The sequence below is a fragment of the Ictidomys tridecemlineatus genome, chromosome 8 (genome assembly GCF_052094955.1).
Source record: "Ictidomys tridecemlineatus isolate mIctTri1 chromosome 8, mIctTri1.hap1, whole genome shotgun sequence".
NCBI lineage: Eukaryota > Metazoa > Chordata > Mammalia > Rodentia > Sciuridae > Ictidomys > Ictidomys tridecemlineatus.
This window is the reverse complement of record NC_135484.1, coordinates 66,940,314-67,084,492: the sequence shown is the minus strand read 5'-3', so window position 1 is coordinate 67,084,492 and position 144,179 is coordinate 66,940,314.

The window sequence follows — 144,179 nt, the reverse complement described above, 5'->3', positions numbered from 1 at the left end:
CTTTCTCAAAAAAGGAATTCAAATGATCAACAAATAAATGAGAAAGTTCCACATCTCTATCAATTAGAGAAATGCAAATTAAAACTACAATGAGATTTCTTCCCACTCCAACCAGAATGGCAATTATCAAGAATAAAAGAAACAATAAATTTTGGTGAGGATGTGGGGGTAAGTGTACACTCATATATTTTTGGTCTGACTAAAAATTGGTACAAACACTCTGGAAAACAGTATAGAGATTTCTCAGAATATTAGGAATGGAACCACCATTTGACCCAGCTATTTCACTCCTTAGTAAATATCTAAAGGATATAAAAATCATCCTACTACAGTGATGCAGCCACATCAATGTTTATAGCAACTCCATTCATAATAGCTAAGATATGGAACCAACCTAGAGGGCCATTAACAGATGAATAGATATTTTTTAAATGTGGTTTATATATACAATGAAATATTACTCAGCCATACTGAAGAATGACTTTATGACATTTGCCAGTAAATGTATGGATCTGGAGACTGTCATGCTAAGTGAAATAAGTCAATACCCCAAAACCAAAGATTGAGCTTTCACTGATATGTGGAGGCTAACCCATAGTAAACATGGGGAGGGAGAATAAACTTTTAGTAGATTAGACAAAGAGGAAGAAAGAAAAGGCAACATAGGCAAAGGAAAGATGGTGGAATGAATCTGACCTAATTTTCATATGTACAAATATGAACATACCACAGTGAATTCCACTATTGTGCACATTCACAAGAATGGGGTCCTAATTAGAGTAAGATATATTCCATGCTTGTATAATTATATTAAAATATATTCAACTGTCATGTATAACTAAAAACAACACACACACACAGAGAGAGAGAGAGAGAGAGAGAGAGAGAGAGAGAGAGAGAGAGAGAGAGAGAGAGATATTTGAACTAAGAAAGTAACACAGAGACTGGAGGATCAGAGAAAAAGCCCAGAGAAAAAGAATACACAAGTTAACAAGAAGAACAAGCTTCAACAATAAAGGGGTGATTGATGACTATACTACTAAATAAACAAAATTAGAGGAAGATAGAAATTAAACCCTGATATAACTGTATTTAAGAAAAGCAAAAGGGTTTAAATTTAAAAAAATTATAAATTAATTTTTAATCCTCCATCATAATACCCATTACTTGTTTTTTTATAATGTGGATATCAGGCATATCTGTAAATAATATAGATCTAAATTATTTATTATAAAATTCTTCCTATCAAAACCTCACGCCTATCACATATTACATATATATTTTATATAGGTAAGTAGAAAAAAGAAGATAATAGAGAAATTATTTTAGCATAAACATAGGATAAGAGTATAAGCTCTAATGACTTAGGATCCTGACCCCATTCCTCCTTTTAACTATTTGCTTTTGGAGAAGTGACTTAATTTATCTGTCATTCATGTTTATTACAATATTATCTATAGAATAAGAATACCATCATTTCATTACGTAGCATTATTTTGAGTTTTAAAGAACCTAGCCTGTGCAAAACAGGATTTGTCACACATACTACTTTTGAGATTGTATCTCTTTTTATGCATGTATAGATGGAGTTAAATTGCATGTAATTATTGTATATAATTAATAATGTAAGTAAATGCATATGTATTACATGAATATATTTTATTGTAATATGTATCATAGTTATAATGTGTTCATATTCATGTGTGTGAGTATGAAGCTGATACAGAGAAAAACTTTGTAATTTATGTTTATCCATCATTCTTTACCCACAACTGGAGAAGACTTTCTTAATACACTTTTATACTCACTTCTAAATTTCAAAATTGTTAAGTCCTTGATAACTTTTGGTTTACTTGTTTCTTTTAGTGAGTGAAGTTAGGGAATGTGTCTATGCTTTTACAAAAACATTAAGCTAGGGTTTCTTAGGCTCCATTACTTCTTCTTTTCATATTTTTTATTGATGCATTATAGTTTTACAAACTGATGCTATTTGTTGTTACATATTTGTATGTGCACACAATATAACAATATAATCTGACCACTATCACTCCATATCACTGTCCCTCTTACTTTTTCTTGAAGAGACATTTGCCAGAACAATGAATGGTTTTAGCACTCCAACCAAGTAGTAGTTAACAAACTGTCAAAGCATCACAGCTTCACCATTGTGATTTCTCTGCATAGTCTGGAACACCAGGTCACATCCTGCTTTTATAAGTGAACTGAACCCTCTTGTTCATATGGATAAAAGACCATGACATGTGCATTCTAATAATATTTCATTTATTTCAATTGAAATGTCTGTGTGAATATAATTCTGAGCTTTTGGCAATGCTAAAATTTAAAATGACTGTTAAATTACAATAAGCTCTGATTAAATAAATCTCTGAAAAATCACAATTAAATAATCTATATTCTGAGATTTGAAGGATCATTTAGAAAAAAATGTTCTAATATTAAACACTGCTTGGGTTTTTTTGGAGGGGGGAGTATATGAGAGGGTGGGTATATTGCTATCTGGTCAAACACTACTGTTTCCTTGTGTCTTTCATAAAGTAATCTACAAATACATACACAGCTCATTTCATGAGAATTGATCAGGAGGAAAATATTACTTCCATGAACTGTTAAGGCATTTGAAAATAGGGATCTTGCCCTTCATTTCTTTTCTTTGTAAATCTATAAATATCTTGGCTTAATCATTGACAAATGTTGATTAAATGAATGAATTTCTCTTTGTCTCAGATAACTGGTCAAGCCTAAAGAGGGTAAGTCACACCTTGGAAACTTGAAGATTGTTCCTGCTTTTCCTGCTTTTCTTCTATCAAGGTCGCTTACTCTAAACTCACTAGTTCTTAAGTAAGTTACTAGATTGAATGTAGCCAAATGTTGTCATATTCTAATTTTATTTATGTATCCTAAAAAACAACATGTGACTCTTTTTAAAGAATGTGGAAAACTACATGTGAGCAGGTGAATGTTACCTCACTATCTGAATGAGAATTCTTTACAGGCAAGCACTGTAATTATCCAAGAACTATGTCGTTTATGGTTGGGATTTAATAACCGTTTTTAACCAGTTAAACAATCTTAGGTCCCTATAGAAGATAAGCCATATGTAGAATCTATACTATTTATAGCTATTTTAATTTTGAAACAGTCATTTTTCAATGGTGTTAGTGGCACCACCAGCAAAGAAAAAAAGGATTCAGTTTTCATTTTGTGTTTTGTGTTCAGAGAGAGTTTACTGGTTATGCTGAGAGATACCTCACTGCTGATCTGATTTAAATTCAAATAAATGACTTAAAAATGAAAATTCCTATGTTGCATTGCCCTTAGCTAATATTGATATGCTAATCCCAAAAATGTATTATAGATTTAGAGGCTTAAATGATCAACAGTAGATGCATGTTTTTCTCCTCATTTATTTATTTTTGGCCAATTTTAAAACTAGGCAAGATAAAATATATATATAAAAATTTATATATATATATATATATAAAATTATTAATAATATATATATATTATTAACTGCAGTTAATGTACCCAATAGCAATGTAAAGAAACACAGATACTTAAAAAGATTCAAAAAAGCAGTTAAACAGAAGTTTCAGAGATCTACATATGACATTAAAGAATAAACGGATTTAAAATTTAAATTGCAAGGATGAAGGCAGTCATTTGAACAGGGTTTATGGTCTACTAAGGTCTTTAATTTCTCTTATTTTACAATATATTCAATTTACCTATAATAATGTAGAAAAATACTTAAAAAGAATGTTTTTTCTTAATTTTTTTAGTTGTAGATGGACACAATATTTTTATTTATTTATTTTTATGTGGTGCTGGGGATTGAACCCAGGGCCTCATGCGTGCAAGGCAAGCACACTACCACTGAGCTACAACCCCAGTCCAGAATGCAGTTTTTTGTTTTTTGTTTTTTTTTTAAATTAAGCCATCCCCTTCTTCCTTATAAATAGAAATTAATCTAGTAAGAAAGAAGAAGTTAATAATGAACCAGTACAGCAAGTATTTACATATTTTTCTTGGTACTTGTATATTTCTTTATGTGCCAATTATCAATATGATATATAATCTAAAAATAAATTATTTTTAAGTTAATACATCATTTATAATAATTTATTTTAGAGTCAAAGTCAAAATTAATTTTATGCGTAAGGCAGACATGAATATCACATACCTTAGAGATTTTACTTAATATTAACACATTTATCTCCTTTTGTGTTAATTTACTACCATGTGAATTGAATGCTTGGTAATAGAATATGAACAATGATGCAATACCTTTACTTTTGAAAGCAAAATATTAATATATTTTTTTAAGGAAACCTAGCAAGACCCTTTTATATCATTTAAGAGAAACTGTTAGTAGTATTTATGTAAGAATACACCTTTGTTTCATGGAATTTATATACAAATGTAGAAGTGCTTCTGCACTTCATTGAATTTTTCTGATGACCTAATTTCCAAATGCCTACATAATTCTGTGTGTGCAAAAGCACACTTAGACTATAAAGTTAAAGCACTGTACAACACCAAGGAATTTCAGTGACATGAAAGAATATTCTTCCCTTAAGAACTTTTTTCTTGTTTAATGGTCATGAGTAAATTAAAAGATTGACCCTAACTATATACTTCAAAATTAATCTCATACTGAAATTAATTTATTTATGTCTACTATTTTTGGTTACCAATATCAATGGAAGATGATAAAGATTTTTGATCTTTCACAATTCTACATTGGGCTGACAGTGTCTGCACTGATTCTTCTTACACTTACTGATAGGAGGAGATTTGGGATATCTGATTATACCCTCTAAAGACTTACCTGAGCAGATAAATTTTAGAACCATCTCAGTTATCTGGTTGACAATGGAAGAAAGGAATCATATTATCTCACATAAACATAACCAAATCTATTGACAAAGTGTGATATAGAAGAATCTGACTGTATACAGAATTGTTTTGAGTAGCAGGATTTTACTCTGAATACAATGTACTTGTGATAAAAGAGAGAAAGATTATTATAGTACTAACAACATATAATGTTGATACATAGTTGTGTAATGCATAAACATTTGTGTTTATCATACAAAATTAAAATATTACATTTTGAAAAAATAATTTTAAATTTAGATAGTCATTAAGAATTTTTTTAAACCCAAGATTTGAAAAACATTGAAGACAAATTAACATAACTAGTAAAATCTTTTCAGACTTTTTGAAATAAGAAGTGGCTGTTAGTAAGTAATTGAAAGATAAAATACACACATTGGTTCCTTAGTACAAATTCATAGTAACAATTTTTAATCATAAAATGTCACTTCACATCTGTGTTTCTTTCTGATAAAAGAGAAAAATATATAATTTAAAGCAAATAATTTGGTGCAGTATAGCAATGGAGAATAAGAGTTGCAATCCTATACCTGCTACTACTGGTAGAGAATGACAAATCAGAGGTTTAAACTACAGGTGCTCTAAATAGCATAATTCACATAGGCAGGATCAAAATGCCTTTGAAACTTGAGAAGAACAGGAATCTCTGAAAATAGAGCTTCTTACAACCATTTATACATTATGCATGTGTGTATATAAAATATACCTGTAATTGACACTCAATAATGTCTATTTCATATTTGTCCATGCTACTTTCTTTTATTTATATATATTTTTTCTTTTTTTAAGGCTACTTCAAAGACTCAATAAGATTTGTAAAAAATTCTTTAAACCAGATTATAATCCATAATTATGTTAGTGTTTCATATTCAAGGAACATCACTAGAAATGGATATTGGTATGATATAAATCAATAAAAGTAAAGCTTCCAAACAAAAGCAAATAAGGCCATAATTTATTTCTTTTGATAATGGTGACTTTCAGCAGCAAAATTTCTGAGTGCTCTATAGAATGTGTCCACTTTAACCATCGAATCTAGTAGAGTGTAGAGATACGAAGGAAATACTATTGATTTTAAGCATTATTTGAACCAACAAACAGATTTAAAATGACCTTCCACTGTGATAACAATATCTATAATTTGAACGGAGTTTGTAGAGAAAAAAAATGTTGCAAGGTCTGGAGTAAGATAAATGGCAATTTATGGAGGTCAGCTGGCCAATTTCAGATCAAAATAGTTGATATTGCTGCAGAGCAGTAAAATATATCAACACAATTTCTGGAAAATCACAATTTGAGGATACTTTAATTTTGAAGGAATTGTTTTACCAGTCACTTTGGAATTGCTTTATCTATAAACCTGAACTTATAACTTTGCCTTTTGTGCTTTCAGGCATGTTCATGGCAACAGAATGTACTGACTCCTTAAAAATATATAACTAGAAGAATATATCTGGGTTTAATCTTGCTGAAAAAAAAATTATATAATGAATCTCAGGTATGTCCATGATTTAAAATATAGAAATAATAGCAATTTGCTTAAATGGTTGTTATTCTTTTTTAAAATTATTTATCTCATTGGTACATTATATTACAGACAATAGTGGAATTCATTGTGATATATTTGTACATGCCCATAACATAATTTGGTGAATTTCTTTTCTGAATACCTTCCCTTTCCTCTCTTTCCTTTCCCCGATCTCTTTTGTTTATTCAACTGTCTTCCTTCTATTTTCAGGAGATCTCTTTTTTCTCTCTATTTTCCACATTTGAAAGAAAATATACTGCCCTTGATTTTGTGAATCTGCTTTATTTTACGTAACATAATGTTCTCCAGTTCCATACATTTTCCTTCAAATGAGTATAATTATATTCTTATTATGGCTGATTAAAACTCCATTGAGAACATATTCCATATTTTCTTTTTCATATATATGAATATATATATATGAAAAAGAAAATAATATAATATAATAAAAAATATAGAGAGTAATGTCATATATATGTATATGTATGACAGTGGAATGCATTACAATTCTTATTACACATATAGAGCACACTTTTTTATATCTCTGCTTGTAAACATAGTATATTCACACCAATTCATGTCTTCATACCTATACTTTGGATAATAATGATCATCACACTCCATCATCATTAATAACCTCGTGCCCCCTCCCTTCCTCTCCAAACCCTCTGCCCTATCTAGAGTTCCTCTATTCCTCCCATGCTCCTGTTCCCTATCCCACTATGAATCAGCCTTCTTATATCAAAGAAAACATCTGGCTTTTATTTTTTGGGGGATTGGCTAACTTCACTTAGCATTATATTCTCTAACTCCTTTCATTTACCCACAAATGCCATGATTTTATTCTCTTTTATTGCTGAGTAATATTCCCTTGTGTATATATGCCACATTTTTTTTATCCATTTGAGAAATGGTACACTCACACACTGCGGTGGGACCACAAATTGGTGCAGCCAATATGGAAAGCAGTGTGGAGATTTCTTGGAAAATTGGGAATGGAACCAACATTTGATCTGGCTATCCCTTTCCTCAGTTTGTACTCAAAGGACTTAAAAACAGCATACTACAGGGACACATCCATATCAATGTTTATAGGAGCACAATTCACAATAGCTAAATTGAGGAACCCATATTTTCTTTACGAATTCATTGAGTGAAATGTAGGCTGGTTCCATATTTTGCCTATTGTGAATTGAACTGCTATAAACACAGGTATGCATGGATTGCTATTGTATGCTGGCTTTAATTCTTTTGGACAAATACCAAGGAATGTGATATCTGGGTCAAATGGTGGTCCCACTTTCAGATTTCAGTTTTAAGGAAACTCCATGCCCATATCCATGGTGGCTGTACTAATTTGCAAACCCCTAATAGTGTATACATTTTCTGTTTTTTTTCTGTATCTTTGTCAGCATTTGTAATTTGTATTCTTAATAATCGACATTCCAATGGAATGAGATAAAATCTCTGGGGTTTATATTTGCATTTCCTTGATTGTTAAAAATATGAATATTTTTCATGTATTTATTTATTTATTTATTTATTTTTTTTATTGATTGTTCAAAACATTACAGAGCTCAAGACATATCATCTTTCATACATTCGACTCAATTGGGTTTTGAACTCCCCAAATACATAATACAGACTCACTTCTGTTACATACTCACATTTTTACATAATGGCATATTAGTGACTGTTGTATTCTGCTACCTTTCCTATCCCCTACTATACCCCTCCCCTCCCCTCCCCTCCCATCTTCCCTCTCTACCTCCTCTGCTGTTGTTCAATTCTCTCCCCTTTTTTTCCCCCCACCCCCTTGCCCCTCATAACCTCTTATAATTTTGTGTATCACTGAAGGTCTCCTACCATTTCCATATGTTTTCCCTTCTCTCTTCCTTTCTCTCCCCCCATTCGTCTTAGTTTACTGTTAGTCTTTTCCTCATGCTCTTCCTTCCTGTTCTATTCTTAGTGGCTCTCTTTATATCAAAGAAGACATTTGACATTTGTTTTTTAGGGCTTGGCTAGCTTCACTTAGCATAATCTGCTCTAATGCCATCCATTTCCCTGCAAATTCTATGATTTTGTCGTTTCTTAGTGCTGCATAATACTCCATTGTGTATAGCTGCCACAATTTTTTTATCCACTCATCTATTGAAGGGCATCTAGGTTGGTTCCACAGTCTAGCTATTGTGAATTGTGCTGCTATAATCATTGATGTGGCCGTATCCGTATAGTGTGCTCTTTTAAGGTCCTCAGGGAATAGTCCAAGAAGGGCAATAGCTGGGTCAAATGGTGGATCCATTCCCAGCTTTCCCAGGAATCTCCATACTGCTTTCCAAATTGGCCTCACCATTTTGCAGTCCCACCAGCAGTGAACAAGTGTGCCCTTTTCCCCACATCCTCGCCAACACTTATTGTTGTTTGACTTCATAATGGCTGCCAATCTTATAGGAGTGAAATGGTATCTTAGGGTGGTTTTGATTTGCATTTCTCTGATTGCTAGAGATGGTGAGCATTTTCTCATGTGCTTGTGGATTGATTGTATGTCCTCCTCTGAGAAGTGTCTGTTCAGGTCCTTGGCCCATTTGTTGATTGGATTATTTGTTATCTTATTGTTTAATTTTTTGAGTTCTTTGTACATTCTGGATATTAGGGCTCTATCTGAGGTGTGAGGGGTAAAAATTTGTTCCCAGGATGTAGGCTCTCTATTTACCTCTTTTACTGTTTCTCTTGCTGAGAAAAAACTTTTTAGTTTAAGTAGGTCCCATTTGTTTATTCTTGTCATTAACTCTTGGGCTACGGGCATTCTATTAAGGAATTTGGAGCCCGACCCCACAATATGTAGATCGTAGCCAACTTTTCCTTCTATCAGACGCCGTGTCTCTGTTTTTATATCTAGCTCCTTGATCCATTTTGAGTTAACTTTTGTGGCTGGCGAGAGAAAGGGATTCAATTTCATTTTGTTGCATATGGATTTCCAATTTTCCCAGCACCATTTGTTGAAGATGCTATCCTTCCTCCATTGCATGTTTTTAGCCCCTTTATCAAATATAAGATAGTTGTAACTTTGTGGATTAGTCTCTGTGTCCTCTATTCTGTACCATTGGTCCACCTGCCTGTTTTGGTACCAGTACCATGCTGTTTTTGTTACTATTGCTTTGTAGTACAGTTTGAGCTCTGGTATCGCTATACCTCCAGATTCACACTTCCTGCTTAGAATTACTTTTGCTATTCTGGGTCTTTTGTTTTTCCATATGAATTTCATGATTGCTTTATCTATTTCTACAAGAAATGTCTTTGGGATTCTGATTGGCATCGCATTAAACCTGTAGAGAACTTTGGGTAATATCGCCATTTTGATGATGTTAGTTCTGCCTATCCATGAACAGGGTACATTTTTCCATCTTCTGAGATCTTCTTCTATCTCTCTCTTTAAGGTTCTGTAGTTTTCATTGTATAAATCTTTCACCTCTTTTGTTAGGTTGATTCCCAAGTATCTTATTTTCTTTGAGGATATTGTGAATGGAGTGGTTTTCCTTATTTCCATTTCAGAGGTTTTGTTGCTGATATACAGGAATGCCTTTGATTTGTGCGTGTTGATTTTATATCCTGCCACTTTGCTGAATTCATTTATTAACTCTACCAGCTTCTTTGTAGATCCTTTTGGGTCTGTTAAGTAAATTATCATGTCATCTGCAAATAGCGATAATTTAATTTCTTCTTTTCCTATTTTTATGCCTTTAATTTCTTTTGTCTGTCTAATTGCTCTGGCTAGTACTTCGAGAACTAAATTGAATAGAAGTGGTGATAGAGGACATCCCTGTCTTGTTCCAGATTTTAGAGGGAATGCCTTCAGTTTTTCTCCGTTTAGGATGATGCTAGCCTGAGGTTTAGCATATATAGCTTTTACAATGTTGAGGTAAGTTCCTGATATCCCTAGTTTTTCTAATGTTTTGAACATAAAGGGATGTTGTATTTTGTCAAATGCTTTTTCTGCATCTATCGAGATGATCATATGGTTCTTTTCTTTAAGCCTATTGATGTGGTGAATAGCATGTATTGATTTCCGTATATTGAACCAGCCTTGCATCCCAGGGATGAATCCTACTTGATCATGGTGCACAAGTTTTCTGATATGTTTTTGTATTCGATTCGCCAGAATTTTATTGAGAATTTTTGCATCCAAGTTCATTAGAGATATTGGTCTGTAGTTTTCTTTCTTTGAAGTGTCTTTGTCTGGTTTTGGGATCAGGGTGATGTTGGCCTCATAGAATGAATTTGGAAGAGCTTCTTCTTTTTCTATTTCTTGAAATAGTTTGAAAAGTATTGGTATTAGTTCTTCTTTGAAGGTTTTGTAGAACTCCGCTGTATACCCATCAGGTCCAGGGCTTTTCTTGGTTGGTACTCTTTTGATGGCTTCTTCTATTTCTTCCTTTGTTATTGGTCTGTTTAAATTGTGTGTGTCTTCCTGTCTCAATCTGGGCAAATCATATGCCTTAAGAAATTTATCGATATCCTCGCTATCTTCTATTTTATTAGAATATAGGGTTTCAAAATACTTTCTAATTATCTTCTGTATTTCTGTAGTGTCTGTTGTGATATTGCCTTTTTCATCCCGTATATTAGTAATTTGAGTTCTCTCTCTTCTTCTTTTTGTTAGCATAGCTAAGGGCTTGTCTATCTTATTTATTTTTTCAAAGAACCAACTTTTAGTTTTATCAATTTTTTCAATGGTTTTTTTTGTTTCAATTTCGTTTATTTCTGCTCTAATTTTAATTATTTCTTGTCTTCTACTACAATTGCTGTTGTTTTGTTCTTCCTTTTCTAGGTTTTTGAGGTGTAGTGTGAGTTCATTTATTTGTTGGTTTTTTCTTTTTTTGATGAAAGAACTCCAGGATATGAATTTCCCTCTTAAAACTGCTTTCATTGTGTCCCATAGATTCCGGTATGTTGTGTCTGTATTATCATTTGACTCTAAGAATTTTTTTATCTCTTCCTTTATGTCTTCTGTAACCCATTGATCATTCAATAACATATTGTTCATTTTCCATGTGGTGTAGGATTTTTCCTTCCTTTTTTTATCATTGATTTCCAATTTCATTCCATTATGGTCAGATATGGTGCATGGTATTATCTCCACACTTTTATATTTACTAAGATTTGCCTTATGGCATAATATATGGTCTATTTTTGAGTAGGATCCATGTGCTGCTGAGAAGAATGTGTATTCACTTGATGATGGTTGGTATATTCTATATATGTCAGTCAGGTCTAGGTTATTGATTGTGCTGTTGAGTTCTATAGTTTCTTTATTCAGTTTTTGTCTAGAGGATCTGTCTAATGGCGAGAGCGGTGTGTTGAAGTCACCCGTAATTATTGTGTTATGGTCTATTTGACTCTTGAACTTGAGGAGCGTTTGTTTTATGTAGATTGCAGCTCCATTGTTTGGTGCATACAAATTGATAATTGTTATGTCTTGTTGGTGGATGGTCCCTTTTAACAGTATATAGTGTCCTTCTTTATCCTTCTTAATTAACTTAGGTTTGAAGTTGATTTTATTTGATATGAGTATGGCCACTCCTGCTTGCTTCCGAGGGCCATGTGAGTAGTATGATTTTTCCCAACCTTTTACCTTCAGCCTGTGTATGTCTTTTCCTATCATATGAGTCTCCTGAAGGCAGCATATTGTTGGATTTGTTTTTTTGATCCAGGTTGCTAGCCTATGTCTCTTGATTGGTGAGTTTAGGCCATTAACATTTAAAGTTACAATTGAGATATGATTTGTACTTCCAGTCATGCTTCTTTATTTATTTATTTTAGTTTGGCTAGTTTTACTTTTTTGGTTATTTTCCTCCTCCTTTACTGAGATACCTCTTGTTGTTAGTTTTGGGCACTATTTTTCAATTCCTCTTCTTGTAGTATATTGCTCAGAATGCTTTGCAGTGCTGGTTTTCTTGCTGCAAATTCTTTTAGCTTTTGTTTATCGTGAAAGATTTTAATTTCGTTGTCAAATCTGAAGCTCAATTTTGCTGGATACAGTATTCTTGGTTGAAATCCATTATTTTTCAGCGTTTGAAATACATTGTTCCAGGATCTTCTCGCTTTCAAAGTCTGTGCTGAGAAATCAGTCGTTAACCTAATTGGTTTACCCCTGAATGTAATCTGTCTCTTTTCTCTGGTAGCTTTTAATATTCTCTCCTTGTCCTGTATGTTGGCTATCTTCATAATTATGTGTCTTGGAGTTGGTCTATTATAGTTTTGAATGTTTGGGGTCCTGTAGGCTTCCAGGATTTGGCAATCCATTCCATCTTTCATCTCTGGGAAGTTTTCTACAATTATTTCATTTAATATGCTGTCCATTCCTTTGGTTTGAATCTCTGTGCCTTCTTCTATCCCGATGACTCTCAAATTTGGTTTTTTAATGACATCCTATATCTCTTGAATAGATTGCTCATGGGATTTAAGCATCTTTTCTGTGTTGACTATACTCTTTTCAAGTTGATAAACCTTGTCTTCATTATCTGATGTTCTGACTTCTACTTGATCAAGTCTATTTGTAATATTCTCGTTTGAGTTTTTAATTTGGTTTATAGTTTCCTGCAATTCTAGGATTATAGTTTGATTCTTTTTTAAGATCTCTATCTCCTGGTAGAGCTTGTTCTTTGCCATTTGAATTTGTTTGTTTAATTCATTTTCAAAATATATTTTTATTGCTTGGACTTGCTGTCTCATGTCTTCTCTAATATTCCTTTCCATTTGAGTTAGGTATGCCTTGAGTTCTTTCCCTATCCCTGCTTCTGATGTTTCTATGTCCTCTTGTAGAATTAAGTTGTCTTGCATTGTTTGTACTCCTTTTTTCCCTTGTTTTCTCATGTTGTCCCCGTTGCTTTCCAGCTCTATTTGATTGTCGTGTTTCTACTCTCTTCTATAGATTTGTTTTGGTTCTGTATTACTCTGATGCCTCTCCTTAGTGTTGTTAAACTATGCCTGCTGACGTGGATTCCACTGTGAAGGAAGATCCGACGTCCGAGCTCCAGTGACGACACTACTTTGCTATGACCAGCCCCAGTTCCTTGCCTGGGTGTCCTGATGAGGTGGTGTGACTGGACTGTCTCTGTTTGATTTCAGCTCCCAGTCGCGGCAGGCAGGCGGTCTCTAGCTGCCCAGTATCACAGGCCGCGGGCGGGTGATCAGTCACCTGCGGCCGGGTGTTCTCCTACCGCCCAGCTATGCGGGCAGTGGGTGAACTGTTGCCGGCGGGCCTGCAATTTCCAGCTGCCCAGACTCGAGGGCCTTGCCTCTAGCCTCCTGGTTTCTCCTGCTAGCCTTCTGTAGCTGCAGGGCAGGCCGCACGAATCAGTGGGCCTGGATCTCCGGGGTCCCACAGTTGGCAATTGGGATCCCAGGCACTCTGTCCTTTGGATTTTCCTGCTTGCCCCACCCCCAGCTCTAGACAGGTTTCCTTTTGGCTGCAGATGGGTAGGGGGGGTTGCAGGTCAGGTGCCTCTAGTTCCCCCCTAGTCTTTATGCAGGCTCACTCTGATTCTCCCTCCCCCGGCAAGCCTAGGAGAGAATTTATGCGAGTTCCCGATGTATGGGGGATGGGCTGAGTGCCACACACCTGTTTTGTTGTTGAGATCTGTCGGAGAATGGCGGTGGATATTTCAGCTGTTCAAGATGCTGACTGCTGATTCCCTTGGTGGAGTGTCTGCTGTGGGGGATGGGACTGTACCGCTTCCTTCCCCGTCTAAACTCCCGTACTCAGCCCAGGGGTCAGTGCGGGCTTGGCTGGTGGGATTCCACCTGATCGCAGCCGAGCCTCTCCCTGCTTGCTCTCATGTATTTATTGACCATTTGTACTTTTTTTTTAGAAATGTCTTATTAGTTTATTTGCCCATCTATCAATAGGGTTATTTTCTGTGTATGCATTTGTATAAGTTTTTTTAGTTCTTTTTAAACCTAGATTTTAATCCCCTGTTAGATGAGTAGTTGGCAAAATTTTTCTTTCATTCTGTAGGTTCTATATTCACACTCTTATTTCTTTTGTTGTGCAAAAGCTTTTTAATTCAATTCCATCACATTTATTAATTCTTGACATTATTTTTTGGATTTTAGGGATCCATTAAGGAAGTAATTGTCTGCTCCTGTTAAAATTATAAGTACTATATTGAATAGGAGTGGTGACATTGGACAAACTTTTTTTATCCCTAATTTTAGAGGATATGTCTTCAGGCTTTCTTAATTCAGTATGATGTTGGCTTTGGGTGTGTTATATATAGCCTTTATGATGTTGAGGTAAATCACTTCTATCCTTCTATCTTTCAGTGCTTTAGCATGACAAAGGGCTGAATTTTGTTGAAGGCTTTTTTGCATCAATTAAAATAATAGTATGATTTCACCTTTAATTCTATTTACATGTTGAATTACATCTATTGATTTCATACTTTGTGTCATCCTTGCTTACACATAATGAAACCAAGTTGAGTATGATGTACAATCTTCTTACTGTGTATTTAAATATGATCTTGTAATGATTTATTAAGGATTTTTGAGTCTGTTTGTTAGGAGTAATGTTACTCTTCTTTCCTTGATGTGTCCTTACCTGGTTTTGATATAAGGATGAAACTGGCTTAATAGAATAAATTTGTGTTTCCCTCTTTTTATTTAATGAACTAAATTAAGGAGTATTGGCATTAGTTCTTCTTTAAAGGTCTGCTATAATTCAGCTGATAATCCATTTGGGGCTTTTCTTTGTTGGAAGGCTGTTTTTTTTTTTTGGAGGGGGGGTAGGTACCAGGGATTAAACTCAGGGGTACTTGGACGACTGAGTCACATTGCCAACCCTATTTTGTATTTTATTTAGAGACAGGGTCTCACTGAGTTGCTTAGCTCCTTGCTTTTTGCTGAGCTTGGCTTTGAACTCAGGATTCTCTTGTCTCAGCCTCCTGAGCCTCTAGGATTACGGACATGGGACACCATGCCCAGCGGAAGGCTTTTTAACACTGCTTCAATTTCATTATTTATCATTGGTCTGATTACGCTTTCTACATCCTGTTTGTTCAATTTTCATAGTTTATATGTCTATAGACATTTGTCTTTTTCTTTTAGATTTTTCTTTTTATTGGAATAAAAGATTTTGAAATAATCCAAAGGAACCTCTGGATTTCAGTAATGTCTGCGGTGATGTGTGTGTGTGTGTGTGTGTGTGTGTATGTGTGTGTATGTTCTGTAATTTTATTATTTTAGATAACTCAAGGGGATTTTTTTTTAGTTAAAGCTGGAAATATTCCTCAAGGTTCATTCTATTTATTGTGTTTTATGAAGAGGAAGAAGTGACTTTATGGTTTCAGTGATTAGTTCACATTCACATTTAATCTTAAAAACAAAAGCATTTTTAAATTATTCAAGATGTTCCATATTTGTTCAATATTCTAGGCTAGAAGAACTTCCCATAAACCAGCATTTGTTTCATTTTGTTTTACTATAACAATTTATAATAAATTGTGTTTCCTATAAGAATTTAAGGACAAAATAATTTAAATAGAAGTAATAAATAGAAATAAAGTAAACCCATCTAAGAGCAAAGCACTCATAGAATGAAACCAAAACTCTTCTAAAATTGCACACAGAGATATATTCACCTAACCCAGCAGGTTATTCATCCAGAAAAAACATTTGTCATTCTAACCAAATTCTACATGGACGCCTCAGGATTTATAAATGCCCCACTATTTGCTTCAGTTTTCTGGACTTCCTCTACTCAAATTCCACCAAGGCAGTCTCAAATTGAAAACTTTTCTAGACTGACCAGATTATTTTCTTGTGCTTGTATTCAACATTTAGCTTAAACACTGTGTGTTCTTCTTCTTGTTAATCTGGTTATAGGTGAAGCATGATCTAATTTTAAAAAGTACTGAAGGAACTATTTGAAGTATTTCCTGCTGATCAAGTACTTTGAAAATTGTTTAGAATTTCCTTGGTTCAACTTTTCAAGGGTTAAGAATTATAATGGTTTCAGTTATTGGAATTTCCTTACTGATGATTTGCCCAATAGAAAACTTGTAATTATTTTTAGAAAGCTCTGAAAATACCAAGTCCATTCATTTGCTTTACCAGCTGATTACATTTTATCCATTATTCTGCTCAAATAAGGTATTAGAGCTAAAACACATCTCTGAAAATATCACTCTTTCCTATTCTGTATGCATCAGAATCTGGGAAGGAAAAAAGGTCTGGTAACAGCATTTTCAGAATTTTTAAAACATCTTTTAAGATTTTTTACATGAAACTAACACTTTTATATCATTTAGCATTTTTGTATCATCTGATTTATCATTCTCTCTCAATTTTTATGTATGTATAATTTTTATCTGAACAAATTGAAAGTGAAATTGATCTCTCACTCACCCAAACACCTGTCACTAATTGTTTCAGTATGTGTCACCTTAGAATGAGGACATTTCCATCTGCAGCCTCATTAATTAAATTGCCATTGATTGAGCTCCATCATGATGTCACATGGTAAGCACCGATCTTGTCATTTATCCAAATAATTCCGTCTATATGTCTTTTTTTTTTTTTTGGTCTAGAAACTATTATAGGGCTACTTATTGTTATATTACATGTTGCTCTAGTTTACTTTATTTTGGAACATTGTCTCAGCCTTCCTTTTCTTTCTTGACGTAGACATTTTTTTGTAGAAGGTCCTACAGTTTACGTTATTCTAACATTCCCTTGTTCTAATATTTATAATTCTAATATTTAATCAATGATTCCAGAAAACATATATTTTTGTTAAATATTTCAAATTTAGGCAGATTTTTCAAGTGGTTTCAGAATTATCAACTGGAATCTTATTGAAGAACTAGTATAGAAAATACTATACAGAGATGAATTACTAGGAACTAGACCATTTTAAATATTATATTTATTTATCACTCTATATCATATGCCAGTAAATGTAAAAGATGCTAGGATGGTATTTAAAAAGAAGCCTACTGGCTTATATCAGAGATTGGCAAAGTACAACCTCTGGGCAAGCACAGCCACAGCTCTTCCTTCATTCATCAATTGTTTATGGCTACTCTTGTGCTACAATTGCAGGGCAGAATAGTAGTTACTGAGACCATATGGACAGGAAAACCTAAACTATCTGGCTCTCCACAGAAAATGTTTACCATTCTTTGGTATATGACAACTTAATGTGAGCTGATGAAATTTTTATTTAAATATTTTTTTATAAACAAGAATAAAAGTGTGTTAAGGTTCAGTGTGTGGCTTGCTTTCTTTTTTATCTAGGCAATAAACAGATTTTCACCTTGCATCTTGTATATATTACACTATGAAGAGCAAAATGTGTAATACTTTAAAATGCTCTGCCACTCATATTCTAGGCTTTGTTTAGGAAGAATAAGGTGTGCCACTTAGCCAGCAATCCTCAGTGTTTCACAGCCTACATCTCACAGGATTCTGTTAGTCTCTTGCCTACTTCCTACTATAGACCATACTTCAAAGAACTAAGCTCAAGAGGCTTCAGCATTTTCTGTGTCAGCAAAGACTTTTTTTTCCCTTCAAGCAACTTATTAAAGAGAGAATCAGATTGACTTTAGTGAAATATATTCCATCTTTCCTGAAGACAGAATTTTGTCCCATATAAGAACTCTTCTGCTTATGTCTCTAGCAGAATCACATTTTCAAACTGCTGTTTGGACACGCGAATAAATCCCATTACCCAGTAACAGGATTTGTCTGCACACCTCCTGTGCTCTCCTTTGGTAGCTGAGGAGTCCTTCACAGTGGGCCGGGATTTTTTCTTTTAGTTTGCTCTGACATCTGTCCAAATAATTTCACTCTATGATGCATTTGTTTCATTTAAACCCATTAAGAGGGTGAGAGTCTAGTGCTTGATAAAATTCTTGAATAACCATCAGTATTCCCCATGATTTCACTGAAAAGGAGGCCCTGAAATCAGCCTTTGTCTGGAAAAGAACCACAATTCAACCACTTGCCAAATAACCTGGGAATAAAACCTACAGCTGTGTTCCTAGATTACATATTATTAACCAAAACAACTAAGTCCCTATCACAATGCTTCATAAATATGACTAAATACAGATAAATAGTGGGGTTATCTATTAAAGTAACCTGCAAAATGAGGAAGTACCCCTAATAATCAGAGAATAGAAATGTCATACTTTAGGAAATACCAAGAGCATGATATATATTTTAGACTGGAATGGTAATTTACACTAACAATAGCATATCATGGTCAAGATAGGTCAGTAAGAATAAGGTGTAGTAAAGCCTCATCAAATGTCCAAACTCGCCTTATTTGGCACCTTATTTCTGTCTATCCTTTGTTTTTAGTTACTAGCAAATATACTCCAGCTTTTCTATTGAATAGTTTTCTTCTTTGTTATCAATCAAACCTTTTAATAATAACAATCAGATTACTGTGCATGTTTCTTATTCATATTGCCTGTAATTCTTACAAGCTTCTTGCAATCAGACATTATCTTCTCATTATAGATAAAAGAATGGGCTGTGGAATTTTTGACTTTCCAAAGATCACACAATGAGAGAGTTAGGATTAAATTCCTGATCTAACAAGAAAGCTTTCGTACATTTATCCCAGGGTTCTCCTTATACTACTGGTGATTATTTGGCCTTATTGATTAGATATAGAGTAATCAAAATTTTAGTTGTAAAATTTTATTTTCATTGAGCTTTCTCCTGTCCCAGAATCGTATTTTTCTTAATTGCAAAATGATAAAGGATACAAAAACAAAACAAAACAAAACAACAACAACAAAAAAATACAGAGTCAATAAACCTTCATTATATAAACTGCTTTGAAAGTGTTCTCTGCTGCTAACATTGCCTGGTATAAGCCAATCTAACAAAAAAAAAAATTCTGGTATTCTACTTTTACTTCTCCTAGGTTATTTTAAAACACTAACCTAAAATATATATCCAACTTCCATATGCAGCATTTTGTTTCCCATTTTTTTGTAGAAAATTTATGATTCTCTAAATTAGACAAAATACAAGTAAATTAATTATTCAAATAATCATTCTTTGAAAAGTTTTAATTGTTTTAGAGACAAAAGTATATATAATTCCTATAATTTTATACAACCAAATGAAGTACCACCTAAAAAAGTTGTGAGTGGACTTTGTGTTTCAATGTTAATTTCATGCTAATTTTTAAGAGCTATAAGCAACCATACCAGAAAGCTTCTACCAAGGCTTACTAGGAGATGTCAGATACAGACCTGTTTCTAGACATCATCATACCTCTTCTGTTTCTTCTTATATAAGAAATATGGGCAATGGGCAGCAAGATATTACAATAGAAAACTATGTAATATGAATGAATTGATGTGTTTGTAGTAACAAATTTCCTCTTTGGTCCTAAAAATATTGAGGAAGGGATTATAATATAATTCAAAAACTAAGACATTAAGAGCCAGTAAGTAAAAATAAGCTCCCTCTTGGAGGAAAAAAAAATGTGACCTTGGCAAGTGATCATATTTAATCCATTTGGGGGAAGCAACTTAAAAAGGTGTTAAGATGAGTTAGAGAAAGGATTTCATAAATCTGCCTTAGAATAGAAAAAAAAAGAATAATGAGTGTCCCAAGAAAATTGATAGTTTCATTTTAAACTGTATGGGATGAAAATCAAGAGGTAAATAATGAAATCGTGACAAATAGGTATAGTTTCTATTATAGCAATGTTAAATGTGAATCATTTTTTGTGAATCATCATTATTCTTGCACCTAAAATGCTAAATTAAAATTACTACTTAAATAAAGAGGGCTGAGTTGTGGCTCAGCAGTAGAGTTCTCACCTCACACGTACGAGACCCTGCGCTTGATTCTCAGCACCACATAAAAATAAATAAGTGAAATAAAGGTATTGTGTCTAAGTAAACTAAAAAATAAATATTAGAAAGAAAGAAAGAATGAATGAATTTGCAGCTTTATAGACTAATATAAAAGGGAGTTGATTTTAAAAATAACCCTAGAGATTTATATGTTACATATTTCTAGGAGATTGGGAAACAGTATTTAACTGAAACTGAATTTTATAAGGATACAGGAAGAAAAAGAATTACTGAGAACAATTCACCATCAAGGAAAGGGAAGTTCAAACTAGAGAACTAGCCTCAGTTTTTTGAAGGAAGCATTTATTCTAGTCTTGCCTCATGTCCAATGGAAGCTTTGATATTCAAATTGTACTGCCTCTCTCAATCTGGTTCAGATTGTCATTTCTTACCCAGATAATAGTCTGCTAACGTATGATTTTAGAATCTATTCTCAAAGAGAAGCAGAGCGCCTCAAAACATAAATCTGGTAGGTACACAACTCTGCTCAAAATCTCACAATGGTAACTAAGAAAAGTTAAAAAGAAAAAAAAGAAAAAATATATAGCCTTAAAATAAGTACTTACAATGGCTTATTCAGACCTATGGAATTGTATCCACTGAAAACATTGCATTCCCTGACATTATTTCTTAATGCTCTGATTCTATCCACAGTAGCCCTCCACTGACATTGGAAGATATCAGGTCTTAGTGTCTCTGCAATGGCCATTTCCTCTACCTGGAGAGCTCTTCTTCCTTATATCTACATAGTTCACATCTCACCTTCTTCAAACCTTTGCTCAAATATTATCTGTAGCTTGAATATCCTGTTCATATTTGTCATGTGCTTTGCCTTTTCTTCATCATAGTACTATCAATGAGTCTCCCCAGAACTGTGAAGATCTTTTCTCTGAGGTGCTCATCAACTTCTTTCTATGGAATGAAGAATGAAGTTGTTGCATAAATTTAGTATGGATTTGAGACACTTGAGCCTTAAAAGGTCACTAAAATAATTATAGTGATATAATTAAACTACGACTGACCAATAATTGATTTTATTACACTGAAGAAACTATAGAATAGTTTGTTGAAAACTATCCTTAAAAGTACAACTATAATACAAAATTAAAAGTGTGAACCATGAAGCAAAAGATAAAGCAAGTAGAAGAAACAAAATAAAGCTAAGAATAAAAATCAATGATATTGAAAATTGAAATACAATTGAAAAATTAATAGCAGATAAAGCTGTCATTTTGTAAGATCAACAATATTGATAAACATTGAACACTGTTAACAGAGATAAAAGAGAGAAATCATTAATTACTAGTATCAACAATGAAGCAGGGGATACAACTAGAAAGCCTGCAGATGATAAAAGTATAATAAGTGAATATTATCAACAGTTCTAAACATAAAACTTTGAGAATTTAGAATTCCTTGAAAAGTACAAATTGCCAAAACTTATGTAGTATAAAATACATAATTTTAATTGCCCTATAAATAGCACATAAATTAAATTCACAACTCATAACACCCAGAAAAAGTTACCTTGAATTTCTTTTAAATTCTATTATACTTCTGGAAGACAAATACTATCAATGTCATACAATCTTTCCCCCCCAAATGTAATTTTTGGAAATTAGTATTTTCAAACAATATTTTGGAAAAGATTCTATGTCATCAAATCAGACAAATATAAAACAAAAGAAAAGAAGGTAAATAAAAAGAAAATTGTTCACTAATATGTCTTAAAAATAATAATTCAAAAGCTCTTAACAAAATTTTAGCAACTAGAATTCAGCTTTATATAAGAGGAATTAAACCATGTGAGCATGTAAAATTCATTCAAAGAACTCAGGGATGGCTTGACTCTTGAAGATCTATCTATGTAGTCTGTCAAATTAACAGATGAAAGAGGAACAAAATACATGATCATACCAAATGTTGCATGGAGAACAAACATTTGAGTAAATTCAACAAAATTAATGTATACTAAAATGAACTCATCATTTTAAAAACAAATAAGCAAATCAACAACAACACTAAAAAACCCTCATCTTATCAGAAAATTTGTTATAGAGAGAACTTCTTCAATTTAGTAAAAATATTAATAAATGAAACCCCATGCCTTATCATGCAGGACTAAATGGTGAAAATTTGAATGCTTTCCCCCTTAGACCTAGAACAAAGAATGGATCACTTCTTTTCAACATAATATCTGATATTCTATCCAGGATAATAAAAAACAAACAAAGGAAATAAAAGACATTCAATTTAAAAATAAAAATTTTTCTACTTTTAGAAGGCATAATTATCTACATAGAAAACCCCAAGGGATTTTCTTTAAAAATATCAAATAACTTATAAGTGAGTTCATCAAGATCATGAGATACAAAATCAACATAAAATATTAATTTTATTTTGTATACTAACATTGGATACACTCACCATAAACTAAAATTACAATATTTACAATTAAACATATATGCTAACAATACACAAAACACGCAAAGCATGCATGGTAAAAGGTATATATCTGTACAATTTTTGTGATTAAAATCACAGAAGATATACATTAGTCAGCTTTAAAGATCACTGTGTCTAAAGTAACTGACCTGAACAACTTAGAAGAGGAAAAGTTTATTTTGAGCTCAGGGTTTTAGGGGTCTGTCCCTGGTCAGCTGACTCCATGACTCTAGGCCTGAGGTGAAGCAGAGCATCAATGCAGAAGGTTGTGGTAGAGGGAGGTTGCTCACCTGGTACCCTTTCAGAGAGAGGGCACCAGGAGACAGGCACAAATAAAATGTAATCCCCAAGGAACACCCTCAGTGACCACTTCTAATCTCACTTGCCTACAACTACCACTAAATAATTCATTCAAATTATTCATACTTCAAATGGATAAATCCCTAAATCAGTTAGCCTCATATTATAATTATTTTACCTCCTACATTAATACTGGACCTCATATCCAAAGTATAACAAGCTTAAATAAATGGAGGAACATGCTCTGTTTATGGTTTATAAGAGTCAACCTTGCAAAATTCCTATCATAACATTTTTTGGTAGAAATGGACGAGTTTATTCTATAGGGGAAAACAAAGGAACTATAATATCTAGAACAAATTTGTAAAGAAAATAGTAGGAGAAATTGATCTATTCAATTTCAGAAGTTAATATAGAAATATAGTAACCAATAACATAATGTAATCATGGGAAGACAGACACAGATCAATTTAACTAAAGAAAAAACTCAGAAGACTTCCCAAATAGATATGATCATTTTGTCTTTTTATAAGATGCAAACAATAATTCAATGAAGGAAGAATTTTTTTTTTTTTTTTTTTGCCAAGTGGTGCTAATACCACTGGCTATCTCCAGGCATAATATATAAACAAACAAAACATACTTTTATTTAAACTTTGCACTTTATACAAACTACTTCTTTAAATAAATCATAGAATCATTTGTAAATCATAAATTTATACTTATAATTTGCTAAAATATAACATAGATGAAAAAGCTTCAGAACCTAGGAGTGAGTGAAGAATATTAAAACTTGACATATATGATTTATACAAGAAAAACAAATAAGGGTTGGGGTTTTGTCTCACTTGTAGAGGGCTTGCCTAGCATGTTCAAGGCCCTGGATTCTATCCTCAGCACCACATAAAAGTAAAGAAAATAAAACTATGTGTCCAACTAAAAAATAAATTAAAAAAAAAAACAAATAAATTGAAATCCACCAAAATTAAAAACTTGTATTCTGTGAAAATCAGTGAAAAGGATTACAAGACAAACTACAATCTGAACAAAAGTATTTTTAAACCACATTTTGTTAAAGGTCTCATTATAGAATATATAAAGAGTTCTCAAAATTCAATGGTAAAGGTATTACAATTAGAAATTGGATAAAATATATGAAGAGGCATTTTGCTGCTTATGATATAATATTGACAAATAAGACCATGAAAAGGTGTTCACCATATTTAGCAGTTAGAATATATATATATATATATATATATATATATATATATATATATATGTCTCTGTGTGTGTGTGTGTGTGTGTGTCTGTCTGTCTGTCTGAGTGATAACAGAATTATGCACAGATGTTTTGTGTATCAACATCAAATTTCTGGTTTTGATATTATGCTATTAACATGTAAGTTATGACCATAGGAAGATACTGAGTGAAAGATATAAAAGCCTTTTTTCTTCTATCTTTGCAAACTCCTCTGAATCTAATGTTATTTCCAGAAAGAGTTAAAATATATATGTAAATACAGCTGAGCTTGCTTTAAGTATTAAAATGATGTGCATCAGTGGATTATACCAAACACAGGTTAAATTTTTTTTAGAAAATTGTGCCTGTAGTGAAGATATACAGACTTTTATTTTCTTGTGATCACTCCCTAAACAGTACAGAATAATAGTTATGTACATGACATCCACTTGTTTTAGGTATTATAAGTAACTAGTAAGGTTTTAAAGTATTTGAGAGGATGCTTGTATAGTAATGCAAACACTATGCCACAGGGAGTGGGTGGGTACTGAAACAAACTCCCTATAGATACCTAGTGATGACTGTATGTAAAAATGAAATAAATCAAACTTCTTATAAATACATAAAACTCAGTGGGGTTCCAGGATAATAAGCAAAAATTGAACTATTCTGAGCATCTGACTTGGGCCATATTTACTTTTTTCTTGCTTATATGTTATTGGTCTTTCTCTACCAGATAGTAAGTTTTAGGAGGACAATGATTTGGGACTGTTTTGTTCACTGTTGAATCCCAAGAGCTTAGGTCAGTGCTTGCATACGTGATGTACTCAGCAAAATCCTACAGAATATGACAAGACAGTGGTCCATCTCATTAGCATATGCAAGCAATAATTAGTAGTAACAGATGAAATGAAGCTCATAGTCTCAGATCTTGATCATGAAAATTATAATAATCATACCAAACCCTTTTGAAAATCTCCTTTGTTTATATTTGATCTTGTGTTTCTTTTTCCCAAGAAAATGCAGGCGCATAGTTACTCTAAATGTTGCTTTTGTAAATTCTATGTAAACAAATAATGCCTTGTTGTTAGCCTTGGAGTATATTGCCATAACAGTAGAATGCATAAAGGATAACTAGAAATAAAAACTTCTATTGTATCTTACCTATTTTTAGGTTTATTGTTTAAAATGTATTCCAATAAATAATTTCCTCCAGAAGATGTCTTAGATTATGTTAATTATGGGGCAGGATTTTGGGGTACCTGCTTGGAGTCACAGTAGCAGCCTTATTGGATAATTTGGGTTAGTCAAGATGCTGGGAAGAAACATTTCAGTGATTAGTATCTTATAAATGTCACAGAAATAATTATTTTAGGTCTTCAGGGTTTTTTGTGATTCTTACTTTGGGCTAGTATAAGCTTCAGGGCCAACAGGCTTAAACAAAATCTTAGAATATAAGTTTTTACAACAGTCCAAAATTTCTAACTCTGAAGAAAAAGAAATTTGTGCCATCTCAAGAGATGCTAAATGCTCAAGTCATACCTGAATGGGATGCCTAGGAACACAAAAACATAAATTTATGTGGATCCTTCCCGTGCATGTATTTCCCAGAGTTCTAAGCAGGGAAACATATCTTATCCTCCATTTGAATTTCTTGAAAGGGGTAACTCACAAAGTGGTGTACTTTAAGTACATAAGACTTTTTTTTTTTAAACTTATCTTTCTTCTCCACTTTCCCCTCCTATTTTTCCACTGCTTTCCCATTTCCACCATTATTATTATTTTTTAAACATTACTCAGATTTTGTTATGACAAGACTAGCCATTAGAAACGAAAGCACTGTTGAAGGGCACCTAGGGTGGTTTCATAGCTTAGCTATTGTAAATTGAGCTGCTATCAGTTAAATGGATAAAGAAAATATACACAATAACATACAAGAAGGGGGTAGGGGGAGGAAAGAATAAAAGTTCATTAGATTAGACAAATAGGAATGAAGGGAAGGGAGGGGGCGATGAGAATAGAAAAGGCAGTAGAATGAATAGGACATAACTCTCCTCTGTTCATATATGAATACACAACCAGTGAAATTTCACATTATGTAAAATCATAAAACTGGGATCCTAATTAGGATAAGTTATACCCCATGTAAGTAGAATGTGTCAAAATGCACTCTATTGTCATGTATACCTAAAAAGAACAAACAAAAGAAAATGAAAGCGCTGGAACTAAAGGAAAAAAATTAACATCTACCATCTTAAACCATTAGAGAGAAGAAAGAATTCCTATGAATAGGAGAAGCATGAGACAGAGAGAGGGATGGTTGTTAAGTTACTCCTGGCATTTAGGTGTCTTTATCTAGGAGTCTTTTGCATAGAAACTATTTATATAGTCTTCTGTTAGGTGGGCAGTTGGGAAGTTTGTCTCCTTCATAATGCTATTTTTTATGGAATTTCTTGAGAGATTTTAAAATATAGATCTCTGAGTCCTGAAGACCTCTAAGTCATGAGATATTGATGATTTATTTGAGCTGGGAAATGTGTGTTAGGAGACCTAATCCTTGCAATTTAATTACTGTAGCTATAGTTAACTACTCTCCATGCTGATGGATTTTTCAAGAAAATTTAGAAGCAGACTAACATTGTTTTAATTTTCAGTAAAACAAGGTGTTTTGCTGAAAATTTCAGGATTTCTGCTTTTTATCTATGAAAGGAATCATATGGATTCATTATATAACATGGGTAGACATGTTAAATCTTCAAAATATTGACTGTTTGCTAGAGAATGAATTGTATTTCCTCAAAATTTACATGTTGAAGCACTAACCTCGAGGTGGATGAATTTAGAGATAAAGCCTTTGAGTAGGTGAACAAGGCTAATGGAGATCATAAGGGACAGCAATCGAAGAGTATTAACATCCTCATAAAAGGAGACACAACAGTGGAAATTACTTCCTCACTTGCCCATAATCTCTCCCATGTGCAGATAGCAGACAAAGTGACTATCTGCAAGTGAGGAAGAGAGGACTCATTAGAAACTAAATCGATGAGCAACTGGATTGGACTTTCCATTTATAAGATTGTAAAGTTCTACTTTCTAATTAACCCAGTGTTTGACTTATTTTAATGGCAGCCAGAAAACTAACCAACCATTTATACTTGCTAGTATTTATAATCAGTTATTGTAGGTGCATTTATAGTCTCATGAAGTAAACTCTGATTAGTATATACAATGGTATCCTCTGATTTCCTTTGCAAAGTAAATAACTTTCCAAAGTTATTATTCTAGCCACTCAGTCATCATTCTTCAGTTATTTTATAGTTTATATTAAAAATACCATTTGTTCTTTGTGTTTTAATTTGTAACTAAAAACAGTAAAGATATAGTGTTTGTTGATGATAGCTGGTGTCTTAGAGAGCACTTTGATTATAATCTCTATAAAATGCGTATCTCAGTCACTGAATATGTGATTTGGCATATACCATATCAGAAATACAAAGTCTATAAGACAAATATATGTCATAAAGAATATAGAAAAAAATGGTAATATCATGTTTGTTGTATAAAGAATTTTATTTCTTAGAATGAATTCTGTGCTCTTATTAGAACTTTGGTTCTTGCTTTAACTACTTGGTTGAATAATAAGTTTATTAGATGACATATACCAGAAACAACCTCAGGAATTTTGAGTAAAATTGCCCTAAAACACTGTTTTAAGATTGCAGATAATTTATCTGCATGATGGGGATAAAATGAAACTGGTCTGGGTAATGATTAATTAGCCAGCATTTTCGGGAAAAAAAAAAGAGATCAGAAACTTTTTTTGAGGGATAGTACACAATTAGTTCAGAAACAGGTATCCTATGATTGCCTTGGTCATGAGAACACATTATACATGTAAGGATATTGACAATTGTCTAGGGCCTTTCAATTTATAGCATAAGACTTACCACAGTGTTTGCTGATTGTCCCTCAGTGACTAGTATATAAAATATAGAAACATAAATCAGTTCATAGACAAATATTATAGCAATCTTCATGCTTGAATGTTAGAATTCTTTTGAACTAAGAAGTATGAAATAATTAAAACTTATTTATATTAATATATCTTATTTATAATAGACTATAAAAATTGAAATCCCAAACAAACTTCATTAATTTTGCAATCTTTCACAAAAGGGAAACAATCTTTTCGGTACATGACAGTAATTCCCAGAAAACTATAGGTATTTATTATTCTGAACTTGGTGCCTGAATCTGGGGATGACAAAAAAAAAAAAAAAAAAGAGCACTTCACAAGAAAGACAAGAACTAGAGATAAGGCATACTTTTTCAAAGTAAGAAACAAGGGACTTCAAGGAGACACAATGATTTTAGGAATTTAAATTATGTTCCTCAAAATAAGAACATTTAAAAATGATTCAATTTAAGAATATGTTAGAAGTAATTAGAAAGAGCAGTACATTTTGGTGGTATAAATGAAAGTCTTCTTTTTTTGTAAGAGATGACTTGATCATTTTAAAGAAAAAATATAATTTCAACTTTTTATACTTATCCAATATTTTCAAGGTAGTATTTATAAGCCTAAATGAATAAATTAGTGTTGAGTTCAAGTTCTTAGAACTCTTGCCATATTCATTGTTTTTATTAACTTTTATTACTCCTGTTAATATCAAGGAAAGAACAGAGCAGAGGGTTTTTACTAAAGACTGAAATTGCAAGTGCCCAAGATGAACTCTGATATATCAAAGCAGAGGGCAGATAGGAGAGCTCATCTAGCTGATTCATCTTTCCTCTGCCAAGCAGATTGGACTGGACAGGAAAAAACTTCCCATTGATGGAGGTGAATCATGTTCAAATTCTTATTAGTTCAAGATTTCTTTAAAATGTAGTAATCATGAAAATAGCTGTTTTAGAAAAGAATACATGTATTATATAGATATAGATATACACACATATATATATATATAAAATCTTGATTTGCTTGCAATAAACCTACAACAGAACTCATTACATGATTATCATAAATATACATGTACATTAATATTAGACTTAAGCACATAATATCTTTTTTTCATGTAGGAAAGTGAGATAGATTTTATGACTTCTTCAAAGAGAATAGACTCTCCCACCATGCCATTCAGTCTCCTACCAATGTGTGTATATTTGACCCAAGCTCTTGGGTATGGATATTTGGAACAAAAATATCCACTGACCCCTAACTGCAAAACCCTGTGATCTCCTAAAAGACTTCAGGATTGGTTCTCATATATCATGATACACTGTAAATTTAATGATATACACTATCATGGTGAGATAGAGAAATTTAATTATAAAAAGTATTCAGAGCTGTGAAACAGAGTGACATAGAATTGATCTGAAGTCCTCTCTGGTATTTGTCAACTGTCCAGTTCCTGCTTCTCATTTGCCAAGATACCCTTTGCTCTTGGCATTGATTGCTTCAGCATTTTATCCAATTTTTTTATTGATTAAACTCTCTTATATTGGTGCCTGTTATTCTGACAAACACAAAATTAAGAAGACTATTCTTAATTAAAACCCTAAAATGCTATTATGGGATAGAGAGTTGATCACATTTTCCAAAACACTGCTTTCCCAAAGTGATGTTTGAATTCTGGACAGCAAAGACATTTCTTTATGATCCTCCTCTTCACTCTCCTTCCCTTTACAATGACAATTCAAATGCCTACTTTAATTCCCCAAATGTGATAGATATTTCTTTACAGGGTTAAATTACTTTTGGACTTTTGCCAAGGTGTGTTAGTAATTCCTTAAAATATTGCCTCAATAGCATTTGCTAGCTTCTGTTATAGGCAAACAGTTTAGGCTAAATGCATGCAAAGAAAATTCATTTTAATTGTGGCATTTCTAAAAAAATCAATCAATAAATTATAATAAGATATTATCAACTTTGTTCACTAAAGTCTTTTTGAATCATAACCCACTTGGGGACTGTTAACATATTATAGCAATGCCCATCTTTGTCTGAGATATTAATTTTTTGTTACAAACAATTATCTTACCTTCCTGAATACATTTTTCCAACCTCTCCTGTTTTTTTTCCCCACACTTGGAAAATATGTCCAATCAAAGAGCAAAGCTGTAGCTGCTTTTCTTAGAAGGAGGGAAAAAGCTCAGGCTATGTTTATTTCATTACTAAAATGTACCTTCAGTCACAGGAGGATATTCTATGACTTCCTTTGTTACTGAGAGCTTTTTCAAGATTTTCAATGAAAGTTTTCAAGACAATGAATGTCTTTTATAAGCACTATATAACTCAGTGTTAATTGTTTAGTTAATTCTTCTGCATATGTGAACTAGTTCAAATTCCCTGAAGAAATTCCCCTAAGTGTGAGCTACAGCATACCCATTCAGATCATTCATCTTAATCTACCCAAGGAAAATAATGTTGCATGAGAGAGTATTTTAAATTGACTGATGAGGATATTGAAAGAACAATAAATTGTTAGTCATAATGAAAATATATTGATGTGCTAAGTGAAAATCTGTCTCTAGTAGCCTTACTTTATTTAGAAAAAATAAAACAGAGAATAAGACACAGTGAAGGATGCCAGATATTCTTGCCCTGGCAAAGTCACAGTGCCTGCTGTGACAAACCTCACTAGTAGCAACCTAGTGGGTAGAAAAAGAGCCATGTGATGTGGAGTTGGTAAGCATATTCCTATTCTGTTCTCAGGGTGCACTTAAACGCAGCTATGCAACTCCTCTATACCCAAAGGACCTAAAAACAGCATACTACAGGGACACAGCCACATCATTGTTTATAATAGCACAATTCACAGTAGCTAAATTGTGGAACCAACCTAGGTGCCCTTTAATAGATAAATGGATAAAGAAACTGTGGCATATATACACAATGGAATATTATTCAACATTAAAAGATAATAAAATCATGGCATTTGCAGGTAAATGGTTGTAGTTGGAGAATATAATGCTAAGTGAAGTTAGCTAATCCCAAAAACCAAATGCCGAATGTTTTCTCTGATTTAAGGATGATAATTCATAATGTGGTTGGGGGGGTACATGGGAGTATTAGATGTACTCTAGATAGGGAAAAGGGGAGGGAGGAAATACTTTGGAATGAGAAGGATATCATTACCCTAAGTACATGTATGAAGACACAAGTGGTGTGACTTCACTTTGTGTACAACCAGAAATATGAAAAAATTGTGCTCTATATGTGAAATAAGAATTGTAATGCATTCTGCTCTCATATACAACTAATTAAAATAAAATAAAATAAGAAATATTTCAACATAAATTATTTCACACATGGAATATAATGCAAATTTCTTCTCTTGATTTCAAAACAATAAAAATTTGGCTATTGTTTTATTCTCTATATTAACACTCTCCTTTCATCAACAGCACACTATCAAAAGTAGCTACCTTGCCTTTCCTCAAACACATTTGGTTTTGTTTTCACTAAAGGTTTTCATACCAAGTATGCCTCTGTCTAGAACTTACTCTTCAAAATTTCACTGATTGACTCTTTATTTTCATTTATAAGTCAGTTCAATTGATACATTTTCATTTAAATTAGGTTAATAATTAATAACTTGTTCTTGTTCATTCAGAATATAAGATCCATGAGCTATCTATCCCTGTCTTAATCGTTGTGGTATTAACAGTACTTATGACAAGATAGGTAAGAGTGCTACCAGCTTATATACATTTTTATTGAAATGATGAATCACAATACTCACAAAAACTAATGTTGAAAGCATGCTATGTTTGATGGTTCCTATTTAATAGCTATGATAACATAGCTCTTTAAAAATAATAGAATCTTATGGATGTACATGATGTTGAGATTCACTGTAGTGTATACATATATGTACATAGGAAATTTATGTCAAATCCATATACTGTCTTCCTATTCCTACACCTGTCCTTTCCCTTCCTTCCATAATTCTAAACTTCTATTCTTCTCTTTCCCCACCCTGTCATGGGTTAGTTTCCATATGTAAAAGACAGAATTTGACATTTGTTATTTGGTATTAGTTTATTTCACTTAGCATGATACTCTCCAGATTTATCCTTTTACTAGCAAATGTTATAAAGTCATTCTTTGTATGGTTTAGTAATATTCCATTGTGTATATAAACCAAGTTTTCTTTATCCATTTGTCTGTTGATGGTCATCTAAGTTTCTTCCATAGCTTAGCTATTGGAAATTGTGCTGCTATAAACATTGATATGGGCACCAAGGAGACTGGATCCTAATTAGAATAAGCTATGTTCCATGTTTATATAAATATATCAAAATAGATTCTACTGTAAGGCATAGTTAAAAAGAACAAGCAAAAATTTCAAAAATAATATGATCTTAAATATTCAATTATAATCCAGAGTCAAAAACAAAATCTATATAAAGTGATTTGAGGAACTGTCTATGTAGGCTGGCAAGTCCAAAATCTGGAAGGTATACCAGTAGACTGGAGACTCAGAGGAGTCTTCTGAAGTGCACAAGATGTTCTAGAAATCCATTTTCCTCAGAAAACTTCAGTCTTTATTTTTCTAAGACCTTTGAATAATTGGATGGGGTCATCAACATTATGAAGAGTAATCTGCTTTACTCAAAGTGTTTTTATTAAATTTTAATCTCATCTAAAATAAACCTTCCCAGAAACATCTAGGTTGTTATTTTACCAATCATATGGATACTACGGCTTAACCTATCTGACATGTACAATTTAAAATCATACATATTAAACATTTAAATTTTTTTGCATGTATTATTTACCACCTTTATTTTTATATAAGCAATATTTAGTCATGTAAATTTAGAAAAGCATTTTAAATTTTATTTCTGAAATTTAATGTCATAAATATGATTTCCCTGAACTTTTTGATTCTTCATCTTCCCTATGACTGTTTCTCAGCTTCTTTCAAATTGTAAAAAGACAGTCATGTTAAAGCTTTTAATGCATATTTACTGAATGGATACACAAAGAATAATGATTATACAGCAATCTTAGCAGAGACACAGATAAGCTCTATGTGGAGTAAGCTCCAAAATATTAATCATTCACTCTTCCTTTGAATGGAAAGATACTTATTGTTTATTCTAGTATGGTTCATTGCAATTTGGGAGGATTCTATTATACTACTTTTTTTACTATCGTATGATCCCTATTTTCCCTATAAATCCTTATGTGAGTACTAACATCAAAATAAGATCTGCTAGAGGCAATCAGTTAATAACTAACTTATTGTAATTTTGCTAGATAATGCTCTCATGCCTTGCACTTCCTGAGTCCATATCCAGCCTAATTGCTGGTGTCACTCTTTAGTCCCTGATCCAATAAATTGTACCCTGGGTAAAGTTCATATTGTATATATTATTACCTCCTATGTGTTAAGAGCTGCTTTGCAATACTTTCTTGGAAGCAAGCTATGCAACTGGCTATTCCTTGCAGGATTATATCCAGTACAACCAAGACTTATATCAGTATAATTTTTATAATAATTTCCAAAATATATAAAAATACTTTTATTTTACTGGCATATAATTACTTTCTAAGGCAAACACTGGTATATACATATATGTCTCTATATATCTATATCTATCTCTCTCTATATATATATAAATTTATATCTATTAAAACCATCACATTTATATTTTAGTAAGAGAGAAAAAGAAATAAAATTTATTTAAAATTTTAAGAACATGACATTATCTAAGAAACTAAACATAAAATGTATGGTTTTATACTGTTGAAAAAAACATACTATTCACAAAAGAAAATAAATTAACAGCAATTATGAAAAATAAGTTATATACAAAACTAAAATTCTTTATACTTATCATTGCCATAAAGATAATGTAGCTAGTGCCCAATTATTAAAAAGAAAACTGGAACAAAATTGAGATGAGAACAAAATAATATGACAAGAACATGAAACTGATTACTAAATGGATTAAAAATCAAAGATGGTTTTAAAAAAAGTAATTAGTAAGTTTCACAAGATTGCCAAATGCTGCTTCCTCCAGCTAGCCCATGTATCTGTTTGAAGGGTGCTGTTTTAGAAGGGGATCTGCCAGTTCATTTCATTGATCTTAAGTTTGCCTTGCCTTATCAGAGATAATAGGCCTATAAAATGCTGTTGGCTAGAAATAAATAAAGGATCAGAAGAAAGACACAAAATGACTCCACATTTACTATTTTTAAAAAAAAATAGTAAAAGCAAACACTTATACCAAAGGATACTTTTAAAAGTTCCCTTTTCAGAATCAATTTTCTGTATCTGCTTTCACAAAATATGCTATCTGAATAACAGGCATAGTATAGCCACTCTTTTTCTATACCATTCTTGTTCAAGTTTCTTACTATCTTATGAGAAAAGTTTATAAATTTCAATGAGAGTGGTATACTAAAGGAAGAATTTCTTTCCACTTGTCTAATTTGTATTCACATTTTGCAACAATTGGGATTTAGTCCTTGGTTTTCACATATAGTTGAGACAGTTCTGAGCTGAGTCAATTAAGCTTCACTTGCTATTCTTCTGACATTTTTGTACCATTTTTATTTCCTTGTCATTGACATGATATCTGGGCAGATATTCCCTTTGGCATTTACTTATCATTCTTTCTGTTTTTAAACATGAATCTAATAGTATTTTAATAACATATGGATTGTGATTTTTGTTTTGTAAGGAGACAAAGCAGAGCAGTATGAAAGAAAGGGAAACATTTAAAAATAACTGATTGAAGGTAAGATTATTTATTTAATCTGAGTGAGCTGATAATTATTTGGTTCTGAGAAATGGCAGGTGTGAGACATAAAGATAATCCCCTCCTGGGAACATATCACCTAGGTGTAGACACAAACTTGGGTAATTTTCCTCTATCATATTTGGTGTAAAAAGAATACTACTTTATACACTGCTCTGAATTTATGACTTATAATATGTAATTTGTTGTAAACTCTTGACTTATTTGTAGGTGAAAGGCAAAGAGCAGCAATTTTCAGACTTTGTGGCCTAGGGTCCACTGAGTATCAGTGAATATAAGCAGGGATAGAATCAGAATGGCATGATAAAATAAAAAGTTACAATTTATGTTTAAATATGTGAGGAAAACGTCATTTACAGAACACTTTAGTTACAGGGACTAAATGACAAATACAGCTCTGGAGACTTGATCAAATCGGAATGAGGATTTTAGTTTATGATGCTTTGAAATTTACTAATCACCATGAAATATCTTTTCCATTTTTCTCTTACTTGATGCCATTGTCCTAATATCTGAGTTGGATTCATTATTTTTAGAAGACTCAAAATTTGCACTCACTGCATTTTAAGTTAATTTGAAATTAAGCATGAAATCAATCCTTTAGGTTATCACCTTAGGAAGTAAGTGTCTGCTTTTCTTGACTGGCCTGTAGTTCACCTGCAGGCATAAATATGCTCTAGACCAGGATATTTTTAAGCCTTTGTTTCACACAAAGCTATTTCTTAATAACAGATAATCATCTCAATGACTTTGAGTATGTTGACATTGTCGAGCTAATTTTAAAAAGATGAAACTTTAATAAACCAAGAACAATATTTGGAAAATTTATTATGCTTTTTAAATTTACTTTTTTGTTTTCATTTAGTGAAAAATATTCACTTATTATAAAAAAAAAATCAATACGTAAGAAACCTGAACTCTTAAATCCTGAAATGAACCTACATTTATCTAGGGAAAATAAACTCAAAGAATATAAGCCAGAAAAGTGCAAATCGGTTTTAAAAATACAGTTTTAAATAGCTATCAAATGCAGTGCACGCTCCATAAACTGCAGACGGCTTCCTGAATAAAATATGAGGACATGTAGCTCTGTGACTATCTATCTCAGTTAGTTAAAAAAAAAAATTCTGAAGAAAATCTCTAAATAGGCCATATACTATCTGCAAAGGAATAAACAAAGTAGCCAGCAGTGACAGTGTTTGCTTTTCATGTGGTGGAGCTGTGTGCAAATACAAGGCCTAACAAATGTCAGCTCCTCATTTGCAAATGAAGATGTAAAAGGAAATGTCGGTGACAGTACATGCAACAGTTCATATTTGAAGTTTGGCACAGTGAACTGACAGCCACAGAGGAGCTGCAGTGGCCTAATCCTTTCTTTCTGCCTTCTAGCAATGATAGTTGGGAAAGGGGGGAAGTTAATAAATATGTGATGAGGAAAAGCTGTGGAAGAATGGCATATCTTCTCCTCTGCAAGAACTCATCTTCAGAGATAATTAACTAGGTGACAACATACAATGTGCCATTAACAACAACATTCAAATCATTTCTGGACTTAAGTACAGTTTTAAGCCGCTTATCAGATTTTCATTTCTGAATCCATTCAGCTGTCAGGCTTACATCCTGCCTCTTTATTGGAGCTCGCATGGGAATCCAAAACCTTCTAATTTTCTATACAGATTCATTTCAGAATCAATTAGAGTTGGTGGCAGCCTTGTCCCTGTGTGCAAAAGGGATTAGCTGGGCACTTGCTCAGCTACCTCTGAATGTACATTCAACCTTCCATCGAGAATGAGCTCTTTCTCCCTGCTTCTAAAGGACTCTTCAGCAATTGAACCGCTGTAGACAACAGATGGCAGATAATCACTCAAACAGCCTCCAATTTTGTCAGGAAAGGAAAAGTGATCATCCAACTCTCTCTTACAGTAGGTAAGAGACCTCTGGGCATTTGAAGCATGCTCTGCTTTTAAAATAGGGAAATCCACAGTTGCTTCCCCCTTCTGTGGCAATCTGTTAACAATGTCATCCTTGAGTCCTTCTCCTCAGTTCCTCTCATCAGCTACCAGCACATCTCAACCTTTCTGCCTTTCCACTCCCTAACTGGTCTCACCCAATTTTGGGGAAATCTTTGTACTTTATGCATGTTACCAAGGTCATCCTTAGCATTAAGAATAAAACATTTTAATGTTTTACTTCCACAAAAGAGTTGAGTATCACATGTAAAAAGCACTATGCTGATTGTTTTACAGGTAAAACATTTATGAGCAGTCTAATTTTTTCAGTTATGTTATCACAAAAAATATCATATAAAGTAGATGTAGTACAGATAACCACAGCTGCTTATTTTTCATCATTTCTTTGAAAGTACTTAATGTAATGAACATCAGATATCTTTTGTGCTTTTAAAATTATTTAATTACATTGTTTAATTTTTAAAAATTACTAAAGTACTTGATATACTTAGTTTAAAAAAATAAATTACAAGTCCTTTAGTAGAAAACAGAGATCAATGCCTGCCACCATTAAGTGCCTTTCAATTATATAAAAGTTTCTTCTGATATTTTCCTTCAAATTTCAAAATATTGTGCTTACATTTGTAGCTCTCACCCTTTAAACTTACATGTAATATGTTGACTTCTTTTTAAGAAATGTAATGTTTACACTTATTCACAGTAAATTCACTGAGGCTGCCATTTTTCACTGTTTTGGGTCTAGGCTTTATTAAGCCATATTTGAAAAAATGTAACACAGATACTTTGCATTACTCCTGTTCCACCAATAGCATCCTTCACTATACCTATTTTTCTTATATATTATCAGCTTACACAACCAGCTACCTCTGGTTATGAGATACAGAATTATTTTATGCTACTACAGAAAATAATAAAAATGCTTCTAATCAAACGATGACACAATGTTTTCTACTCATTAAGAACTTTTATGTTATACCTACTTAAATTACCTTTTAAAATTAACTTAAGTGTACATTTTGTCATATATCATAATTTTTCCCTACAGATAATGAATACTGTAATACAAATAATTTGGTTGTCTTTCATAAAATTTCTTTCTGTGTGGGAGCTGACTTATGAATCACTTTTCAAGTCAGAGTTTTTTTTAATATATATTTTCAAAGACAATATTACTGTCTTCTATAGCATTCGATCTGTCATGTTCCCCTGCCTGGAGTCCCTCTGTGACCACATCATGTGGGCATTTCCCCAGTTCCCTGGAGTCATAGCAGTTCTGGTGGTGGCCCTGGCTGATGGGCTAGTCACTGGGAGGCAGAAACAGGAAGCCACGTTGCCACTGTGCACCTGTTATCTGCTGGGGTGAGCCTGTGCCCATGAAGAAGGCTTGAATGGTAGGGGGAGCTTCCCCTGGTGCCACGTATAACCTCACCTGGGTAGGATACCGTGGGCAGCAGCTGGCCTGCCTTGTCTCTGTGACCTGTCCTCAGTGGTTAGCCCACTCATGGAGCAGTTGTTCCTCCATCTTTTGCACTGTCCCTTTGCAGTGCATCAGCACACCAAAAGTCCCCAACTGAAAAGCCAGTTCTGATGGCAGATGCTGGCACTGGCAGGCAAGCATTTGGCACCCAGGCCAGGTTATCTAAAGGTTAAAAGTAGTGCCAGTGGCAGGTTAGAATCCTGCATCTGTGTGAGAGCAGGTGAGTTATAGCTCACTAGATTTTAACTTTTGGTAGGGTGCAGTAAGAGCCTCAGCAGATTTATTTGCCCAAATCAAATTGTCTAAATAATTCTAGAAAGTAACAATAAAATTTTTAAAACAATGAAAATTCTTCACTTTTTTTTAGAAGCAGAGAACTTCTGGAATTTTAATGTCCCACAAATAAAACCATATTTCCTTTTTCCCTTCATTCCTTACACATTAATTTCCAGTACATAAATTAAAAAAAATTCTTATCTGAAACATTACAAACCCCAAAAATGCACATTAGTTTCACACAATAAGTCATAAAATGTGTGCTTATGAAAGAGGGCTACACTTTATCCATATACATTTTGTCAACTACCTTAAAACATTCTAGTGAAGCCTGCATTTATCACTATCTATCCTACCTGGTGTCCAATGCTGGGTTCACAAATCTGATTACTCCAATAATTTAAGAAAATGGCAAAGAAAGTATGCAAACACACAGAGGTAGCTTTTCAAAATCCGGGAGAGCTCTCCCACCTTAGGAGTCCATGGAAAGAGAGAGATTCACTGGAATTCTTTATTCTTATACAGGGGACACACAAGGGAAGATTCCATGGAACATTCTATCCTACAAAGGGCAAATGAGTAGGATTACAAAGGAACAAGTGAGTGTAACTCAACCCCACTGGGTAACGCCTACTCCTGAAGCCATGTCTTATTATCCAAACAGAGGTAAAGCCCAAGTTATTGCAGGGGTGGAATTCAGTATCTTTTTCTCAGGACTTAAGGGTATGTATTTCCAGAGCGACTCCTTACAATACCTTTCTGGGTTTTTTCCCCTTATTCATTGAAAATATCTCCTAAACAATAACAGGAGAAGGTACATGAGAGCAATATTTTTAAAGTTATATTTGATTGATAGTTTTACTAGGTATAGACTATTTGAAGAATGTTATGTTCTTTAAAAATGAAATTGTTTTATCTCATAGCATTCTATTCTTAAAGGATTATTCTTCAGCATTTTAATGGCATTATGATTTTAATCTTTTAAGTAATGAAAAAATTTTATGCTTGAAAAATCCACAGCATTATATGTGGATTTTATCTTCTTTATCATTGAGCTGTTTAAAAATACAGAAACATTAGTTCTGGGAAACTTTAAATTAATATTTGTTCATTTCTTGTTTCTTTGTCCTATGGCTCTGGAGTTCTAATATATGTACTTGTTACTCTTAAATTGAACATCTATTATACTTATTCTTCTAATATCACACATCTTTACCTTTTTTGAAATCTCATTCTTGAATATTTTCCTCAGTTTACCCATTTATCTATGACATTTTAATGTAGGTTATCATATTTATTAATTTTTAGTTCTCATAATTTCAGTTGTCGATACTATTTCCTTGTTCTTCAATTTATCCTTTTTTAATCAGTCTCCTATTCCTACATGCTAGTGCAATGTATTTCCTTATGCAAACACATGTACACACAGACAAGTGCTTCTTCATTTCTGTTAGATTTGTGTTGTCTTTATCTACATTGTCCTTATACATCTAACAATGTATTTCTATCAGTTTATATTTGTAATTGAAACATTAAAATGTTCATTGACATTCCTATGTGAAAACCTGGGATGTTGATTGATAAGCTTAATTTCATCATAATAAAGAGAAGAGTATCCAAATATCAGAAACTGTTGATCATTTCTGTACTAACAGATATTACCATAGAAGCAAGTCTTCCAGTGTCTGCAAGATGAAAATAAGTGTTCCTAAGGCAGATCTCTGCTTATGAGAATATTAGGTGCCTGTTTTTAGGATGGTGAGAGAAAATTTAGCTTAATCACATTCTGTTTGGAAAAAAAAAAACCCTAACTTTAAAAAAAATATTTTTTCATTTTAATTTATTATACATGACAACAGAATGCATTTAAATTCATAGTATACATATAGAGCATGATTTTTCATCTCTCTGCTTATACACAGAGTAGAGTAACACCATTCATTTCTTCATACATGTACCTAGGGTAATGATGTCCATCTCATCTCACCATCTTTCCTACTCCCATTCCCCCTGCATTCCCCTTCCTCCCCTTTGCCCTATCAAAAGTTCCTCCATTCCTCCAATGCCCCCCCCCATTATGAATCAGCATTTGTTTATCAGAGAAAATATTCAGCCTTTCGTTTTTTGGAATTGGCTAACTTTACTTAGCATGAAATTCTCCAACATATCCATTTACCTGCCAGTACCTTGAATTTACTCTCTTTTAATGCTGAGTAATATCCCATTTGTATATATACAACATTTTCTTTATCTATTCATCTACTAAAGGGCACCTAGTTTGGTTCCACAATTTAGCTATTGTGAATTGTGCTGCTATAAATATTCAAGTGGCTGAGTCACTGTAGTATGCTGTTTTTAAGTCCTTTGGAGTCAGGTAGCTGGATCAAATGGTTGTTCCATTCCATGTTTTCCAAGGAATCTTCACATTGCTTTTCATATTGGTTGCACCAATTTGCATTCCCACCAGCAATGTATGAGTGTGCCTTTTCCCCAACATTCATGTCAATACTTATTGATATTTGTATTCTTAATAGCTGCCATTCTGACTGGAGTGAGATGAAATTTTAGTTTTGATTTACATTTCTCTAATTGAACATTGTTTCATATATTTGTTGATCAAGTGTGAAGCATTTCTTCAGTTCTTTAGCCCATTTATTGATTGATTTATTTGTTTCTTAGGTGTTAAATATCTTGAGTTCTTTATATATCCTAGAGACTAATGTTCTAGCTGATGTGCGTGTGGTAAAAATTTGCTCTCATTTTGTAGGTTCTCTCTTCACCTCACTGATTTTTTTTTCTGTGAAGAAGTTTTCAGTTTTAATCTATCTCACTTACTGATTCTTGATTTTATTTTTTGTGCTATAACAGTCTTGTTAAGCAAGTCAGGGCCTAATCTAACATAATTAAAATTTGGGCCTAGTTTTTCTTCTAATAGATTCAGGTTCTATAGTCGAATTCCTAGGTCCTTGAACCATTTCAAGTTGAGTTTTGTGCATGTTGAGAGAAAATGGTTTAATTTCATCTTGCTGCATATGAATTTCTAATTTTCCCAACACCATTTGTTGAAGAGGCTATGTTTTCTCCAATGTATATTTTTGGAAACTTTGCCTAGTATGAGATAACTGTATTTATGTGGGTTTGTCTCTGTGCCCTCTATTCTGTACCATTGGTCTACAAGTCTATTTTGGTACCATGGTGTTTCTGTTATTATGGCTCTGTAGTATTGTTTAAGTCATGCCACATGCTTCACCCTTCTTTCTAAGAATTTCTTTGGCTATTATGGGTCTCTTATTTTTCCAGATGAATTTTATGATTGCTTTTTCTATTTCTACAGAGAATGTCATAGGGATTTTGATTGTACATGCATTAAATCTGTACAGTGATAATGATGTTAGGGTCATTTTGACAACATTAATACTGCCTATTCAAGGACAAGGGAGAGATTTTCATCTTCTAAGGTCTTCTTTAATTTCTTTCTTTAGCATTCTGTAGTTTTTATTGTAGAAATCTTTCACCTCTTTTGTTAAGTTGATCCCCAAGTATTTTTTTTAAGGCTACTGTAAATGGGAGTAGTTTTCCTAGTTTCTCTTCCAGAGGATTTGTCATTGATATAGAGAAATGCATTTGATTTATGGTTGTTTATTTCGTATCTTTCTTGTTTGCTGAATTCACTTTATAGTTCTATAAGTTTTCTAGTGGAACTGTTTGGATCCTCTAGGTATAGAATCATGTTGGCAAATAGTGATAGTTTGAGTTCTTCTTTTCCAATTAATATCCATTTAATTACTTTCATCTGTTTAATTGCACTGGCTAGTTTTTAAAGAACTATGTTAAATAAAAGTGCTAAAAGAGGGCATTTCTGTTTTATTCCATTTTTTAGAGTAAATGCTTCCAATTTTTCTCCATTTAGAATGATGGAGAAAAATGAGCTTAGTATAGATATGTTTTACAATGTTGGACATGTTACTATCACCTGCAGTTTACCTAGTGTTTTGAACATGAATGGGTGCTATATTTTATTGAATAGTTTTTATGCATCTATTGAGATGATCACATGATTTTTTTTTCAATCTATTCATGTAATGAATTACATGTATTGATTTCTGTGTGTTGAACTAAACTTGTATCCCTGGGATAAATCCACTTGATCATGGTGTATTGTCTTTTTGATGTTTGTGTATTTGATTTGCCAGAATTTTATTGAGATTTTTTGCATCTATGTTCATTAGAGATATTGGTCTGAAGTTTTCTTTCTTTGATATGACTAAATAATATGCTATTGAATGAACAATGGATTGCAGGAGACATCAAATAAGAGATTAAAAAATTCTTAGAGGTGAATGAGAACACTCATTCCACATACTGAAATCCCTGGGACACTATGAAGTCAGAACTAACAGAAAGGTTCATTGCATGGAGTTCATTCCTTAAAAGAAGAAAAAGTCAACAAACAAACCACTTGCCATTACATCTCAAAGCCCTAGTAAAAAGAAGAACAAACCAACACCAAAAGTTGTAGAAGACAGAAAATAATTAAAATCAGAGCTGAAATCAATGAAATTGAAACAAAAGTAACAATTTAAAAAAATTGACAGAAGAAAAAGATGGTTCTTTGAAAAAATGAATAAAATTGATAATTATTAGACTGTTGGGGGGTAGGCCGCTCACACAACACACTAAGTCCCAGTTTTGTCTAAATTAAAAGGTTTTTTTTTTTTTTTTTTAAGCCAGCTGCAGATAGTTTCCACAGCACCCATTACTGTCTCTGAAAGAAGCAGTCCTGAGCCTGAGAATTTTAGGATATTTAAAGGCAAAAGCCACAAAAACTACATCCAAGTTGATGCAGCTGAAAGCAAGCAGGTGCAGAAGCTGAACTGGGTAGTTAGCAAGATAATGCAATAGGTAAATTGTTATTTTCCACTGCACGTTCCAGGTTGGCATAACAGCAAGCAAGCAGAAGGGAAGTGGGTCAAAATGACCCTACTTCACTACAAGTTAGAGAATGGTTACTAACATCTAGACAATCAATCTCTGACAAGGTACATTGCTCAAGAAATATGGAAATCAAAGAGACTCTTATATTGTATAAGAATTGATATTATTTGTTGCCAAGTATGTTATTGTACATAACTATTAATGGGTACAGAGGTGGGACTTTCCCATGGAAGAAGCATTTCTTAAATGATATGGAGTTTCAGGGTAAATGGTGTCTGTTTGATCATTGTCCATATAGCCTGGCCCATACATAACAAGACATGCTAAGGAAGAGAAGGAGAGAGAAAACTCAAATTATTAAAATCCATGATTTAAAAGGAAATATCACAACAGACACTACAGAAATACAGAAGATAATTAGAAATTATTTTGAAATTTGTACTACAATAAAATAGAAAATATCAAAGATATCAACAAATTTCTAGAGTCATATGATTTACTCAAACTGAATCACAAGTTAAACAGACCAATTTCAAGCAATGAAATAGCAAATGCCATCAGAAGCCTACCAACCAAGAAAAGCCCAGGACCCAATGGATTCACAGCAGAGTTCTATAAGACCTTCAAAGAAGAACTAATACCAATATGCCTCAAATTATTCCATGAAATAGAAAAAGACGGAACATTCTATGAGGCCAATATCACCCTGATTTCAAAACCAGAAAAAGACACATCAAAAAAAAAGCATTAATAAGGTTTTTTTTAAAAAAATATTTATTTATTTATTTAAGAGAGAGAGAGAGAGAGAGAGAGAGAGAGAGAGAGAGAGAGAGAGAGAGAGAGAATTTTTTAATATTGATTTTTTAGTTTTCGGAGGACACAACATCTTTGTTTATATGTGGTGATGAGGATCAAACCCAGGCCACACGCATGCCAGGCGAGCGCTCTATGGTTTGAGCCACATCCCCAGCCCCATTAATAAGATTTTAAACTTTTTATTTTTTACTTTTTTAAACATTGATTCATATTCCAGCCTCCCCAAAGTAAATACTTTCAGTCTCCCCAAATTAAGCAAATTCTGAGTAGTTCATTTATTCAGAATTTGAGATTGGACTTCAAGCCATGCATCAGCCTGATTGCCTCACTTCTTGAATATTTATTCAAGGGTATATTCTAGTTATTACTGTTATGTTTCACTGTGGGACGCCATCCCTGAAATGCTTGAGGACCTTTTCAGCTTTGTAGCCCGGGAGAGATTCCCTTGGTAGTTCCACTGGGATGGACCACCTGATGCAAGGGAACTATCCATCCACTCTGCTAGAAGGTCCTGCCCAGCACAGGTTAAGGGTGTGACCCACTAGGAACTGAGCAGCCTGCCTGCTCCCACCTCTATCCCATTTTGTGAAGAACTTCCCATAGTATTTCGTTGATGTCTTCTGATATAAATACAGGAAATGTGGGCTCCTTTCTTTATTAGAAGATGGACCTCTCTGGTCAGCTTTGCTCATTTCTGCCCCCTCTTTGAAATTAACTTTCTGTGTTCTGTGGTCATTTTGCCACAAAGCTAAACTAAGCTACTTTTCATAGCTTTTATTTCTCAGCCAGCTCATCCTACTGAAGGGAAACCCATTGCCCACTCACACAGGATGTGGGCAATAGCTCATCTTTCATAAAATCCTAGGACACAGAGATAATCCTGCCTTGTTCTTTCCAAATGTATGATAAGTATAGCCTTCATTGTAGCACAGTTCAAAATAGCTAAGAAATGAAAAAAAAAGTATTTATCAACTGATAAGTAAATAAAAAAAAATTTGGAATACTATTCAGTATTTAAAAAGATTGAAATCGGGCTGGGGATGTGGCTCAAGCGGTAGCGCGCTCTCCTGACATGCGTGCGGCCCGGGTTCGATCCTCAGCACCAGATACAAACAAAGATGTTGTGTCCGCCGAAAACTAAAAAATAAATATTAAAATTCTCTCTCTCTCTCTCTCTCTCTCTCTCTCTCTCTCTCTCTCTCTCTCTCTGTCTCTCTCACTCTCTCTTAAAAAAAATTGAAATCCTATCATTTGGGGCAAATGAATGGAACTGTATTTCCTTATGGTAAGCTATATAAGCCAGAAAGACAAACACCACATTATCTCACTCATGTGTGGAATCTAAAAATGGTGATCACATAGAAGTTTAACTTCCACAATTCTATCTACTTTCTGGTCAGAATCACTTAATAAATGTCTATGATGATTCATTCCCTATAGTTTTCTTTAGCTTTGGAACTCTGACCAGAATCACCTTTAATGACATATTTATGGCAATACAGGATTTATCCTATGCTTCTCCTTTAAACTCTTTCAGCCCTACCTCTTCATTTCCAGATCCAAAGCCACTTGCAAATATTCAGACACATGTAACAGAAACAATCACACTTCTGGAACCATTTTTGTGTTTTTTTCCTATTTTCTTTGGATACAATAGAATATCATAGACTGAGTAATTGATAAACAATAAAAGTTTATTTGGCTCATGTTTCTAGAGATTGGGAAATCCAATAACATGATGTTGGCATTTGCCAAGGGCCATTATGTTTCATGATAACATAGCAGAAGAGCAAGTGAGCACACATGAGAAAGAAAGGAAATTGGGACAAACTTGTTTATATAAACCCAGTATCATAATAACCTAATTCCATTGTGTTAGTCAGCTTTTTCACTGCTGTGACTATGAGACACAGTCAGAACAATTGTAGAGGAGGAAAAGCTTATTTGGGGGCTCATAATATCAGAGGTCTCAGTCCAGAGACAACTGGTTCTGTTCCTCAGGGCTTGACATGAGGCACAACATTATCACTGAAATGTATGGCAGAGGGGAACAGCTCACATGATGATCAGAAAGCAGGGAGAGATACTCAACACACAAGATACAAATATACACTCAAAAGGCACACTCCCAATGACCCATCTCCTCCACTCACACTCTACCTACCTTCAGTTATATTAAGGCTCTCATAACCCAATTATTTCTCTTTTAAACTTTCCTGCATTGTCTCACACATGAGCTTTTGGGGGACATCTCACTCCCAAACCATAAAACCCATCATAAGGGCATCAATCCACTCACAAGAAGGGAAATTTCATGATCCAATCACCTGTTAAAGGTCCCTATGTTAGCCAGCATTGCCTCACTGTGTCTAAAATACCTGACAAGAGAAGGAAAACTTTTTTTTTTTTTTGGCTTTTAGTTTCAGTTAGTCTATGGTCATCCTGGTCTATTGCTCTGGGCCCAATCAGAGGCAGAACATCCCAGTGGAAGGGCATGGAAGAACAGCACTACTTCACTCATGGCAGCCAGAAAGCAGAGAGAGAGGTGGAAGACAGAGAGAGGGAGGTATGTATATAAGGGGCCACAGTGAAGATGAGCCTTCCAGGACTTACCTCATCTAGTCATGCCCCATCTGCATACAATTACCACTCATTCCATATAAAACTAGGTTGGGAAGACAACAGTACAGCTATCATAAGACAATCACTTCATCTCTATACATTTCTCAATTAACACAGGAGGTGTTGGGAGACACCTCATGTTATGGTTTAGATAGTAGCTGTTCCCTATAAGGTAAGATTTTAAAGAAGTGAAATAATTGTGTTATGAGGACCTAAACCTAATCACTTGATATGGATTAATCTAATCCACTGATATCGATTAATGCACAGGAATGTAGTTGCTGGAAAATGTAGGTCATGGGGGAGGCATGGTTTAGGGATTTATATTTTGTCTCATGAACATAGCTCTCTCTGCTTCCTGGTAGCTATGTCCTTAGTGGTTTCCCTCTACTACACCCTTCTGCAACAATGTTCTGCCCTGCCTAGAGCTCAGAGATATGGAATTGGTCATCTATGGACTGAGATCTCTGAAACCATAAGCCAAATAAACTTTACCTCCTCCATGTTATTTTTGTCATGTCTTTTGGTCACAATGGTGCAAAAGTTGATTGAAATAGAAATTCATACCAAGATGTGGAATTGTTGCTGTGACTAACCTGACTATGTGATTCAAAAGCTTTTGGAGCATGTTTGCAAGGAGGGGATTGAGAATTTTGAAAATTAAAAAAAAATGTATGCTGGAAAATCTTTGGATCATAATAAGTGGAGCTTAATGGGTAACTCTGGTGGGAGTTAAGAAGATGAGAATGCTGATAGATCTGTTGACAATAAAGATTGGGCTCATGAGGTCTCAGAGGAGAAAGAGGCCATTTGTGTTACATTCTGGCAAAAAAAAAGTTGTTGATATTTTGTCCATGTTCTCAGAATTTCTCTGAGGCTAAATTTAAAGGTGATGAAATAATTAATCTGGCAGAGGAAATTTCAAGGCAGCACAACTTTGAGATAGTGGCAATTATATTACTGATGGCTTTTAGCCAACTTTACTCTGATAATCAGGAGCAGAAATCAGAGCAGAAATATTTGAATATCTTACAGTTTAACCAGAAAAGTGTGGGTAAATCTGAGGCTAAGGGAGTTTTGGTCATTAAAGACATTAATTCACTATAGGAATACTAAGTATTTTGCACAGAGATAATAGGAAAGATGGTTTGACATTTCAGTAATTGGCAAGATCACACTCATTTCAGGTTTAAGGATATAAAAATAAAAATTTCTTTGAGAGAAGACCAAAAGAGTCCCTTACATTAACAGGGGACTCTATGAAATGTTTTCACCATGTTTAGCCATACAGGCATTCCTGGTCTTGGGAGGCTTAGTTACTTCTCATGACTGTGGCAGACCTTGGAATCAACCATGTAGTTCTGGTTCTCCAAGAATAAAAGATGCCATATTTAGGTGATTATTGAGGCTTCCACAGAGGTTTCAAAGGAATGCAAATGGCTAGGAAAAATGTAGCAGGGTCAGTGTCTCTCAGGGCTGCCTGTGACAGGGTGATGTGTAAAGATGTGAGACAGATGAAAGTCAAAATTGCAGTGGAGACACCCAAAATTCAAAGATGCTAGTACCATGGGATATCTACTGAGGAAATATGCAGGAATCAAGCAGAAACAAACCAAGAGAGAGAGGCCATATAAGCCTCAAGCAGCAAAGGCAATGGAAACAGAATTACACAAACCCATTGAGGAGAATATAATAATAGCATGTGCTGCAGATGCTGAATATGGAGCTATAAAATTTGTTTATCCATTTGTATTTCAGTCTTGCATTAATCCCAAACCTTTTTTGTTTTTGTTTATGAACTTAATTCTCCCTTGTGAAATGAAAATGTTTACTCTGTGCCATTATATATAATAGATGTGTGTACTTTGACTTTTTATTTTCACAGCGGTTCAGGTTGAGAATTTGCCTTGAGTCTCAGAGACGTTGCATTTGGACATTTGGGAAATGCTGGAATTATTAAGACTACAGAGACTCTTAAAAATAGACTAAATGCATTTTCTTTAGTTTTTATTGTAATTTGTGAGGATAACAACAGAATGCAATACAATTCATATTATACACATAGAGCACAATTTTTTATATCTCTGGTTGTATACAAAGTTTATTTACACCATTTATGTCTTCATACAAGTACTAAGGGTAATGATATCCATCTTATTCCATCATCTTTTTACCCTCATACCCTCTCCATTTCCCTCCCACCCATTTTCCCTATCTAGAATTTGTCTACTCCTCCCATACTTTCCCTCCCCAACCCACTATGAATCAGCCTCCTTATATCAGAGAAGACATTCAGCATTTGGTGTTTGGGGACTGGCTAACTTCACTTAGCATTATATTCTCCAACTACATTTATTTACTTGCAAATGCCATGATTTTGTTCTCTTTTATTGCTGAATAATTTGTGTATATATACCACATTTTCTTTATCTACTCATTTACTGAGAGGCATCTAGGTTGGTTCCACAGTTTAGCTAGTGTGAATTGTGCTGCTATAAACATTAATGTGGCTGTGTCCCTGTGGCATGCTGGTTTTAAGTCCTTTGGGTATAGACTAAGGAGTTGGATAACTGGGTCAAATGGTGGTTTCATTCCCAGCTTTCCAAGGAATATCTGTATTGCTTTCCATAGTGGCTGTACCAATTTGCAGTCCCACCAGCAATGTATGAGTATGCCTTTTCCCCTACATTCTCACCAGTATTTATTGTTTTTTGTGTTCTTAGTAGCTGCCATTCTGGGCTGGGATTGTGGCTTAGTGGTAAAGTGCTCACCTTGCATATACAGGGCCCTGGGTTTGATCCTTAGCACCACATAAAAAAATTAAATAAAGATTGTGTCCAACTACAACTAAAAGATGTTTAAAAAATTAAAAAAATAGCTGCCATTCTCACTGTAGTGAGATGAAATCTTAGAGTAGTTTTGATTTGCATTTCTTTAATTGCTAGAGATGTTGAATATTTTTTCATATATTTGTTGATTGATTGTCATCTTTTGAGTGATGTATGTTCATTTCCTTGGCCCATTTATTGATTGGGCTATTTTTTTTTTTGGTAGTTAGCTTTTTGAGTTCTTTATATACACTAGAGATTAATGCTCTATCTGAAATAAGAGTGATAAAAATTTAATCCCAAGATGTAGGCTCTGTATTTACCTCTCTGGCTGATTCTTTTGCCGAGAAGAAGCTTTTAAGTTTGAATCATATAAAAGCCCATTTACTGATTCTTGATTTTAATTCTTGTGCTATAGGAGTCGTATTAAATAAGTTGGGGCCTAATCTGACATGATGGAGATTTGCATCTACTTTTTCTTCTTATAAGCACAGTGTCTCTGGTTTAATTCCTAGGTCCTTGAACCACTTTCAGTTGTGTTCTGCACATAGTTAGAGATAGGGGTTCAATTTCATTTTGTTGCATATGGATTTCCAGTTTTTTCAATATCATCTGTTGAAGAGGGTATCTTTCCTCCAATGTATGTTTTTGACACTTTTGTTTTATATAGGATAACTGTAGTTATATGGGTTTGTCTTTGTGTCCTCTGTTCCATACCATTGGTCTATCAGTCTATTTTTGTGCCAATAGACTGTTTTTGTTATTATTGCTCTATAGTATAGTTTAAGGTCTAACACAGTGATGCCATCTGCTTCACTATTCTTGTGAAGGATTGCTTTAGCTAATCTGGGTCTCTTATTTTTCCAGATGAATTTCATGACTGTTTTTATACTTCTATGAGAAATGTCATTGGGATTTTGATTGAAATTGCATTAAATCTGTATAGTGCTTTTGGTAGTATGGTCATCTTGACAATATTAACCTTGCCTATCCAAGAAAAAGAGAGATTTTTACATCTTCTAAGGTTTTCTTTAGTTTCTTTTTTTAGTGTTCTGTTGTATTCATTGTAGAGGTCTTTCTTCTCTCTCTTTTTTTTTTTTAGGTTGATTCCCAAGTATTTTATAATTTTTTGAGGCTATTGTAAAAGGGGTAGTTATCCTCATTTCACTTTCGTAGAATTTGTCACTGATATACAGAAATGCCTTTGATTTATGGGTGTTGATATTGTATCCTGCTATTTTGCTGAATTTATTTACTAGTTCTAGAAGCTTTCTGGTGGGCCTTTTGGGGTCTTCTAGGTATAGAATCATATTGATGGAAAGTATTGATAGTTTGAGTCTTGTTTTCCTATCCGTATCCCTTTAATTTCTTTCATCTGTCTAATTGCTCTCTCTAGAGTTTCAAGAACTATGTTAAATAGAAGTGCTGAAAGAAGGCATCCCTGTATGTTTCAGTTTTTGGAGAGAATGCTTTCAATTTTCCTCCATTTAGAATGATATTGGCCTGGGCTTAGCTTTTATGATGTTGGATATGTTCTTGTTATCACTAGTATTTCTAGTGTTTTGAACATGAATGGGTGCTGTATTTTGTAGAATGCAGTTCTGCATACATTGAGATGATCATATGATTCTTATATTGATGTGATAAATTGTGTTTATCCATTTCCGTATGTTGAACCAACCTTGCATCCCTAGAATGAAACTCATTTGGTCGTGGTATACTATCTTTTTGATATGTTTTTGTATTTGATTTGACAGAATTTTATTGAGGAATTTTTCATCTATATTCATTAGAAATATTGGTCTGAAGTTTTATTTCTTTGATGTGTCTTTGCTTGGTTTTAGAATCAGAGTAATAATGGCCTCATAAAATTAGTTTGGAAGTGGTCCTTTTTCTATTTTATTAAATAATTTGGAGTGTATAGAAATTAGTTATTTTTTATATGTCTTGTAGAACTCAACTGTGTATCCATCTGGCCCTGGGTCTTTCTTTGATAGTAGGCTTCTAATGTCATCTTCTATTTCATTTTTGAAATTTATCTGCTTAAATTGTGTATATTATCTTGATTCATCTGGGCAAATCATAGGATTCTAGAAATTTGCCAATGCCTTTGATATTCTCTATTTTATTGGACTATAAGTTTTCAAAATAATTTCTAATTATCTTCTGTATTTATGTAGAGTCTGTTGTGATATTTGCTTTTTCATCACATATATTAGTAATTTGAGTTGTCTCTCTCCTTTGTTAGGCTAAGAGTTTGTCAATTTTATTATTTTTTTAAGGAACCAACTTTTTGTTCAGTCAATTATTTCAATTGTTTCTTTTATTTCAGTTTTATTGATTTTGGCTCTGATTTTAATTATTTCCTGTCTTCTACTGCTTTTGGTTTGGTTTGTTCTTTTTCTAGGGCTTTGAGATGTAATGTTAGGTCATTTTTTATTTGTTGACTTCTTCTTCTTTTAAAGAATGAATTCCATACAATGAACTTTACTTTTAATACTGCCTTAATAGTATCCCAGAGCTTTTGATATGTTGTACTAGTGTTCTCATTTACAACTAAGATTTTTTAAATCTCGTCCTTGATGTTTTTTTGCAACCTAATGTTCATTCAGTAGCATATTATTTAATCTCCAGGTGTTGGAGTAGTTTTTATTTTTTATTTTATCATTAATTTCTGTTTTAATTCCATTGTGATATGGTTGAATTCAGAATAGTATTTCTACTATTTTCTATTTGTTAAGAGTATCTTTATTGCAGAATATATGGTCTATTTTAGTGAAGGATCCATGTGCTGCTGAGAAGAAAGTATATTTGCTCATTGAAGAATGAAATATTCTGTATATGTCAGTTGAGTCTAAGTTATTGATTTTTTTTTATCAAGTTCTTAGATTTTGTTCAGCTTTTTGGGGGAAGATCTACCCAGTAGTGAAAGAGGTGTGTTAAAGTCACCCAGAATTTTTGTGTTGTGGTAAATTTGACTCTTGAACTTGAGAAGAGTGTGATTGATGAACATAGATGCTTCATTGTTTGGGACATATGTATTTATAATTGTTATGTCTTGTTGAGTAGTATGTAATGTCCTTCTTTATCATTTTGATTAACTTTGGCTTAAACTCCTTTATTTGATAAGAGAATGGAAAACCCTGCTTTCTTCTGCAGTTCATGTGAGTGGTATGATTTTTTCCAACTTTTCTCCTTCAGTCGGGCATATGACTTTTCCTATGAGATGAATCTCTTGGAGAAACATATTGTTGTTTTTTTTTAAATTTAATCAGCTAATGTATGTCTTTTTACTAGTGAGTGTAGGTCATTAACATTCAGGGTTATTATTGAGACTTGATTTGCATTCCCGATCATTTTTGTTGATTTTTGTTGTTTACCTTGACTTGGTTTCCTCTTTGGTTAGTTTTATCTTTAGTGTAATACCTCCCTCTGCTGATTTTCATTGTTGTTTTTCATTTCCTCTTCATGGAATATTTTGCCAAGTATTTTCTGTAGTGCAGGTTTTCAAGCTATAAGTTCTTTTAACTTTTGTTTATCATGGAAGGTTTTTACTTTATCATCAAATCTAAAGCTTCATTTTGCTGGATACAGGATTTTTGGTTGACATTCATTTTCTTTCAAAGCTTGATATATATTATTCCAGCATCTTCTAGCTTTCAGGGTCTGGGTTGAAAAATCTGCACATAATCTAATTGATTTCCCCTATATGCAATATCATTCCTTTCTCTCATCCCTTTTATTATCCTCTCCTTATTCTGCATGTTAGACACTTTCCTTATAATGTGACTTGATGTAGATTAGTTTTGATTGTGTACATTTGGCATCCTATAAAGCTCTTGAATTTGTTTTTCCAATTTGTTCTTCATGTTTGGAAAATTTTCTGATATTATTTCATTTAGTAGATTGTTCATTTCTTTGGTTTGGGACTCTATGCCTTCCTCTATTCCAATAACTCTTAAATTTGGTCTTTTAATGCTATCCCACATTTCTTGAATGTTCTGCTCTTTTTTTTTTTTTACCATTTTCATTGTGTGCTCTACATTCTTTTCAAGATTATATATTTTGTCTTTATTGTCTGAAGTCCTGTCTTCCAAGTGGTCTAATTTTTTGATGATGTTTTCAATTGAACTTTTAATTTGGTTTATTTTTTCTTTCATTTCAAGGATTTCTGTTTGGTTTTTCTTTAAAACCTCTATCTCCCATTTAAAGTTACCTTTTGCTTCCTGTATTTGTTTATGAAGCTCTTTGTTGAAATGATCTTTTGCCGCTGTATTTGCTCTCTTATACCATCTGTTAATTCACAGAACATTTTAATTATGTACATTGTGAACTCCTTCTCTGTAATTTCATCTGCTGTGATGGCCATGGATTCTAATAATGTGGTATCTTGATTTGTTTGGGTCACTTTCCCTCGAATTTTCATGTTGCTCATATGTCTTTCCTTCTAATACTGTGGATCTGAGTCATTACCATTTTTACCTATGGGTTTATAGTGCCCCTGCTGGATTCTAATACCTTGCTTTGAGGATAGAACAATATTAACAGATCCCAATATATCTTCTAAAAACAAATAATTGCTAATAAACATTTACAGTTTGATTACAATGTACAGAAATGTGAATTCAAATATTATCTACAATATAATTAGTAGGTTTTAAAACGGGTTTAGAATTTCTGATGGTAGACAAAGAACTGGGGGTTAGGTGTAGGAAGATATGCTGATGAGATAGGAAGTGAGAATTTACATTTCTCTTTCACACTTAGAAAGTGTGAATGAGAAATGTAAAGAAGAAGGTTAGTAGCAGGTGAGTAGAGAGGAAGAAATTTGGTACAGACAAGTAAGTGGAAAGACAGTAGAGTACATAAAACAAACACATATTTATATTAAGAAAAATAAATAAAATATTAAAATAGTAGAACTTCGAGAAAAACAAAACAAAAAGGAAAAGAACAGAATATATAAACACAACTGTAATATACTACTCAGTCATCTCATTCCTCAATATCATAATTCATGTGAAGTATTTGGTTTCATGTTGTAAATTTTTAGGTGGGAGAATAGAGGGAGAAAAAAGGAAAAAAGAAAACAAAATCTCAAAAGAAGAAATAAGGATTTTTTTGGCTGGAGACAAGTATTTTCTTGCTAGCTGGTATCACTGCCCTCAGAATGGTGATGGTAACCAAGCAGGGAGGGTTGGTCGTGGGTGGGGGGGCAACTGGAAGTGAGGTTTGGAACCTGCCAGTCTCCTAATAGAGACTGTACCTCAGGGATTTCTTTTTGGGCCTATTCATGTAATGTGAGCACCATGTCTTATTGTTAAAGTCTGTAAACAAGTCAGGATGGCGCCTGGCATTTTGCCAGAGGGAGTGTTTTTTGAAGTAATACCAGCAAGCCATTAACTGTGGAGATTCCTTATTGGTTGACTGCTGTATCTAGTTTATGTTAATTAAGATAAACTGTATGAAATGTATATATACCCCTCCTGTCCTACAATAAAGGGCTCTCACTCCAGCTGCATCAATCTACACAAATTGCTGGTCACCCCCCAGTTATTTTGCTCCAGCTGGACTGCGGCAGATGGTGGCCCGTACGGGGACACTCAGGGGTAAGTGATGAAAAAAAAGAAAAGCTGCCCATCCCTAGAAAGATAGGACAGGAGCAAATCTGCTCGTCCCTAGGCAGATAGGGCAAAAGAAAAAATGGCCATTTAAAAAAAAATGGAGAAGATTGATACAGTATGTTTGTGTCTTGTTTTGTCTTGAAATGTTGTATTGTCTTTATGAAAAAAATATGAAAGGGGTAAAAAGTAAATTACTAAGGGAAGGAGGCACCCCAGTGGAACCAAAAATAGTTAGGGCATGTGTTGACAGAAGCCCAGGAATTCTAATCAGAAAGAAGAAAATTCAGAGAAAAAAGGATTATCAGGAAAAAGTTACAACAAAACGCTATTACTAAATACTTTTTGTTACTGGAGGGTGCAACGGCTGCCATGTGCTCGAGCCGGTCATGGTGCAGCAAGGACTTTCCAAGGGTGGCAACTGGCTCTTCCCCGCCCCCCCCCCCCCGGGGAGCAGGACACCACTGTGAAAGTCCAAACCCAAACCTGACCCAGAGGCACAGTCTTGCTGATAACTGGAGGAAACTTCAGATCAAGCTAGCTGCCTATAGAACTCACCTGGACTGTGATTTAAGCTAGCTGCCTGCAGAACTTACCTGGACTAAGATTTACCTGGACTGTGAGTTAATCTATTGAGACACTGCTTTACCTAGACTGAAACAACAAACTATAATCTACAACAAATTGTAACTTGGTATCTTTGCAAATGGTGTCATTGATGGTATAATTTTTCCAAGGGCTTCTTGCATGGAGCCATCAATTGGCTTGGTATTGTAGCATTTTGTATCCTCCCCTTCTGTTTGTAGCAGATTATTTATGGTGTTTGTGGAAAAACCACTATGGTTGTTATTTAAATTAAACAAATACAATAAAGGGCTCCCACTCCAGCTGTATCAATCTACACAAATTGCTCGCGTCACCCCCCCCCCCAGTTATTTTGCTTCATGCAGACTGTGGCATCTTATCTCCTTATTTCTCCTAAAGACCTCCTAGTTCTCTAGACTATATCACACTCAACCTCTCCCTTACTGCTTCCTAATAAGGGACTTTCTCTCTGGGGATCTTGTGTGTGGTCCTTTGTGGGCACTGCACACCTACCCTGCTGAAAGCTGTTTTTGTTGGGAAGTCATTATGCTGGGTTAGTGGCTTCTGGGAGAGGGGGTAGTTAGAACCTGGGTACCTAGCCAACTGGAGTTCCAAACTGGGAGTTGCCCCAACTAAATGATGACCCAAGATGGAGGTGTTTGCTTTTAGGGACTGGATGTTGGGCCAGGTGGGGTGAGCCAGGTGATGGCGTTGGTCGTTGAGTTCAGAGACTGGATATCTGGTATGCAGCTTGTGCCTATCCATTGTCTTCAGAGCCTGTATGAAGTTCCTTAGTGAAGATAGGCTATTGCACATAGGAAACTATCTCTGTTGCTTTAGAGTCTCAAGATGGAGGTGACGGAGGGAGTCCCATGTTGGCTGATGGGGGTCCACACAGGAGTGTCAGCTGGAGATCCTGTGCAAGGGTAGCAGCCAGGTGTCCTGTATGGGAGCTGTGTCCTAAATTTCTGCTCATGTGGGTGGTTGAAAGTTTTGTGCGGCTGCTGATGCCAATGGTCAGGTTTGAGCACTGGGTAGTCCTGCATGGGCAAGTAGTTGGGAGACATATTCTGAAGTTGAGACCTGGAGCTCTACATGGTCATGGTGGTTATGATTCCTGTGTGGAAGCAGGAATATCACTCACAGAGAAGCAGTATTCTCACTTCTTGAGTCTCAAGTCAGAGCGACACAGAATGCTGCCTCCCTCTGGTCTACCATCTTGGCTAAATGCATTTTATATTATGAAGTGGGCTTGAGCTTTGGGGAGCCAGAGACAGAAAGTTATGGTTTAGAGATGAGGTGTCTCCCCAAAGCCACTTTTGAGATAATGCAAAAATATTCATATGTGAAATACTTGTGTTGTGAGAGCCTTAACATGAACACTGGATCAATCCACTGATACGGATTAACTACATGGTAACCAGGCAAGTAGGGTGTGGCTGGAGGATATAGGTTACTGGGGGCATAATTTGGGGGTTTATATTTTGTTCCTGATGAACAGAACATTCTCTGCTTCCTAATAGTTATGTTCTTTCTTCCACTATACCCTTCTGCCATCGTGATCTGACTCACCTCATGCCCAGAGATAAGAAGTTGGCTGCTATGAATTAAGATTTCTGAAGCCAAGAGCCAAATAACCTTTTTCTTCTCTACATTGTTCTTGTCAGGTCTTTTAGTTACAACAATGAAAAGGGGACTAAAAGATCTCATATTCGAATGGCAGCATTTTCACTTCTTAGTAAGGATACAACAGAAATTAATTTCCTAAAAGATTTTGGTGGAGACATTCAAACCACAGCAGAATTGAAATTTAATTTAATTATTGCTCTTTTATTTTGAGTGCAGATGCAAAAATAGTACTTATTGAGTTTGCCAATTTTTTTTACATTACATGTAAATGTTCAGATAATAGAAAAAAAAAACTTTGCTTATCTTAATATATTTTCAATTTGGGAGAATATTCACAATGGAAAATAATCGACAAAATATGTTTACTATATAAAGAGATTATGCACTCTGGTTTACCAGCAACAGTTTTGCACACAGTTTTTTTTTTTTTTTTTTTGGTGGAAGATTAGTTTATATAGTCATCTAAAGTATTCTGATCTTTTTAATTAATGTCCACACAGCAGCCAATATATCTTTTATTATGATTCTAAATATTTTCCCCTTAATTATCTTAAACTGCTTCTAATTCCCACAGAGTGAACAATGAAAACATTCCAATTATCTTTGCCTTCAAAGCTCTGACTTGTCTCTGTGGCACAATCACCTTCAATAAAATTTCAGTCACACTATCTTTTGTATGTTCAAACAAGTCCACCTCACTTCCAATCCAAGGCCATGCATTTTATCTCCCCTCAGCTTAGAATTCAGAATCCTATGGTTCTTATATGGCATGTTCCTTGGAATTCACCTCTCACCTTGGATATTTCAATTATCAAATTTAGCTTCATCAATTTGTTTTCTATAGAATCAATATTTTTGACCTAAGTGTTATTTATTACCTAACCTTTCTTGTTCTCATATATGTTCATTCTTAATTCTGTTATACTCCATTTAATTTATAAAATCCATAACATCAGGAAAATTACTTTGTATAAAACTTTTTTTTAGTGCCTAGAACATGATCATTTAACACATATATTGAATGAATAATTACAATTAATATAGTTATTTTGTCCTTGGTCACTATTGTTTATTTAGATAAAATGTACTAATTGCATATTTCAACAATTCTTTTCATGATAAAGTGTAAAATTCTTTTTGAGTCCTATCACATGACTAAGAATACCTCAATTTAATTTAGCCATTCATAACTTATAAAGCCTATTCAATATAACATTTCAAAAGTATATCAACTATAATAAAATAGAAGAAATGCTTGTGAATATGCCAATAATGCAAAGGCTCAGGGCAGCTACACAGCAATGTAGTCCCTATTTTGAATTCAGAAAAATTAAAGAGCAGAATCTTTTGATTCTTTCCTTTCTTTCCCTCTTTCTTTCTTCTTTCCTCAAATAATAATTTAAGTCAAAGCCAATGCATTTACTTTTATCTCTTCTAATATTAAAAACTTGTAATTATTTATATTGTTATAGGTAACTGTTTTGAACATAAGGGACAGTTTGACATAAAAAACATCTTTTAAATTTTTTGGAATTCCCAAACCAATAGACCTATTATTACTAACATAAACTTCAGAACTATTTTAAGTGGTACAACTATTCTTAATGTTGAACCTTGAATGAGAGACCTGAAAGCTACAGAAAGACAAGAAAAAAACTTTTTCCCATACCAATTTTAAAACTTAAATTTGATTATCATAAAAAAGGACTTCCATGGAATTTGTGGGTCTCATAAATATAGGAAAATGTCATCAGCGAACAGAGATCATTGGACTTCTTTTTTTCCCCTTTTTGTATCCCTTTAATTTTCTTCTATTGCCTGATCACTTTTACTAGAATTTCAAGGACTATGTTGAATAGGGACAGTGAGAGTACTTCTCTTGTTCCTGTTTTCATTTTTTCTCTATTATGTCATGTTGGCTTTGGGTTTATTGTATATAGCCTTTGTAATGTTGAGATAACTTCCTTCTCTTTCTACTTTCTTTTGTGTTTTAATCATGAATGGGTGTTGGACTTTGTCAAAAGCTTATTCTGCATCTGTAGAGATAATCATGCAACTCTTGTACTTAATTCTATTTATGTGGTCAGTTATGTGGATTTGCATATGTTAGACCAAACTTGCATCCCTGGAATGAAACCCACTTGATGGTGACATATTCTCTTCTTAATGCACTTTATGATTTGCCAATATTTTATTAAGAATTTGGCAACTATGCTTATCAGAGATATTGGCCTGCAGATTTCTTTCCTTTTGGTATTTTTGTCTAATTTAGCATCAGGGTGATACTGGCTTCATAAAATGAATTTGTCAGTCTTTTCTCATTTACTATTTCATGAAATAATTTGAGCAGAATTTTTAACATAAGTTTTTCTATAAAAGGCCCAGTGGAACTTGACTGAGAATTCATCCAGACCTAAATTTTTCTTTGTAGGAAGACCTTTAATAACTGACTCAATTTTATCCATTGATATTGATCTGTTTATGATTTCTATATACTCAAGTTCAATTTGGATAGGCCATATGTCTCTAGGAGTTTATGAATATCTTCAAGATTTTAAAGCTTATGAAGTATAAATTTTCAAAATAACTTCAAATGATCATCTAAATTTCAGAAGTATCTGTAATGCTATCTCATTTTCATCTCTAATTTTGTTTGAGCGTTTCCTCTAATTCTTTTGCTTAGTTTGACTAAGGGTTTATTAATTTTATTTATATTTTATAAGAAGCTACTCCTTGTTTTTTTGATTCTTTTCATTTTTATGAATTCTCAATTTCATTAAATTTATCTCTGATTTTAATTATTTCCTAACTTCTACCAATTCTAGAACTGATGAAAAAAAATAGTGAACTAGCACAATGCAAGATGAACATATGTAAATCAATTACTTTCCTATAATCTAATAGTGAGGGGGTTTAGAGAGGGATTAATATCCAGAATATATAAAGAATTCAAAAACCAACGCACACACAAACAAGATAAATAACCCAATTAATAAATGGGCAAAAGAACTACCCAGACACATATTAAAAGAAACATAAATCGGCCATAATATACAAAACCGTTCAACATATCTAGCAATCAGGGAAATGAAAATCAAACTTACCTTGGGATTTTATCTCACTGCAGTCAGAATGATAATTATCAAAAAAAAAGCCAAATAATAACAAAGCTGGTGATGATGTGAGAAAAAAAGTTATACTCATAAGTTGTTCATGGGAATTCAGATTAGTACAACCACTCTGGAAAGCAATATGAAGATTCTTCAAAGAAATTAGGAATGAAATCACCATATGACCAAGCTATTCCACTCCTTGCTATTATCCAAAAGGATTAAAATCGGCACAGTATATGGATATAGCCTTATGAGTCTTTATAGCAGCTCAGTTCACAACAACCAATCTATACAACCAAACCATGTGTCTACCAACATGTGAAAATGTGCTATATACACACAATGAAGTTTTACTCAGACATAAAGTAGAATGAATTTATGGTATTTTCTGGTAAATGGATGGAACTGAAGGCCATCATGCTAAGTGAAATAACCCAAAGCCAGAAAGTCAAGTGTTGAATGTTTTCTTTCATATGTGGAAACTAGAACAAAATAAGGGGCAAAAGATGGGGATATCTCATGAGAACAGAAAGATCAGTGGAGTAGACAGAAAATTGAAGGGAAAAAAAGATACAGAGGAAAAGAGAGTAATGGTGGAATAAACCTGACCAAACAATCCTATATACAAACATGTATGTACCACAGGGAATTTCATCTTTAGGTATATGTATAATGCAATAATTAAAAAGAACTAAAAAATAGAAGAGAGCCTGATCAAAATAGAGGGAGGGAAAAATAGATGGAAGGGAGAAGCACTGAGAATTGAATTGAAGAAAATTAAATTCCGAGTTTGTATAATTATGTCAAAATGAACCCTAATATTATGTATAACTAAAATGAATTAATAATAAAAAGTGGTAATAATAGTAACACACTTATAAGGATCTTATAAGAATTGAGGTAACACATAATAAATGTAATTTTTAAGAAAAAGTCTTCTATTTTTCATACTAACATCAAAATCCAGAAAGTAACTCTTTATGTACAGTATTTATAGATGTTAATCTGCTTGTATCAGTTTTATGTTAATCCACTAACAAATGAAACATCATTGATTTAGTTAATTAATGCCAGTTATTTGTTGTTTTCATGTAAAGCATCACAAAACAGAAATGTTGGAAGCAAATGAAACTAATTTCAAGTGTAGACCAGATTCTCTGAAGCTCCATTAAGAGAGATACAAAAACAAAAAATTTACTAAGCAATATGTTTTAGTCACATTTTTCATTGCTGTGACCAAAAGAACTGACAAGGACAATTTTAGAATAGGAAGTTTATTTGAGGCTCACAGATTCAGGGGAATCTGCCTGTGAATGGCTGACTTCATTGCTCTAGGCACATGGTGAGGTAGGACATCATGCCAGAAGAGTTTAGTGGAGGAAAGGCAAAAGGAGCACAAATTCAAATCTAGTTTCAGCAATTTAGTGAGAGCCAAAGCAATTTAGCAAGATCCTTTCTCGAAATAAAAAATAAAATAAAATAAAATAAAATAAAATAAAGGGTTGAGTATGTGGCTCAGTCATTAAATACCCCTTGTTTCAACCACTGGTACCAAAAATAGATAAATAAATAAATAAAAATAAAAAATAGAAAAATATAATTCTTACTAAGGGCTTAGGGTATAGTACAGTGGTAGATGATATGCTTAGTATATGGAGACAATGGATTCAATACTAGCACTAAATTTTTTTAAAAAATCCATTTCACGTACAGTTTTTAGTTATATGAAGAACCATTGTCATATAACTTCTAAAAATTATAAACATGCTTGTTCATACAGAATGATGATAATATTCTTACAACTCTATTATTATCATATTTACTTAACTGATGCTACTTTAAAAATTTCATAAGTGTTGGCATATTTATGATTTTTAACAATTTTCTCTCCTTTGTAGAGAAAATAATTTCCCTTTGATATAATTTTACAATATCTATTTTGATTCACGTTCCTATTTCAGCTAATTTTTTTTAAAAGCACAAAGTATGTACAGGAGGTTTAGTGTTTTTGCAAATGGCAGTCTAATTTGGGGGTCAAACTTTGTTAAGTCAATCCTTTCTCCTTTGAATTGGCTTTACCCTTTAGTAAAATTAAAATTAATTATGTTTGTGAGGGGTGTGTTTCTTAACTAACCATTCTGTTTAATTGATCTCTGGACCTATCCTTCATCAGTATCACACAGCCTTAATTGCTAAAGATTTTTATTAAGTATTGAAATGAAATTAGGTGAACCTAATCTTTTTCAAAATTGCTCCACTGCTTTGTTCTGTTTCCTTTCATATGAATTACAAATCAGATATTAATATCTAGAAAATTGCTGGGGTTTTGAATAAAACTGCACTGAACTTATGGATCAATTTGAGGTCAATTAACATTTAACATTCCCAACTATTCCATTTAATAAACATGGTATCATTTTTTTTTAGTTGACTTTGAACACTTTCATCAGTGTTTTATGGCTTTAGCACCTGTGTCCTACATATAGATTGGTTAGTTCTAACTTAAGTATTTTATTATTTGGTGCACTTGTATATAGTATTTTTCATAAATTCAATTTTTAGTTATTATTGTTATTATATTGAGATCAACTTGCTTTTATATTTCCTTTGTATCTTGTTATCTTGTTCAACTAACATATTAGTTGTAAGAATTCTATTCACATATTTGAAATTTGTTTTAGGCTTTCTAATGCAGATAATCGTATGCTATGTCATTTATTCATTTATTTACTTATTTATTATTTTTTTTTATTTTTAACCACCTAAGACTTTCCATATGACTGTAAAATAGTAGATAGGAGAGGTAAAATAACACCTCTGTCTTGTTCTCAATTTAAGGGGTACATGTTCATTCATTTATCACTAATTGCAAAACTGCTTTTATGCTTTGTAGACATTATCTAGCACCCCCAAAGCATTAACTTTTTAGTTATCATTCCCAAATCTGATGTTATATTTTATTTTAATTCTTTTGTACCTGTTTTAATTTCAATGAGAATTTCTCTTTCATACTTGCATCATTTAGGATAGTATTAAATATTTCATACCTAAATATTTGATAATTTTCCAGATTTTATTATTGATTTCTACTTTACTATGTTATGGTCATGGACATATTTCTTTGTGTGATTTTTAAATTTTAAACAGATTAGATTTGTTTTATGATACATAATATGCTCTAACTTGGTGAATGTCTCAGATACACTTGATAAAAATGTGTCTTCAGTTGATGTTTAGTGGCCTTTTCTATAAATATCAATTGGGTTTCATTAGTAAAGAGTTCTATTCAGGTCTTCTTGATTCTTACTGAATTTTTATTCAATCATTTACTGAAAGTGATGCATGAAGGTTTTTGTTTGTTTGATTATTTTTTTGTTTGTACCAGAGATTGAACCCAGGTGCACTTAACCACTGAGCCACATCCCCAGGGCTTTTTTAATTTTAGTTTTTATTTGGAGACAGGGTCTCCCTCTAAATTCTTTAGGGCTTCCCTAAATTGCTGAGGCTGACTTTAAACTTGTGATCCTACTGCCTCAGCTTCCCAAGATACTAGGATTATAGGAGTGTTCCAACATGCCCAGTAAATGAAGGTCATTAATTCAAATTGTTGATTCATATATTTTTCCTTTTTATTCAATTTTTTTCTTCACTTACTTTAAAGTCTTTTTTCACTTTTATGATTGTTATATTTTCTTGGAGAAGTGACACATTTACTATTAATTAATATTGTCTTATTCCTGAAAATATTTCTTCTTTCAAAGTCTCCCACTTGCCCTAGTTTTATATTTAAAGTGGGTGTCATATAGACATCATATACACTGGTAGCATCTTTTTTTGTTAGAGTCTGTAAACAAGTCTGGATGGCGCCTGGCATTTTGCCAGGGGGAGTGGTTTGTGAGGTGGCGCCAGCGAACCATTAAGTGTGGATTGGTTGACTGCTGTATATATTTTATGTTAATTAAGATAAACTGTGTGGAATGTATAAATACCCATCCGGTCCTATAATAAAGGGCTCCTACTCCTGCTGTATCAATCTATACAAGTTGTTTGTCACCTCCTGGTTATTTTGCTGTAGCCGGACTGCGGCATTTTTTAATCTAAAAAATCTTGGCCAATTTTTTTTTTAATTTGTAACTTTTTTTTAATATTTTGACTTATGATTCAATTACCATCTGCTATCTTTTTAGTTTTCATGACTTTTTTATTTTTGCCTATTTTGGGTCAATCAAGTAATTTTTATTATTCTATGTTATATTCACCTTTAATTTATTATTTTTACATTGAAATTTTTAGTGGTTTCCCTTCCTTACTTCTGAAAATATTCATTTTTTTTAATAAACCAACATTACATTCACACACTTCTGTGCCACTTTATTACTAGTGTAAGCGATGTACAAAAACATTTTACTAGCTCTTTTTTCCCATTCTATTGTTATTAATACTAGATGTTTTAAGGTTATAAATGATTTAAAATGATGTCATTATTTTCATTATAAACAGAAAATTATACTTTAGAATAATCAAATATGAAAAATAAAGTTTATTCTGTCACTAGTGGCCTCCAAATGTTGCATAGATAACAATTTTCTGTTCAATATTACATTCATACTGTCTAAAGAACTGTCTTTACTATTTTCTTTACAATTATGGATATGTCAATAACAAATTCTGTACACTAAATTCAGGAAAAGCTATTTTTTCTCTTTTATTTTAACGCATACATTCACTGAATTTTGAGTTCTCAAATGACAGATACTTTATTGCATTCCATCTGTTTCCACTTTGGATTATTTCTGACAAGTAGTATCCTGCTCCTGTAAATGTGTCCTTGGTTTCTTTGTATATAATGCATGCACTTTCTTTTAGCTGAATTCAAAACTTCATTTTTTTTTAACAATTTGCACCACACTTGCTTGTAATTCTGTGTGCATATATAATGTGTATATTTAATACACTCAGTACTCTCTGAGATTTTTGAATCTATGGTTTGGTGGCAGACAGTATTTTAAAATATTGTTGTACAGGATAATCAAATTTGTAGTAAATAATATGGATGTTTTGAAACAGGCATAAGTATACATCTTTAATTTTGGTGATTTTAGCATCATTCTCTCTGGTATCCAGGTGATTGTTTAGGCATTGTATTCATTATGCTTACTCTAAATGCCCATGTTTCAAGTTCATCTCTCTCTCTCTCTCTCTCTCTCTCTCTCTCTCTCTCTCTCTCTCTCTCTCTCTCTTTTAACTTTTTAATATTTTTTAATCTTATTTTTTAATTGATACAAGAAATATAAAAATTGAACACACTAATGGCACACCCTGATATGTTTTGATACATGTATACATTACATAGTTAATCAGGTTAAGCATTTTTAATTCCTAAAACACTTAACATTTCTTTTATTAGTTGCACATGACAGTACAATGATCTTGACATATCATACATTTTAATTAAATGGGGTATAATTTCTCGTTTTCCTGAGTGTATGGGTTGCAGAATCACATTGGTTATACAGACACATATATACATACAGCAATACTGTTTTATTCTGCTTCCCTTCCTATCCCCCATTTCTCCTCCCTTCCCTTCCCATCACTTCTCTCTACCCAATCTAATGTTTTTTTTTTTACCCCTCACATCATCATACATGTATTTTGTATAACTATGAGGGTCTCCTTCCATCTTCTGTGCAATTCCCTTTTCTCTCCCTTTCCCTCCTACCTCTCCTCCCTGTCTAGAGGTGATTTTCAAGTTCATCTCTTAATGTATTGTGTTTAGAGATTTATTTTCTAGAAATTTCTTTCAGTTACTGTTCCATATGCAGTTCCAAGACTTGTCTATCCACTGAGTCTCTGAAAAGGTCTCTTTCCAAGTATTCCATTGTTACTTATTTTTCATTTTGTTTTCCTGATTTTAACTATTATGAAAGCGGGAAAAACACAGTCTGCCTTACTCATGGAGCCCCTAGTCCTATAGTCTTTCTTTCCCTGAGTCTTCAGAGTATGGACTTCTCACTGTCATTGTTTACATCTGTAGTTCTGGGTCCAGTCATGCATTCCTGCCTTCCCTTCAGGAGTAGGAATTTTGTGTCTATTTCCTTCTACCAGTCTAAGAGAGACATTGATGGTTTGCCTTCCCTTCCAAATCAAAGACTTCATTCCCTGTGGGACAGAGGAGATAAGAAACCCAGCAGTGACTCATAGCTTTCCTGCAGCAGCTGCTGGTACTTGACCTTTGCAACAAGTATGCTTTTCAGTTTTTCATCAATATTTTTGGTGAGCTTCCAGGGAAGTTCATGGAGAAGAATCTGCAAGTGGGTGCATTTATATCCCTCCTGGATTCTATGTTGTTCTAGTTTACATCTGGCCTTTATCAATTTTTAAGAATGTTTGGTTCCATAACCATTTTCATCAGTGTTTGGCTGCATCTGCTCAGATGATCATATAATCATGTCCTTTCTTTCCCTGTGTGTCTGAATTGATTTCACAGATTTTATTTACACAGATTTCAATTTGCTTAGATTTTGTATTTTCTTCCCCTGAGAATTCTGTTCTGTAATGGGTTAATAAAAATAAGTTCTATAATTAATCTGGCCATGTTTTGTCATTCCTCTTGTCTCTGTTAGAGTTGGACAGTGCATCTCTCCAGTTTTTATACTGTAAGTAGAAATTTCTAGTTTTTTGACTTCATCTTGAAGATATAATTTGTTGAATGCAAAACTCCCACATTCACAGTTATTTTGTTTGTTTGTTTTTATAGTATTTGGATGGCATTGTATTTTGGCTTATGTAGTATTTTAACAAAATGTCTGCAATCATATTTGTTCCTCTGGGGCTCTAAGTCTATACATTGTTTTCTACTTTTTTTTCTGCTTCTTTTCTCTTTAACGGTGGTTGAAAACAAATTAATTATGAAATTTCTTCATGTAACATTTCTGTATTTGGTCTGCCAGTGATTTTTAAAGTATTGATAACTGGTTTGTCATTTGCATCACATTTTAAAAATCAGCCATTATGTTTCTAAGCATTGTTGTATATGTCTGTCCCACATTGTGGAACTCTTGTTCTATGTATGTTAGATATGTTGCACATGATAGATGGGTTGTGATTCTTTTATTATTTTTTCCAGTTTTATTTTTCTGTATGTAATCTAGTAAAATGTAGTAATCTAGAAAATTTTTCATTTCAGATATTGTACATTTTATCTCTCAAAATTTGCTTTGTGATATTTTTATTTTTACAATCTTGTGTGTTTTCCTTTTTATCTGTGGATATATGTAGTATTTTTCTAGTTATAGTTATAGTTCTTGTTAGCTGTATAGTTAATGTTCTTGTTAGCTAATTCAGTTTGTTTTGAACATCTTATCTTTTCTAGTTATAAATTAACTGTTCTTGCTTCTTTGCAATGCATTGGATTCTAGGTTTATGAATTTTTTACATTGACAAATGCCAGACTTTGTTTTGCTCTATTAAATAGTCTTACACTTTGCTCCAGCAGTAGTTGAGTTACTGGCAGTTCAGATTGCTAATTTTGAATTTTGGGGGGAAGTTGCACACATCTACTGTAACACTTACTCTGAACTACTGTAGCCCTGTTTCTAAGGTATGGCCCTTCTGGGATTTTTAACCATGAATTCAACAAGGTCTCTTGATTCTAGCCGAAGAGGATTTGTATGGCTTCCAGTTTCTTGTGATTTTTGAGAAGAGACTTTCATGCTGTATGTGTGGAGATTGCTTTTTGCCTGAGGATACCTGTAGGCAGTTTTGTGGCAGTATTTTTCTTCATTGATCACTTGTAAGAGAAGACTATCTACTCTGCCTGATAAATATCTGGAATTGTGCAATCAAACAAGTGTTTTTATTTTTATTGAATGAGACCCTGAAATCATAGATGTCTACTACAATAGGCTGACATATATTTGTTTTGTACTAGGCAATGAATGAATTAATTTGATATTTTGGGTATTTTCAAGTGTCTACATTCGAGATTACATCATTTTATTACTGCTCGATTCCTACTATTGGGCTGCTGGTGTTTTTATTAAAACAAAATGCTAAGACAAAATTGGGAATGGAACCACTATTTGACCCAGCTGTCCCTCTCCTCAGTCTATACCCAAGGACTTAAAAACAGCATACTACAGGTACACAGCCACATCAATGTTTATAGCAGCACAATTCAGAATAGCTAATTCACAATAGGAACAATTCACAATAGGAACCAACCTGGATGCACTTCAATAGATGAATGGATAAAAAAATGTGGCATATATACAAAATGGAATATTACTCATAAATAAAAGAGAATAAAATCATGCCATTTGCAGGTAAATGGATGGAGTTAGAGAAAATAAAGCTAAGTGGAGTTAGCCAATCCCAAAAAAACAAAGACTGAATGTTTTCTTTGATATAAGGAGGCTGATTCATAGTGGGGTGGGGAACAGGAGAATGGGAAGAATAGATGAACTGTAGATAGGTAAGATGGGTTGGAGGGGAAGGCAGGGGACATGGAATAATTAATGTGGTGGAATGTGATGACCATTATTATCCAAATTACATATATGAAGACATGAATTGGTGTGAATATACTTTGTATACAACCAGAGATATGAATCATTGTGCTCTATGTATGTAATAAGAATTTGTAATGCATTCTGCTGTCATATATAAATAAAAAATTACATAAAAACTGAATATGTTAAAAAAATGCTAAGACATAGAGTCAACCAGTAAGATCTTTACAACTTACATTTTTAAAAATAAAATATCTTCTGTTTTTTTCCCCTCTAATTTGCAATCATTTCTTTTCTTAAACTTAATCGAAGTATTTTTATGTTCAATACTAATTACTCAAAAATAGGGAAACTATTCTTTCTAGGTATGGTGATAGTCTTTAATATTAAAAAAGTATAAAATATAGTTATTCCATTGATCTATATAAAAAATCCATTTGTATAAAATAAGCTTCAATTGTTTAGATTCATGATCTTTAAGAAAAAATGTGAATTATATTGTTCTTGTCATTAAATTGGCAGTACTAAAAAAAAAATTCTTTGCATTCTTAGCCAGAATCTATCTGGCTTAATAATTTCAAGTGAACCTTATTCTTTGTAACTATTTTTATAAGTTTTAATTTTTAAAAATTCTCTTGTCTGTGACTTTACAAAAATGCACATAATTCAGACACTTAATAATAATTCATTTATTTCCAGAAGTTATGGCAATTTTGCTATTACGAGTCTAATAATTTTCCATGTTTCATAACCAAAAATCAAGTTATAAAGGCTAAAAGAATATAGGTTTTGAAATTATTCCTTAAAAGTTTGCTGTATTTTATTTCTTTAGTTTCATTTCTTACATATTTTGTCATTTTATGTAATACATTTTAAAAGTGATATCAGACTAAACAAAAGTCTGTTGAAAAATGAATAGTTTAATAAAATATAAGTGGGAATCCCACATGCTTTGTGTTTTCTGGTAGACAGTAGACTTCATGAAGACAGGAATGTTTTTATTTTGATTAGTTACATATGCATCTGGCTAGAGAAGTATTTACTCAAAATGTGTGCAAAATAAAATCTATTCAGTATTTTGTTGAATGAATAAATATAACTTAATTGAACATGATTTTTATTCTAAAAGTATTAACAAAAACCATCAACCTTCCTTTCCACTGACATCAATTTTTATGGCTCAATGAGCTGGAAATTGTGCCTAATGTCACCAAAGAAGAGAAGAGGGAATTTACTTAACATTAAATGGTCTTTTATAAATCATTGTTTATAAAGCAACAGTATTGTTATTTGGCAAAAGATTATCTGAGAACATGTTTCTTATATATTTACCAAAGAATTAGTAACATATATTCACAATGTATTCTTAAAATATCTTTTGGGAAATGTTAGATAAAATAAATTTTATATAAATATATATAAACACATAAACCTGTTCCTTCCTGTACTTATTTCTACTCAGTTATAGCTACGTAATTTTTTATTATCTCCGTATCTATATCTAATTTTCACAGTGGGGCATAAAAGTTAATGTATTCATACATTATTGTTTTGCCATAATTGTGTTTTGGAGATGGTAGAAGTTGTTGTGTTTTATGTGTTTTGTATTTTCTCTATTCTGAGTTATTTTGTCTCATAATATGCAGAGGAGATAAAATATTATAACTTTAATTAACCAATATTATTATTTGAAATATATTTAAGAAAATCAGTTTTAAGATTTGAGAAAATATAAAAATTATAATCTTTATAAGCACATTTTGTTTCTTTTGATGCAGACATTGACTAGCAGAATATGTAGAATAATAATAATAATAATAATAATAAATTGTGGTATCTCAAAGATTGTGCAGCTCTAGCACCAGTTTTTCAACTGACTTGGACCGGTAGCATGGATCAGAGCTCTTCATTCTCTATCCTGGTCTCTTCGTTTGTACAATCAAGATGACATTAAATTCTCACACAAAGCAGTTGCGAGATGTTGCTTTATAATCATGACTTAAAAAATATATATTTAAAAAATGAGTTTCATTTATGTTTTCAAGTTTTTGCTTTTGAGAAGTCAGATTCTTTGCTCTTTGCCAAGCAGACGAACCTTTGTCTGTAGCACATTAGAAAGATAACATACAATGGGAGAAGCTATAATCAGCTAACCAGAGATTTGGGGTATAGAAGAATAAGCAGTTGGCTTTCTTTTTTGTGTCACAGCAGCTGAGACCATGCAATACAGCTCCCTTTTCAAGTCTTCCAAATAATTAGTTTTGGATGTAGACTCCTCTGTGATTCCTCACTGCTTATATCCTTTAAAAACCATATTGTCACTTGGCCTTGTGACCAAAGGCATGTTTTCTAACATTATTATTTTTCTTGGCCATAACAATCTTATAATGCCAGAGATCTTGTTGCATAATATTTTTAATGGTTTATTATATTGTGCTCTAGAAATATAGAAAAACATACACTAAGTATTTCTGACTTAGAAAAACTACATTTTGCTACCAAGAGTAAATACTTACTTCTCTAGTTTTGAAACACATTTTCAACTAGAATATCGCTAAAACTATTATTAAGTTTCATAATTTTATATTACTAAGAAATGCATTTTCCAAATGTTGAGTTAAAGAAACAAAGTATGGAATGGTCAAATGAAGCAAAAGGATGCACAACACGTATTCAGAAATTCTAATGGTTTACAAAATTTTAAGATGTGTTTGAAGGTATATTTTAATATTTAAAGAACTGAGTGCTCAGTCAGCCATAAAATAATGCTCTGAGCATAACCACCAGTTCCTAGACAAGGGTAGAGGTTCCTCATGTGCATGGACACTGTGAATTCCCTGGGTTATTCATCAACAGGGCATAACTAGGATGAAGCCCTCCAGCCACCATATGCTCCAATATGCTGATTACAGAGGTTGTCCTAATAACTACCCTCCAGAGGATAGAGAGGTGACTGTTGTTTTGACCATTTACTTAAGTGCCCTAAGCTCAGCTCTGAATGAGGTCATCATAACAAAACAAATACTAAAATCAGGAAGAAATTTTTAAAAAGTCACCTTCCAAATTCACTCTTCATTCTTTAAAATTTATAACACTGTACTTTATAACCCTAAAAACTCTCTCTTTCATGCACTGATGATCTGTGTTGTTAGATTAGAAATTAAACGAGTAGCATTAATTTTAATTTAATTTTTAAATGTTAAATTTTATGTATGGAATTAAAGTCTTATTTATTTGGTATTTATCTTTGGACTGTATCTGAAAATATTAAAACTCTTTCATAAATCAGTCCGTTTATTTCCAAATAGTAATTAAAATTTGTATCAAAGATGTTGCAGCTTGAACATCAGTCATTCATATAATTGAATTGCTATAAAGTAAGATATAATAGGAATATGGGTGTAAACATAACAGAAAAAAAGAAAATTTCAACTCTCTTAGATGTTTTCCACAGTTCTTAATATTTCCTACATAAAGAATTTCCTGAGGTTGAGATGCAAGTATGCTTTCTGCCTACTTTTAACATAATGATTGTATTTACTTCTCCTTTTTAAAAACTATCTCAATACCAAATAATCAAACAAAAAAGCAAAAAATGTTCCTGGTGAAACCATGATCTTCAGTCATTCCATGAGGGAAAACTTTCTTCAGTATGTTTTATGGTTACACTCAGATAACTACTATGAAAATTAGATATAGATGGAGAGATAATAGCAAATTAGAGAGCTGTGCTGCATAAGTAGAGATATAAAAAGAACATATATATATATATATGTAAATATTTTCAAAGTTAATACATATTTAACATATTAATATAATAATATATTAACAATTTATCTTAATTTTTCCAAATGATCTTATTTGAAGAGCTGAAAAATATTTATTTTATATGTACCTGATGATTGCTATCCACAATGTTTGTAAAGAAACAAAAAAAAATAGGAAAAGACTTTAACAGGTTCTTAATAAAAGAGTTTAGTACTAAACTTTCTCAACAAAAGGGAAAGCATGAGGGACATGAAAACTAAGCTATACAATTATAAAATATAGACACAAATAGTTTTATTTTAAGTTTAAAATAATATCCTAATTATATGAGCAATATCTTATTACACATTATACATAGGTTATGAGAAAATTTGAAAATTGTCACATATTATGGAAAGGCAGTATGATTTAAGGTATTACAAACACAATCGGTTAAAATAATTTCATTAAATGAATATTTGCTCATGAATTTGATAAGACAATCATATTTTTAAAACATTACAAATGATAACTGTGAAATTGTTTAGAATAGTAATAAACTTACATAATTAATTTTTATGCAGTGTTTTTTTTCAAAATCCTACCACAAAAAATATTCTGACAGAGGCAATATAGTTCTTTTTATTTATGCATTTATTTAATATTTTCTCTCAATTAGATCTATTATTTAAAGAGTTTAGAAAGATCAGGATCAGATATTGTTCTATTAAAACAGCAGTAAATTATAAAAACTCTCATTCATGAAAAGTGCTTCGTAAGTCAGTAAGTCAAATGCAGAATTGTGACCATCTGGACCATCATAATGGTCCATGTTTTTTATTTGTTTGTTTGTTTCTCTGATTCTTCACTATTTCTTCACTGGAATAAGAAACAATATTGAACTAATTGAATAGTTCATAAAGAGTGTGTAATTTCTCTTCTGTGCATGTATCATTATACACACAAATAAAATCATATTTTTACCTGTTTACATTGCTTATTTTTGAAAGTTATAATGTCTTAAAATTTAAATGGGTTTTTCCTATGTAATCATGCAGTAAAATTATAATGTCACTATTACTTCATTTGCTTGGATTTTTGCACTTTTGTAACAATTGAATACCAATTTCAAAAATGCAGTGAACCATTTTTCACTCTCTCTCTCTGGAATAGCAATATCCATGTTCTCTTACAAGATCCATTTTTTTTTAAGAAGCACATTCCAGCAACTGTTTCCAAGATATAAACATTAGTATTGAAGCACACAATCAGACTGTAGCCTGTGGGGAGGATTTCCATGCTTCAACATAGTATAAAATTAAAATTGAAAATAAAACTTTTAAAGCTTGAAGGGACGATTGAAACTTGGTTGGATTGTGACCACCATTTTGAATAAGCTATACTGACAGAGTGCACATTTCCTTTCTTCAAGCATCATTTTCCATTAAATATAATCTGAGAAATTCAAACATGGACTGAATCTCATACTTCTCAAAAAATCTAGTTTATAACTTCTGGCTTCCATTTGTTTGAAATACCAAAACATAAAGAGTAAAATTCTCTACATGGTTAGCTTTAAAGTAAACATGATATAAAATAGATATAACTAAAGCAAAGTGTCAATGCATTCCTTCTGATATCTATAATAGGCCAAAAGAGCCATAATTGTCATATGTTCTATTGTGATTAGCACATTCTATATCCTGATGATATAAGTAAATATAAAAAGTATTATTAAAATAAAGACATGTTTTGCCTCATCTAATAGGTCTGTTACATTTCTACTAGGACTCCTCTTTCCTAATTTTCTATATTATACTTTTACTATATAATTAAGATTAATATGAAGAAAGTTAAAAAGTGACAGTAGAGCAAATACAACTAACAAAAATGTGTTATGATAAACATATAAATTTTTAATATTAATGACATTATTCTTTTTTTTTCTTATTGTATATTTTCCATGTTTTGTAAGGTCAGTAGATTTAATAGAAATGTATGGATTTTCATTCTTGTACAAACTAGTAAGCATTCCACTGACATTTAGTGAATAATCCATCTGCTACTTGTGATCTTTGGTTTAAAATAGGTAAATTAGAATTTATTTGGGATCTTTAGATTTTTCTATTGATTTGTGCCCAGTGATAATACAATACCAGTCTTAGAATGTAAAATAATACCTTAAGTATTTCCAGCTAGAGATATAGATGATTCAGGATCCTCTAATAATGCTACCAACATTAAGATTAATTGAACCATTTTGAGTCACCAGGATAAGGTGTCATTCACATAATTTTTACTATGATATCAATTTAATTAGATATTATTAAACACTGTCACTTTAAAGAAAGCTTTTTATGATGCATTTTGTGGAGGAAATTCATTTTGTTCTCGACATTAATGTAATCCTTGTTAGGTATATACTATATACTTTTTGGAATTTTTTGGATTGTCTGTGAAGTTGGTAGAAGAAAAGCTGCATTTGAACTACAGTATGATTGGAGTGTACTTATAAAGAGAAGAATGGCACTTTGTAATACTTGTGATAGGAATACAGAGAGATATTTGTGGTTAGAAGAGTAGATTATTTTTGTTTCAGATGATTTCTGAATTTTCAAACAACTCTATACTGAAAATGAGTTTCAAAAGGCAATATAAATAATATTTAATCCATATTTATAACACTTAACTGACAATGGTTATAAATGTAATTCAGGTTGAACTTTTTTAAAAAACAATTTGTTAACTACAACACTAATCAATATTCTCCTTTATCAAAAAAAACCCAGAGATCCTTACTTGTGCTAATATTGTTACCTGGTATTTTTAAATTTCTTATTTCTGGTTCAAAATGGCATTGAATAATGAAACAGTGCTCTCAATGTATGGTAATTCTTAGGAAAGTTATTTTTATAATTAATGCCATATAATCAATTCATATTTTACTAAGATTAGTACCTATTATCAAATAACATAGAAAATGTATTATATAACATAAGCATTTTTTTCTTGTGACTGAGAATTAAACCCAGGGCCTCATGACTGCTGGGCAAGCACTCTACCACTGAGCTACATTCCCAGGGCTATCAACATAGGCAGGTGGTTGTTTTTTTGTTTTTGATTTGTTTTATTTTTTGTTTTTGTATTTGGTAAAGTATATGTTCTGGAATGACTAACTTTAACTAAGATGCTTTGAAATTAAATTTCAAAATTTGTAAAACATGCAGTAGAAGACCCTTTTAAAATATTTTTTCAGTTTACCCAATTAATAATATAACCTTAAGAGAAACTAGTAGATCATATTAACTGAATCACACATTTTTATTTTTTAAAAAACTTTAATCTCCAATTTAAATTAATTATGTTAATTTAAACTCTAATCAGTATCAATAATTTGATCATTAGTTTATGTCTATTTGTAAAATAAATATTCCGAGGATTAGTTCATATTTAATATATTTTCATACGTTGGCATTTATCATTATACATTTTATAATAAATAAAAGGTTGTTTTACTGAACATGTAAGAAAAATAATATCTTTATATTCAAAACTATAACCTTAGAGATTATGAATCACTCTTGTCTTGTTCCCTGATTTTCAGAGTACATGACTTGCCTAAAATAGTACCACCAAAAATTGTAAAGCCAGATCCAATATCACTAGCTTGAGTACAGGATTTATTCCAATGTATCAAAATCTTCCTAATGTATTAGAGTTCTTTTAATTTTAGAAAAAACCTGTGCCACAATATGATTAGTATAGAACTTGTTTATACCTACAGTCCTGGCACAATTAATATTACCAATATCACTCTCAAAAGTGTCTGTATTTGGACAATAAATTATATGGTTTCCCAACTTAATATAATTTGTACTATAATATTTAAATATTGCTAGTATTTACATATGTGGTTTTAATATTGGTTGAACACAAATGTATAAAAATATCAAATAAGGCTGGGCATAGTAGCGAACACCTGCAATCTCACCTGCTGGGGTGATTGAGGTAGGAGGATCACAAGTTTAAAGCCAGCTTCATCAATGAAGTAAAGCCCTAAGCAACTTAGCAAGACCCTGTCTCCAAATAAAAATAAAAAGGGCTGGACATGTTGGGCATGTGGGTTAGTGGGTTAATCACTCCTGGGCTCAACCCCTGGTATACACACACACACACAAAAAAAAAAAAAAAAAAAAAAAAAAAAATCAAATAAGATGCACTTAATACTTTGGAAATAACAAGCACTTTAGAGGTATATGGAACTTTGTCAAATCTTAGTTTGCACATATGGAAACCAAAGTTTCTCTGCTTCTAATAGCAGGTGGAGTCTGTTTAAGCAGAGGCACCTAGAGCCAAGAATACCCATTTTAATAGTAGCAGCTAATCACAGCAGGGAATGCCTGATGGTGTCAACTCTAAGGGTTCCAGTCAGGAAATTGGACTCTTCTCCACTTCTATCAAGTAACATGTCTCAGCTGTCAGTGTTATAGCTCTAAATGATGAGTTATGCCCTCCAGTGTTGCAATAGACTCCAGCAGCTCACCACCAACTTCTTTTTCAGGTTCATACCTTCCAAATCTGAAGAATAAAATTCATGGTACAACAGAAGGCAAGAGTGAAAGGAATAGGATTTAGTCAAGTGCAAAAAATAGAAGCAATTCTCACAGGAACAATAGGGGAAAATCTATAGGAATTGTCACCTGAGTGTGTTAGCAAGGAAGTTTATGTAGTACTTGGGTTAAGGCTAATGATTCAAATTTATGCTAATCAGTATTTGGAAAAGTACTAAACTATTGGTTAGCCCTGCAGTCCCATTCTTGTCTACCTCACTTCCATTTTTCCACTGATCCTAGGGAAGCGAAATATTAAAGTCATAAAATTGTGGATGCTCTGGCATTCTAGGATATAGAGCTATATGGAATGGGTGTCCACACCAGACCCAGAGGGGGATGCTGCAGTGTGATAACTTGATGTGTCCTGCCTCACGCTGACCCTGGCTTTCCATATTTTGGAACTGTGCTGGAGTGGCAATCTCCATGTGTTTGCAGCCTGACCTGCTGTCTGTACTCCTGCATACCTGGTCTGCTACTCCACTGCTCCAGGACAAATACTTGGCTTCAGTAGTACTCACCACACCTGGAATGAGGTATACTCCATGGTGCTCAATATTTGTGTCAGTAAAATGGGCCTTATAATCACTGCATTGATGTTACGGTAAGGATTAAATATGAAATATATCAAGCATAATGTAAAACAATAAATGTTATTTCAATTGTTTTAAAAATTTTTGAAAAGAAAAACATTTCGCATAATATTTTAGATTATTTAAAACTCTGAAAAACTGTTCAACACCTTAAATGAAAAGTAGACCTACCACTTTTGTAGAATCCATTTTGAGATGAAATTAACAATTACTCCACTTATCACAGCAAGGAATCCATTTTGCTAAAAATAACAGAAAGGGACATGTTCTATTCCAAAATGTATATTGGTTCACTTGAAACAAATGGATTTAAAAGGTCTGCAATGCAGGAGCCTGCAATTTCATTTTCTCATTTCTTCATAGATCTTTGTTTTTCCTTATTTTCAACCAAAGACTTAGTGTTCCTACAGGAATAAGCTGTCATTATTAACACAACATCCCACTCTTTCCTGTGCAATTATTTTTTTAAAGAAAAATTAGCATAAAAATGTTACCCACACAGAAATTCCGACACAGGATTTTCTGGAAAATGTGGATTTGAATTTTTTTTTTAGCAGATAGAATATATATGTAGCATATGAAAACAAATCCTAGTAAAATTGAAATAAAGATTTGATCTTAAAATGTATTTATAATTAGAAAATAATTTAAAATATATTTTGTGTAAAAATATATAATACATTTAAATATTTGTTCATGATTTCAATTCAAATGACTCTCAATTCCTTTCATAAATATCTGTTGAGGGTAGCTATTTTTAGGGTGTGTTCAATGACTGATGACATGCCTCAAGAGTCAGTTTCCCTTAGTTGTTCTACTTTTTATACAAATCTTGTTCCTTTATCTTCTTAACATGTTGACTCTATATGTTTTACACTGATAACTTCATAACCAAAACAACTCTACAGACAGACATGGGAAATTATGTGTAAGGAAAGCAGGAAGTTATTAAATATATGTCAAGGGTTAGTTGAGATTTCAAGGTTGAAGATATAAGTTTGAACCTCATACAAAGTGAAATGACATTAAAGACACAAGATTTTAAGACTTTACTTAAGCATCAAGTGGGGATACAGAGGGAAAAAGAAAACAGGGTCAAGAGGGAAACACAACATGAAAGTTCTATGCAAGAGGGAGAAGAGCCAGTAAACAAGAATAAAATGAACTAGGTTGGGCTACCATTTTCTGGACCTGCAAAGAATTCAGAATCTTCATTGCCATTCATCTCCAAACTAAGAAAAATAAACACAAACTAATAATAAATTTACTTTTCTTGTTCCAATCTGAAAACTGAACTTGCAGGGTAAATCATCACCCCTTAATATAGAATCAAAAACTCATTTTTAGAAACAGAGCTAAAATCTGCTTACTTGGCACAGAAACCTCTGGTTAGGTCAATGGAAACCTAAATAGAAGAAACACAGCAGTTGAAGATTTTACAAATACCTGGAGGCTGAGTGTGTTATAACTTAAGAGTGAAAGAACATCCTAGCTAGCACAGATTAGGAGTGCCTCCTGTTTCATGCAATTTGCCTCCAGGAACATCAAAATATTTTGTTGTTGTTGTTAATATCTGAGAAAGATCCTTCACACTTAGCAAGGGCAGGATAAATCTAATCACTGTGAAATATATCCACAAGTATCTCTATAACAGAAGTTTGACTTTCAGAATAAAAGACTCTAGTAAAATTTTATTCTTATTGAAGAAAGGACATTCCTCCCACTCTAGCCCAGGGTAGATTTGTTATCTCACTTAAGGGAGCTAGAAACAATGTCAAAGAGGTCAGAATTTCAATTAAATTATTTAAGAACACTACAGCCAGAGAAGAGATTAAAAGAGGGAATTGAAAAGGCTTCCCCACTGTGGAAATAGATCTGCCAATAGTGTGGGGAGAAAGGGATGCAAAAGAGAAAAAAAAAAAAAAGTAAAAGAAAACTGCAAAATTTGAAGTCCAGATTCAGATATTACACTGATATTGGAAGAGATTATTAGGGAAGGAACTGAAAATAACTTTAATTAATAGATTAAGGGTTCAAAAACAATGTAGATGACATGAAAGAACAGAAGGGCAATGTAAGCAGAAAAATAACAACTCTAAGAATCAAAAGGAAATGTTAAAGGTTAAAAAAAATTTAAAATTAATGAAGACTACTTTAAATTAGTCCCAGTAGAACAGATACAGCTGGAAAGAGAATCAGGGATCTTGAAGGTAGGTCAATGGTAACTTTCCAAACTGAAATGCAAGGAGAAAAGCAAATATTAAAAAGAAAACAAAAAGAGTGTGTAACACAGAACTATGGAAAATGGCAAGTAGTATAATATATTATTAATTGGAAAACCAGAAAGAGAAAAAAGAAGAATATAGAAGAAATACTTGACATAATAATAGCTGAAAACTTTCCAAAAGTGAAAACAAACACCAAAATGTAGATATAGGAATTTCAAAAAAATCAGGTAGTATTAACTTTTGAAATGAATAAATTAATGTATTTAAAGTAAATGAAAACAAGTAAAACTTTATCATAGGAAATTAAAGAAGATGAATTAAACAGAGAAATTTGAATTTCTTAGGTGGAAAGAATTAAATTATTAGAATAATACTACTATTCAAAATGTTCTATAGGCTCAATTCAATTTCTATCAAAATCAAGTTGCCATTTTTGTAGATATTGACAAACTTATCCTGGTATGTATTTGAAAATTTAGTCTTTTCAGATCAACTAAATCAATCTTGAAAAGATAATAAAATTGGAGGATTTAATATTTCCCAATATCCAATGTCAGTTCTAATCCATAGTTATTGGGCTTGTAACAGTAGTGAGATAATAATTAAAGGTATGATAATAGCTATTTGAACAAATAGTGCAAAGGCAACTAGACATTCACATGTAAAAGAATGATACTCTGCTTCATAGCTTAGACAAAAAAAAAAAAATGAATCAACATTAATCAAAGAGCTGGGAATGGTGGCATATGCCTGTAATCTCAAGGACTTTGGAGGCTCAGGAATGATCGGAATTTCAAAACCAGCCTCAGCAGCTTAGTGAGGCCCTAATCAACTTAGCAAGACCTAGTTTCAAAATAAAATTAACTAATTAATTAATTAACTAATTAATTAATACAAATGGAAATGTGACTCTGTGGTTAAGTTCAATCTTTGATAAAAAAAAGTAAATTCTGTGGTTAAGTTCAATCTTTGATAAAAAAAAGTAAATAAAGACATAAATGTGAGGGCTAAAATTATATAACGATTAAAAAACCAGGAGTATAAATCTTATGACCACAGAAAAATTAATGGTTATTAGCTATGACACCAAACATATAAAGAAATCAAAGATAAGTAGTTAAACTGGACTTGACCAAAATGTAAAACTCTATTATTTTAAAAACTATTATGAAAATGAAATCTTTATATACAAAATGAATGATATTTGCAAATCATATAAATAATAGTCATCTATGCAGAATATATAAAGAACCTTTAAAACTCGTTAGCAAAAAAGACAAACCATGGGCTGGGGTTGTGGCTCAGTAGTAGGGTGCTCTCATAGAATGTGCAAGGCCCTAGGTTTGATCCTCAGCACCACATAAAAATAAATAAACAAAATAAAGGTATTGTGTACAACTAAAAAATAAATATTAAAAAAAGACAAACCAATTTAAAATCTGACCAACAAATTCAAAAGGTATTTTCCAAAGAAGAGATACAAATGATTAAATTACATGAAATTATATGTAACTTCATTATTAATTTAAGGAATATGAGTAAAAAACACAAGATGCCATTTCAAAACTACTAGAAAGGCTATAAAAATAAATAGACAATAAATTTTGGTAAGTATGTAGAGATAATAGAACTTTTAAATCCTGATAGGGAGATCATCAAATGACACAGTTACTTTGAAACACTTTTAGGCAATTCCCCAAATAGTTAAACATAGTGTTTCCATATGACCCAAGGATGTGAAATTTAGTATGAATTGTAATGTATTCTGTTGTCATATATAACAAATTAAATTTTTTTTAAAAAATTGGAAATGTCATCCTCACACAAAACATGTACACAAATGATCATAGCACTATTATTTACAATTCACCCAAAGGAAAATAATCCATTATCTATCAATTGAGGAGTAAAGGCAAAGGTGACATAACCATACAATGGAATATTTTTCTATTAAATAAATAAATTGTTTAGTAATAACATATTGGAATACGGATGATCCTACAAAATTTTGTGGTAAGTGAAAGAACCCTATACAAAATAAAGCATATTATAGGATATTGCCGCAGTCCAGCTGAAGCAAAATAACCGGGGGGTGACGAGCAACTTGTTTACATTGATACAGCAGAAGTGGGAGCCGTTTGTTGTAGGGCAGGAGGGGTATATATACATTCCACACAGCTTATCTTAATTAACATAAACTAGATACAGCAGTCAACCAATAAGGAATCTCCACACTTAATGGCTTGCTGGCACTACTTCACAAACCACTCCTTCTGGCAAAATGCCAGGCGCCATCTTGACTTTTTTATAGACCCTAACAGGATATATTTATATGAATATCTGAAATGAGCATCCATATGGATGAAAACCAGGTAAGTGGTTGCTGGAGTGAAAGTAAGATCATAAGGTCGCTCTTAATGGGTACAGGGTATCTTTCTGTGGTAATGAAAACATTTGGAATTAAATGATGGTGATGGTAAATAATTCTGTAAATATACTGACAACCACATCAGTTTATCCTTTAAATGAAAGACATCTATGGTATGTAAATTTTATCTCAATTAAAACAAAATTTTGAGGGAAAAAACATGTACATACATGAATTAAAATAAAGGTAAGTGAAGAAAAATATTTTAAAAATCATTCAATAACACATTTAAAAAACACTACACATTTGTTAGGATGGATAAAATAAAAAGGACTGATCTTAGGAAGTGCTGGAAAGGAAATAAAGGAATTGGAGCTCTCACACATGACCCATGATAGTGTGAATTCTATGATAACTTTTCCCAGCTTAGTAGACTCTTAAAAAGTTAAACTTCCACATTTGTTATGATCCAGGTTTTTCACCTCCAATTTTTACTAGAAGGCAAATGCATAGTGATGCATTTAGAATAGCTAAAGAATGGAAAGGATACAAGTGGTCATGAAGAGAAGATAGCATACAAATTGTTACATAAAATAAAATGAAATACTGTATAGCAATTTAAAAAAGTCAAACATGCAAAATTATTATTTTAAATCTCAAAATAGTGCTATGTAAAAAAAGTCATAAACAAAACTAATACATAATGTATAAGTGCATTTAGATTTAATACTGGAACATGCAAACAAATCTGTAGAAACAGAAATGAGTGGTGACTTGAGGAGGTGGTAGACAAAATAAGTGGTAGGATATGCAAAAAGTATATGGAAGAGATTTTTCAGTGGGGATATGGAAAATTCTGTATGTAGGATGTGATCATCATTTTTGTGCTGTTTTCATATACAGTAATGCTCTGCATCACCACCTTTTTTCAATGATGGACTGCATATACAACAGTGGTCTTATGAGATTATAAAAGCTAAAATATTTCCATCACTGAGAGATGTCTTAGCCATTGTAAGCTCATAGATGTCACAAGACTTTAGCACAATTTATTACTCAAATTATTGTGATGATGCTGGTGTAAATAAGCCATTTGCATGTCAATTATATAAAACAATTATGTATAGTATATGATACTTGATATTAATAAATTATGCCTCTAGTTTATGTATCTACTCTACTATTTCTTTTGTCGTTATTTTAGAAATTGTTCTATTTACTTATAAAATGTTTATTGTAAAATAGGATCCTGTGTTTTATGTATTTTAAGAAAAGTATCATTTTTAAGAATCATAGCAGGGCTGGAGATGTGGCTCAAGTGGTAGCACGCTCAACTGGCATGCGTGCGGCCAGGGTTCGATCCTCAGCACCACATACCAACAAAGATGTTGTGTCTGTCGAGAACTAAAAAATAAATATTAAAAATTCTCTCTCTCCTCTCTCACTCTCTCTTTTAAAAAAAAAGAATCATAGCAATGTAGGGCAGTCTACTTTTATCATGTGTTTAAATACATAAATTATAGAAAGAAATATGTACTCATCAAATCTAAAAAAATTTATTTGGTGTTAATAAGCCAACACTTTAAAAAGTCCCGACAAATTAAAGGAACATGAAACCCTGATTTCATTAATATTGTGAACTGCTCATGAATCCACATGTTTAATGATAACATTTCTATCTGATGCTAATATGTTTTTACTTGTGTGTAAAGCAAATATATTACCATTTCACTGTTCAAATATGTGGACTTATTCTTGAAACATTAGAAAGAACTTAAATTTGAGTTTACATGTCAAATTTTAGATTTATTTTTCTAAAAGATACAGATAAAAATGAACTCAAGCCATAAAGAATGATATTTCTTTGTATATTAATCATTTCCTATGTTTCATTATGCAGTTGTATTAAAGAATGTATAGAATAAAATTAAAGGTATGGCTTTAAAAATATTTTGCCCATTGCAGACACTGGGATCCTTGATATATCTTTTAATCTAAACTTTTGGAGCCAAAAGTTACTAACATGTTTTTAAAGTAATTGAGCACAGAGTGTTGGACCTGAGAAAGAAATGAGCTCTGAAGGCATTTCCAGATAAACAATCATATATTTACTTAGGATTTTGTTTAAATACCCACTTTCTACTTGTGGGCATGGAATAGCATTTAATTAAAAGCTAGTTGAGAGAGGTTATACGTGTGTGTGTGTGTGTATGTGCTTAATCAGAAATTTTAACCATGTGCCCTCTTGTGCTCTGGTGCAACAGTAGTGGCAGCTTTCATTCATGGATTAAAAAATATTTGATCATATTTTCATATTGTACATATCAAGTTCAATTCATTCACTGCACTGCAATTAATTTTAGTTGAAACACCATTTCTGACATGACAATTTAAACAGCAAGTATACAGAATATTTTATTACTTCAAATAATTTAATAATATGTTAAATATTATTTATTTGTTTATTTAATATATTAAATTTTCTAAAAAGAATGAGTCTAAGCTGGGAATGGAACCACCATTTGACCTAGCTATTCCCCTTCTCGAACTGTACCCAAAAGACCAAAAAAGAGCATACTACAGGGACACAGCCACATCAATGTTTATAGCAGCACAATGCACAATAGCTAGACTGTGGAACCAACCTAGATGCCCTTCAATAGATGAATGGATAAAAAAAATGTGGCATTTATACACAACAAAATATTACTCAGCACTAAAAAAGTATAAGATCATGGCATTTTCAGGGAAATGGATGGCATTAGAGCAGATTATGCTAAGTGAATTTAGCCTATCCCTAAAAAACAAATGCCGAATGTCTTCTCTGATATAAGGGGGTGACTCAAATGGGATAGAGAGGAAGAGCATGAGAAGAAGATTACCACTAAATAGGGAAGAGAGGTGGGAGGGAAAAGGAGGGAGAAGGGGAATTGCATGGAAGAGAGAAGGAGACCCTCATCGTTATACAGAATACATGTATGATGTTGTGAGGAGAAAAAAAAAAGTGTGTCACATTAGAATGGGTAGAGAGAAGTGATGGGAGGGGAGGAGAGAGGAAGGGGGGATAGGAAGGGCAGCAGAATAAATTAGATATTATTATTGCTGTATGCATATAGGTGTCTGTATGACCAATGTGATTCTGCAACCCATACAATCAGAAAAATGAGAAATTATACCCCATTTGATTCAAATGTATGAATTGTCAAGATTATTGTACTGTCATGTGTAGCTAATAAAAAACAAACAAAAAAGAATGATTCTATCATCTACACATCTTTTAAAAATGCTATTTCTCTTTTTTTTCAATAAACTAGAATTCTGTTATAATGAATTCTTTATAAAAAAACAAAGTTGCTGTAAATTTTATTTTTTATAAAACATGATAAGGCAGGTTTATTCAGGGCAGGCCATGATAATAGGCACAAGAATACTGCAGTGGGGAGCTACAGTGAGGGAGAGAGACTGAAGTGAACTCCTAGGAAGGTTTCTTGTATGTTTGGTAATAAAACCAACAAACAACTGTACAGAACTCAGTTTTTACAGGGCAACAGAGAAAAACAGCAAGAGGAATTTATTGTTAATTTAGTACCATGAACTTAGTACCAGCTCTCTGAATATATATTTAAAACAATTCAAGTATAATTTAGTTTTATAAAATAGACAAATAACAATATAAATTGAGGACATTCCTTCCTCTTTATTTAGTTACAGATTCAGGTTTGTGTTGTTGTTGTTGTTTGTTTGTTACTGGGGACTTACCCAATACCAGCCAGCTAAAGCTGGCTTTGAACTTGAGATCCTACAGCCTCAGCCTCCCAAGTCATTGTGATTAAAGGCATGAACCACTGAGCCTAGGTAGATTCAGTTCTTAATAATGGTTGTTCTTAACCAATAAAAAATAAAAAATTAAAAAAAAAAAAACCAAAGTTAGCCTCAGCAAAACTGAGGTGCTAAGCAACTCATTGATACCCTGTCTCTAAATAAAATACAAAAAGGGCTGAGAGTATGACACAGTGGTCAATTGTCCCTGAGTTCAATTGCCCAATACCCTTCCCCCCAAAAAAAAATCTGCAAAAAAATAAGAAAAAAGTCTTCACTTTAGATAAGTTGGAAAACCTTTCAAATTAACCCACTTTGAATCACAATAGCAATTATCTTCACTTTATAACTGCTTAATTTTAGAGTATGCAAAATATAAATAGGAACACCAAAACAGTTGAAGTCAAATTTTGTCATTTTCATTTATTTGTATTTAACTTTTACTAGAAAAATGTAGGTTTCTTTTATGCTTCAGGAATAAAAGAAGGTGCAATTAGTATTAATGTTATTTCTCAATAATAAATGTTTTTTTAAAAAAAATAACTCAAAAATTACCATCAGCAACCTCTCTTAAATAAAATGAGTAATAGCAAATAAAAAAAAAATAATGGTTGTTCTTATTTTTTCTTGTACTCATGATCAAGTTCAATAGTGAACCTTTGCATACATAAGCAATAAACCATCTTCAGTAGAATCTAAGAATTAAAAAATATGAAGAGACCAAAAGATAAATATTTTGGAAGACAATTTGGACTTTTACTTAATCTGAGAATAGAAGATTGTGCTGTAAATCAAATTTTAAGCTATTTTGATGTTTCTCATCAAGCACATGAAATGTGCAAGATGTTATTCTCATCAACATATTTTTATAAAGTTCTTTCTTCTGTTGTCATTTATTTTGAAAACACATCTGTTTACAGTTCACAAATTTAAAGTCATATACTAAATCTTGATCACTGGGAAATTTTGTCAAAGACCACATATTTATAAAAAAGTTTATTCATGCACTAAGAAGATTGATTTATCTATATTTTATTGGGAACCACTTTTTAGTTTATTTGGTCTTGAATACATTTGTTTAACACAGACAAAGGCAAATTTTACCATTATCACCAAGATTGGTCTTTTTTGTGGACAAATGCCACTTAATAATGATTAGATTGCATGAATTTGGGCCAAAGTTTAATTGTTGCAATTTTAAAGTGATTAACAATTATTATTGATTAATAGTAGTCACAGTTTAGCATTTGGGGTTATTTGGGGTTAACAGTTTAACTGAATGTTATAACCCCACCATTTTAAGAATCTATGTGCATTATGATATAGTTTCTATTACTGCGAAGTTAGTAAAAGATCAACTATTTTCCCTATGCATTTTTTGGGGGGTAATTCTCTTGTTTCTACTACAAACATTTCACCATATGAATTTAAATAAAAGCAAATTCAGATATTGAATTTTAATTTTATTTATTTATTTTTTAATTGTAGATGGACGCAATACCTTTATTTTATTTATTTATATGTAGTGCTGAGGATCGAATCCAGTGCCTCATAATGCTAGGTAAGCACTCTGCCACTGAAGCTACAATCCCAGCCCCAAGATATTGAATCTTATTCCCAAAATAATTTGTTGCAATATTAAAATTCCTGATAAAGCTCTTAAATGCCTTTACCAATTTAATTCTTAGTAATGTCCTTAAAACATATTTGGCCTCAAGTGTAATCTTAGCAATATTCCATTAGTCTATTTTGGTCAGAGATTACTTTCACCACAAAATATTTACACAAATAATATTAGCTGTTTGTGATAGCCAGGCTTTAAAAGGTAAATCAAGTAGGCCTTGTTTTGGTGAACAATATTATATAATACATATTATATATATTTCCACCCTGTCAGTGAAAAGGGGAAAGTGGGATAGTTACCTGTCAACATCATTTTCCTTGGAGTCTCATTTACTTTTTTGCTCCTGATGAGCTGCAGTAAATAAATATGCAAATTAATGTGTCAATTTTTTTCTTATTTTGTTGATTGCTACATATTCTAAAATACAATGTTATTAATAGTAAACCATGACTTTCAGAATAAGTATGAGGACATTTATTATTCAAATTATCATATGTAAGCAACCTAATAAAATTATTAACATAATCCCCTAAGGCAGCCTTCATCTTCTTACATTGACTTGCTATGATACCAATTAGTTATAAATGGAACACAGAAATATTTTAAGAAAATTAAACACAAATTACTTTGAATACTTACTGATTTTCTGCTATAATATGTACAGATCTCTGAAGAAGTGCTTCAGTGCTACTTTACATTGCTCTTGAAATTAACAGAATTTATAAAATGTATAAAGTGTGATAAATATGTTTTTGACAGACATAAGCATATCACCATTTGTAATTTACTGACTTCTTTATGTAAACCTGCAGGAATAGAAGGAATGTTCATGAGTAGGAAAAGAAGGAATGTTCAGAAATTCAATCTAAGGCCTTATTCTGAATAGACATTCTTTAATGCACAGTTATTCTAAAGAGTTTAGGGAAATGTAGTTTTTAATGTATTGGCGATCACATTTAAGCTTTATATGTTTAGGACCTATTTACTACCATGATGAATGCATTTCAACAACCTTCTAAGGGAACCTATAATTTTGTGACTTGTATTAATATTTTATTTTCATTACACTTCAGTCTTATGAGTAGTCTTCATTTCCTACAGGATTTTATTCTACTTACAAATGGTGAGAAAAACAAAAATATTAGATAATATAGTATGGTACTGTGAAAACTGTCTCCACCGTTCTGAAATCTACCAGTTTATATGAACCAGCTGTTACTGACAAGTAAAAATTCTGGTTTTCAAAGATTTGTAATATATCATCACTACAAATGAGCTAAAAATGAAATTAATTTATAAGATATGTGTCAAGTTGTATTATATAATCTCATTGATTTAGTATAAGGCATCAAACATGAGCCATTCATTTTCAGTCTTTTTAGTTATGAGTTAAAATAGATCATATTCACACAAAATTGTTTAGCTATATCCCAGAGTGAGTTGAAAGGCATTATACCAAAACTCATGTGTACACAGAACTTCGGAATGTGGAATTGTTTGAATGTAGTATCTTCTAATGCGTATAATTAGTTAAGAGGAAGTAATATTGAAGACAAGGTCTTGCCCTGGAGTTGTAGAGCAATTTCCTGGGCAGGCTGGAGCATGGGCAGGGATCTGACATGCCCTGGTATGGGCCTGAAGTACAGCAGGCATGGACTGCCAACCTTTCGCACTCAGGCAGCCTCAGCCAGAACCCCTGAGAATCCACAATCTACTAACCTCAATCTCCACTTCCCAAAGAGAAGTGGTTGAACAAATTGGGGCAGATCCAAATGGAGATTGCAGATCCAACCCTGATTAGCATAAATTTGAACCAATAACATTGGTATATTTCCAAGGCCTGATTAGTATAAATTTGGATCAAAAGTATTAACCCAAGGGTTATATAAACCCTTAGACTATCACACTCAGGCTGCTACCTTCTATCAGCCCTCTTGCCTTGCAAGAGTTCTGCCTCTTTGCTTTTCACTTGAATAAATCCTACTTTTTTTCTTTTGCCTTTCATTTTTTTCATTTTTGCTGTAGATTTTGTTCTTTGTATTCACTAGACAAGAACCTGGAAAGAAGTTGGTGGTGAGCTTCTGGGGTCTGCTACAACACTGAATGACACAGTCTGTGGAAGGTTAATCTGAATTGTAAACTTGATGAGTTTAAGAGGCTTCTGGATGTGTCAGTGAAGTCCTTCCTAGGAATGATAGGCATTTATGACAGCGCATTTAAGTGGAGAACTGCCCTAAGTATGGGCAGCATAATCCAATAGCTTGGAGGCTTGAATGGAAGATAAAGTTAAAGAACAAGGAAGTAGCAGCAGACAAGTTCTCAAGCTTCATTTTTTATCTTGAATGTCCTCTTGTTTCCTGCTGCTGTGATTGTCTGGTGACATCAGAATTCTGCTCCTTCATTCTTTCAAAGAGGACTTTGACCATTGACTCTCCAGGAAGTTTCTAGGCCTTTGTTCTCAGACTAGGGAGGCATCACTGATTACTCTTGTTCTGTAGCTCCAGGTTCTTTGAGTGATAAGCTACTGGTTCTTCTATCCTTACAGCCTAAAGATGGCCACTGTGGGACTACTCAGCATCTGGTTGTGTAAGCTAGTCTAATAAATTCCTTTTTAGTAATTATAGGGATAGAATCAATAGGATAGGGAACCCAGGGAACCTACTCTATTTCTCTCCTCTAGAGAATCCTGACTAATAGAGTCTGCCATTAAGAGATGCAAGATGATCTTGTTATTTTTTTATTGCTGAGTAATATTCCATTGTGAATAAATGCCACATTTTTTTTTATCCATTCATTCATTGAAGGGCATCTTGGCTGGCTCCGCAGTCTAGCTATTGTGAATTAAATGGATGGCATTAGAGCAGATTATGCTAAGTGAAGTTAGCCAACCCCCCAAAAAACAAATGCCGAATGTCTTCTCTGATATGAGTGGGGTAGGGAGGAAGAGCATGAGAAGATTACCACTAGATAGGGAAGAGAGGTAGGAGGGAAAGGAAGGGAGAAAGGGAATTGCATGGAAGATGGAAAGAGACCCTCATCATTATACAAAATACATGCATAAAGATGTGAGAGAGAAAAAAAATAGAATTGTGTCACCTTAGATTGGGTAGAAAGAAGTGATGGGAGGGAAGGGGAGGGGAAGGGGGGAAAGGAAGGACAGTAGAAAGAAACAGACATTATTATTACTGTGTGTATATATGTGACTGAATGACCATTGTGATTCTGCAACCTGTAAACTCAGAAAAATGAGAAATTATATCCCATCTGATTCAAAAGTATATGTCAAGGTCATTGTACTGTCATGTGTAACTAATTCAAACAAGTAAAAAAACAAACAAAAAATATATGCAAGATGACACTACTCAATGGTAGTGGAGAAGAATCAGGTTTTGCCAACTGCTACCCTCAGAGCTGATGCCAATAGGCATCCCCTGACTTGATTAGCTGATAACACTAGCATCATTCAGGGTTGTCTAATGCAACACAATCAACAGGAAGTATAATTATAAAAGGAGGATTTATTAGGTGGACTTACACAACCAGAAGCTGGATAGTCCACAGTGGCCATCTATAGGCTAGAGAGCTGGAAGAACCAGTAGCTGCACAGTCCAAGGGGCTAAAGCCCCACAACAAGAGGGATAAATGGTGCTATCCTAGTCTTAGACCAAAGGCTTCCAGAGAATCTGCTTTGGAAGAGTAAAGAAGTGAGAGTCTGATATCCTCAGATGGTCACAGCAGCAATCAAGAACTCTTTCAAGAAGAATCGAGCTTGCATATCTGCTGCTACTTCCTTGTTCGTCCAACTTTTATGCCATCCAAGCCATTATCCTATTGGTTAGTGCTACCCATTCTTAGGAAAGGTCTCCATTTCAGTTGACTATTCCACATGCCTACCATTTATAGACACACTCTCATTGACACACTTTGGCATCTCTTAATCCAATCAAGTTGACAATTCAAATTGATCATTATTTAAATTTGATAGGTTCCAACATCTGGATAAGTCCAACATCCGGACCTTTTCTTTATCAGTATTTTTTTTCTTTGACCAAAATACCTGACAAAAACAACTTATTGGAGCAAAATTTTATTTTGGTCTCATGGTTTCAGAGGTTTCAGTTCATGGTTTATTGACTCCATTGCTCTGGGTCCATGATATGGCAAAGGACTTGGCGGAGGAAATCTTCCTAGCTCATGGAAGCCAGGAAGCAGAAAGAAACAGCATGTGATGAAGAGGACAAGCCTTATTGTTCCAGGGTATTATCTTAGTGACCTACCTTCCAATCATACTCTCCTACCTAAAATTATTATATGGTAATTCATTCACATTTTTAATCTATTAGCAGAATATCATGGCACATGCCTCTCATTCCAGTGACACAGGAGGCTGAGGCAGGAGGATTGTACATTCAAGGTCAACCTCTGTAACTTAGCAAAACCCTTAGTAACTAAGCAAGACCTTAGTTAAAATTTAAAAAAAAAATTAAAATTAAAAAAAAAGGATTGGGGTTATAGTTCAGGGGTAAAGCACCCCTATGTTCAATCCTCAGTGTAAATGTGTATGGTATTAATACTTCTCTCTCTCTCTCTCTCCTCTCTCTCTCTCTCTCTCTCTCTCTCTCTCTCTCTCTCTCTCTCTCTCTCTCTCTCTTTCTGGGACATAAGGCAAACTCTTATAGGCAAATAGACATAAGGCAAACTCTTATAGGCACTCTACATATGAGTGCCTATAAGAAGCAAAGAAAGTTACATACAACCACTATGCAATTGCACAGAGTAAATATTTAGATTTTAAAATAGAAATTAGGGAGTAGAAAGAAGAAATATGATGAAAGCAAGCCCAAAACCCATCCAGGCAGATATTGGGTCCTGTAGGTCTACTTCCAACATAGAGGCCACATAGTGGTGAAATATGGGCCCCAAAGGGACAGACCTGCCCCTTTGTTCTCACTGAAAACAGCCAAAATATCCTTTCCGTTGGCCCAGCTCTGCTCCCTGCTTATAACTTCTCTTTAACAGATGGTTCCTGTTTCAGGTATCTTTTAGGACCTGTGGTCTTCTTTGCAGCTTCAATTTCATTCTTGTAGCTTCATGCATAGCTCTCTCTTGGTCTGCCTGCAGGAATTTCAAACTGCCATACTTTGCCTCCTAAGCGTTCTAGGCTTGGTGGAAGTCTCCATGACTCTGGAACTCTCAGAACCGTCACCCAGATGATTACAAGGCCAGCTACCAGCTTTAGCAGTAACTGAAGCAGTAGCTGAGCTTCCATGAACCACAACTGTACAGATATTTGAGTATTGAGCAAGGAGAAAAGACTTCTGGGAAAACAATTTATGAGGCACCCCTGTGAGAGCAGGGTGCCATGAAGGTTTCTTCTCAAATAAATTTTCACTTTTAAACCCTTGATTCTACAGTGGATGTGGTTTTTCTGATTTTTTGAGACAACCTTAAAGCATCTTTTCTATTATCTCTGTAAAAAGTATTTAGTTTCCATTTAATGGAAGTAATCACTTCACAATGACACCTTCCTTGGTCCCAGTCTTAAACATGCTTTTTTGGACAAACTGTTAAGTTATTAAAATCTTTCCAATCATCACAGTAAACTTGGCCCAAAGCTGCCAGTAGGTATTATGTCACTGCCTGAATACTGTGCTGCTTTTAAACTTTCTCCACCAGCTTAATTAATCCATCATCACTTTTAACTTTTACTTCTCAGAAATTCTGAGAAAATGGCGGGTGGAGGTGAGGGAAGATTGACAATCACAGACAAATTCTTTGCTGTAATGTAACATAAATGGTCTCTAGACCAAGTCCCAACTCAGTCCTCATTTTCATTTGAAACCTTATAAGCCCAGTATTTATTCTTCACATCCTTGTTGGCATTCTGGTGTTCTGAGTTTTCTGCTTACTAAGGTTTCTTTAGAATGCATCCCCAAACTTTTCCATACTCCTCCCACAATCCAGTCCCAATGGCTGGCCAGATAATGTCATAGGAAGCTATTATCATAGCAAGGACCTGACTTCTTATTATCAATGTCTGTGTTAGTCAACTTTTCTCCCCTGTGAACAAAATACCATACAATAACAGTTTAGTGGAAGAAACCTTTATTTTAAGCTCATAGTTTCAAATGTCTCAGTTCATGACCAAATGGCTTTAATTCTCTAGGACCAAGATCAGGAGAACATCATGGAGGAAGGGCATGGAAAGCAAAATTGCTCAGCTCATGTGAAGACAAAGGCAAGGATTAATGATACCACAAATCAAAGAACAACTAGCACACCCAAACCTAGAAAAGACAATAAAGGTATTCTTTCATAAACTGTTAAGATGGAATATGGCCCCTTTCAAACCTTCATTTTGGACTTCTAGCCTCTACAGTTTTGAGAGAATATGTTTTAATGGTTTGAAGTAACCCAATATGTAGTAATTTGCTACAAACAGCCTTGAGAATCTAATAAACATTCAAAAGGTCAAGCACAAAGGTCCAGTTGGTGAAAAACCAAAAACAGAAAAATGCATATAATTCTTTTTTTAGTAATCTGGATAATATATTTGGGAAGTAAATTCATATTGATCTATAAAGTTGTGACAATTTATATAAGGATAATACTCAGAAGAATTACAGGTATACAGCATCAATTGTAATCATTATGAATTGATTTAGAAAAAGTACAACTTAATATTTCATAATGTAACTTTTCTAAACTCAAATAAATTATGCAGTTAAATAGACCATTCCATTTCATATCTATAATTCTCTTTTGTATCTATAAATACAATCATAAAACTCTATTTTCTGAATGATTTTAAGATTTATTACCATTACTATTTTTCACATTTTTGTTGTTGTTGTTTATTTGTTTTGAAACAGGCTGTTTCTGTGTTGCCCTGACTGGTCTCACAGTCCTCAACCTCCTGATCATCGCTCTTCATCCTTCAGAGTAGCTGACTTGCTTGGCAGTTTTATTATGATGGTCCAAGGTGTAATTTTTTTTTATTTGCCTTAGTATCCTAGAAATACTTTATCCCGTATTTTGATGTCATTTAATACTGTTCCAAATTCCTGACCAGTACCTCTTCAAAGATTGCTTCTCTATTAATTTAGTCAGCTTTTTCATTCCTGTGACTTAAAGACCCAACCCAGAACAACTGCAGAAAAGAAAAAGTTTATTCATGAGCTCTCACAGTTTCTGAAGTCTCTATCCATAGACAGCAGCTCCATTCCTCAGGGCTCATGGTGAGGCTGAACATCATGGCAGAAGAGTGTGGCAGAGTAAAGAGGCTCACATAATGATCAGAAGGGCAAGAAGGAGAGTGGGAATGGGGGTGAGGGTGGGGGGGAGGGACACTTCTCTGGCCAGATATAAACTATATATCCTGAAGCCATGCTTCCAGTGTCCCACCTCCTCCAGTCACATGCCACCTTCCTTTAGTTACCCCTCAATTAATCTCATCAGGTGATCAATGCACTGATTGGGTTAAGGCTTGCATAACCCTATCATTTCTTCTCTGAACCTTCTTGCATTGTCTCACACATGAGACTTTGGGGGACACCTCACATCCAAGCCATAACATTTATTCTTCCCCATCTCACTTTTAAGGTTTTAATTAACTAAAAATCATACATTTTTATGTCCTGTGTATTTTTTCCCACATGTTATTCTACTTTATTCATCTTTATACTTTTCCTCTCTTCATGCTTTGTTCCAGATATTATCTACTAACCTGTTTTCTAGGTTGCTAATCCTTTCCAATGTTGTTGCTAATTCATTAGTAATTTCTTTGCTTTCCTTTTTAAAAAATTTTTGTATTAGGAATTGAACCAGGAGGTGCTTTCACTACTCAGCTATATCCCAATCTTTTTGTTTTTCATCTTAAGACAGGTTTTAACTTAGTTGCTAAGGTTCTTGCTAAGTGGCTAAATTGGACTTGAACTTCCAACCTCCCTGCTTCAGGCTTCCACATGTCTGGGATTAAAGGAGTTGCCACTACACTTGGCTTAGTGATAGATTTTTTAAATTGAGACTTTTCTAATGGAATTCTTCATGTTATCATGTTTTCTTTAGAATTAATTTTAGTTATTTTAAGACCATGACAAAGAAAGAGAAAAATGCACTTTGCTTGATTACCCGTGGCTCTGTTCTATTTATTTTATATTTATTTATTTGTTTGCTTGTTTTCTTGTTTTCTTGTTTATTTATTTTGGTAATAGGAATTAAACTAAGGGTCACTTAATTATTGGCCTCATCCCAAATTCTTTGTTTTTTATTTTTTATTTTAAAACAGGTTCTCACTAAGTTGCTTACAGCCTCACTAAATTGCTGAGTCTGGCTTTGAACTTTTGATCCACCTCCCTCAACTTTCCTAGTTGCTGTGATTGCAGGCATGCACCACCACACCTGGCTCTAATTATATTGTTTTTTAAATACCTTCATTTTAAACATATTGATCTGTCTCTTGCTAGACACATTAGTTTTTCATTTGCTGTATATATTTGTGTGTACAAATTATTTGGAGGCTATAAAAACTATTTTATCGTAAATGATTTATCTTTATTTTGCTAGGTAGCTAGTATTATGGTAGATCTCCCTAAATTAACTAAGGAATTAAAGTAATTTTACTGTGGATGAAGTTGACCCATTTATGATTTGCATTGATTCTTTGGGTGGTTATACTTCAAGGCTCTTAATTGAAACCTGGACTCTGATTTATACATCTTATACATTACTTGAATTCCAATTTTTATCTCCTTGGCTTCATAAGACTGCCAAAAGCTCTTGTTAGTTTTATTGGAGTTCCTCAGCTGTCATGTTTTTCATGGGCACTTGCAACCTCTTCTCTTGTACAGGTAGGTTTTAAGGTACACTTCTTGAGAGTTCTCTTTTGTATGATGTCTTGGTCCCTCATGTTCTGGCTACCTTGATTGCTCAGAGGAAAAAGATACTCTTTCATGTTTTATGTTTTTATACATACTTTTGTTTTCCTTTAAGAGGTTCTCTCTGATATAAGTTTGCTTTTTCATATCTGGAAGAAGTCATATTGAGGAAATAAATATCTAAATAAAGACTATAGTTTTTTGACACTTAAAAAGCTTTTAAAAGAAATACTGCAAATAGCCCATGATTAAACAAATGAGTGCACTTACATCAGGAACTAGACTATTTCCATTGGATCACAGAGGTGCCTCTTTTTTTGTAGTAAATGGGAAGAAAGACATTTTGAATAAGTTCTCTTCCTTTTTTTGCATTGGGTCTGATGATACAATAAATTTTCCCCCAGTTATCATAAGATTGACAGCTTATAACAAAAAAATATGGTCACAAATCTGAATAATGTTTATATCATATGGTAAATTTCCATAAATACATGGAATTTTTATTATATCTCTCCTTTGATTGTACACTGATTTATTTTATATATTTCAACCCAAATACCATGGTACTTTAAAGGAAGCTTTTTAATTTTTTATTAATTTAAAAAATAATATAATTAGTGTATTAATACAAAAGTGTCATATATTTCTTCAAACCACATATAATGAAATGTAAATTTTGCTACTTATTTTTCACTTACAATTTTCTTTTACAGTGTCAATCATATTTACCAACTTAATGTATATCCTCTAGAGGTAGTATACAAATATAAATATAATAGTTATATGTGTATTTATGTGAATATAGATACATAAGCATTTTAAACTAATTGACAGCATACTATGCTCAACTGTTCTTTGTTTTCTTCATGTAATAAATAATATGGTTATATTAGAAAGCTTACATTAAACATTGTCTCAGTTATTCTTTATAGAGTTTTGCATGTATTAATTTTTTGAAGCATCACAAATACATGAAATATTTCTATAATTTTGTCTGTTATAAATAAAATTATTCTACATGAATAATTCTGGAATATAATTTATTTTATTATTTTTTTTCTTTTTATCTTTCTTTTCTTGGCAGGGTCTTCCTATGTTGCTCAAATTATTCTCAACTCTCAATTTCTCTGCCTTAGCTTCCTGAGTACCTGGAACTACAGGCTTGTGCCAATCCTCCTCTCTGGAATAGGAGTATTTTTAGCTGCTGTATCATATTTCATTCAGTCTCTACTAATTCAAAGTTTGAATATTTTCTGCTATAAACAATGGATATTCTAATATATGCATCATTGTGCATATATTTTTGCAAAAAATAAATTCAGAAAGAAACTTATGAATTCAAATGAGGTATGACTTTTTAAATTATAGTAAGACTATAATTAAAACTAAGATAGTGAGGTGCTTGCCTAGCATTTACAAAGTCCTAGGTTCAATACATAGCACCATAAATTAATTAACTAGATAATTAATAAAAATAAATATTATAGAAGCTTGTTTCAATTACTACAAATTATTATTTAGCTCTGACTGTGCCTTAAGTTCTTAGTTTTATTTTTCATTATCATCTTAGTAATTCCTGAGAAATTCTTCTGTAGAACTTTCAGAATTGGCATATGAGGTTTCATTAAAAAAACTTGTTTGAATTTTGATTCAGATTACTTCGAATAAATACAATTTTTAAAATGATGAGTCTTCTATCTAAACTGTTTATAAGCCTCTCCATTTACTACATCCTTCTTTTATAAAGTTCTATAAAGTTTTATACTTTTTGTTTCTATGCTCTTCCTCATCTCATTTTAGATTTTATCATTTATTTTGGAGTCATAGTGACTGAAAACTTTTCCATTACTTTTCTTACTGGCGACTGACGGTAAATAAGGGAAGAAAATGTGCTTTATATGATGGTCTTATAGTAAAAGACCTGGCTCACTTCTCTTATTGTTCTCTTGAAGAGCCAATTTAGATGATAATATCTTCTGCAAATAATGACAGTTTTATCTTTCCTTTCATGTTTGTACACTTCCAATTTTTTTGATGTTTGTTTTGAACACTGGCTATGACTTTGGTATGTTGTCTTAAAATTTGGTCCTTGTTTTGTTTTTTAAAACAGCTTTAAAAGTAGACTTAGAAAAATTACCGTAATTGAATTTTAAAGCATTTCTATCACACTAAAACATTCCTTATAACCATTTGCAGTCACTCCCCCACTACATTTCCAGCCCTAGCAAGTGCTAATTTCCCTCTACAATACTATTGAGTACCAAATAGTGTGTCAGCCAGACTTGCCTCTTGCCTTGTTCTTATCTTTAATAGTAATGCTCTAAATGTTTTACTTTTAAAAATATGATTTGAATAGTTTCTCATCAAGCTAATTTAAAATATTTCATTTTATGTTGAATTTAATAAGACAGTTTAAACTAGGATCTTATTTATAATTCTGTTACATGATTTTTGTTGAATCTATTCATATAATATTTTTCTTCTCATTTAATATATATAATTTTATAAACAGATTTTAATTTGTGCTCTATTTTAATTTTCTTCTTTGCCTCAACTTGCATGCAAAGTATTATTTTTTCATGAATCTATATCATTTATTCTATTGTTTCATCACAGGTTACAAAAAGTAATAATTATTGTTTCTCATGTCTTTTGTTACTATAAAGTTTGGCAATCTCCATTGGGGAATTCAAGTTCAGCACTGTTCATAGCAATGATGTAGAATCCCAGAAGTTGTGTAGTGATACTCCATCGCTTTATGTAGCTAATCTACTCAAATTTAGAGACTCTTAATGTGCTCCATTAGTAAAAATATATAATAATATTGTCGTCTGTCCTTCGGGAAATCCCTAAGGTGTAGGATACCATTTTTTATTGCAGAAGTGTAGCTTCAGTGGAAAGATTGTCTTGTTTCCAGATGCCTACAACTTAGTGAATTTTGAAATCAAATTTCAATCTCTCCTGCAATAGATGGTAACTTAAATTTTCATTCAGAAATTTCTATCTTGCAGTTGATGTTTTCTGGTAAACCCACCCACATATCCCAAACATGCATGCAATTCAAGCTTCAATCAAGGATTTGAGTGAATATCATATGTAAATCTTAGAATTCCAAATAAGTGTCAGATTCTTTTCCAGGATTTTTCTATTCAATTTTCAATCAACTTGAGAATTTTTAAACCCATTCTAGAATTCTCAAAGAAGTAGGGTTGAAGGTTTTTATCCGAGTTTTATATGCCTAATGCAACATTAGATGTTGGGTGTCCTCATAGAAAAAATAATTTAAAAAAATAAATCATTGAGCAGAATATCAGTCAGAGTAATTTTCTTTTACATGGCTCAAATTCTTTCTAGTTTCAACCTCTTTCCCTTATGGTTATTCTCCAGTTTCTTCAATTAATTTTTTGTTTGTTTGCTTGCTTTATTTTTTCACAGAATTTTGAATTGTTTTTCTGAGGAGAGTTAATCCAACATGAGCAATTTCACTATTTCTGGAATAAGATAAATTTCTATTTTGTTTTCTGTGTTTTTACATGCATCTGAAAAATAAATCCATACAAAATTTAAAGAGTAAACAAGTAGGAAAATATATTTCATTAAAGCAGATAGGAAATGATGGAAAACATTGAAAATAGCTGCCTTTATACTCATGGGTCCAAAAGAGTAGAAAAAATGATTAGTTGTAAATTTGTGTGTGTCACTTTGAGGTACTATTATCTAGTAGATATCTCTGCTCTTAGATTATTTTCTAAATTAGTGTTTTAAAGAATCTATAAACTGGTATTTTTGTTGCAATGCACCTTAGCCTTTCTTTGCTTATAAGTAGTGTTTTGTTTTTGTTGCTGTTGTTGTTTTACTTGAACCATCTTAAAATTAAGTCATCTTGTGATTTCATGTAGTCTGGTTTCCCATCTGGTGCAATAAAGTCTTCTCAATTACCTCAAAAATTATTATTTTATTTCAGCTTGAATACTACCAATGACAGAGTGTTTACTATTTGGCTTTTACTTAGACCTAGATGCAAATACTGTGTTCTACTGTGAAAGACACACACTGAAAAAGTACAGGTTCCTCCTTACTCAAAATCCTACAGAATTAATCAGATTTGACAATTTAATTTCAATTCCTGGCTAACCAAGTTTTTCACCTAAAGAGGCTGTGATTTCAGCTGTATATGTTCTAAAACTTCTAAGAAACAAACCATGAAAACACAAATGGAGTTTTAAAAAATAGCAGTTTTTAATCTATTCTTAATCAAATTTGTGTCCAAGGCAACTGTGAGCAGAATAAAAACTTTTATCCTCCAAGCCAGCATTTTTCCTTTCGAGTTACTGGGAGCAGAAGCCTCCTCTATCAGTTCTCTCAAAGCTTCCTTCTTCAAGGACAAACTGGTTCAGCCTCAGGCTTGAAACAGACCATGAGGCACAGGTCTTCAAATGTCACTAAAGATATAAAGTCAGAGTGTACTTTCATTTAACATTGAATACACAACCCTTTGACATAGAATAATTTCTCATTATTTAGATAAAATAATACCACTGTAATTCATGAACATTCTGCTAATTAACACACAAATTTAAACTTTTCACATTAATTTTTAAGGTTTATATTTTTATATGTATTCATAAATAACATAAAACTGACGTGGTGTTACTTGTTTAGGCTTTGAATGTATCTGTTAGTGGTGCAAGTTTTGAGGACTGATTTAAGTTTTGTTGTCAGGAAGAATATATGCCTATGGGATGCCTAGATGAATGTGATATGAACATTTTTGTCAAAAGTGTTACATGATCATAGGATATTACATATTTACAGATGTTGTGATAAATGCCATGACTTATGCCATGTATATAAAAGCAAAATCTACATATGCCAGTTGTTTTCATATACTCTGCAGAGAGGCAATAAAAAATCCATGTAACTAAGATAAGCCCTTGTTTATGTTTCTTTATCTGTGAATTTAAACAAATCTGATGAACATTTTTAATTCTCTGTTGCAAATACCAAATCAAAAGACATGAGTGTTACTCAAGGCTCATTGGAATTTCTGTTCTAATTGCACGTCTTTAAATAAAACTGCCAAAGTTTAGAGGTCTATTTACTTGGGGACATATCGTCACGTGATGGATGTTAGAAAAGCGAAATGTCCTGTTACTGTTGTTTGAAAATTGATAAAAGAAATGGTCCTAATCAGCAGTTATAATAAAATAGGAGGTTGTGAGATGATTTTAAGCCACTAACTTAAAAACAAACTCAGGATTTGATGTTATCAGAACCCAATAGTGCATAGGCAGTTCATCTGTTTGGCAATTTGCCAAGGCAGTAAGCTGAAATTATTATAAAAGGAAGCCACATAGAACTGTAGTTTTATGTGACATCTCAAACCAGACTAAAATATTAAAGCTAAGGGGCTATCTTAATATAATATAGGTAAGGCATTACTTTTGCTCTTCCATCAGCCCTAGGTATATTTTGGTGGTGAGCATCAATTGACAAATAGGAGAAAGTAAAAGGTCTTGAGAAATGTCCATCCACACATGTAGAAAAATACTAACAAAGGAAAGTCATGAAGTATAAAATTTTGAATCGTGAGACAATGTTGACAAATATTGAGAAATACCTTCACAATAAGTCTCAAAAAATGAAGAGAATTTAGCATAGGAGAAAAAAGGAGGAAATTTTGCTTCATTGGAAGCTGTGCAACAGCTAATGATAATATTCAATATTCTATGAACATGTTATTTCTAGGGAGAAAATATTAAAGAACTTAAAATGCATGCAGACTCTTGGAACTTAGTGGCTAATGTCCCCCTGGTTATGGTTATGAAGGTGGCTGAAAGCAGACTTGGAGAACTAGCTTGCCAATTCTGTATGCTGTAATGCATGCTCGTTTTCCTAAATCATGATCTTGATATATTTTGAGAGAAAATTAAGGTTTATCAGCTGTCCCAATAATAATCATGAGAGGGAAAAAGAAGACAGACACAAATAAGTAGCAGGAAACCTGGGCAGAAATATCAATGATGTGATACAAAGATAATTTTTCCATTATTTTTGATTATAGATGAAATGAAAATAGTTATAAGAAAATTAAAACTTCTGCCTACGTAGGTTATTTAAAAATTACTTCATGAACAGTAAAAAAGCAACATAGGGTTGATATTAAATGGATGGTTGGATGGATGCAAGGTTGGATGACAGGTATATAGGTAAATAGATTTTATAGTTACCAGCTGATTTAACTGTGAATATTTTAAAATAGCATGAAAGAGGATGGGAGAAGGGGAACTAAACTGGCTGCATTTGGGAAGGCTTCACTGTGGTGAATGCCAGGTGGGATACAGGATTCTTTCCTGTTTCTTCAGCATCATCTTTTACCCCTCTGTTTACTCAGACCTCATTTCAGTTCCTCCTAGGAACAAAGTTGATGGCGTCTCATACTCAACAAAGCTTCTCTCACTGGATCATTTCTTTAACTCCACAATTTCTACAATGGATCTTACAAAGTGAAAACTTTGTGATCATCAACTCTAAGTTGATTTTTTTACCCCAATTTTCCATAACTACACTGTTAGTTTCCTTCATATAGCAGCATTTTTAAACAGTTAGGTATAATTACACAATATATATCCATTACTATTTTAGTATATGTGCTGCCGAAGCGAGCACATATACCCATTACTAAACAGCAAGCTCTAAGAAGGAAGATTATCATGTTTCTTTGGTTTAATCACTGCTGATCATAAAAGTCCTGTATTCCCTAATACATGGCAAGTATTAATTGGGAAATGAAGAAACAATATTGCTGGATTTTCCTATCAACTTATAAGAAAAAATATATACATAAGAAGGATATAAGATGGCATGTATATCTTACATGCCAAAAGTACAGTAATAAAGTAATTTGTAGTTCAAATGTGGTATTTTAACAATGAAAATATCATTCAGTTTGGGAGAATGAGACCCATAGAAAGGTATAATTTATTTAAAAAATTACTGAATCATAAGCAGTATAGAACTATATAAAGAGTTATAGAATCATATATTTTCTTCATGCTGTATAAAAAGTGAAATGTGATTTAAGTGTGTAGCATAATAGTTTGAGAAACCGTGAGCATTAAGTTATATCAAAGTGGAGTCAAAGTTGAAGAATAAACGAGATATGATTAATCTCTTCTGCCTTCATTGGATCATATTTATTTTTTTGTGATGGATATGTGTGTACTTACAGAAGAAAACATTGCAAATCAGGTTTATAAAGGAATTTGGAATTAAGTCATATAAGAAATGTCATCTCCAAAATACCTGTCATTTGTTCACATTTAAATCATAAGTTTGTAACTCATAACCCATTGTCAACTGCATAATAGAAGACAAATACCTGTAAAATGAATAAACTGTTGAAAAAAACATGAAGGTGAACATAGTAACTCTATTGGAATATGTGATTAGAACTGAAAGAAAGATTATATTGCCTTTGAACTTATGTAACTGATAGAATTTGACCAAATAATTCTGCTCAGAAGCAGTGTTTTAAAAGTAAAGTGGATGGTTGTTAAGGTTTAGATCTAGAATGTCCACTGATGCTCATTTACTGAAAACTCATTCTTCAAAAAAGCCATATTCTGAGAGGTGACTTTGGGGAAGGGATTGAATCATGGGGTCTCTGAGATCTTCAGTGAATTAATCATTTCAAAGCATGATTGGGAGTTGTAAGAGGTGGAATCTAATCAAGGAGTATTTTCTTGGGCATGCCCTTAGGAACTTATCTGCTAGTCCCTTTCTATTTCCTGGCTGCTGAGCTGGGCAGCTTTCCTCTACCATGCCCTTCTACTGTGATATTCTGTCTCATCCCTAACCCACAGTAATGGTGCCTGCTGGTCATGGACTGAAATCTATGAAACTGTGGGTTAAAATTATTTTTATTCCTATCAGTTGTTTTTCTAAATTATTTGTTACAGCAACAAAAAGCTGACTAAAACAATGATAGTGGTTTGGATAGTTAAGTATATATTTGAAATGAATTGTTTCTGTTATTGCTGAAAGTATTCAAGACATAGCAGGTAAAAAGTATTTGAAAAATTATTTTGTGGTCTTGCTAAACCTTTACAATCTATAATTGAGTGTTATCTCTTTTTTTTCAGTTTTCTAATTGCCCAAGAATTAATAAAGCCCTGCTGGCAAAATTAATAGAGATTTTTAAGCTTTCATTATGTGTTAAAATTTTTCATAATGCTAATCAAAGACTATCAGCTATTTCATTTAAAGTCAGAGATTTTATGGCTTCACATTGATAATATAAAAATGACTATAAGGACAGTGTACTCACACATATTCATAAAGTCTCTTCCCTGTATTCGTTGATTGTGATTAAGACTTTCACAAAATAAAATTCTGAATCACATGGTTAAATCATAAGACTCACTAACATCCCATTACTCTGAAAACCATGCATTATAATATTTGTATTTTTGCATACCAAGAAACCAAGTACCTCTGGCATAACCTTTGCATAGTAGATATATTACCAAAATCATGTGTTTATGATAGCAAAATTTAACTGGTAGAAAAAAATTATCCTATTATTGAATAGCTTTGACTTAGTAAGATTTCATAGTGTTATGTCTTTCTTGGTTATTCTTTTTTAACTTCTGTTTAGCTGTGTATGACAATTATATTGAAATCATTAAAACAAGAAGATAGAGGGTCATCAGTCTGAAAGAAGACCTCTTAACAAGGAACCCGTTGATGTGAAGTCTCAGGGAAGTTGTAATTCCAGGAACCAGAAGGACAGTGTGACAGAAGGGTAGTAAGTGAGGAACTAAAGGGTAGGAAATAAGATAGAAGAGTGTCCAGGGAACTTCTAGGTTAAAGATAACAGAAAAACAGAGATTGTACAGCAGGGAATTGTCATGATCTAAATTCTGCTTTTGAAAGGAACCACTTTTGCTTTTTTCTTCTTTGTGGAAGATAAATAACAAAGAGACAAGGGTGAGAAGCAAATAATTCTTTTTTTCCATAGTTTCAGGGAAATATATTAATAGCTTTGAATAGGGCATTCATGGTGAGAAGAGAATTTGGTAGTCTACATACATACATGTTGGTTGTGTAGAAAATACAGTCTGATGAGGTATACAATTAGGAAAAGCAGAAAATAGAATAAGAATCAATTATAGCTCGTAAGGTTTGGCTTATTCAACTGGATAAAACATTTTCAGTGACAAAGAGAAAAAATACTGAGGAAAAAGTATTGAATAAAGGAAGGTAAAATCAAGTCTTTGCTTGTTCTTTTTTATGTGTTAATTTTGTGGTGCACATTGTATAAGCTTGCAGTTAAATATAAGTCTGGAGTGTAAAACAACAAATTACAAAATATCCTTTCAGACTCAAATGTTCATCCCTGTCTGGAGAACTTACAGAATTACTTTTATGCTTTTCAGAATCAAAGTCACCTAATTTCTGGTATTTTTTTTTAAACTTATATTATTTTGTTTTTAAATTTAGTGTTTATTTATGCAAATAGAGAATTTTTGTTGATGATTTGGGTTTGTCTTTTGAACTGTTTAGAAGCAGAAGCTTTGAAACTCAGATGGTAAGAAAATAAAATGTGTGTTGGGCACTTATATCATGATTCAGGATTTGAGTTTTGCTCTGTGCTCCCTCATATATCTTGAGAAATTAGTCCTGACTCTTGGTATGATTCTGAATTATGTTGTTAGAAAACTCTGAAGATTCTGAAAAGGCATTTTATCCTTTATATCCAAAGGCTTTAGTCATTTCTTTTTTCAAAAACATTCTTCCTTTGCCTATTTTCTCTTCTAGGTATCATCACTTTAAAACAAAAATTCCATCTGGAACATTTTTTTAAAATTTTAAATCCATGCTTTGTTCTGTTTCAATTTAAATAAATAAGCCTAGTCAACATTTTGCCACAGCTTCTCATATCCATATGGCTCCAAAATATGATTTCTGTAAGGAGATGCCATATCACTGAACAGTCTAAACCTACATATTCACCTGACAACTTAAATATATAAATTGCAACTATTAAGTCCACTTGCCCTTATCCTTGATACTCCATTGTTTGTCCTTCCTTATTATGTTGTGGGCTCTCAGTGGTTTATGCCTACAAAAGGCATCCACCAGCCTCCTTTAATTACTGGCCTCTGGTTGTTTGCCCAAAAGTATCAAAGGAAATCATCAGAAGGCTGGAAGAGATTAAAATCCAAGGAATTTATCACTCCCAACTACGGCTGTCTTTCTTTGCCTGAACTTGTGCAATGACTCTCTTCTCTGGTTGGGATTCTTGTTGAGCAGCCCAGTTTCTGTGGCTCCAAAATTTCTTTGAGGTATCAAACACATCATTTCCATCCCTTGCCCAGCAGGCAGACCTGTCACTAGTGGTTCAGTGTACTACCATAACTTGCTTGGCCCTTAATCCCGGCCACACCTGTATAAATAACCCTTTCATTAAAATATCTTAAATTAAAACCTGAGTTATCTGAGAACACTCTGAATGTTTCCAAACTGCACATAATAGTTTAAGCATTATAATCACCAGAAATTCCAAAGATAAAATATTTTTTTTCAGTACTGCCATCATGTAAAACTTTTCATTTAGCTGTGTACAGATGTGGTCTCAGTGATTCAGCTCAGTCAGTGTCACTATTTTGAAAAGCAGATAGGAATAGGAAGCAATTTACTTTGTAGTAAGTATGCTCCATTGCCACTTGGAAAAGGGAAATGTGCTAAATGCAGAATGCTATCTTTCATTGTTCTCTTCTGAAAGAATGTTTCCATAATTCTTCTGAAATCAAAATATGTGTCTGTTGAATTAATGTCAGGGATTGAGTGGTAGCAATTCACTTCCTCCTACACAATTTCAGACAAGATATGTAAGAAGAAAAAGAAAAGCAATTGCTTTACATAAGTACTTTTGACTTTAAGCACAAAAGTCAGGCAGTAAGAATTGCACAAATTCTTCACATAAAAAAAAAGTAAAATTTAGAATGTTAATGTATGTCATTACCATTTAAACTAGTCTTGTGTTTTGGTAGATATAAAAGGCAGTACTATTAGCCCAAAGTTGTATTCATTTAGTTTATATAAATCTATGCATACACAGAAAAATACAAATATATGTATAGACACATTTTTTTAACATTGTGGGGTGGGTTAAAGATACAGGTTGCAGGAAAGAACATTTGCCTGACATGTGGAAGGGCCTGGGTTCAATCCTCAGTATAAAATAAAAAGCACATATTTTTATGAATTTGAACATTATAAACATCTTGCATTTATTGCAAATGCTTGGAGAGCACATATAGGAGGTATCTTGTAAAATATGCATGTATCACATTCTACTTGATCAGTATAAGTACTAGGAAGAAACTGAGCACATATTATTTCTAGATAATTAAAAACAAAGTATATTAAAAACTTGATCACAAAAATGAGGATGACAAGGCTGATAAAGAGAAATCTTACTTGTAGAGAGACAGGACACACATCTCATTGTAATTTATTTCTATAGAGTGGCTAAAATATTTCTATCTATATCATCTTTCTTAATATGCCTTGCTCTTCTGTGAGTGTAACCATGCAAACTTTATGTTCTCTCTCTGAAATTAATCATGGCATTGCTTTTATTTAGTATATGCTTATTGAGAACTTTTATGGTTTGAATGCTCGGTGTCCCCCAAAAGCTCACATGTGAGACAATGCAGGAAGGTTCAGAGAAAAAAATGATTGGGCCATAGCCTTAACCTAATCAGTGGATTAATCCCTGATGTGATTACCTGAGTGGTAACTGGAGGCTGGTGGGGGGAAGCTGGAGGAGGTGGGCATTGGGGGCATGGCTTTGGGGTATATTTTGTATCTGGAGAGTGGAGTCTCTCTCTGCTTCTTGATCATCTTATGAGCCCCTTGCCACATTCTTCTGCTATGATGTTCAGCCTTACAGCAAGCAATCAGGAATAGAGCTGGCCTTCTATGAACTAAGACCTCTGAAACCATAAGCCCTCAAGTAAACTTTTCCTCCTCTACAATTGTTCTGGTTGGATCTTTTAGTAACAGTGACGGAAAATCTGACTAAAACAAGAATCTACAGTGTACTCCTAAGTCTCTGAGATCAATCAGAGGGAAATGAATGGGTTTCTCTTGTCAAGTGACATTGACACTGTCAAGGAACATTTCAGTCAGTGTTCTCTAGAGAAACAGAACCTACAGGACACAGATGAGTGCGGATAAACAGACACATTGCAGGAGTTGGCTCATGGGATTGTGAGGGCTTGGCTAGACTCTGAGCTATAGGGTAGGCTGAGAGGTGAGAAGTATACAGTTTTAAAAACGCATGCTGAAGTCTTGAGGCAGAACTGTTTCTTCTTCCACAACATCTCAGTTTTGCTGTTATGGCCCTTCAGTTGATTGGTGAAGTTCACACGTTCTTGAAGAAAATCTCCTTTACTTAAAGTCAACTAATTGTAGGTATTAATCACATTAAAGAATCCCTTCAGAGCAACACCTAGATTAGTGTTTTACTGAATATCTGAGTACCATAGTCAAGCCAAATTGACACATAAAACATATCATCACAGGGAGTAAAAGATTTGGTATAATAAAACTGATATTTGTGTAGTGATATAAAGCACTTATATTACTTCAAACCCCATTATCGTGCTTGATTCTATCAACGGGGTTATGACAGAGGTGTTAATGTTATTAGCCCAATTTTTCTCCTGAAGAATATGAGCTGAAACTGGTATGTAAAACGTACCCTGAAAAAACAATTGATGGGGGCATGGAGTTGCAGCTCAGTGGTAGAGATATGTCTCAGAGAAATACTTAAATGAGAGAAGGAAAAAAAATGTTTCAAAGTTATTGAGGCTTATTAGCAACTAAGGAATAAGAAAGGCGGAGAACATGGATTATTAGGTTTAAATAAATAAAGACAAAATCATCCACTTATTCACTTTTTACTCCTTTTATCTGGCCTTTCTTCTTCAGTTTTTTTTTTATCTATAAATTGAGTATGAAATACAGTTACTTTTAAGAGCTATTAAAAGGAATAATTTGGGAATTTAGTGTAACATAGCGAGTACAGAATTGTATATAATTCAAATAGGCTTGATTATTGTTACTCATTTAGTAAATTAGTAGTATTCTTCAGAAGCCACTCTCTTTCTTGCTCTTTCTCTTTTTCTCTCTTTAGATCTATCCTTTCTATAAAGAGGTAACAAATACATGAAAAAATGCTCACCATCTCTAGCAGTCAGAGAAATGCAAATCAAAACCACCCTAAGATACCATCTCACTCCAGTAAGATTGGCAGCCATTACGAAGTCAAACAACAATAAGTGCTGGCGAGGTTGTGGGGAAAAGGGTACACTTGTACATTGCTGGTGGGACTGCAAATTGGTTCAGCCAATTTGGAAAGCAGTATGGAGATTCCTGGGAAAGCTGGGAATGGAACCACCATTTGACCCAGTTATTGCCCTTCTTGGTCTATTCCCTGAAGACCTTAAAAGAGCGTACTACAGGAATACTGCCACATCGATGTTCACAGCAGCAGAATTCACAATAGCTAGACTGTGGAACCAACCCAGATGCCCTTCAATGGATGAATGGATTAAAAAATGTGGCAGTTATACACCATGGAGTATTACGCAGCACTAAAAAATGACAAAATCATGGAATTTGCGGGGAAATGGATGGCACTAGAGCAGATTATGCTTAGTGAAGCCGGCCAATCCCTAAAAACAAATATCAAATGTCTTCTTTGATATAATGAGAGCAACTAAGAATAGAGCAGGGAGGAAGAGCAGGAAGAAAAGATTGACATTAAACAGAGACACAAGATGGGAGGGAAAGAAAGAGAAAAGGGGAATTGCATGGAAATGGAAAGAGACCCTCATTGTTATTAAAAACTACATAAAAGAGGTTGTGAGGGGAATTGGGAGATAAAACAAGGAGAGAAATGAATTACTGTAGATGAGATAGAAAGAGAAGAGGGGGTGGAAGGGGGATAGTAGAGGATAGGAAAGGTAGCAGAATACAACAGTTACTAGTATGGCATTATGTAAAAATGTGAATGTGTAACTGATGTGCTTCTGCAATCTGTATTTGGGGTAAAAATGGGAGTTCATAACTCACTTGAAACTAATGTTTGAAATATGATATGTCAAGAGCTTTGTAAGGTTTTGAACAACCAATAAAAAAATAATAAAAAAATATATAAAATATTTTTTAAAAAAAGAGGTACTTTTAGAGTCCTTCTGGTGTGCTACTTGTATATCCCTTCTGTTTTTCTTCCTGTCACCCCCGCCTTTTTAATGTCATGGCAATGCAGTAAACTCTTTGCATGTGAGAATTTTCCCAAGGTGAAATCTTAAGCACAATATTGATTATAATCAACTCTCAATCCCCAAAGACAAAGTGACTGGGAAAATTCATTGTTAGAATTTTTTTTTTTTTAAAGAGAGAGTGAGAGAGGAGAGAGAGAGAGAGAGAGAGAGAGAGAGAGAGAGAGAGAGAGAGAGAGAATTTTAATATTTATTTTTTAGTTCTTGGCGGACACAACATCTTTGTTGGTATGTGGTGCTGAGGATCGAACCCGGGCCACACGCATGCCAGGCGAGCGCGCTACCGCTTGAGCCACATCCCCAGCCCCTCATTGTTAGAATTTGATAAAGAAACATATATATATTGCTGCAGAATTGATATAATTTCTTTTTGTTTATTAACTTATCCTCTTGTTTCAATTCAGATAATTTAGGAGCAACATTGTCCTGAAGTTCTGGTCAATTCCTTGCTTCATATAGTTTAACATTAGCTACAGAATATCATGATTCTTAGTCAGTGCTATTTCTGGGTACTAACTATTTCATAGACTTCTGCAATGTTAAATATAGAAAAGAATTAGATTTTGTTAGAGTCTGTAAACAAGTCAAGATGGCACCTGGCATTTTGCAGAGGGAGTGGTTTGTGAAGTAACGCCAGTAAGCCATTAAGTGTGGCGATTCCTTATTGGTTGACTGCTGTATCTAGTTTGTTAATTAAGATAAGCTGTGTGGAATGTATATATATCCCTATTGCTGAGGGCCATTACCAAGTAGGAATGACGCATCGAAATTTCCTTGCCAAGCGTACCCCATGCTGCTTAGAGGACATTCGATGGGACATTGCATGCATGCTTTAATAAGGTGACCTTGCTCAAGGACCAAGGCAGATCCGGGTTTAGAGCTGATCAGGTTTGAGGAAGTAACCGGCTCCTTGAGTTTAAGGCGTTGCCAGTTTAAGATAATGGGTTTTAGGGAAGTTGGAGATTGAAGATTATTGCTGGGATTAGGGTGTTCCTGCTGCTTGTTCCCGTTGAGTTCTCGTGAGATTAAAATGGGATTTGGAGACAGCCTCGTGGAGTAGGTGGATTGTGCGGGAGACGGCAGAACGTGTTTGCCCCTGGACCTGTGTGGAGGCGGTGTGAGAGCGGGAATAAAGAACTGCTGTTTGAACCTACAAAGCTGTGAGTGCCTCCTGAATCTTGTGCCAAGCCGAGACCTTGGCACCCTATGGTCCTACAATAAAGGGCTCCCACTCCTGCTGTATCAATGTACACAAGTTGCTCCTCACCCCCCCCCCCCCCCCCCCGTTATTTTGCTGCTGCAGCCAGACTTCGGCAAGATTTCCTTTAATTTGTTGTTGAATGCTGCCTTTGCTATTTACTTGCCTACAAATGACTTGTTTTGGAGATTTTTTATGATCTTTTAACTGTTCACTGTAAATCTTAAACCAGATTTCACTTGCAATTATCATAAAGGACCTATGAAAATCTACATTAATCTCTGGAGCTGAGTAAAAAACAAATGAAAACAAAACCAACAAGCAAACGAAAACACACTAATTTTATTTGACTTTTTTTGAGTTTCCTTCTGTAAAGTCAAAATATAAAATGTTGTGGATGCTGATTCATAATTGGGGTGGGACATGGGATGAGTGGAAGAACTTTGCATGGGGCAAAGGTGAGGAGTGGGAGGGGACAAGGGGGTAAGAAAGATGGAATGAGATGGACACCATTACCCTAGGTACATGTATGATTGCATGAATGGTGTGACCCTACTTCACGTACAATCAGAGAAGCATAATTTCTATCCATTTGTGTACAATGAATCAAAGAACTTTCTACTATCATGTATAACTGAGTAGAGCTAATAAAAAAAAATATATATATAAGTCTTTGAAATTATAAAAAGTATAAGTACCTGAAGTAAATTATAAGAACCAGTAAGAAAATCATAGGGGGGCTGGGGATGTAGCTCAAGTGGTAGCGCGCTCGCCTGGCATGCATGCGGCCCGGGTTCAATCCTCAGCACAATGTACAAACAAAGATGTTGTGTCAGCGAAAACTAAAAAATAAATATTTAAATTCTCTCTCTCTCTCTCTTTAAAAAAAGAAAAAAAAGGAAAATCATGGGGTATAAAATAAAATTTCAAAGATTCCTTTTTAAAAAAAATATAAGAAAATAATAGTATAGGAAGCAAGTAGAAAAAAAATGATATATTACAAAAGATAGATGCATTTTTATAACTTTAATATATCTAAAATACAAATTGACATGTAAATCTAAAGCAATGAGAAACGTCTGAAGAATACTTTTATTAAATATTTAAATGAAGGCTGGGGTTGTGGCTCAGAGGTAGAGTGCTTGCCTAGGATGTGTCAAGCACTGGGTTCAATTCTCAGCACCACATTTTGTAAATAAACAAAGGTCCATCAACAATTAATAAAATATTTTTTAAAGATTTAAATGAATATTTCACACCAGAGTTATCAGTCTAATAATAAAATATTAGTATTAAACATAGTAATGCTTAAAAGCACTACCATTAAAATACAAAATTTTAAAATATTATAATATTATACTTGGCCTATTAAACTGGAAAAAATTTAGGTTTATTATTTATGTCTGTATTTATCTATCTGTCTGCCAGTATGAGTAAGAGGACAAATAAGAAGATATGACTTTGTTGATAGTATTATAAAGTGGCACCAATATCTAGAACACAAGACAAATTGGATTGAAAAAAATCTAACAACAATAAATACCCTTTAAAAGAGATAACCATCCTGCAAAAAATTTGATTGTGCTAAGATCTACTAGTGTGCCCCTCCATTTTGACCCCTATGGTGATGGTCTTAAGTGATAAATTCCTTTTGGGAGATACATAGGTCATGAAGGTAGAACTTTCATTAATGGGATTAGTCACCTTATAAAAATGACCCCAGAGAATTGCTTTGTCCCTCCCACCACAAGATCTCAAAACTAAAAGTTGCCATCTATGAAAAGGCCCTCACTGGACATAAAATCTATTATCACCTTAATATTGAATCTTTTAGCTTTCAGAACTATGAGAAATAAATACCTGTTATTTAGGACCTCCCTAGTATAGGACATTTGTTATAGCAACCTGGTTGGGCAAAAACAAATTATGTAAAGAAGAGGGGAATAAAACGTATATTAGGATATTTATCACAATATGATTTCTGAAAATGTAAAACATGAAACAATTTTAGTTTCTTCAAATATGAAACTTCATAAGTAAATGACATTCTACACAACTATTCAAAGCAGACTACTGTTTTGGTGATTAGAAAAAAAACAGTTTAGGAAGCAAATCACAAAAGCATAACTTGCAGTATTTAACACCTTATATATTTAGGCAAAAATATTAAAAGTGTTTTTAAGTGGGCACATTAAAGACTGAATTATTTTTCTGCTTTAAATTATTTCTTTCGCAGAAAATATGAGGTGGTTTCCTAGTAAATTGTATCAAATTATGAAAATGTACAAAATGTTTCAGAGGAAAACATGGTTAAACCTAAAACAGAGCATTTTTAGATATAATAAATGACAATCAATATTAGAAATGGTATTAAAAATATTTTTCATTTCCTTTAATGACCCTGAATTAGAAAGCAAATCTGAAGCAAATTGATTTATAATTAGGTTTAATTTTGAGGCTTGATGAGGATCTTTATGAAGCTTTTTTGAGAAACACAAATTGCATAATAAATAGCATTTTTATTTATTTTTGACAGGGATTAGAAATAAAAATAACCAGCTCATTATGTAAACAGAAAACATGCTTCGTGAAATATTGTGGTACTATCACGAGTTGTGTATAAGCAGGCCTGTGGTCCTTTTCAGCATTGCAATTCCTCATCCATAATTTCTAATGAAGGCCATTGAACTGTACATTAGGGAAATATTCTGTTTAAAAATAAATTTCTGAGCTTCAAAGTTTTTTTTTTTTAATTTTAATCTAAAGGAATCAAATTCTTTATGCATCCTTCAGCTCTGCTTCTCCATTCTTAATGAAAGAGGATGTGACAACTGTGTTTTCTCCCGCTAAAACTATCATTGTGGAACATTAGTAAAAACTTCATCTCTTGATTAAATCTTTACATACTTTTTTTTCCCCTCCTTTTGGTTTTATCTCTTGACTGTCAATATTTTATTGATTAGCGAAAGGCCAACATAAAAGTATGTATACTTATAGTCAGATGTAAGGAAAACTAATTAATATAGAATTATTTTAGAAGTTTATTGTTTTAAATTATTATGTCTTTAAAAACTTAGTGGAGAACAACATACCTATGCACAATTTGTGTGTATTCTTTAGATTAATAACACTAATAAGACAATAATAATCCTAATTAGTATAGTGCGATGGCATATATGATATCCATTTTTATTTGCTTTATAGATATCTTAATGCAATTTATTTGTATATAAGAAAAGGATAAACTAATCTGACAAAAAAAAAACCTGGAAAAGACTAAAAAATACTCTCAAATACTGTCAAAGAAGAAGGAAGGTTGGTTCTCAGCTGCCATATGAAATACTAGTGTTGAATGAAAAATTCCAACTTCTCCTATTTTACCTTATGCCTTTTAATATATCGTGCTATTTAATCTTCTATCTGGATCAGTGCTTACATGTCCATTTTGAAGGTCTCTTTGCTGTACTAGATGCTCTCCAATTTAAAGCCATTCTTAGGTCATTAGTTTCCTAAGTAACATTTTTTCAGGTCACTGGGTTCTCAGAGTTCCTTTTTTATGATATATTTTACTTGATATTTCTGTACATGATCTCTTGATAGACTCCTCTGGGTAAAAGAGCAAAGGAGAATAAAGGGCAAAGTATGTAGGCAGTAACCTAAACAGCAGGGCCAAAGTATATTAAATTCTACTTTATTTGAGCAGATAGAGTGCATAGACCGATTTTCTGGTTGTGAAGGGGCATATTTTAAATATGTGCAGTAATACCTGTATGTGGTTTTTCAGTATTTGTATGTGTAGAAGGATAAATATATTTAAAATATTTTCTTGCTTCAAATGTAGCTATAGTCACAAAGAGCAAAATTGTTGAAAAATAGAAATTCAAGAGGCCATTTCATGTTTTTAACGTTTGGATCTATTCCCTGAATTAGAGAAAAAAAATATTATCCTGAATTATAACACTTGTTGATATAAATATAAAATAGAAATGCAGAAAATATTTTTACTGTTTTTTTTTCCTAGAGAATTCTTAAGAACTGCATCTTCAAATCACTTAAATCCCTATGGATATATGGAAAGCAGTTTACCTTTCACCTTCTTATCCACAAAGTGGGTAGAAAACGTATTCAATTCAGAGAGGAGAAAAAAATCCATCTTTTAGCAGCTTAAGAATGGCAGTCTTAAGTAGAGGAGCAAGAGGAAAGCTAAAGGGATGAAAACTTAAGTCGTTTTTTGAAAATCCAAGAACTAGGTGGCAAGGGCACCCTCTGATGGAGAATGAGTTCAGAGACCATGAGTCAGGAATTTATGAAGAAGATTCTAAGAGTTCAGTGTTATCTAGAGGCAAAATCTGAGTGAGAACATGTCAACTACAAGCAGAAAAGCCCAGGGCAACTGCTGAGCAAGCTTGTCACCAAGTGGTGAATATGTGGGTGTGGTACTTAGGTATGTTTACATTGATACAGGGCCAGAGACAAGATTGATTTTTTTTTTTTTTGCAAAACATGGATAATAAAAGATCAAGTAAATGAAATGAGATAATTTAAGGTAGTCTGATTAGTTTAGCCTTTTCATACCTACTATTTTTATTTGCATAGCATAGGAAAAATTTTAGACGTCAATGAGTACTAGATATAGTAAAATATAACATAATCCCCACAGGTGAAATTATAATGTTTTCCAAAGTATGTGTTTAAACAGAGACTAAACCAACTATTTTGAGGGGTGTTGACTAAGAAAATTAAATAAAATATTTTAGTGTTTTTTTTCAATGCTTTTTTTTAATACAGGCACAACATTTTTAGAAATAGGATGATGCCTGGTGATTTGAATTAATTTTGTCAAAACTAAAAAACCAAAATGGTGATCTGTCTGTAACAAAAACTGAATAATTTTTGTCCTAAGTTCAAGTTTCTATAAAGCCAAGATAAAAGACTTCATGAACCAATTTTTTGGTTCTTCCCTAGCATTTGTGTACACATTTATATTAACTATATATTTGGTTAAGAATTTAATATTTACTCATATGCTGGAGTGGCAAGACCATTAGGAGCCTGTTGATGTCATCTTGGCATTTTCCATTTTCTTCTATGCTACAGTTTCCTAATGAAGTGTAGAATACACACTTCTTGGATAATGCCAGGGAACTGACACCCTAATTCAGCTCACAACAAATAACAGGTAGAGATCAGTGGATAGTACATTCAGTTTCCATTCTGCGGGTAATCTGCTATGAACAGGGCCTATAGGTCTCCTAGGGATAGATTGATTTATCATAAATTGTCCAAAGGCTGACTTGCATTTTAATATATCCTTAGATGATTAAATAATAAACAATGGGCAAAAAAAAGCCCTCAATAAATCTGTTCTTTCAATATAAAGGGAAGGAATAGCTAACCGAAAGAGAAAAGATCTAGTTAATAACTGTCCTGCTTTGGCCAAACACCACATTTTAAACTGTGAAACCACTATAACCTGAATGAACAAAATTCAAATGGCAGCCTATACTTGCACTCTTAGTTACACCAGCGTTGTGTCACAAAAGTCCAGAAAGCCTAATGAAGAACTGATATTTTCATCAACTCTGGTAGGGAAAGACAACTTCCAGCTCTCCCTCAGTGTTTTGGTGTCTTTGGAGACCATGAGGGGATCCTGTATTTCCACTTTCACACAATTGTAATGGAGATCTCTCTGGAACAACTTTCTGGAGTAGCTTTAGAAGAGGTCAGCCCAGCAGAAGAGTCAGAACTTTCTCTTCCTGAAAGTAATAAGCCTAGAGGTAACGAACTATGCCTTTCACCTGAGGGAGGAAAAGACATATGGAATAGTCATGATGAACCCCTGGACTCTCCTAGACAGGAGAGCATCAATGATGTCCTAGAAGGAAATTTGCAGCCACACAGCCCAGGAGTAGGAGACATTTCTTCACACCTAGAGTGTCAGAGGAGGCTGTAATAGGAGAAAAGAAACTGTCAACAAAGTAAAGAGGAAACCAACAGAGAAGTGAAAAACTCTTCATCTGGTAAGGGATTAATATTCAAAATACATAAAGAACTTGAATTCAGCATGTGTCACACTTTTAGCACATCTCAACTCAGGACTGCCACATTCAAGGGCAAGATGACCAAGGTGAGTAGCAAATATTACTGCACTTAGAGTCCTTCAAGTAGAACATTCATCTATTTATTCCAGTAGCCAAGGTTTTCTTGGAATGCAGTTAAATCAAATACATTGCTTAAAGAAGAATACAGAGTCCTGGATTCATAAGACACTGGACTCCAGGAAACTTGAGGCTTTATTTCAAATGTTGTAAACCTCCAACTATTAAACATCCTGGACAATGTTTGACATCACTGTTTATCTGCATTGTTTATCTATTTCTTGTGTGTGCCAAAACGATGACATTTATCCTCAAAACCCACTTTTATTACAAATGTTAAACAGAGTCTCTCCAAAATTATTTGATTCATTAGGCTTACTTATGTTTTTGTGGTACAATAAGAAGTTAATAGTATGTTTCACATTTTATAGGCTCCTAAAAAGCTCCTCAAGCATTTGATTTTATTTCCTGCCAGGACAACCTTGCCAAGTCCTCATGTTTATTTGTTGGAGTTTTCTTTCTGACTCACATTTCCCCAAACAGAAACCAAGAAAAATTGTCAATTTCACTTCCTGTAGCTTGTCTTTTATCTCTCTTGTATAATCTAAATGGGTTAAAGTAAACATACCATTTTTTTTCTTTTAATTCATTTTTATTGTAAATTGACAAAATAGTGCATAAATTGAGTTCTAGAAATTGTTCACACAAGGTAGGCTTAGAATACGGAATATAAAATTGATCAGTGAGAAAGTGAAGGACTAGCACAAAAATCTAGAAAACAAAGTTTAATTTAATACAATATATCCATTATTGCAAGGTTAGGCGGGCACATTAACCACCAGAAATCTGTCTTCTGCTTAGTCTGAGCCCTAGTTTATATCCTTGGTGGAGAAGATAAATGGAAAATAAAATATCCTGTATTTTAATTTTTCTTTCTTTCTTTGCTTAATAAAATGACAGGAATATGAGAGTAATAGATGATTAAGTATGATAGTCATGAAGTAGATTGGGACCAGATCCTTGATAGCCTGACAAACCATGGAAGGGGTACTCCACCTCACAGACACATAATGGAGGCCATTGGGGGATAAAGCCTGCAAAATAATGGAGAGAAAAAGCATTAGATGTGGCATAAAGAAGAATGAAAGGTGTAAAAGGGGATTTCTGGGGTCTTTGCAAGAACAGCCACATTATGATGATACCACTGGCCGAAGGGAGGAAAATTAAGAGAGAGGTAGGTTTGAGAGGGAAAAGGAGTCATTATTTATAACCCTGTAAAGTGTGAAGTGCCTATTGAGTATCCATGTGGAGACATCAAGTATGTGACTGAGTAGAGGATTTTGACTCTCAGTGGAGCAGTCCAGTCTGGATAAAATCATACTTTATCAATTGCATTCAAAGCCACAAAAGTGTACAGTATCAACCAGAATGTAAGTGCAGGCGTAGAATGAACCACCAGAAAATTTAATATTCAGAGTCTTACAAGAGGAGAGTATTCTGGAAAATGAAGTTGAACAGAATCATTGAGGTAAGGGAAAAACTGTGGAGTGTTATGTTGAACGAACAAAGTAAAAAATGTATTATAAGAAGAAAGAAGTAGTCAAAAATGTTAAACACCATGTGATCTGACTCTGTTTTGCACTTAGTAATCTGATAAGTTTTAGGATTTCCTTCTAAACTCAAATTTTCTCAGTTTCAACAAAGTTCGATTTTCACCTCAGGACTTGCTTGTTATATATAGAAAACCATGACACATTACTCATAAAAATATATATTTATTAGACTATCAACCTTTAAAACCACAGAAGCAAAATTTTAGTATTGTAGCATGTAGTCCTCCCCTTTCTGTCCACTGAACTTTGGTTATTGAAAAACTTATAAAAATCCATCTGCTACTGAGAAAAATTATTCTACCCTATTTAGTAGATAGGTAATGTTACATTATTGACCATTTAATGAAACATTTTTCCAACTCGTCTTGTCTTATTTGATGGGAAAAAAATGTTAGATTGCATGTAATACTGAATGGAGGAATGACACCTGTTTTGGGGTGGCATAAGTATTTTTTTATTGGAATAGTTTTCCTTCCCCCTATGTTGCAAGAGAGAGTCAGGGAAGCCTACACTTCACACTTGAGGAACTGTTGTTCCTTCCATGCTGACCGGCTCCGTTGTTCTGTTGTCTACCTTGGTTATGACTGAGCAGTAGTGAGCACCATTCTAACTTCAGAACATCTATACTTTGCTACTGCTTCAAGAATCTTACTTTAATATTAGCAAACCTTTTGTTGTCTGTGGAATTCTGCTACGTAGTAATTTCCTTGACACACTTTAACACCAATAAGTGATAACCCTCTCAGATAGCATGTAGAAAACTATTGTCACCTTCTCTAGTCTTTGCTGTATTTCTCTTTGCTCTGAACCTCCTTACTTTTTTCTAAATTTCTGGTATTTCTTAGGGACTCTTTCTTTTGTCAAACTTTCTAGTGCCTACAGAGTCAGACTATGTGTACTTATTAATTAGCACTTTATTGTGAATGTAGAAGCTATGTGTTGCTTAAAAAGATGACTTTGTGAATAGTTAAGTATTTTGAGATTTTTTAGGAAGTTTCCTTTCCAAAATTTCAAGACACTTCATTTTGTCTAAGGAAGAAATAATGATTTTTACACATCAATCACACAGATTAGAGCAGTAAAAGAGTTGTTTTATGTTTTATGTGACTCTGGCTTTTGATTTCCCCAAGGTCCCAGGAATCCACAGGAATGCAATGAGTTTGTTTTTCATTGCATGGAGTTGGGGAAGTCAGGGCTCTTTTACTTATGTGTCCGCATTAGCAGATTGACAGGCAAAGACCAGTTAAAAGATGGCTTGGTGTAATGCATTGCCAATGGCATTAAAGGGGCTTGTTCAATGGCTTATTTAATATACAGTAAAACTTGAGATTTGGGGAATTTTTTGGTTCTTTGACAGACTCTTAAGGAAGTCTAATTTTAAACACTGACCATAACGAAGTATTTTAAATATATTATCAAAGTATATCTTGTATCCAGTTACAAATAGATACATAATTCTGATCATGTTGCTTGTCCAAGTACAATGACAATAGGTGTCCATGACCAGCTGAAAGGAATAGACAATTCATATTCAGAAGACTTTGAGGCAGGAGAGCAAGAGAGAAACTAAAATTTGTCACAGTAATGCAAGAAGTCAGAATCTGGACTCAATCTCCAGAGAACATCAGTCTTCAGTGTTGCTTCCAGAGAAGCTCAAGAACTTCACAAATACACTCTGGTAATTTGCTAGGGTTTAACCAACTTCCATTGTTATCCCCATAGCCCAATATACAATAGAAACTGGACCTCTAAGAAAATGGGGAGAATATTTCAGAGACAGACCATGACTCTTCTTTCTCTATTACATGTCATCCAGAATCTCCACTCAAGACAGCCCCGAGGGCAGGAGAGATGAAGACACTTAAATCTTGTTTGAAATTGAAATGTTAAATAGCATTCCACAATGAATGGTCACTTGAAATTTATGAGATTTACATATAATATAATTAATGGAGATAGGATGATAAAACAAGATTTGTAACAGCATTTATTAATTCAGTTCATCAATGAATATTTATTGAGCTCTTACCACATCTGGCATTGCTCCAGTCTGTGTGGATATGGACATGAACTGGGCAAACAAAATACTTATCCTCATTCTCCTAAAACTTAGATTACATTAAAAATATAATTGAGGGCAATAATTAAAGAAGAATTGAGCTTAGTCTTATATCAAATTCACCAAGTTGAAACACATCAATAAGACTGTTAAATCTAGAATAAAAGAATATCATTGCAGATATTAAATAAAAATTTTATTATTTTCACACATATACATGTGCAATTTTTAAAAATTTTTTTTATTGGTTGTTCAAAACATTACAATGCTCTTGACATATTTCATACATTAGATTCAAGTGTAAACTTTTCCAAAGTTACTCTTCTGAAACTACTTCTCTGTGTTCCATGGTTTTGTACTCTCTGAGTTGCTTATTTTTTTCCCTACGTTGTCATTATCAGAAGGAAAGAAGAGTAGAGCTTTCAGTTTGCTACAGTCCCTAGACTACTAAGCATCCATGGCAAGTTTAAGTCTTAAATAGTAACTCATTTTTCTTCTTTGCCCAGGTCAGTGAATCAGTTAGCAGTACTTCTCTTATAAATACTCTGTCCAATCCATGTATCCATAAACAAGTCAATAATTATTTAGACATAAATCCCAGAAGCAGTTATTCCTTTGCTGCTATATTCTATCTTGGGTGTATGTAACTACGCTGCCTATAAGTTGGGCTTATTTAAATGTGATGGGAGATTCAATATTCTTAGTTGCTGCTTCCCCTGAGTCATTTTTGTCTAATTTAAAAGCTGTGTCTGTTCCTAGTTCCTCAACTAGTTTTTATCTGGAACATTTCTCTTCATACTGGGTTATTATACTGGGTTATTATATTATTAAACACCCTTAAATCAATCTTCATTTTTTTTTTCTCCCAAAATACTTCACTGTGGAAGACCATGACTTTCTGGAAAACTTGTGATCTTGGTTGCCAACTCAAATTCTTCCTGAGCTCTTTTCTTTGTTGTCCATAAATAAATGTAAACTGTCATACAATCACATTGACTTGTATCTTCTTCCTCTTATCCTACACATTTATTTTATATACTATCAGCTTCTCAAATGTTTCAGGTAATGCCATTGCTATTTTGATTGTTTTGTTTCTACAGAAATTTGAATGGTATCTCTCAAGCATGCAAAGCATACTCTTGGTATTCACTCTTTAATTTCCAATCCAATGGTTACAAATCTTTTTAAATAGCAACAACTTTCTCAATGAATGATATGAAGAGGATGGGGAAAACTTTGTATTAAAGAGCTACGAAGGGGCTTGTGGAAAGAGAACATGAAAGTCCTATAACTGGGAATTGAGGATACTTTATTGAGCCTGAAAACTCTACAAAGTAGACTGTAAGAAAAAAAACAGATTTGATTTTATAGAAGTTATATGAAGAGATGATGGGGAAAAGGTATTTCTACACTTTTGTCTTTTCAATGATAGAGACAAAGAATACATGTTCTTTTAAATTAAGTATTCGAAGGTCAAAACATATCATAGTTTCTCAAGGCTTGAGTGCTAGATCATAGTTCCAAAGAAGTTATAAAATACAAACGTGGTGGTTTTTTTTTCTTTTAAAAAAGTCATTATCATAATTTATGTTTATAACAATACCAACATACATCTAACAATAACTTATTGGTTTATTATAATCTCTGACTAGATGTGAAACCACACTTTTATTAGACTCTTGTGCTTTTAGGGTTTAAGCAGACTTCATCCACCTTTCTGTGACTTCTTTCCAGGTTCTTATATTGTGAATTCAAAGAATGAAATCCACAGACAATGAAAGGTGAGAGTTAAAGGAGTGGAATTTATTTAAGAAGAAAAGAAGGAGAACTCTTGGGGCTGGGGATGTGGCTCAAGTGGTAGTGCGCTGGCCTGGCATGCGTGCGGCCCGGGTTCGATCCTCAGCACCACATACAAAGATGTTGTGGCTCCCAAGAACTAAAACATAAATATTAAAAATTCTTTCTCTCTCTCTCTCTCTCTCTCTCTCTCTCTCTCTCTCTCTCTCTCTCCCTCTCTCTTAAAAAAAAAAAAGAAGGAGAACTCTTACTGGACAAGAGGGGAACTGATAATAGGTTTCTATTTAATTTTACTAGTCTGGGGGCTTATATAATTACTGGATAGGGGTATTCATCAATAACTATACTAGTCAGTATTGAAAAACTACCAGTGCTATTAGTCAATATCTATGCTAATCAATTATTGGAAAAGTGTCAATGATATTGGTCAAAATCCATGCTGATCAGACACTGGAAAAGTGTTTAGGCTGTTGGTTCAGTTCAACATTCTGATTGACTAGCCCTTGAGTCTGTAGTCTTCATTGAGGTCTGTCTTGACTCACTTTTCCTGCTGACTCAAGATGAGGGAGTTGGCTGGAATGTTTGAGATATTTACAGAATGATTTCATGGAGTCACCTGTTCATTTAGAGAAGACTTTTTTGATGGGGGTAAGGGAGAGGAGTCATTTCTTAATTTTTGCCTGTTTTACTATAGATCTTATCTGATTCAGAACTGTCTTGAATTTATCATTTAAGGATCAATTTTTCCTTTGTTTCCGAGTATCTTCAGAACCTGTGGCTTTTTTTTATAATTTCAAAGATAACTTTTGAAACTTAAATAAGTATATAACAAGAAATAAAACCAAATGGCTGTATTTTGCTTATTTGAACACAAAAAGTCAGTATATAAGTCACAAATATTGCACTCTTCATAGCTAACATTTTGACTGATGGACACATTAATTTTCTCAAAAGAAGAAACACAGACAGATGACTTAGAATGGGAGAGTAGGGATCAGTTAAAAGCAATTACATAATTCAAGTCTCTGACACTTGGATTGAAAATTTGTAAGAGTTATAAGTCAATTAGTTTGAGACATAAATATTAAAGATCTTGTTTTGGGCTTTCATTTTGCTCAACATAACCACCTTCAGATATGTAAAACAGAGGAACAGTGAACTCAAATTTAAGAACTGACTTTCATAGTCAATTCTCATTATACTATATAGGTACTTAGTACAAGAGGCAGAATACAGCAGTTAAGAGAGCCCAGTGCTAAGTAAGAGATTATGGTAATTGTCCCATCTCTGAAGCTAAGTATAGCTGGAGTCCTCACAATAATGTATACCTCTCCAGATCCCAATTTTCATAATATAATATGAAGGAACTGAGGATTTCATCAATTTCTAGTCTACTCTAAAATTCTGTTGAAAATGATTCTGATCACTTACATGTAACAAAATATTTTATTTTATAGTCAGCAAAATCCAGAAAAATATGAGCTTATCATTACAATTTTCTCTCAGTTATTGGAAAGAGCGTTTGAACTATTATGTTCACTCAAGCATATATTTTCATGAATGAGACAATTGACATCTCTAAGTGTTCTTTCCTAATTTTTTAAATCAGCATGGAGATAATAATATATATATTGCAGTAAAAACAAAATATGCACTCAAAAACTATGAGAAGATGTGTACTGCATAGTGTATTTTCTTCCTTAAAGTATATTATGAGCAGTAACAGTTTTACAATAATTATTTTCCCATGTAAACAGAAATAATTTTGTTTTAAATATAAAGCTATATTTCAAGAATGGGAGCAACGACTGGAATGTCATAATTCCACTGGCTTAAAAAAACAAGAGGTGTTGATAAATGATTGAAATAATCTGCTTACAGTATCTAAAGTTTTGGGGACATCAAAATATAATGATGGAAAAAGATGATTAAAAAAAACAATTTATAAACAATTTTACTTTTTATAATTTCTGCTAACACCAAGAAGATATTATAAAAGAATAGATGTCTGTGACTCAGTGGGAAAACACATTCCTAGCTTATATTAGGTTCATTCTCCAGCACTGCAAAAATAAAAATAAATAAAAGTAGATTCTGGAATTTTTTTTTTCAAAACTGATAACTTTTTAAAAATTTAAGAGTGCTAGATATCTAACCAATCATCACTCCAAGAAAAGAAAGGAAGTTAGGTGAATATGCATGTACACATATTTATCATTATATATAGCTATTTAGATACAAACACACATTTTTGTGTTTTTAAAATGTAGCTTAATGAATTATTATAAAAAGAAAAAATATCAAAATATTTATCTTGAAATTATTTGAAAGCTTAATAATTAAATGTTATAAAATTTTTCAAAGGCTAGGCATAGTGGCACAGGCCTGTAATTTCAGGGGCTTTGGAGACTGTTAAAGGAGGATAGCAAGTTCCAAGCAAAAGCTAAGTGCTAAGTAATTCAGTGAGACCCTGTCTCTAAATAAAATACAAAATAGGGGATTTAGCTCAATGGTCATGTGTTCCTGAGTTCAATTCCCAGTACCCCCCCAAAAAAAATTGACAAATACCAAAAATAAGAACTTTGTCTTTCAGAGACGTTTTGTTTTCACAAATATTTAAGATATCTTAAGGAATATGAACTTTTAAGACAAGTAAGAATGCTTTATTCATTTGTTTCTTTGTTGTTGTTGCCCAGAAAGAATTTTATAGTGAAACATGACCTCACTTGTACAAAGCTTATAAAGTCTTGCTAATGCTAATTAAACCATAAAGAGCTCAAAGAACCACTTCATGGATTTGAGCCCTTTTTATGGTCTATGTCTTGGCATTTATTATTTATTTTTTTTTTACATATGCTTTTAAGCAACAGATAAGTTTTCTCTCACTTTCTGACTTTTACTTAATAATATAGTGCTTATAAGAGATAAAATAAGATCAGTTGAGATCTTTATTTGCCTTTAAATTCTGGCATCATGTCTTAGGAAGTACATTAGGCCCTCAAATTAGAGAAGTAAGAATTATCAGCATATTAAATCCATGACAATCACTATAACTGAATTTAACCAGCTTCTTGGGACAATTATGATTTTATGGAGCATTCTTAAAGGAGTTTTCTCTTTTTTTAACCATTGTAAATATTAAAGGACAAATTTGAAGTACTGAGTTGAGTCAAAATATTACCTTATATTAGGGTATTTATATTTGAAAAACTACTTATATAAAAACAAATAACAAAAATATAAAGTAGAATATAAATTCAGTGTTATTTGTTTCAGTTAATCTTAGGTTTGTGAATCATGAATTATATATTATGATTATTCTGCATTGAAAATAAATATTGTTTTCATCACATAAAACTTTCTAAATAAACTAAAATTGTAATCATATGGTTTGTTTGTAATATCAAAAACCAAAATTTCAGAGACATGCTTTAAATTGCCTTATCTTTTTACTGGGTTTATCTTAATAAAACAAGACAACTTCACATTTATTTTCAATTTAATGCATATTATTTTTATTATTTTATTTTATATTAAAAATGATTTTAAAATATTTCTTTTTATTCAATAAATGGATTTGTTCAACACTTAAATATATTTTTCAGCGAAAAGTATTCACAATCTAGCACTAGAGATTTCAGAATGTTTAAAGAGGTGCATTATGTATTCCATCATGCTACAGAAAACAGTGAGATCACAGTAGATACAAAATAGATTATAAGAGAGTAAGAAAGTTGATTTGCAGTGGAGAGAAAGAGCATAAAATAGCTAATCCAAGTTGAAGTCTAAGTGTTATTTATTTTATTTTTATATTATTAATATGTGACCTAATCTCATTGAAAGTCTTCCTGAAAGAGTTGAAATAATGACAATATCGTGATTTGATACTTATTTTCCCATAATTCCTTTTCTTAAACTTTGAATATCGATTGTCTCCAAACATTTGCCAACCCATTTGGTAACCACTTTCTTTTCAACAAATATTACTAGAATGTTCAATTATCAGCTGTTAAATATCTGAACAATATCCTTTGTCTGGCCAGCTGCTAAAGCGTCCAGTTGCTTGGCTTTTTTCATCTCAAATACATAGGCTGCCTGCCAATAGCATCACATCTCAGCACCCTTCAACCGGTCCTGATTCCGGTCTTTCAGTGGCCAGCTGTTGCATTTATAGTTAAGTGGTTGCCAAACCTAAGGCCACAGAAAACAATGCTTTGTCTTTTTTGTGGAGGGGGAAGCTTTTATCTTGCCCAAGCTTTATCATCAATGTCGTATCGCTCTGAGCTATCGCCAGCATCCTACAGATCTTCAGAAAGCTTTGTGGAGTTATTTTGTATTCACTGTAGTTGGCGAATAATTGAAGCAATCCACCTGCTCTGGGCTTGTCTGTCAACTTTGATACTGGTTGTGGCATGAGTGACATTTACTGATTGTTATAAATTTGGATACTAGATTTTAGATGAAGTGAAAAATGTATGTTTTATGATATATCTCCATAGGTCTTTCTGTCCTTGAAAAGTACAACTGTGTTATAGTTTTTTGTATTCATAACTGCATTAGTATTTCAGCCCTAAATACTTATTTCAAGATGGAAAAATGCACTGAATTCTATTTATAAAATAAATATGTATTAAGTATACAAAGATATTTATGTTATGGAGAATTTACAAAAGAATAAATTGTCCCTCCCCGCAACAATAAAATAAACACTTTAAAATATTAGGTTTTATTTTCAGTTTTTCCTCCATACATTTGGATATATTTGAATGTACATATAAAATAAAATCTTTTGGACTGTTATCTGTCACTTCAAACACCAATTTATGATGTTGCCATTTTATTAAGTATATATTTTTAAATATACTATATAATATATTTAAAATAGAATATATAAAAAAGAAACCAATTGATAATTATCAATTATGGCAAATTGTGTCTTGTTTTTTCTATTTACAAGTACATGTGTGTATATTTATTATAGTTTTCAATGAGAATAAATATATGTATTTATTTTCTTGAATATATGGCTATACCAGTAAAATATAAATAGGTACATAAAGGATAAAATAATTACTTTCTCTTCTCCCTTCTCTAATAAACAAAAATTAACATTGACAGTTATCTTTCTCCCCATCTAATGATGTTTTTAATAAATCAATACAAGCATTTGCAGATAAACCTCATTCATTTCTATTTATAATACATATTATAATTTACAGTTTCACTTAATGAGATAAGGCTTAGTTACAAGGTTTCCCCCAAAACTCATGTGTGAAACAATGCAATAAGGTTTAGAGGTGAATGATTGGGTTAGGAAAGCCTTACCCCAATCAGTGAATTAATCCCCTGATAGGAATGAGTGGTAACTGAAGGAAGGTAGGGTGTCACTGGAGAAGAGGGGTCAGTGGAGGCATGGCTTTGTGGTATATATTTTTCATCTGTAAAGCAGAATTTCTCTCTCAGCTTCCTGATGTGATGTACTGAGTTGCTTCCCTCCATGACACTTTTTCACCATGATGTTCTGCCTCACCTTGAGGAATGGAGCCAGCTGTCTACAGAATCATACCTTTGAAACCATGGCAGCCAAAATAAACTTTTGCTCCTATAAAAATTGTTCTTGTCAGGTCTTTTAGGCACAGCAGTGAAAAAACTGATTAAAGCAGTATGTGTTCTTATTTTGGTTCTAACTTGTTTTCTCACATATGAGATTAATAACTTTTCCCCATGTAAATATATTTGAACATTTAAATCTAAAGGAATATAAATTTCAATTATCATCATTAATCTTTCTGTGATAGTGAAAATGTTTTGAAATTAAGTTATTTATAATTTTTATTTTACAAATATATTCAAGATGAAAAGTATGATGTATAAATTATTGATATTTTTAATTATTTTACATTATCTTCTATATTGATATTACTGAAAAAAGAAAATAAATCTAAAAAATGTTGACTCTCATTTTCTCTAACTTATCAGAAAAAAATTATAGTCAAGTTGCCTTAAATAAAATAATAACTTTTAGTATATGTCATTAATTTATGTTTTGTAGTTCACAAATATACAATGATAATCATTGTTTCTTTGTGACTGTTATTTAATTATGCTTACTTGCAATCATGCTAAAAATTTTTCAGGTTAGGCTGGGAATATAACCCAGTGATAAACTCTGTGGCTAACATGCTTAAGGCCAGGGGTTTGATCTTCAGCACTACACACATATTCACACACACGGAAAAATTTATGGAAGTCATATGTAAAAATTCATAAAAAATAGTTGATAAAATAATTATTATTTACTTTTTCTCAGTACAAATTAAATTATTTATGCTAATTTTAATGTATATAAATTCAAACATGATTTTACATATTAATCAGAAATATAAGTATATATGTATGCAGAATTTGCTACTCTTTGCAAAAGTAGAAGTACATCCTACCAAAAGTTTTATATTTAAAATGAGAGCATTAACCAGTAGAAACTAATCTATGTAAGTTGCATTAGAAAAATTGACTTCATATCATGATGAGCAAAATCTAATTGCAAAATATAGAACTTAAATGTAAATATGGCAAATCATAACAATTAAAAAGAAACTTTTTATTCTAATTACAGCAGAATGTACTAAAATTTATATTACACATATAGAGCAAAATTTTCATATCTCGGTGTACAAAGTAGAGTCACACCATTTGTGTCTTTATACATGTACTTAAGGTAATGATGTCCATCTTATTCCACCATCTTTCCTACCTCCATGCACCCTCCCTTCCTCTCCCTCCCCTTTGCTCTACATAGAGTTTATCTAACCCTCCTATGCTCCCCACCAACCCCATTATGAATCAGTATCTTTATATCAGAGAAAACATTGGGCAAATTTCACTTAGTATTATATTCTTCAACTTCATTCATTTACCTGCAAATGCCAAGATTTTATTCTCTTTTAATACTGAATAATATTCCATTGTGTATATATACCACATTTTCTTTCTTCATTCATCTAGTGAAAGGCATCTAGGTTGATTCCACAGTTTAGCCATTGTGAATTGTGCTGCTATAAATATTTATGTGGCTGTGTCCCTGTAGTATGCTGTTTTTGAGTCCCTTGGGTATATATAGATGGAGGAGTAGGATACCTGGGTCAAAAGGTGGTTCCATTCCCAGTTTTCAAAGGAATCTCCATACTTCTTTCCATATTGACTGCACCAATTTGCACTCCCACCAGCAATGTATGAGTGTGACTCTTTCCCACGTCCTCACCAACACTTATTGTTACTTATATTCTTGATAATTGCCATCCTGAATGGAGTGAGATGAAATCTTGGTGTAGTTTTGATTTGCATTTTTCTAATTGCTAGAAATGTTGAACATTTTTAATATATTTGTTGATTGATTGTATATCATCTTCTAAGAAGTGTCTGTTCAACTCCTTGGCCCATTTATTGATTGGGCTATTGTTGTTGTTTTTTTTTGTTTTTTGTTTTTTGTTCTTTTTTTTGGGGGGGGGGTGTTAAGATTTTTGAGTTCTTTATATAGCTTAGAGATTAGTGCTTAATTGAAGTGCATGTGGTAAAAATTTCTCCCAAATATAGGCTCTCTCTCTATTCCCCTCACTGATTGTTTCTTTTGCTGAAAAGAAACTTTTAAGTTTGAATCCTTCACATTTATTAATTATTGATTTAATTATTGCACAATAGATGTCATGCACAATGGGTGTCTTATTTGGGGCCTAATGCAACATGATGGAGATTTGGGCCTACTCTTTCTTCTATTAGACACAGTGTTTCTGGTTTAATTACTAGGTCCTTGATCCACTTCTAGTTGATATTTGTGCATGGTGAGAGATAGGGGTTTAATTTCATTTTGTTGCATATGGATTTCCAGTTTTTCCAACACCATTTGTTGAAGAGGCTATCTTTTCTCCAGTATGTTTTTGGTGCCTTTGTCTAATATAAGATAACTGTAATTAAGTGGGTTTGTCTTTGTGTCCTCTGTTCTGTACCACTGGTCTACCAATCTGTTTTTATTACAATTGTTCTGTAATGTTGTATATTTTAAGTTCTGGTACAGTGATGCCACCTGCTTCACTCTTCTTGTGAAGAATTGCTTTAGCTATTCTTGGTCTCTTAATTTTCCAGATGAATTCCATGACTTCTTTTTCTATTTTTATGAGAAATGTCATTGGGACTTTGATTGGAATTGTATTAAATCTGTACATTGCTTTTAGTAATATGGTCATTTTTACAGTATTAATTCTGCCTGTCCAAGAACAAGGAAGATCTCTCCATGTCCTAAGGACTTCTTTAATTTATTTCTTTAGTGTTCTATAGTTTTCATTGAAGAGGGCTCTTACCTCTTTTGTTGATTCCCAAGGTTGTTTTTTTTTTTTTTTTTGAGGCTATTATAAATGGAGTATGTTACCTCATTTTTCTTTCAGAGGGTTTGTCACTGATATCATGAAATGCCTTTGATTTATGGGTGTTGATGTTATATCTTGCTACTTTGCTGATTTCATTTAATAGTTCTAGAAGTTTTCTGGTGGGACTTTTTGGGTCTTCTAGGTACAGAATTATATCATTGGCAAATAGTGCTAATTTGAGTTCTTCTTTTCCTATCAATATCCATGTTGGAATAACTTTTGGTTTACAGCTGGCAGCTGGTAGCTATGAGCAACTCAGAGTACTTAAAGAATCTACACTCCTTCAGGCTTGATAAGAATGCTCTGCTCTAGCTAGCCGTTAGTGAAACCACACCCTCAGCACTTGTGGTTAGCATTGCCAAGCTACCAGGCCAGGAAACCAATAGTCTGGAGTTTCAGGGTGTGAAAACCCTGACTCAGAAGGCCCCCTTCCCTAGGGAGAAAGACCCTTCTAGACAATAGAAATATGTTCCTATTATCCCTAGTTTTCTAGTGCTTTGAACATGAAGTGGTGCTGTATTTTGTCAAATGTTTTTTTTTTCTACATCTATTAAGATGATCCTATGATTCTTACTTTTAATTCTATTGATATGATGAATTACATCTATTGATTTCTGTATGTTGAAACCCCTTTACATCCCTACGATGAACTCTAATTGATCGTGGTGCACTATTTTTTGGTATGTTTTTGTATTCATTTTGCCAGAATTCTATTGAGAAATTTTGCTTCTATGTTTATTAGAGATATTGGTCTGAAGTTTTCTTTGATTTGTTTCCACATGGTTTTGGAATCAGTGTGATACTAGCCTCATAGAATGAGTTTGGAAGTGCTCCCTCTTTTTCTATTCCACAAAATAATTTGAGGAGTATTGATATTAGTTCTTTATTAAAGCTCTTATAGAACTACGCTGTGTATCCATTGGTCCTAGGCTTTTCTTGGTTGGTAGGCTTCTGATGTCATCTTTAATTTCATCACTTGAAATTTATCTGTTTAAATTGTATATGTCATCCTGATTCAATTTGTGCAAATCATATGACTCTAGAAATTTTGCCATGCCTTCAATATATTTGATTTTTTGGAGTATAAGTTTTCAAAATAATTTCTAATTATCTTTTGTATTTCTGCTTGTAGTATTACCTTTTTCATCACGTATGTTAGTAATTTGAGTTTTCTCTCTCCTTCTCTTCATTAGCATGGCTAAGGGTTTGTAAATTTTATTTATTTTTTCAAAGAACCAACTCTTTGTTTTGTCAATTTTTTCAATTGTTTCTTTTGTTTCAATATCACTGATTTCAGCTCTGATTTTTTATTATTTCCTGTCTTTAACTAATTTGGGGTGTTGGTTTCTTCTTCTTTTTCTAGGTCTTTGAGAATAATGTTAGGTCATTCATTTGTTGGCCTTACCTTCTTTTAAGGAATGAACTCCATGCCATGAACATTCTTTCCTCTTAGTACTGTGTTCATAGTGTTCCAGAGCTTTTGTTATGTTGTATCAATATTCTCATTTATGTCTAAGAATGCTTTAATTTCCTCCTTGATGTTTTTTGTAACCCAATGTTCATTCAGGAGCATATTATTTAGTCTCCAGGTATTAGAGTAGTTTTATTTTTTATTTTATTTTCATTTTATTTTATTTTATTATTGTTTTCTAGTTTAATTTCATTATGATCTGAAAGAATGCAGGGTAGTATTTCTCCATTTTTGTATTTGGTAAGAGATTTTTTTTCTGTCATTTGCTGCTGAGAAGACCATGTAATTCACTTGTTGAAGGATGAAATATTTTATATATGTCAGTTAAGTCTAAGTTATTGATTGTATTATTGAGTTCTATAATTTCTTTGTTCAGCTTTTGTTTTGAAGATCTATCCAGTGGTGAAAGGGGTGTATTAAAGTCACCCAGAATTATTGTGTTGTGGTCTGTTTGACTTTTTAACTTGAGAAGAGTTTGTTTGATGAACTAAGATGCTCCATTGTTTGGGTTGAGTCATATGTATTTATAATTGTGATGTCTTCTTGGCATATGGTTCCCTTGAGCAGTATGTATTGTCCTTCTTTATCACTTTTGATTAGCTTTACCTACTTTATTTGATATGAGGATGGAATCCCCTTCTTGCTCCCATGTCCATGTGAGTGATATGATTTTCCCAATCCTTCACCTTTAGTCTGTGCATATCTTTTCCTATGAGATGGGTCTCTTGAAGGAAGCATATTGTTGGGTCTTTTATTTTTTAATCCAATCTGCTAGTCTATGTCTTTGAATTGGTAAGTTTAGGCCATTAACATTCAAGGTTATTATTGAAACATGATTAGTATTCCCAGCGATTTTTCTTTACTTTTGTTAATTAACTTGACTTGATTTCTCCTTTGATTAGTTTTTCATTTAGTGTAATATCTCCCTTTGCTGACTTTCATTATTGTTTTCATTTCCTCTTCATGGAATATTTTGCTGAGGACATTCTTTAGTGCAGGCTTTCTAGATGTAAATTCTTTTAACTTTTGCTTATCATGGAAGGTTTTTATATTATCAGCAAATCAGAGGCTTAATTTTGTTGGATATAAGATTCTTGGTTGGCATTCATTTTCTCTCAGAGCTTGGTATATGTTGTTCCATGATCTCCTGGCTTTGAGGGTCTGGGCTGAAAAATATGCTGACATACGAATTGGTCTTGCCCTATACAAGAAAGAGGGATAATTCCTCTCTCTTGTGGCCTTTAAGACTCTATCCTTATTCTGTATGCTAAGCATTTTCATTATAATGTGCCTTAGTGTAGATCTGTTGTAATTTTGTACATTTGGTGTCCTGTAAGTCTCTCTCTCTCTCTCTCTCTCTCTCTCTCTCTCTCTCTCTCTCTCTCTTGTTTTCCAATTCATTCTTCATTTTTAAAAAAAATTTCTGATATTCTCATTGAAGAGATTGTGCATTCCTTTGTTTTGCAATTCTGTGCCTTCATCTATCCTAATAATTCTTATATTTGGTCTTTTAAAACTCTTAGATTTAGTCTTTTGTTTATATCCCTTAACTGTTGGATGTTCTGTTCATAGGTTTCATACTATCTTCACTGTGTGATCAACTTTATTTTCCAGATTGTATACTTTGTCTTCATTATCTGACCCTCTGTCTTCCAAGTGATCTAGTCTGTTGGTTATGTTTCTATTGAGCTTTTTGTTTGGTTTATTGTTTCTTTCATTTCAAGGTCTTCTGATTTTTTTTCAGAGTCTCTATTTCTCTCTTGAATTAATCTTTTGCTACCTATATTTGCTCTCTTATTACTTTGTTGGAGTGATCAATTTTTGCCCATATTTGCTCATTTAGGTCATTCTTTAATTGACAGATCATTTTAATTATAAACATTCTGAACTCCTTCTCTGAAATTTTCTCAATTTTGCTGTCCATGGATTTTGTTACTATAATATCCTGGTTTGTTTGGGGCACTTTCCTCCCTTATTTTTTCATGATGTCTATGTGTCTTTCTTTCTTGCAGTGTGGATCTGAGATATTACAGTTTCTACCCTATATTCTTGTAGTATCCATGCAGATTGTATGTACCTCACCTTATATTGGGCTTTCAGACTCTGCTGGTATCCCTCAATATATGCTTCTACAATTAAAGTTTATAGCAGCAATAGCAGAGGTAGTGGAGGTGCTCCAGGATGAATGCAATGTCTTACAGAGATGGGGCTGAGAGGGTAGGTCTTACACTCTTTGGGATGCTTGCTCTGAGTAGCAACTGCTCCTAGGCCCTGTCTGTTGTCAAAAAGATAGGGGCTACTGCATGGGGAAGTCTATTATGGTGACTACAGCATCCTAAGATGGATGTGGGTTAGGCCTGGGCTCCCAAGTGGGGGAAGGGGTGATAAACCCAGAACTATCCTGGGCCAGGGTTCCAGGCAGGTTGGCAGAAGCAGATCTAGTCAAGGACTGAGCTCCAGCAGGGGTCTGCTTGTCAGAGGAGGTGGTTCTGTGCCACATCCTGAGATCCAGTGGGTTTCTGCCAGTGGCAGTATAGATCCTGGCCTACCCTGGGCTTGGATCCCACACAGGTAGTTGGAGGTAGATCTGGGGCTGGCTTGAGCTCCTGCAGATGTCTCTAAAAGCAAACTATTTTATGATTATTGCATAAGATCATACTTTCTTAAAATATGAAAGGTTTTATATATACACACATACATATATATATATATATATATATATATATATATATATGGGAAATGAAATAATGGTTGATACAAATGTTAAAATTAAAACAAGATATTATTTTAAAAATTTTAAACATAAATGAGATTTGGAAGGGTCAGAGGAAAAGCAAATATTTATTCATTGCTATGGAAGTACAAATTGTTCTAAACTCTTTGGAGAAAAATTTGACAGTATCTTCTCCAATTTAAATGTCAAATGTTCTCAGTCCTAGGAATAGTAATTCTACTGATAAATATCTATTTGAAAGAAGTATTAACATGTTCATTACAGAGTTACATAAAGCATGACAAGCATTTTGTATGAGAAAATGGTAGAAAATCAGTATGACATATAAATATGAATCATCAGATGAAGTAGGAAAACACTTTTTTTCATCTCTTCATGTTTATCTTTGATGGGTTTTTTATTTTTGAAAATTTGAATAAGATTTATTTTTGTTTTTGAATATTTTAAGTCCCCCAGATAACCTCATTTTTAAAAAATTGTAGTTACATTTTTTTCCAAACTCTAGTTTTTCTTTTAGTGAAGGGTAAATATCTACTCTGGGAAGCAGATAACTGTTGCCACCTTACTTACTCTTTCTCTCCTCTTCCTACTTCATCTTCACAATTTCTTAGACCCTTTCCCTCCAAGAATGGAAGTCTCAGGGTGGAATGAAAGCAAGAAAAGTAGAAAATTTAAGTCCTCCTTGACTGAAATTAGAATGTGCTTCTTGAGACCTCGAAAGTATTAAAAGCAGACACCTGACTCTCATGATTTTGTGTTTCTTCAGAGCAACACTCCCATGATAGAGCAACTGCTGCTGTGTTTTCCTGCAGATCAAGCTCCCTTCATTTTTGACCAACTGCATCAAGACTTGTTGACTTTGCAAGCTATGTTCCATTTTCTTCTATTTTTCTTACAAGGTGCTTTTCATCAAAACACTTAGCATGGCGCCCTTTTGAGCACTATCCTCTCAGCCAGATTGTGTAAAGCACTAATATATCTAGTCTGTGTCTTAATAAAATCTAGTTTAAACAGATGTCTCTGAAAGATACAAACCTATTTATTTTTAATGTAGATGAAGACAACAATAGGAATGGCTAGAGACCTTGCACAGTTATGAACAATTTAGCACATTTTTTTTCTCCTATACAATGGTGAAATAGTTACTTCATTTATAAGACTTGATAAAGATATTTGTCAAAATCTACTGTTTATTAATACTAGAAATTTTGAATGGTTCTATGATGAAATTTATGATTAAAATTAAAAAACAGTAATATATTCTTGAGGTGTAGATATAAGCATGTGAAATTATAAAATTGATAGGAGGAAAACATTAAGAATGATGAATGCGTGCTAGTAAAATCATAATTAAATAGAAAAAATAACAGGATAGTTATCAAATGAATGACATATACATGTTTATGTGTATATTCTTGTTTCTACTTTTCTTCAAATGCGATTTTTTTTAAAGTTCCTACATTTCTTAAGATGTTTTATAAAGTATACTTGCAAAAATACACTTTTGTACATATATTCTTTTTTAAAATTTGTTTTCTTTTTTTTTTTAGAGAGAGAGAGAGAAAGAGAGAGAGAGAGAGAATTTTAATATTTATTTATTTATTTATTTTTTTTAGTTTTCGGCACACTCATCTTTGTTTGTATGTGGTGCTGAGGATCGAACCCGGGCTGCACGCATGCCAAGCGAGCACACTACCGCTTGAGCCACATTCCCAGCCCTGTACATATATTCTTAATTTTGATTTTTTTTTCTTGTCTAATTTTCTTTATGTTTTCTTATAAAAGCAACAGTCTCAGCTATGGAAAAGAAAAAGAACAAGCAAAGGAAGAAGATTCATTAAATAAAGAAAGAGAAAAAGATCCATACCAAAAAATAAAAAAGGAGTGTGTTTTCTTTTGCCTTGAGGAAGGATATCTTCATCTTTTATGTGGATCTAATCAAAGTTGAGAGGTGGGTGTCAATATTAGCTATAATAGTTATGCAAGTGAGGAAGCAGTCATTTAATTCAGTAATGTTTCTTTTTCATGATAATGCATTTCTTCTAGATTTTTTATGGTAATTTATCTGTTTCAGATCACTAGGGAGAATAGTTTAAGTAGTAACAGACAATATGTATATGGAAAACAATAAATATAATTTGATGATGAACCAAATATAGGTGCATATATTTTAAGAAAGACGAGTTATCCAGAATTTAAAACCTATCTCTTCTATACCTTGGAAAAGGAAGATCAACTATAATACTTTGTAGAGTATATTTCCTTAAATTACTATATTATTCAATAACATTTGTCTCTTTTGTTAACCTGCACAAAGAGCTACAGGATTCTTTCATGTTTTCATATTTTATGCCTTTTCCCCCGAAGTATAATAATAATGTCTTAAATTTCATCCCATCTATGGGCTCAGGAACTATTGTTCATTGTAGATTTAAGAAATTCCAAGAAGCTGTGTTACTAAAAGGTTATTTTCGAGTCATTTAAATATCTTTCTTACCTGTCATACCTCCACTCTCAATGCTTTATATAATTTTTATTTGTAATCCCTTTGTATGCATATTGGAGTTTTAAAAAATTCTTTACTGTACTTTGAAAATGTGATCTGTCCATGTATTTTAGAGAATGGAAAATCAATATTAACTGGTTTAAGATTTTTTCCTCCTTTAGTTATGCTAAAACATGTTGGTATGTGAATATTTTGTACACATGAGGAAGACTGTGTAAGGATTTTCTTATTATCATACAACCTTCTCTGGAACATTTCTCTCTGAATTGCATTTTCATGGCAATAGAATCAAATGTAAGCAGGCTGGGATTGTGGCTCAGCTATAGAGCACTCGCCTTGCATGTGCAAGGCCCTGGGTTCGATCCTCAGCGCCACATAAAAATAAATATATAAAACAAAAGGATTGTATCTAACTACAACTAAACAATAAATATTAAAATAAGAATCTAATGTAAGATAAAGAGGTAGCATCAAACAGCATTTCTATTCCTGTTGCATGAGATTTGATAATCAACATATCTCCGTATATTCCCCTTCATCATAAAATAGAAAAAAAACCACAATGATAGTAAAAATCTCAAAGAATTGTAGTGAAGGTTAATATAATAATGTTTGAATAGTACTTTGAGGTACATTCTATAAGCTAAAAATATTCTAATTTCTAAAATAAAATATGATTTTAAAGATATATTTTGGATATTCACTCATGGGACACACAATAAAAATTATAATACTTTTCTTGTATTTATATGAAGATTGATGATTCACTAAAAGCTTTTATGTATGCTTTATTTTAATAGTTTTATTATTTTATTTTGTTATTAAATAGCTATTCTTCAGACTTAAAAAAAAATAGAAAGCTAAAGAATAAGACTTCCAAATACACCTGTCAGATATAACCACTGATTCAGTTAAAACATCTAGCTGATGATTTTAAATTGAATGACTTAACATATAACTTTCATGTGGAAGTTATTCTGACACATTAAAGAGAAACAATTTATAAACAAAATGTAATGATGACAAAGATAGAAGATTTTCTACTCCCATCACTATAGCAAAGAGTGACAGAGATAGAATGAATGAAGACATTTCTTTTAAAACAGTCAGGGATTGACAGTATTATTTAGGAAATATGTTCTTCTTTAGATAATTGAATTAATATACAATGTTTGGAATTAGACACTGGCTACAGAAAGCATTAGTGAATTGTTTCTGGATTTATATGAAAGAATTTGAAACATCCTCTATGCCCGTCCCTCAAAGAATTGAGTTACAATGCTCTAAAGGCATATGACATATTCTTATTGACTTATAGACCATGGAAATAATGACAGGAGGAAAGAGATTCTGCAGAGATTTGAATACATTTATTGTGCTCTCTTGACAGTCATCTGATAACTTGACTACCAAGCAGGGGTTTTGGGGCCTATTATTGGCAAAGATGTGGGAAAAGAAGTCACTTTATTTTAAGCTACTGGAAACTTTAATAGAGTTGGACTACCAGTGCGTTAACTCATCTCTACCACAGATTTTCAGTCTACTAAACAAGAAGGAGATGGTGGGGATTTGTGTAAAATCAAAATGATAAATCCAAGTGATATTTTTTTGTATATTTCAGTGCCTCTTGGGAATTCTTTGGCTGTGCCCGGAAAGGAATTTCTAAGAAGCTGCAAACTAAAAAAGGGTTCCTATTAAAAATGAATTTTACAGTCAGCTAAAGTTGAATAGTAAGTATTTTTGTTTTTAAAATATCAAAGACAAATGTTCCAGACTAGCATGTTAATAATAATATAAATAGTTACAGTAATAGATCTTACATTTATGGTGTCTTCACATAGATACTATACATACTATTTTATATATATTTTCTCACTTCTTCCACAGAACTCTGTGAAGTAGATTCAGTCATTAGCTTTTTACATAGATAATAAAACTCAGTTACAAAATTGTTAAGTATCTGGGACAAAGGATCCAGTAACCAAAGGAGCTGGGATTTGAAAATAGGGGTTTTAACTCTAGAATCTTTGGAATATTGATCTCCATATGTAATTTAAAAAGCTGCAAATTAACACAAAGGAATTGTTTTGGATGTTATCATGAGGAATTTGGGGAATCGTCTTTGCAGTTTTCCATTGTCTGTGTTTAAGTAATATTTGCACCCTCTTTGATAGAACTTTTAACTTTTGTCACAAAATAGCAATTGTCATTCCACTACAACCAAATTCAATCCTCATCATATGTATTTTATTATATTATACAGATTAGCAGTGGATAATGAGGGAAGGGAATAGAAAAGGCTTTATATAATGCAATGCAGGAGTTAACAAAAGCAGAAAAAAAATGGAATAACATCTCTAAGGAAAAATTAGGGTCTAGGGAGAGGAATGATGCTACCCATGCTTGATTTTCATCTTGGTATTGTAGGTGATCAAAGGAACAAGTCTTAATTACTCTCCAAGTTGAGATCCAAACAAAAATAGGGAAGAGTTGAGAGAGAGACAGAGAGAAAGGGAGAGTAGGGGAGAAAGAGAGAGAGAACGGTGGGTGTAAGGAGAATTCCATCAAAATGAAAGAAAGGATGAGGGGAGTAGAAGGGGATTGAGGAGGGAGAAGGGACCAGATAAGGAAAAAACAGTGGAATAAATCTGACCTAATTTTCCAATGTACATATATACTACAGTGAATTTTACCATTATGTGTTTGCACAAGACACTAATTTAAAAAATTTAAATAAAATAGATTGATTTTAATAGATAGATTAAAAAATAAAATAGACTGGTAGTGCAGAAGAAAGGAACATAGAGAGGAAAGGCAAGATTAAAGTAACTACTGGGGACTGAACTGAAGCAAACTATATTTCATGCACTTAAGATTTTGTGAAAATTAATCCTAGTGGTATGTACAACTACTATAAACCAATAAAATTGTTAATAATATAGGGGAGACAAAAAACACAGAATTGGGAATATTAGTTTTACTATTGATAAAATCTGTGCTAAAACAATTTGCCTATAATATTTTATTTACCTAAAAATGATCATTTTAACTCACAAATTGGCAGAATTAAAAGCCTGTAGGCCTGTGTTCAGCACAGGGGCAGGAAGAGCTCTGTGAAGCTAACTACCCTATGAGGCCAAACCAGACTCAGTCTGGGTAGGCAGGAAACAGCAAGCAAGAGGGAAGGAAATGAAGGGCTGAGCATTATATCGTTTCTTCTTAAGAAGGGCCAAATACATAATTTGTTTCTGTGAGGAAGGGAGTACATATATGTAATTTGGCCTTCTTATTTGAAAAGAGGATATTTAGGAAATTATATTCTCCTGTATCATTATTGTTTTAGTATAGAAAATAACCCAATATAATCATAACAAATATTCTTACATTTATAATATTGAAATGTGTGAAATTACAAAATATTTTATAATTTCACCAGACGAAAAATACTGTTTTCCTCCAAATCATTTTAGTTTTTTTATTTGTTTTACAATATCAAATCATTAGTGCATAGTATTATTAAGATGAACTTCATTCTTTTTCTTTTTCTCAATCTCATTCACACATGCATAGACACTTCATGGCAAAATTTTCACAATATTATAACATACTTTAAAATGTTTTCTTAATTGCTTCTTTCATAAAAATTTTCACAAGTTATATTTTACAAAACCTTTCAAGGACATATAATTTCCTTCTAGTTTTTACTCCAATCCTCACCACTTGAAACTGCTAGGAATTTCCTTATATTTAAGCCACTGTTAATAAATACATTGGCCCTTGGATATACTCTTGTGTAATGCCTATCAAAGCTTTTGATCATTTTTATTTTGGATTTCCTTTCATTTCTTATTTTATAGTGTAATTTAATGTAATATTTTTAAAAACTTTGCTGTAATCTAGTTATGTAATTTTAATATTTTAATAATTAGTTATTTCAAATAAGTAGTTACTTCAAGATTAGTAAGATTATTTTCTAGGTTTTCTTCTAGAAATATTATTGTTTTCTATTTCTATAAGTTGCCTGGAATAATTTTTTGTTTATGATATATAATTTTTTGTTTAAGTTTATGTATAAAATTTAAGTTTACCCATATGTATATTCAATTAACCAACTACCAATTTTTAATAATTTTATACATTTCTACTATCATAACACCTTATCTGTGCTAGACCCAACTTCTAAATTTTAAATCTGATCCATTTTCTACCCTCTTTCCATAATTAGTATAACTTCAGTATGGTTCTTGATAGCTGGTAGAAAATGTCTTCTCACCTTACTCTTCCTTTTGAAGTACATAGCTGACATCCATTATCCTTTACATTCCTAGAAAACTTTTAATGTCACCATACCAACTGCCACCAAGCGTTTTCAATGGGAATTTCACATAATGTTTTGGGATGTTTTGATGCCTTTATGATGTTAAAATAACTACTTTGTGAGTATAATATATCCCTCCATTTTTAGGTTCTTAATAATGTCTTTGAGGGACAGGGGGTTATGGCTCAGTGATAGAGTGCTCACTTAGTACATCCGAGGCCCTGGGTTCGATCCTCAGCACCATATAAAAAAAAATAAAATAAA